This window comes from Myotis myotis, unplaced genomic scaffold (assembly GCF_014108235.1).
Source record: "Myotis myotis isolate mMyoMyo1 unplaced genomic scaffold, mMyoMyo1.p scaffold_m19_p_2, whole genome shotgun sequence".
NCBI classification, from domain to species: Eukaryota; Metazoa; Chordata; class Mammalia; order Chiroptera; family Vespertilionidae; genus Myotis; species Myotis myotis.
The window spans coordinates 162,246,750-162,349,762 of NW_023416324.1; the positions used below are offsets into that span (position 1 = coordinate 162,246,750).

General features: G+C 39.9%; 1 protein-coding gene, 1 non-coding gene and 2 pseudogenes across 4 annotated transcripts; 1 reads left to right on the forward strand and 3 right to left on the reverse strand.

Annotated features, from left to right (window-relative positions):
- Positions 1-8,160: 8,160 nt before the first annotated feature.
- OSBPL11 (oxysterol binding protein like 11) lies at positions 8,161-92,221 on the reverse strand. 3 transcript variants are annotated; one of them, XM_036348697.1, is made up of 13 exons: positions 91,284-92,219; positions 69,858-69,926; positions 62,570-62,745; positions 61,457-61,536; positions 58,237-58,413; positions 46,944-47,145; positions 42,828-42,973; positions 35,220-35,360; positions 29,115-29,613; positions 24,373-24,559; positions 18,182-18,364; positions 15,044-15,197; positions 8,161-9,793 (listed from the first exon to the last, which is right to left on the reverse strand). In XM_036348697.1, the coding sequence occupies exons 1-13, from the start codon at positions 91,499-91,501 to the stop codon at positions 9,728-9,730; spliced, it is 2,298 nt and encodes a 765-aa protein (XP_036204590.1). In that variant the 5' UTR covers positions 91,502-92,219; the 3' UTR covers positions 8,161-9,727. The 3 variants fall into 3 exon arrangements, 2 of the variants coding, with proteins under 2 accessions (XP_036204590.1, XP_036204591.1); XM_036348698.1 differs by lacking the exon at positions 91,284-92,219 and adding an exon at positions 85,538-85,587; XR_004973954.1 differs by lacking the exons at positions 8,161-9,793; positions 15,044-15,197 and adding an exon at positions 24,032-24,226 and having other exon boundaries at positions 18,235-18,364; positions 91,284-92,221.
- On the reverse strand, positions 20,221-20,401 carry LOC118677879 (annotated as a pseudogene).
- On the reverse strand, positions 66,126-66,316 carry LOC118678041. The gene has a single exon (XR_004974717.1). It is a non-coding gene; the product is annotated as a U2 spliceosomal RNA (small nuclear RNA).
- On the forward strand, positions 70,061-70,727 carry LOC118675867 (annotated as a pseudogene).
- Positions 92,222-103,013: the final 10,792 nt, after the last annotated feature.

Consider the following 103,013-nt stretch of genomic DNA (forward strand, 5'->3'; position numbering starts at 1 on the left):
ACTACCTTGATTCTATGACTTTCTACTCTCCAATAATCAGATCCTTAATTTCAGGAGCTCCTGATACTCTTTCAGGATTTCTCTATTGATTGGCTTCATATGGCTAGAGTTGGTTCTGTTCTAAGTAGCACAGAGCTGCATCTGAAGCTCCCATCTATTCAACTAAACATGCAACAAATATTTATTAAACACCTGTCCTATCTCAGGCAGTCTCATTGTCTGCCAAAGTGGTTATCCAAACTGATTCATGGCTGTATGCCCTGGAGAAGTCTGAACCATAGAAGTCCAAAATCAGCAGGACCATACCCTAAAACCCTATTGCTTGAGAAACTTCCCCAAAGTCCTACAACCAAGCCAGTAACTGGAATCTGCAGCAGCTAAAAATCATGAAAGCCACCACAAGACAGAAATATTTCCCCCCTCCCAGATGACTTAAATATGCTTTGATAGAGGTCTTCTGAAACAAATAGTTTTTTTTACTTTACACTAGGAAACAAACCAGATAGGTTGGGAGGAAGCACTGTGGCCAGGGTATTTTGGGACAAGTGAGTCTGTGGCACTTCTCAAATAATATCATACATATGAGTAATAGCTTACCTGTAAGGTTACTTTGCAAACAATGCTTGGCAATTGAGTTTCTAGAAATGGAGAATTTTCTTTGATATTCATAAGCTGTCAGACTACTGATTTTTGTTTGAAAACTAGGACTGTCTAAAAGTTACTGAGGACTTATTACATAACTAGAGGCCTGGTACATGAAAATTCATGCACTTGGGGGGGTCCCTCAGCTAGGCCTGCCCCCCTCACAGTCTGGGAGCCCTCAGGGGCAGGAGGTGACCTGGCGATCAGGGGAAGGTGATGCCCCATCACACCTCTGCTGCTGCCACTGCTGGCAGCGCAAGCCTTGGCTGGCCCTGGTTACCTGAGCCTCAGGCAGCCCTGGGCGGCTGGGGGACTGAGGTGACTGGGGGTCTCCGGAGGCAGGCATGCAGAGCAGCTGGGCCTGCCTAGGGGTGGGCCTGGCCTTGCCGTGCACCTGCCAACCTGTGGGGCTGAGGGGACTGGACACTGCCGTCTTGTGGCTGTGGGTGCCACCATCTTTGAGGGCATGGCAGTCAATTAGCATATTCCCTCCTTATTGGCTGTGGGTGCTGCCATCTTTAAGGGCAGGGCAGTCAATTTGCATATTCCTTCCTTATTGGCTGTGGGCGCTGCCATCTTTGTGATGGCATGAGGGTCAATTAGCATATTCCCTCTTTATTAGATAGGATTCTGATTGGGGGGAGTTGAGAGTTTGAGGTCTGGATTGATTGTAATGTGGGCTTTTTTGTTTTGTTATTTTTCTTTCTTCTCCAAAATTGTATTAAACCCATTTGGGTGTTTCTTTTTGGGAGTTTTTTTTTTTTTTAGGAGTTCAAAGTCAGGTCATACTATTCCTCTCCTCTCCCTACCCCAAACAAATATGTAAAAAATGCTCTGAGAGGAATAAAATAGATCCCAATTTGGGGAAACACTATAGGTTATAGTTTTGCTGCCAGAACAAAATCACATTCAAATGTGTTTATGCTGAATGAAATTAGTAGTAGATCTAGGCACATCACATATATTCACTGTTTTTTGTTTTTTGTTTTTTTTTTAAAAAGTTCAAATTATTTTTTTTTATATATTTTATTGATTTTTTACAGAGAAGAAGGGAGAGGGATAGAGAGTTAGAAACATCGATGAGAGAGATCGATCAGCTGCCTCCTGCACGCCCCCCACTGGGGACGTGCCCGCAACCAGGGTACATGCCCTTGACCGGAATCGAACCCGGGACCCCCGAGTCCGCAGGCCGACGCTCTATCCACTGAGCCAAACCGGTTCGGCATATATTCACTGTTTTAAGGGTCCTCAGGATTTGTTTCCATCAGGAATGGTAAGACACACAGTCACAGAAATGGCTGTCATGAAGGAAGAAGATCCCTAGAAGCAGGAGGCACAGAGTGCCGTGAGGACCACACAGGGAAGCAGAGTGAAAGGGGAAATCACGGGCACAAGCCTCTAGTGTGATTTCAGTGGGAAGAATGGGTGAGGTAGGGAAAACAGATTTAAGATTGGTTAGTTTGAATAATCTCAGCAACTCTGGTGTATGGGCTGTTCCTAGTTGTCTGGTAGCTGGCCATAGGGTAGTTAGGAAAAGGGAATTTTGGCCCAGAGAGTAAGAGCTCATAAAAGAGGTGGTTGAGAGTTTGGAGTCTGGATTGGTTGGTTTACATATGAAAGGTGCCCATGTAGGCAGTCATTTATTATCTCTAAGAATTGACTGGCTCTGAGAGGGCTAGTGTGTTCAGCAGGCAGCTGATGATTGATTCTCTCTTGCCAGAAGCCAATTCCAACATGTCAGCAGGGCTGAATCATCTGGAGATGGCTGAGGGCATTTCCCCAAACCTTTCTGAAAAGGATGCATAAAATGATTGCTTGTTGCCAGACAGCTAAGGGCATCTTAATTTACATGTTATTGCCTTTTCCTGGCCAAATTCCTGAATAGCCGTAGGCAAATTCCCCAATCTGACAATGGATTGTGTATAGAAACCCTACCCTTTGATGTGTATATCTCCATCTTGCCTTAGGACAAATTGTATTAATAAAAAGCAAGGGGCCCTAAGACAAGAAGAACTTTGTTCCTTTAGCTAAGTCTTCTCTGACTCCTCATAATTATGTTTGGGCTTGGTTGGTTAGAGTATCATCCCTTACAGGTTCATTTCCTGGTCAGGACACATAAATAGGTTGTGGGTTTGATCCCCAATTGGGGTGCTTAAGGAGGCAACCAATCTTTCTCTCTAAAATCAATAAACATATCCTCAGCTGAGAATCTATATATATAAAAGCCTAAGCGACCATTACAACTGAACAACCGGGAGGACCGTTGACCAGTTGCTATAAAGCTCACTGACCACCAGGGGGCAGACGCTTAATACAGGAGCTGTCCCCTGGTGGTCAGTGTGCTCCCACAGCGGGAGCACCGCTCAGCCAGAAGCCAGGCTCATGGCTGGCGAGTGCAGTGGTGGTGGCGGGAGCCTCTCCCACCTCCACGGCAGCACTAAGGAGCACCAAGTGGCCGAGTGATGAGTGGCGAGCATCGAGTGCCTGCGCCGGGCCCAACTCAGGCTCCTCCCCGGCCAGCTGCTGCTTTGCGCACTGTGGGAATCGGGTTGAAACTGGCAGTTCGACATCCCCCAAGGGGTCCTGGTTTGCGAGAGGGCGCAGTCCAGGCTGAGGGACCCCAACAGGTGCATGAATCCATGCACTTGGCCTCTAGTTAAAATATAATAAAACAAATTTATTGGGACCTGTTTTATGGCCCAGCAAGTGACTAAGTTGGTGAATATATCATGCATACTTGAAAAGACTGTATTCTGTAGTTATAGAATACTAGAGGCCCAGTGCATGATAATTCATGCACTGGACGGGGGGGAATCCCTCAGCCTGGCCTGTCCACTCTCACAGTCTGGGAGCCCTCAGGAGTGGGAGGCGACCCGGCGATCAGGGGAAGGCGACGCCCCCATCGCACCTCTGCTGCTGCCACTGCTGGCAGCGCAAGCCTCTGCTGGCCTGGTTACCTGACCCTCAGGCGGCCCTGGGCGGCTGGGCAGCCACCATCTGAGGCTTGCCTGCATCTTGGGCTGGCCCTGGGTGGCTGGAGGGCTGAGGGAACTGGGCATTGTCATCTTGTGGCTGTGGGTGCCACCATCTTTGAGTGTGTAGCAGTCAATTAGCACATTTCCTCCTTATTGGCTGTGGGCGTCGCCATCTTTGAGGGTGTGAGAGTCAATTAGCATATTTCCTCCTTATTGGCTGTGGGTGCCTCCATCTTTGGATGGTGTGAGGGTAAATTAGCATATTCCCTCTTTATGAGATAGGATTAGTGTTCTATAAATAAGAATTAGGTCAAGGTGATTGATAGTGTTTAGATCATGTGGCTTTGCTGACTTTTTTGTCTAGTTGTCCAATCAGCTACTGTGAGAAGGGTGTTAAATTCCCAACTATAATTATGGAATTATCTATTTCTCCTTTTTTTAAAAAAAATTTATTTTTATTGCTTAAAGTATTACAAAGGGTATTACATATGTCTCCTCCCCCCCCGCCCTATTTCTCCTTTTAATTATGTCAATCAAAAGCCATAAGGTTGCTTCATGTATTTTGAAGCTATATATTAAACACATTTATGATTGTTGTCTTTCTTTTTTTTGGCTTTAAATTTTTATTTTCAATTGAATTAGGGTGATATTAATAAAATTATATGGGTTTCAGGTGTACAATTCTATAATACCTCATCTGTATATTATATTGTGTTCACCCCAAGTCAAGTCTCTTTCCATCACCATTTATTTCCCATGCCCTCTTCTACCTCCCCTACTCCCTTTTTGTTATGTCTTTCTAATGTAATCAACATTTTTAGCATTATGAAGTGTTTATGTCTGCTAATACTCTTTGTCTTCACAACTATTTTGCCTGATATTAATATGGCCACACCAGGTATAAACTGGTGTGATGATGACTTTTCTAACTATTTTACCTTTTCATTGACATCTATAGAACAACAAAGGACTTTCTAAATACTAGAAATAATTTTAAGTAAATAAATTTATATTGAATCTTCTTCGCACCGTGTTTATACTAGTTCTGTTTTCCCGACTTGGGTTTTTCCATGACCTCCTTCCCATGCTCTCAACCCCCTTCATTGAAGGCTGACTTTTCTCTGTTCTGGCAATTCTCATCTTGGTTACTAACTATGTATCTTTCCTCTTCTAGGCCACTGAACTCAGAGCAGAGTCCGTACCTTAGTCCTTTGTGGCCCCAGTGCTTGGCACATATAGATGGTAAGCACAGGTCTGCTGACTTAATGAATGATTAGAGGGATGTGGCAAAACAAGCAAACAAATAATAACAAACTGCATTTTTATTCTTGAAGCCATTCAGTTGAGAGGCTCCTGGTCTTCTGTCCACTGTAGCTCTTACTAGACCAGTGATGGCGAACCTGTGACACGCGTGTCAGAGGTGATACGCAAACTCATTTTTTTTTTAATTAAATCTTTATTGTTCAGATTATTACATTTGTTCCTCTTTTTTTTCCCCCCATAACTCCCCTCCTCCCAGTTCCTGCCCCACCCTCCGCCCTCACTCCCCACCCACTGTCCTCATCCATAGGTGCACGATTTTTGTCCAGTCTCTTCCCGCATCTCCCACACCCCTTTCCCCCCCAGGAATAGTCAGTCCATTTCATTTCTATGTCCCTGATTCTATTATAATCACCAGTTCATTCTGTACATCAGATTATTTATTCACTTGATTCTTAGATTCACTTGTTGATAGATGCATATTTGTTGTTCATAATTTGTATCTTTACCTTTTTCTTCCTCTTCCTCTTCTTAAAGGATACCTTTCAGCATTTCATATAATCCTGGTTTGGTGGTGATGAACTCCTTTAGCTTTTCCTTATCTGTGAAGCTCTTTATCTGACCTTCAATTCTGAATGATAGCTTTGCTGGATAAAGTAATCTTGGTTGTAGGTTCTTGGTATTCATCACTTTGAATATTTCTTGCCACTCCCTTCTGGCCTGCAAAGTTTCTGTTGAGAAATCAGCTGACAGTCGTATGGGTATTCCCTTGTAGGTAACTGAGTTTCTTTCTCTTGCTGTTTTTAAGATTCTCTCTTTATCTTTTGCTCTTGGCATTTTAATTATGATGTGTCTTGGTGTGGTCCTCTTTGGATTCCTTTTGTTTGGGGTTCTCCGCGCTTCTTGGACCTGTAAGTCCATTTCTTGCACCAGGTGGGGGAAGTTTTCTGTCATTATTTCTTCAAATAGGTTTTCAATATCTTGCTCTCTCTCATCTTCTGGCACCCCTATAATTCTGATGTTGGTACGCTTGAAGCTGTCCCAGAGGCTCCTTACACTATCCTCGCATTTTTGGATTCTTTTTTCATTTTGCTTTTCCGGTTGGGTGTTTTTTGCTTCCTCGCATTTCAAATCATTGACTTGATTCTTGCGCTCCTCTGGTCTGCTGTCGGGAGTCTGTATAATATTCGTTATTTCAGTCCGTGTATGCTTAATTTCTAGTTGGTTCCCCAATATAAGATCGAGGGTCTCATTAGTTTTCTTGTAGATCTCATTAAGTTTATCGGCGGCTTCTAAACAGTTCTTGAGAGACCTTAAAAGTGTGGTTCTGAACTCTATATCTTCCATTGACAATTTTGTCCTGTTTCTTTGTCTCCGCATTTTGTTATGCTTCCTTGGTGCACCCCCTAGTGGTCTTTGTGCGCAGTCTTATAGTTAAATCTTGATTGTTGTAGCTAATTCCAGGGAGGGTTTGACCTCCAGGCCAAGTGGCTATGAGAATCAGCTGTGTCAGCAGTGAGAGAACTTCTGTCCTCTAGGGAGGTGCTAATCTAGCCTTTGCCTGAGGCTATCCGGCAAATGCCTGTGTGCAGGGCTTGGGTGGGGCGGGTCGCACAGGATCAACAGGGTGGGCCGGAGAGAGCAGTTATGGCAGCTCTCAGTCCTGTCCCCAGGGGCTCTGCCTCTCTGAGTCCCAGCACCCGCTGCAAAGCTCGGAGAGAAAGCTGCACTCGCTCTGACCGAAGCCAGACAGTCCCGCTTCTCCCGTTTGAGTCTGGGTCCCTAAAGACTCGCCCGGATCTGGAGCTCAGAGTCTGCGACTCCCTCCCGATTGAAAATGCCAACCGCGCCCTCCGCCGCCAGCCCGCTCGCGCACTCTGCACCTCAGAATTTGACTTCAGCACTGCGCCTCCTCTGAGTGTCCGTATGCGTTTCTCTTTCCTCCTAGTTGTAGGACTTCCCCAGTGTTCCTGTGGTTCGGGGGATGTCCCTTCCGTTTTTTGGTTTCACTTTTGAAGTAGTTGTTCAAAGCAGCAAACTCCGGCGTTAACCTATGCCGCCATCTTGGTTCTCCCAAACTCATTTTTTTGGTTGATTTTTCTTTGTTAAATGGCATTTAAATATATAAAATAAATATCAAAAATATAAATCTTTGTTTTACTATGGTTGCAAATATCAAAAAATTTCTATATGTGACACGGCACCAGAGTTAAGTTAGGGTTTTTCAAAATGCTGACATGCCAAGCTCAAAAGGTTCGCCATCACTGAACTAGACCAACCAGGCCAAAGGAAAGCCTTTGCCCCTCCATGCTCTGCAAGTATCTTCTCCTATTTGAAGAGCGTAGGGAAGAATGGTTATTCGGGATAGTGGCCAGTGCTGCCTCCTCTGCACCCCTTCCCCAGTCCCAGGATGGGGCCTCCTCCTCTAGCCCCTTTCCTGTGGGCGTGGTCCTGTGAGGAGCCAGCTTGGTTCCTATGTGAACATCAATTCCTCAAGACAAGGGAGGCAGCACCCTTGGGAGAGGCAAGCAGCAGTCACCAAGTCCTTCTCTGCAGAGAGGCTCCTGCTCATCAGTCAGAGCTGGTCTCTCTCCAGGACAGGGATAGCTCTAAGAAGCACTCAGATAGGAGAAGTGCTGAAGCTGTCTTGGACTTCTTAACATACAATTCCTAGTAGCCAGAAGGAAAGCATACATTTAAAACGTTAGCCCAGAGTTAATGGGGGGGGGAAAGGAGGATCTATGTAATACTTTCAACAACAGAGACTAAAAGAAAAAAAACCAAACAAACAACTTTAGCCCAGCCCTAGCCAGTGTTGCTCAGTTGGTTGGGCGTTGTCCTGTGCACCAAATGGGGGCAGGTTCAATTCCCATCAGAGCACATACCCGGTTGCAGGTTTGGTACTCCATCCATGTTTCCCTCTATTTCTCTCTCTCTCTTCCTTCCTCTTTCTGGAGATACAAATATGTAGCAATTGCTACAAAGACTCATTTCCCTGGCCAAATATTAAAAAGGTGTAGCTAAAAATAAAATAAATAAAACAAATAAACAAATAAATAAACAGAAAAAGCCCTAGCTCTTGTCAGCTGGACAAATAACATGGGGAGATTTCACTAATAAATGTACTGTTTTTCAGAAGAATTTTAAACTCATTAAATTTATTCCTTTAAGAGATTCCTGAAGATTTAAAGAGAAAAATTAATGTCTTTCAAATGAACAGGGCAATAACTCAACTAAAATATCAAATTCCTATTTCTTTCCATTCATAAAACAGACAAAGGCATTATTGTTCTCTAGTTTTATTATTTTTCAATCTGCCCAACACATGAACTATAACTTGGTTTGAGATTTTTTTCAGTGCATTTCACAGCAAAAATGAACAAGGGAATCATTAAAATGGTTGTACACAAACCAATTATTTACAATTTGTTGAAAAAATTATTTTGCTGTTTTTCTCCTATTAACCCCTTCAATAAAACACAATTTATCAGAGCACAAAGCTTAAATTTCTAATGATGATGCAACAGATACAGCCCCCTTCAATGGCTGGTGAATAACAGGTATATATTACACACACTGATTGGAAGACCACATCAGAAGAAACAGAATAAGGCACCACTCTTGGAAAATTAAGGTAGCTTGCAGTAACAAGTATTGAGCACCATAAGTAGGTACTCAATAAATACTTGAATGAATGATGAGAGCTATAATTAGCACTATTCTTTTAGTTGCCAGAAATTCTTTAACCTCAATAAAACACTTATTTAAAAAGATTTGTACCTGGATATAATTTCCTTATATCTTTTAATTTCATGCTCTTTCTTCAGCATTTGAGTTTCCTTGAAAAGAAAATAAAACCATACTATACACGCTCTCAGTCACATATATAACTTCTGAATTACTGACAAATAGGAACAGTTATTTTAAATTTTGAGTGAACAGAGGTAAGATAAAGCATACTCATCCAGAGGGTAACACATAATACTGTATATTAACCTACAAGTGGAAAAAGGTAACAGTTTTATTTCTTAATATCTGCTATGTTCTTTAATGCCTCAGTTCTTGAGAAAGACCAAAATCTCATCATACTGACATGAACACATTTAAAAAATTGTCTCTCAAATGAAATATTTAAAACTAGGTATTGAAAAATGTTCTGAAATTTTTCAAGTCAATGTTGTTTTCAAGTATATTAAAATGCTCAGAAGAAAAAGTTCTCCATGGTTATAATTTGAATCAAAAGAGAGTTCCGACAAAGGTGGATAATGCATAAGATCCTGACACAAGGACACAGTCTCTTTGAAGGAATAGAATGCCTTGTTAGTACGACCTGGTTGATTTTTTTATTTTTTTTTAACACTGATTTCAGGCACAATGGCTGAATCCACTTCTGGGTCGTCTTTCTCCTCCTCTTGGTTTATGGATAGTGAATACTTAAGTTATTGACAGAAAGCAAAGCATAGACTCTGAAAGAGACTTCACTTTTCACTATAAAGAAATGAAAGTCATTGAGTTTTTCACTGTTGTGTTTATCTGCTGCCCCCATGCAAAAACAGGGGATTTAAATTTAGCTTTAGGAACAGAACTAGATAAAGATCAATCATTTAACAAGTCAGGTGAAAGGTTTTCAGATGATATTGCTCACGTCACATGGACAGGTTGGTGAGAGGTCCATAGTGCTTCTTCAACACTTTGGTCTCGCTGTAGTTCTATGGTGCCCTAATAGATACATTCATGTTTAGCTAGTTTCAGTCTGCAATCAGGAAGTAGGTCACTCAGTGCAATAACTCCATTCTGGGAGGGTTTGGGTAAACAGAGAAGAATTTCATTTGGTTGAGTCTTAGTGTGTGTCACTCTGCTGGTTGTGTTGTTGGAATTATTTTCCAAAGGGGTTTGTGATAAACCCAGCCATCTCCCTGAAACAAGTAGAAGAATAAGTTAAAGAATGATTCCTCTAATATTTTCAGAAGCAGCAACCAGAATTAGAAGCAACACCTTCATTGAAATGGCATTCTGTTCTCACATTTAAAAACTAGAGTTTCTGTAAAGAAAAAAAACCCTCTGTGGTTAATTATGACATAAAGCAATGCCTGTGGCTTAGCTAGAATTGGGTGAGCATTCTGGTTTAGGGGGATCTAGTTTGTGCCCTACAAACACTTTCTTTTGCAGAAGTCATCTGTAGTAATTCTGCCAATTTTGCCAAAATGTTGCAGATTGAGGCTCACCCAGAGTGATAGATGAAAGGGTGAAGGCTACGCCCTCCATCTTACCCCGGATCCTCCATTTTTGGGCAGCAGCGTTAGCCACGTGCTTGGCAAGGAGCTTCTTCCCGGAAGCCCAAGCCTCTGCTAGCCACACCCAGGATTTCTTTAAACTAACCAATGACAATCAAGGGAAGTGCGCGCCATACATATGACCACATCCTGTGTAACAAGACATCGACTTGTGCCTGGCCAATCGGCAGGGCCCACAGTCCTCTCTCCCCCCCTTACTCCACCCCCCTATAAGACCCCTCTTCCCACAGGGCTAGCTCTCTCTGCCGCTTGCCGCTGCGTCGGTGAGTGTGGTCGGGGAGCCAAGCTAGCTCGAATAAAGACTCTTTGCTTTTGCATCGGACTTGGCTGGCTCCCTGGTGGTCTTTTGGGGATCCTGAAATCTGGCCATAACAATAGACAGCAGGCGGAGCATGAATAAATAGTCATGAACATACTACCTGTTCTCTCCATCTCAACTGGCATCTCTAGTATCTAAGTATTGTTTCCTAGTTCTTTCCTGACTCAACCCCATTAGTTTTCCCTTGTTCCTGTGAATAGGATACCACAAGGAGATAAAGTCAGAGACTGCACTAAAGACCAAGTGAGGAAAAGAGAGCTGCAGCAAATGCATAATACTAGGGTGGGAGCTTGGCAGAATTGAGGTCCCAAAAGCTATGACTGGAGTTCAGTGTTTATGGGAGTAGGAGAAGTCAGCAGGATTTGAAACTCTGTCCTTAACCCTGACATCTCTTTCAGTTTATTTATATTTTAAAAATATTTTTTATATATTTACTCTACCTTGTTCCAAAAATAATTTAAGGCCACCAATTATTTGGCTTGTAGTGACAAGGACTCTCTCCTTGACTAAGCCTTATCTTGGCCTGCTGAGCCCAGTTTTGGCAAAAGCACATCCTGATAAACCAGTTTATCAAGAATCACCTCATTCTTAATAGCTAATCAAACTTCTCTCATCCTTAATATCTAATCAAGTGCCTCTTTTCCCTGCCCCCGATCCATGATACCCAAACAAGTTCCTCTTAGTAATTTTCCAACCACTTTCCTCACCCTGCCCATTGGCTATAAATTCCCACTTGTTCTATATTCAGAGTTGAGTTCAATCTCTCTATTCTATGGCAATAGTCTTGAGTAAAGTCTTCCTTGCCATTTTTAAGGTATCAGAATAATTTTTCTTTAACAACAGCAGTTATTAGGTTGTTTATTACAGCAAATCACCTGGTTGTTAATTCTCAGCACCTATACTTGTCTTTGAAAAAAGATGTGGCTACCTAACTACATTACAAAAGGCTGGTTCAGAAATTAAGACATGCCATCTGAACATCCATCTCATTTTACAGATGAAGAAACTGAGGCTCTGAGAAGTGAAATGAGTTGCCCAACTTTACTAAGGAAGGAGCAGAGTACTTTTTAGTGCACCTTCCATATATTTACCCACATTTTACAATGAGGAAACTGCAGTTCTAAGCGTAAATAAACTATACAAGGTGAGAGCTGGGGCTCACACTTAGTCCATCTGACTCCAATATGGTCTATTGTACTATAAAAGCCGTCCTGCTTAAATTTATATACAACTTAAGAAATGTTAAACATTCACTTAAGAGGACACAAGTAATAGATCCTGCTGGACATGTATAATAAAAGGGAGTGGAAGACATCATACATTAAATCTCAGAAATAGGAAAAGAAGGTGGGTATAATTAAATGATTCCAGAACCACTTTAAGTTCCTCTATACCTTCTAAGGTTACTCTATCTTCCTCTTATACCAACTGACTCTATTCTTTACTCCTCCACCTAATTAAGATCAACTCCTCCCTGGTCTGTAAGCATGAAAGTACAAAACAAGTGGAAAAGCCTTTGCTTTCAGGCTTTATGAAACGTCTAAATGGAGTGCCTTTTTCCATTTAGGACCACAGGGGAGACAAAATCAACTTTCAATAACATATGATACTTCTTAGCAAAGGGCCATGCACAATGACAGTAGCTCCAAATCTGCTATGAACTGTGTGGTGCCAACCAACTTCAGCTAGCTGCCATCCTCATCAGCCTCACTTGTACTCCACAGTGCTGTTCAGATGTGATGGCACACATGGTCCAGCTGCACACAGGATGCAACCTGGCTGCTCCATGGACTTAGGGGATTAACATATGACACAAATCCAACCTTTCTGCTGAATACTGTGCCATGGCACATCATTTAGGAAGCCCTGCTAATACCATAGTACCCAAAGGGGCCCAAACCTGAGTCAGCATCTCTAATCTACAGCAATTTTCAACCTTTTTCATCTCATGGCACACACAAGCAAATTACTAAAATTCTGCAGCACCAAAAATATATTTCTTTGCCGATCTGACAAAAAACAAAACAAAAAACAGTTATAATTTTGATTGATTTACAATGATAATAATAGTAACTACCTACCCTTTTTTGCTCCAAAGTGACTTTTTAAAAAATCAGGTGTCTATGCTTGTATATAAATAGGATTTCTGGTACTAAGAATTAACCAATCAGAGACAACCTTATTATGTGACATAACCAATAAGATGCAACTCTGTTATATGGCCTATATATTTATGTTTCAAGACACTGTTTGTGTTGGCTATTGTCATTTTTTTAATTGACAATCTAAAGGAAAAGAGGTACTGCATGTTTTAAAAATTCTTGCAGCACACCAATGGAAAATCACTGTCCATACTATCAGGTAGTAACTTATGATTGAAAGAAATTTACTATTTTATTGGATAATCGCCACATCTTGCCATCACTTTCTTTTTAAAAAAAATATATTTTATTGATTTTTTACAGAGAGGTAGGGAGAGGGATAGAGAGTTAGAAACATCGATGAGAGAGAAGCATGGATCAGCTGCCTCCTGCACACCCCCTACTGGGGATGTGCCCGAAACCAAGGTACATGCCCTTGACCGGAATTGAACCTGGGACACTTCAGTCCGCAGGCCAATGCTCTATCCACTGAACCAAACTGGTTAGGGCTTGCCATCACTTTCTACATTTGTCTATCCAACACAGCAAAATGTAATAAAAGATTAAGTGGTAGGCTCTTAATTACATCTGTCAAATAAAGAATTGAGCCCTGGCCAATTTGGTACAGTGGTTAGGGTGTTGGCCCGTGATCAAGGGCACATACCTTGGTTGCAGGTTCCCCAGTCCCTGTGGGGGTGTTTGCAGGAGGCAACCAATTGATTTGTCTCTCTCATGTCAATGGTTTTCTCTTTCCCCCTCCTGCCTCCCTCTGACTCTCTCTGGAAATCAATGGAAAGGATATCCAGAGAATTAAATTTTTTTTTTTAAAGAATTATTGAGAAGAAGTATACATGGAAGAAACGGGGTGTCTATCTTTTAAAATGCCATTGGTTGTATCTTTCTTTTTAGCCCCAGAGTTCATTCTTAATGATTTACAGAAGTCCTGCCTTATAAATTTTTCTTTCTAGAACCTATTTCTGGTACATCTGCTTTCTTAATGAGCTTGAAATGAAAAAACAAACAAACAAAAAACCAAGGTTACCAGACTAGAATTTGAATAGTAATTAAAGGGCTTATTCTTTTATATAAAAATGCAGAGATATAAAATACTTTCCCTTTTTATTTCTATCCATGAAATGGTATTTATATTAGATATCCAAAGATTAGAAAATGAAAGTAATGAAACTACTATAACAAACTATGAGATTTTAAGAGCAATAACTATGTAAAAATCACATTCAAATTACTTTTTCCAGATTCTATCCTGATGGGCCAACATTAAAATTTAATGTGTGTCCTTAGACTTGGCTATAGACAATAAAACTTTTCTTGATATCAGATCTGGTTCATTATTCACCTTTCTGAGTCCTACCAGAAAGTAATAAACAAAACAAAACAAAATCTTTAAATTTAGAAAAGACTTCAAAAATCATTTAGTCTAACTGTAAATAGTGCATTATACTCTTCTCTTGTATAGGTCTAGGGATGGAGATCACATTACCATAAAATCTACTATGCTATTACTGTATTTTTTTAAATTGTTATATAATGTCTTATGTTAAACTCAAAATGTGCTTCTTGGTAGTTGGGGCTTAGCTCAAGTCTGCTGTTAGAATTGATTAAAAAGTTCTATGTGAGACCAGCCAAGGTGGTTCAGTGGTTCAGCATCGACCTATGAACCAGGAGGTCACTGGTTCGATTCCTGGTCAGAGCACATGCCTAGGTGGTGGGCTCGATCCCCAGTAGGGGGTGTACAGGAGGCAGCCAATCAATGATTCTCATCATTGATGTGTCTGACTCTCTCCCTCTCCCTTCCTCTATGAAATCAATAAAAATATATTTAAAAAAAAGTTCTATGTGATATATTTGAAGATGATAATGAATAAATTTGATGATAATAAATAGTCCTTATTTTCTATTTTTTAGGCTAAATACGCCATTTCATTTTTTCCTTAATGCTGCAAAAATTCTAGTCACTTCATTAACCTTTGTGTAGCCAATTAAGTTTCTTATGTCTCCCTTAAAATGTGGTCTCTGGACCCTAGCCGGATTGGTGTAGTTGGTTGGGCATCGTCCGTGCACGAAGGAGTTGCCAGTTTGATCCCAGGTAAGAGGTGTGCTGGAGTCAACAGTTTGATGTTTCTCTCTCTCAATATCTCTCTCTCAATCTCTACCTCCCCCTTTTTTACCCCTCCCCACCTTTCCTCTCTAGGATCAATGAAAAGAAATAATCTAAATCATTTGAACTGCTGGTTAATTATTTTAACAAATTGTGAGCAGTTCACAAAACAGCTCATGCTTAAGCTGGGCTATTTTCAGAAATGGAGGTGTGTAATGACAATCAAGAAAGCTTAGTAAGCTAAAGTGCCCACTAAGCAGGCGAGTTTTGGACGGAAGACAGGGAGAACATACCTCTTTAATAAAGTACTTGGTTTTCCAGGGTGTGCCCGTTTCAATACGATGCCTTTCTTCAGCCCTCTGGCGTTCTTCCAGGGTGCGTTTATGCTCTGTGGCCTTATCAATTTCAGATTCCCTCAGAGAGTCAGTCACATTTTTCCACAATCGCCTGAAATCAGAAAACCACACATTTCACAAACATTCTTTTTTTAAAAAAAATATATTTTATTGATTTTTTTACAGAGAGGGAGGGAGAGAGATAGAGAGTTAGAAACATGGATGAGAGCCCTAACCACTTTGGCTAAGTGGATAGACCGTAGGCCTGCAGACTGAAAGGTTCCAGGTTCGATTCCGGTCAAGGGCATGTACCTTGGTTGTGGGCACATCCCTAGTAGGAGGTGTGCAGGAGGCAGCTGATCAATGTTTCTCTCTCATCGATGTTTCTAACTCTCTATTCCTCTCCCTTCCTCTTTGTAAAAAATCAAAAAAAAAAAAAAAGAAACATGGATGAGAGAGAAACATCGATCAGCTGTCTCCTGCACACCCCCTACTGGGGATGTGCCCACAACTAAGTTCATGCCCTTGACCAGAATCGAACCTGGGACCCTTCAGTCCGCAGGCCGACACTCTATCCACTGAGCCAAACTGGTCAAGGAATCACAAACATTCTTAAACAAAGATAGTAAATAGAACTGATACCCTCAAAATTAACAGCAATTTTAAAAAATTACATTTCCTAAATAAGAGCTATAATTTCATGCCTATGAGTTATAAGAAATACTGATATCACATTGCTGATGTTAATGTCCTGTTATCAATTTTTTGCAGAATATCCATACTATTTTCCATGCTGCCTGAACTAATTTATATTCTTACCTATGGTGCAGTGTTCCCCCTCCCCCACCTTGGATTCCACATACAACTGACATCATATAGTGTTTGTCTTTGTCTGGCTTATTTCACGTAGCATAATGCCCTCAAGGTCCATCCATGTTGTCACAAATGGCAGGATTTCCTTCATTTTTTTATGTCTGAATACTATTTCCTTATATATGTGCATGTACACACACACACACACACACACACACACAAACACACCTTCTCTATTTATCCATCGATGAACACTTAGGTTTTTTCCATTTAAATTTTACTATTTGCAACAAATACTCAATTTTTTTCTTTGAAGTGCTATGTTTGCATTCTTTATTTGTCAAAAAATCTAATAGTGAAATTAGAACAACTACAGTTTGTCAATCATTCCTTTAAGAAAAATTGGTGTTTCATAAGGAGTAACTTGCTTGTAACTAAGACAACTACACAAATGCTTTCCCTCCAGATAACCAACCACTGTGCTTCAGGATTTAGCACAAGTGCTTTATGCCTACTCCCGATGTGTCATGTAAAATATTAAAAAGATTTATTTTATAAGAAACTGGCATTTTACAAATTGCAAGTACACAGTAGTGAAGACTACAATGACTACTTGGTGTCCAATTTGGTGCCATTGCCTTGATTAGTGTTAAGGCCCAGCAGTGCTACCTACCATTGCTTTGGCACCACCAAAGCAAGTGGCAGCAGAGTGAAATAGGTAAATAACACCTTAGCATTATTATGAAAAAAAAGAAAGAAAGAAAGAAATTGGAGATACTCTGAAAAGATCTGAAGGATACCAAGGATCTACAGACCAAACCTTGAGAATCTCTTCTTTAAGATAAATACCTAGAGCCGAAGCCGGTTTGGCTCAGTGGATAGAGCATCAGCCTGCAGACTGAAAGGTCCCAGGTTCGATTCCGGTCAAGGGCATGTACCTTGGTTGCGGGCACATCCCCAGTAGGAGATGTGCAGGAGGCAGCTGATCGATGTTTCTCTCTCTCATCGATGTTTCTAACTCTCTATCTCTCTCCCTTCCTCTCTGTAAAAAATCAATAAAATATATTTAAAAAAAAAAAGAAAAAAAAGATAAATACCTAGAAAAAATTTTTACTTCAATCACTACTGTTTTATTTTTTGACCCAACCCCAGTCTTTGGTTAATGGGTATTTAATCCTTTTACTCATCTAAATTGTATGATTCCATTTATGTGATTTAACTTAATATATTTAACTAGAGGCCAAATGCACGAAATTCGTGCAAGGGGCTCGGCCCTCACAGCCCCAGCTTTGTCCGGAAGGTCATTTGGCTGTCCGGTCTAATTAGCATGTTATGCTTTTATTATTATAGTGCTTTCCTGTATTTTCTTTATTCCATTTAAAATTGATACAGTAATACTTCCACATGATACACAATGCAAGCAAGGGTGATCTCTTTCCTATCTCAGATCCCTATACTCCTTTCCAGAAGTAACCACTGTCAACACATTTTGGAGGCTGTACCTTATTAACACATTTAGATCCATTTCACTTACTTTTAAAGGCCTATGACATATATTGCCAAAATACTCTACAGGAAGGCTGTTCTAATTTACCTTCTAACCTGCTGTATGAAAATGTCTATTTGCTTACTTTTCCCTCAAAAGGGAATTATTTTAAAAATTTGTCTTATTGTTTAATTCATATTTCTTTGAATTCTCATTACACTGAACATTTTTTTCATTTTCTTAATGGGCATTTTCCTCTCTATTTTTGTGAGCTACCTCTTACCTCTTTCTGTCCTTTGCCCATTTTTCTACTAGTGGGGAGGGTGGTATCTGTCTTTTTATTAATAACTAGAGGCCCGATGCACAAAATTTATGCAGGAGTAGGCCTCCCCCCGGCTGCTGGCACCGGCTTCCCTCTGGCACCCGGGACTCAGGCTTCCCTCGCAGCCCTGGCTTCGTCTGGAAGGACGTCCAGTCTAATTAGCATATTATGCTTTTATTGTTATAGATGTGTAAGAGTTTCTATGGTAAGGATAGTAGTAATATTTTCTGTTAAATGTTAATATTTTGCCCAGTTTAGCAATGTTTGACTTTTACTAAAATGTGACTGTGTATCATATAATGCCATAGCTGGTAAGGGGTTTAAGAGCATCCGATCAGACCAAACTCTTTGAATTTACAGATGAGGAAACTGATGCAAACTGGTGAAGTGACTTGTCCAAGACCGTAAGTAAAAAGGCTTAGGTTAAGATCCAGAGTTTCTGACTCTTTGCTGGGTGGATGCACAGATGACGTACCTGGATTCAAATGGGTCCTGCTGCTCCAGAGGTCTTACCCTTTTCTTCGTCACTGCCAATTTAGTCAAGTCCACATTCTTTGTCTCTCCATTGCTGTAAGTGAACTCAAGAACACTATTCCATTCCCCTTGCACTTTGCACACCACAGTGTTGCTACTATTGTGCTTTACTTCACCGGTAACCCTAGAAGCAGGCAGAAAAAAAGATTTGCTATAATAAATTGATATTGTGCTTTTTCTTCAGATTCTGAAACCCAAGAACATACTCTGGGAATTCTTTAAATTAATTAGTTATACAGCTCACTTCAATGTCAGTGCCAAAGTCACGCTGTAAATCCATGTTAGCTTCATAGTAATTTTTTCAAATAACATCAACTTTAATCTTTAGATAGAACACTGGGAATCTTTGAGACTTAATTATCATAAATAATCACCAAGTGTGATCTTTAAAAATGCTTGCTACAAACAAAACTATTATAATATTAAAACTAAATAGGAATACGAAAAATATTAACATTTATTTTTTTATCACAGTTGGAAAATGTTATAATAAATAACCTATTTAACTTTTTAAAAACTAGTCCTATTTATGTAAAAGTTTAGAGTCTCTATTTTGAAGTGCTGGCTATATCAATTCTATATAAAATCACATAAGCCTAATTTTAAATTAAATATAGAAACCAGAAAAATCAGTAAGAGGTAGAAAGACAGCCCTAGGCGGTGTGGCTTAGTGGACAGAGTGTCAGCCTGTGGACTGAAGGGCCCTGGGTTCGATTACGGTCAAGGGCATATGCCCAGGTTATGGGCTCAATCCCCAATAGGGTGTGTGCAGGAGGCAGCCAATCAATGATTCTCTCTCATCATTGATGTTTCTAGCTCTTTTTCCCTCTCCCTTCCTCTCTGAAATCAATAAAAATTTATTTTTAAAAAAGAGGTAGAAAAACAGAAGAGTTATATTAAAATTTAAAAATTCTCTTGACAAACAAAATAGAAAAATTAAAAGAGCACTAGTATACAAAAACTATTATCAACACAGAACTCAGAACTCAAGCACTAAAATTGTTGAAAGATTAATAAAGATTTAGTTATCTGGCTGGTTTATCAACAGACAGGATGCAGTACAAATGAAGGAATAGGAACAGGTCTAATTATTTTTAATGAAGTATTTTATGTTCACCAATGAACACAAATAACAACAGGGTCAGGTTAGATAGACATTCAGAACTCAGAGAACAGTGGTAGTTTAGGGTCTAATCAGTGTGACAGATTATGGTTTATCTGAATTCACAAGGGAATCCAAAAGGCCAAAGCCTGAAGGTGAAGCTCAAGAATCCTAAGTAGCCTTTTTCAGTTACAAGCCAAGGGCCGAGGCATCAGAAGGACATGTTGGATTCAGGGAGTCCATAGTTCTTTATCAAGAGAAGTCAACGGTCTACAAACTCAGAGCTCAAGGCAGGGGTGTAGGAGACAATAAGCAAACGATCAGTGAACCAGATTTTAAAGATCAAGGTTTACACAGGTTTGGAATCCAAGAGGAAACCAAACATTCAAAATCAAAGTAGGCATAACTATAGCTCAGAGGACACAAAGAACACTATGACTATAAGTCATCTGATTACAGCAGGGGTGGGAACTCTGGGTTATACTTCAAAGCATCTGAACATAAGTAATTACATTGCTAGGGGTTTTGCCTGACTGAATGTTTCTTGTGATATCCATATTTCCTCTTTGATCCCACTTGCCAACATTGTTCCCGCCCTTGGAAATTTATCTCTAACCAAACAGAATATGAGGCGATGACATTGAATACTTTATCTCTTCCCTTCTCCGCCCACACATACCCAGAACTATATTCTGAGAACCGAAGAACAATAATCCATCATATATATATATATATATATTTTTTATGGGTTCAAGATTGGTTTTATTCTAGAGCCTGTGATGGCTGGTTAGCAGTGCTAGCCACGCCGTACCTGAAGGCCACCCACCTCCTTCCAGGTACTCAACCAACAGAATCCCCACGAACAAGATCAGAGACCAAGTGGATGTCTCCCCTCCTGCTCCCCATACTTTTTTCCCCCCCCACTACCACAAATTATGCAGTCGCGTTTCCCACATTTGGGGAAGTCGCAGGGGTCAGCACATCCGGAGTGCAAGGGATAAGCCTCGCCCTGGGAAAACCACCTTCGTGATCATGGTATCTCCCCTGCCAGGTAAGTATTCCCCATACTTTTCTAACAAGATTGTTTTATAGTCAAATATCCTCACTTGATCTCTCTTTTACTGCCACAGCACAATTTCTCAAGTTATCTTATCTCCCTCACAAGCCTTTCCACTTGAAAAATAACAAGCCCTAGGTCCCTGTTCATGCATGCTGGGTTACATGGGATCCTTGCTGCTTAGTACAGCTCCACAGCAAGGGCAGCATGAAGAGAACTGGAGAAGGGAAGAAGAATCACACATATTGCCCGGCCAGCGTGGTTCAGTGTCAATCTATGAACCAGGAGGTCATGGTTCGATTCCTGGTCAGGGCACATGTCTGGGTTGTGGGGTCAATCCCCAGTGTGGGGTATGTAGGAAGCAGCCGATCAATGATTCTATCATCGATGTTTCTATCTCTCTTTGTCTCTCCCTTCCTCTCTGAAATCAATAAAAATATATATATAAAAAATACTATCTCTGTAATCAACTGGAAGAGCCTTTAGCTGGAGCTCTGTCCTTCCTCAGTGTACACAAGACAAGACAACTCATATTGGGGAAAAATCCTATACACACAATAAATGCGGAAAAGTCTTTCACAGGAGAAAATCTCTTGTTGAGTACCAGAGAATTCACACAGCAGACATAAGATTAAATGAAATAAGTATGGGAAACCCTTTACTCACTGTGCCACACTTACATAATCTGAGAATTCACACTGGAGAACACTTTGAATATAATGAAAGAAGGAAAGTCTTCAGTAACTATTCATTAAAGATCTTAATTAAGATCTCTTCCTGGCCCTAGCTGGTTTGGCTCAGTGGGTAGAGTGTTGGCCTGCAGACCGAAGGGTCCCGGGTTTGATTCCGGTCAAGGGCATGTACCTTGGTTGGAGGCTCCTTCCCAGCCTGGGCCCTGGTTGGGGTGAGTGAAGGAGGCAACCAATTGATGTGTTTCTCTCATATAGATGTTTCTCTCTGTCTTCCACTCTCTCCAAAAGATCAATGGAAAAATATCCTAAGGTGAAGATTAACAAAAAAACAAAACAAAAAAAAGGAAAACAGATAAAAAAAATAAAAAGATCTCTCCCTGGAGAGATTTCTAGTCACAGAACCAATGTAGAAAAGCTTGTAAATGGAACTCTCAGTTTATTTAACATGAAGAAAGCTTAAACAGCTATTTTCCAACCTCTGAATGGTTATCCTAAAGGAGATAAAGCTCCAAAAAAATCTAATCCAAGGTTTCATATCTAAGTAGTAACCAGTGATAGGTCAAAGGATCATCGAGAAAGCTATAATTTGATACAGTAGACTGACTCTATCCCAAGGAAGAAACTCACACTTAACCATATTTCCCAAGAAAAATACACAAATCACATACTACATACACAGCACTGTATAGATGCAATGAAAGCACTGTACAGATCCCAAACAGTACCAGTCTATCAAAAGCTTACAGCCATATTGTGGAAAATAATACAAAACAATCAAGAGAATAAGTCTGTATATAAATAACATTTTAAAAAATGTTTTTATAGGTAAGTCCTGTGGGATTTCAATCTCAATCTCTCGTCTCTCCTTCTCTCTCCCTGATTTAATTCCCGGTCAAGGGCACATACCTCGGTTAGGGCAAGTGTGGTAGGGAACCAATCAATATGTCTCTCTCACATTGATGTGGTTTTTATTTTCTCTCTCTCCCTCCCCCCTTCCATTCTCTCTAAAAAAAAGAAAGAAAGAAAAAAAATCAATGGAAAATATGCCCTTGGGTGAGAATTAACAAAACAAAAAAAAGTGCTGGGTTTGGAAAATTTATCCCTGTATTTGTTTTCCCCTAAGCATTTTATTCAGTTCTATACTTTGGAAAATGGTTTCACCAGTGCTAAGCATGTTACAGAGATGTAGATTTCAGCTCTAACTTCATATAAGTAAAGGGAGTCTGAAATGCCATGGGCTGCCCACTGACTTCTGTTCTGATAATGTTCCAACACATACTGAACAATCAGTTGTTAGGCATGTCACAAAGGGATTTATGTGCCTAGTAAATGTCAGTCCAGTGACTTCCAAAATCCCTTCTAATTTTAAGGTTTGAATCCTGTGGTTACTATAGAGCCTAAGTAGAAGTACATATAACAAAGTGTGAACCACCTTCTGTAAGGGTTCTGACAATGCCTAGTGGTTCTGTTTGGGTTATCTGTATTTTTTTTTTTAATCTCTGCTTCAGTGTTTTGGAATCCATAAATTAAAGGCTTATTCAATGCCTGGGAGCTAATTAGTCTTTCTTTCCACTTCTAAGATTGTTGAATACTACTCATCCAATGAAAAAGAAGTAAAATAGCTATATGGACCTAAAAGTCTCATACAGGATTGAAGGGAGAGTATTTTGGTATACCCACTTAAGAAAAACTGGCAGTGCCCGGCTGGTGTGGCTCAGTGGTTGAGTACAGACTCACAAACGAGGAGGAGATGGTTGGATTCCCTATAGGGTACATACCCGGGTTGCTGGCTCAATCCCCAGGAGGGGGCATGCAGGAGGCAGCCGACCAATGATTCTCTCTCATCATTGATGTTTCTATCTCATTCTCCCCCTCCCTCTCTCTGAAATCAATAAAAAAAGAAACTGGCAATATCTAATGAAGTTCAACTTCATATCCTACAACCAGCAATTTCACTCCTACATATCTACCTCAGAAATTCATATATATGTTCACCAAACACTGAGCAGCACTATAAATTGTGGCAGTCATACAATAGAAAAAAGGCAGTAAGGAGAATAAACTACGACTTTACATGGATGAATCTCAAAAACATAATTTGAGCAAAATGAGTCAGGTATGAAAAAGCACAGAGTATATGATTTAATTTATATAGACTTCAAAAACAGGCAAAACTCATCTACAGTGTTAGACATCAGATAGTGGGAAGAATGTAAGTGATTAACTTAAGAGTGTGTGAAAAAGAAAAAAAAAAGTGTGTGTGTGTGTATGTGCATATCTGTATAACTGTAACAGGGCAGGAGGAAGGACTCTGGAATGCCAGTAATGTTCCATGTCTAAATCAAAGTGCTTAAATACTCACAAAGTCAAGTTAACTTGTATACTTTTGTATATGTGTTATTCTTCAATAAAAACTTTGTTGAAAAAGAAAACTATCCCTTCTTTAGGAATATCTCATAATAGACATCAAAAGCTTAAGGAAAGCCCTAGCCGGTTTGGCTCAGTGGATAGAGCATCGGCTGGCGGACTGAAGGGTCCTGGGTTCGATTCTGGTCAAGGCCATATGCCCGGGTTGTGGGCTTGACCCCTAGTGGGGTGCATGCAGGGGACAGCCGAACAATAATTCTCTCTCATTACTGATGTTTCTATCTTTCACTTCCTCTCTGAAATCAATAAAAATATTTTAGAAAAAAAAAAAAAAAAGCTTAAGGAAAGAGCCAGTCTCCTTTTGAGGATCCTATTAGAAGGCTTGTCCTCATATAGTTTGGGCGATCTGGACTAGTGCTAAAGAGACCAACAAGCCATGAAAAAAATATACATAATTGGCCAATTCCTGGATGGAATTAAAGATACAATTCAATACTGGTGCTTAAAGACACTGGCTTCCTTCATTGTACTTCTTGAACCATTTCTAATGGCTAGATGCATTTTTACACTAACCTGTAGCAATAGCTGCCTCCACGGAGATCTGGATCCAAGTTTAAATCCCTTTTAAAGGCAGAAATTGGGCCAGAAGTTGCATATTCATGTTATGAATTCTATTCTACATCTTGTTAGCTATTTAACCAGGAAAATTTTACAAGAGTAGATAGATCTGTCACTATTTGTTAAACCAGGTCATGATTTCCAGAATGCCTTGAAAGATGAAATATATTAAAAAATAAATATGAATAAAAATCCAACCCCAATTCACATAAAACAAAGCAGAAAAACAGTAAGGAGTTATAATAAAAGGATCAAACTGATAGAATAAGAGCCAAATATCATTACAATGTTCTTACCGGTGCAGTTTGCCACCATAAAATGGCTTAGTATGAAAAGTGATGCTGGCTGAATAACCAGTTTTTGCACAGTTGACACTGACTTTGCCACCCAGTTCCACCCAAGGAACAGTTAAAATTGACCGGGCATATGCACAAGGTAGAGAAAATGTATACTCTTCTCCATGCTCCAATAGACTAAGGATACCTGAATGTAAAAACATGAAGGTTGTTAATATAGTAAAAATACAGCTATGAAAAATCCATATTATGTTTTCTCCTGTTTAGTAAATAAACATAATTTTGCTTAATTTTCATTTAGCTTTGGATGAAACTGGCTTCATTTACAATTGTATTTGACACCAATTCCTGCTAATAGTGAATTAAGGTTACTTCTACTATGACCTGTTTCTGTGGGGTCATAAAACCAGAAAATGTTCAGTGGAAATAGTACAAGAGTTCCCTCTAACGATCCTAAAAATAAAAACCCCTGCCCTAACCGGTTTGGCTCAGTGGATAGAGCGTCAGCCTGCGGACTGAAAGGTCCCGGGTTCGATTCCAGTCAAGGGCATGTACCTTAGTTGCGGGCACATCCCCGGGGGGGGGGGGGTGTACAGGAGGCAGCTGATCGATGTTTCTGACTCTCTATCCCTCTCCCTTCCTCTCTGTAAAAAATCAATAAAATATATATATTTTTAAAAAAATAAAAACCCCTAAGTCAGAGTTTAAGGCCATGCTATACTGCATTATACTAAGATCTGATCATTACTAATTACATAAAGTACTTAGTACTAACAACTTTTTCAGCAGTTTGGAAATAACTTTGTTTAATGTTATGGAGTCGTAGACCTTAATCTTAGATGGTATGATGAAAAGTGTTCTTCATTCTATTTTATGTATATTAAGAAAAAAAATAAAATTTTATGACAAAACTATGGTCACCAAAATTCTGTTTGCCAAATTCTGAAGTATTTATGGTAAAGTTACAAGAGACAGAAGTGGTAGTTTTCCAAAAAATTACTCTAGATGGGCTTTTTACATATTAACTGATGCCATATTGAAGATAGTTTTAAAAAAACATGTAAGAAGAGAATTAAATTAATGACTAATCAATCTACCTATATATATAAAAGGCTAAGGGACCGTCTGACCAGTAGCTATGATGTGCAATGACCACCAGGGGGCAGACACTCAAAGCAGGAGCTGCTGAGCTGTGGTGACTTGGCAGCAGTCGTTTTTGGGTGACACACCCAGAACCAGAGAGGAAGGACCCTGATTCTGGAGTGCGTCATCTGAGAACTGCCCTCTTGCAATCTGGGACCCCTTGGGGGTTGATGGAGAGCCGGTTTCAGCTGATCCCTGCAAGCCAGGCCAAGGGACCCCACCTGCCAGAGGGACCCCGCTCACTCCGCAGATGCCCTTTGAGCCCCAGCACAACCTCAGGTGCGGCCGGCCGGGAAGGGACTGAGGGAGGTTGGCTCCAGGGCGTGTCCGGTCTGTCACACCCAGTTCCACCCCACCAGCCACTTTCTAATTAATCTCTTTTCGATGTGCATGGATCCGTGCACCAGGGCACTAGTACTAAATAATTAAGAGACTCTAAGAAGACTTGAGCTCTATTACCAACTTTAGCTTATTACCTAGTTACCATCAAAATAATTACTGAACTGGATATGTACCACTGGTCCGAACTGTTCCAGTATCTCTCTCTTAATGAATGCTCATTAAGTACTCTGTTCTTAATATTCACAAATTAGGGCAAGAGTTACAAACTATTTTAATACAGTTAATTTTTAGGATAAGCAAATAGACAAACTGAGAGTCTACTTTACATGCGGTAACACCAACTTTTTTTTTATTGCCCTTAGTAGTTTTTTAAAAAAAGATATTTTTACTGATTTCAGAGAGGAAGGGAGAGGGAGAGAGAAACATCCATGATAAGAGAGAACCATGGTTCGGCTGCTTCCTGCATGACCCGTACTGGTGATCTGGGGATCGAGTCCGCAACCTGGGCATGTGCCCTGACCATGAATCGAACCTGTGACCTCCTGGTTCATAGGTCGATGCTCAACCACTGAGTCACGCTGGCCGGGTACCCTTAGTAGTTTTCATAAAGGGCAACAATAAATCAAGAATTATTGCCCTAACCGGTTTTGCTCAGTGGATAGAGCGTCAGCCTGTGCACTGAAGGGTCCCAGGTTCGATTCCGGTCAAGGGCATGTACCTTGGTTGTGGGTGCATCCCTGGTAGGGGTTGTGCAGGAGGCAGCTGATCAATGTTTCTCTCTCATTGATGCTTCTAACTATCCCTCTCCCTTCCTCTCTGTAAAAAATCAATAAAATATATTAAAAAAAAATTATCGAGCCATTTCATAGGGGATATGGTTCTGGCTATATTTATATATAATGGGAGATGTCAGAAGACATAATTTACTTGGGTATACTTCGTGTTTAATAATAAATTGATTAATTCAAAGTTGGAAAAGATATATTTTTATTACTTTTCTAAAAATATATGATCTTATAAACTGGATTTATAATCTTTTTGATTTCTAAGAATACATTTTACCTAAGTAGCATATACTGTGGAATTTAAGATCTGAAGAAATAAATACCCAGTTTCAAATGTATGTGATAATACACTAGTAGAAACAACTGAGATCCAAAGAATTCTAAAATCTCATTTATCTAATAAACAGAGCTTTCCTCAACTATTAAATAAAAACATGACTTCTGCCTGGCTGGTGGGGCTCAGAGATTGAACCAGGTCACGGTTCGATTCCCAGTCACTGCACTTGCGGGGTTGGGTTACAGGCTCGATCTCTAATGGGGAGGCAGCCGATCAACGATTCTCTCTCATCATTGATGTTTCTATCTCTCCCTATCCCATCCTCTCTGAAATCAATAAAAATATATTTAAAAAAAATAATAAAATATAAAACATAGCTGCTGTAGGAGCAAAATGAATTGTCATAAGTCCCATTCTATGATTTAATTTACTTTCTTTTGAGGGTAACCAATAACAATTTAATTTCTAAAAGGCGATTCATGAATACTTAATTAGGACTTAAATAATAAAAAATTATCTATTATATACCTCCTCCACAATTAATGCATGGTTAAGATATTAATGCTTTTCCTCATATCTTGAGGTATTTCCTTTCTTGGAGTGGGAGAGGCTACTATTACCAGTTTCCTTCTGTTATATGAGCTGATAAGATAACTGTCCTCAGGAAGAATGTGCCAAAGAATGAGGCTCTATGCCTCCTTCTGGCTATGCCTTCCTTAACCTGAATTACCCAGACACATCCCATCATTTAGACTTCAGTTTTTTAATCTATAAAATAAAATGTATTTATGAAGAGCTCAGGGCTAATGTTAAAAGCTGTAGGTGGCAAACTTTATTTTTAAACTAAGAAAATATTTTCTAATGTTATAAAACTCTTGCTTAGTTTGAAACATTATCTGGAAAATGGTTAGATTCACAACAGATGTTAAAAATACTATAGGAAAAACTGAAATGGGGATAAAGTATTTTCTTTGCAGCTACAATAACACAATCTCAAAATGTTAGAGTCACAGATTTAATTATGTCCTACACTGTTAAGTTTACATTCAGAACAAATTATTCTATGAACAATGGTGTTCCCTTAACATTAAAATGGTAGTTTTTTTTTCTGCCTTTATACAGGGTAGGACAAAAGTAGGTTTTACAATTTTGAGTATGCAAAAGAGTTTACTCTTGTATTATTATTTATCATTGTATTATTTTCCATACAAACAACTGTAAACTTACTTTTGTCCCGCCCTGTATTTGCATTAATTCTGCAATGATTTCTGTGGAGGTTTTTTTGTTTTGTTTTGTTTTTTTGTATTCTTGGCCAAAAAACACTGTATTTCCTAAATTTTTTTTTTATAATCTTTAGCTGAAGTAGAATTAAAGTTTGGCAATGTATTTTAAAATAGTCTGTGAATATCTCCTTACAAATGTGAATATATTTAAAAGAAATAGAAAAGATGAAGATTTAACTACAAGTTATTTCTTGAGTGCTTTTTATAATAATGAAAACATATTTTAAAGGACTATCAGTGACATGGGAAAATTAGTATTTAGTGTAAAAAATAGTGGGACAGAAAACTATTTGGAGAGAATTACTCCTAAGTTTATAAAACTAAAATAAAAGTATGAACATACACAGAAAAATACAAAATGTTAGCTAAATTTATTCATTTCTGAATGGAAAGATTAGAGATGCTTTTATTTTCTCCTTAATACTCTTCTAAATTTTCCAAATTTTCTACAATAAAAATATTTTACAGCCCTAACCAGTTTGGCTCAGTGGATAGCGCGTCAGCCTGCGGACTCAAGGGTCCCAGGTTCGATTCCGGTCAAGGGTATGTACCTTGGTTGCGGGCACATCCCCAGTAGGGAGTGTGCAGGAAGCAGCTGATCGATGTTCCGCTCTTATCAATGTTTCTAACTCTCTATCCCTCTCCCTTCCTCTCTGTAAAAAAATCAATAATGAAAATAAAAAAATATATATAGTTTACATTTAAAATCAGGAAAAACTGATGTAAAAGAAGAAGTTATATTTTTCCATAAATACGCCCCATTGCCCCACTAGCATTCTGGAACATACTAGGAAACGGAAAAAAAAAGTAGTACACATAACATTTCAAATTTATAATTAATATTCATCTAGATTCCCAAAATTTAAGATTATAGTTTGATATTAAAAATTGGAGAACAATTTTTCTACTTACCTTCTCCAACCATCGTCACGCCTATTGACATGCCTAAGAATTTGCTCTTAGTCCAGACATGCGCATTTACGCACATCTTCCTCTCTGCACATTCTGCATAAAATCCTGATACTGGAGGATGATGGGAAACCTGTTCAGCAACAAATCTGACCGTATAGCAGTCTGGTCCGACCTGGCTTAAAGCCTCGTCTGATAGAGGAACATGATTTGTGACTGCCTGGGTGGAAGAGTTGCTAGTAACACTGGATGCTACCTCGCTTTTTGGCATCTTCCAGGAACAGTGAAAGGTTTCTCCAATGATAGGATTGTACGGTTTCTTAGCAATGGCTCCCTTACGGCCTTCATGAAATGAGGTAAGGTAGTACTCAACAAAACGAATCATCCTGTCCTCAGGTGTGGCTCCATTACTGATGGCTATAAATAGATCTGGATGAGACATAAAGTCTGCATACATTTCCAGCAAGGAACGCTTCTCTAGGATAAATGTAGGAAGCACCACCTAAAACAATAACAACAACAAAATAGAGAAATTTTAATCCAATGTAGATAACTATTCTTATCTCTCAAAAAACATTTCAGCCTAAATGGGTATTAAACACAAAGCCACAAAGCTCATGAAAAAATAACTATTCGTTTTACCAATTATACATAAATAAAATTTTTTTAAAGATTTTTAAAAAGCATGCTTAGCCCTAGCCGGTTTGGCTCCGTGGATAGAGTGTGGGCCTGTGGACTGAAGGGTCCCGGGTTTGATTCCGGTCAGGGGGACATGCCTGGGTTGTGGGCTCAATCCCCAGTAGTGGGTGTGCAGGAGGCAGCCGATCAATGATTCTCTTTCATCACTGATGTTCCTCTCTCTCTCTTTCTTTCCCTTTCTCTCTGAAATCAATAAAAATATATTTTAAAAAATAAAAATAAAAAGCATGCTTAAAAGGAAACAAAAACCTTCCCAAGTGGAGAAAAAAGAAGAAAAAAAAGAGAGAACCAGGGAGTCCAATAGCCATGTAATAAGAGTTTCAGAGAGAGAGAGAGAGCAGCAAAAAAATGGAGAGAAAATTACCAATGAAATAAGATTTCAGAGAACTGAAAAATATGAGTTTTCATACTGAAAAGGTTCACCAAGTGCCCAAAGACAATAGATAAAAAGAATCCTATACCAAGATATGTTACTGCTGTCTGGATGGGCTGAAGACACTCATTTCACCCATAGACACGTTGTGGCTTCAATCTACTGCTGAGAGTTGGAGGTAAGTCATGGCTGGCTTAGAAGCAGAAAATACTGAGCAGCTTACTCTCACTGCCTACATTCCTTATACAGCTAAGCTTGTGCTGGCTATTCACTTTTCTCTAAGAGAAATAACTCTGTTAAGGGATACATATATAAGTGGTAAAACTATAAAGGAAAGTATGAGGATGATTAACACAAAAGTCAAGTAAGTAGTTGCATCTAGGAAAAAGCAGGGGACTAAAACCAGGAGGAGCATTCAGAGAGCTTCCAAATTCTGACAATCCTATATATATAAAAGCCTAGGTGATCAGTCGCTATGACATACACTGACCACCAGGGGACAGACACTCAAAGCACAGGATTGGGCTTCCTCCTGTCTGGATCAGGCCTGTGGGGATCAGGCTCCCTTCCTGTCTGGATCGGGCCTGCGGGGATCGGGCCAAAACCGACTATCTGACATCCCCTGAGGGGTCCCAGGTTGTGAGAGGGCACAGGCTAGGGCCCAGCGGTCGGCAAACTCATTAGTCAACAGAGCCAAATATCAACAGTACAACGATTGAAATTTCTTTTGAGAGCCAAATTTTTTAAACTTAAACTATATAGGTAGGTATATTGTTATTAACTTAATTAGGGTACTCCTAAGGCTTAGGAAGAGCCACACTTAAGGGGCCAAAGAGCCGCATGTGGTTCGCGGGCCGCAGTTTGCCGACCACTGGTAGGCCAAGGGATCCCACCGGGCCTCTAGTGTTCTATAACTTAACCTGAGTTGTGGGTACATGGGTAATCGTTTCACCATTGCACTTTGAAATGTTTATATGCATTCTATTTAGTCTTCTGTGTGTATAACACATTTCACCAAAACATCTAAAAAAGGAAATGCAACAAAACTTTGCCGAAACCGGTTTGGCTCAGTGGATAGAGCGTCAGCCTGCGGACTGAAGGGTCCCGGGTTCGATTCCAGTCAGGGGCATGTGCCTGGGTTGTGGGCATATCCCCGGTGGGAGATGTGCAGGAGGCAGCTGATCGACGTTTCTCTCTCATCGATGTTTCTAGCTCTCTCTCTCTCTCCCTTCCTCTCTGTAAAAAATCAATAAAATATATTTAAAAAACAAACAAACAAACAAAAAAACTAGATATAAACTATAATTATATGAAAGATTGCAAGGGAATCTCAGAAAGTGAGAGTTAGGTCGTTAAGGTGGTAAAATTATAGGAGATTTTTCCCCTTTTATTTTCCAAAACCTTCTGTGAAATATTTAATTATACTAAATTCATAATATTATTTAAAAAGGAATAAATGAACAGTAAGGAAAATGTATGTTATTTATTTGCAACATGAAGGCTACAAACATGGTTACCTTCTTTTTCTTGCTGTAGTCCCAGCACCTAGTACAGTGTCTGGACTATAAGAGGGGTTCGATAAATATTTGTTGTGTCAGTGTTACTGTAGATAAGAGGTGGATGTGACTGCGGTTTAGTCACCAGGTTCTTTGATGTTGTTCGAAAAGCACCATTTTAAAAAAAGTTATGTGAATGTTTGTACTCCGTGATTGGTAAATATTAGTGACTTTATATACACACCTTTTGCAAATTTATTTATTTTTACTGACTTTAGAGAGGAACGGGGAGAGAGAGAACATTGATATTAGAGAGAAACATTGATCGCTTGCCTTCTGTATGTGCCCTGACCAGATATCGAATCTGCAACCTTTTGGTGTATGGACGACACTCCAACCAATTGAACAACACCAGCCAGGGCTATATGTACATCTTTTTCTATTTTTTAAATACATTTTATTGATTTCAGAGAGGAAGGGAGAGGGAGAAAGAGATAGAAACATCAATGATGAGAATCATTGATTGGCTGCCTCCTGCATGCTACACCCCACACTGGGGATGGAGCCTGCAACCCAGGCATGTGCCCTTGACCGAAATTGAACCTGGGACCCTTCAGTCTGCAGGCTGATATTCTATCCACTGAGCCAAATCAGCCAGGGATATGCATCTTTTAAATTAACAAGGCACAAATGTGGGGAAAGTATATTATATACCAGTGATGGCGAACCTTTTGAGCTCGGCGTGTCAGCATTTTGAAAAACCCTAACTTAACTCTGGTGCCGTGTCACATATAGAAATTTTTTGATATTTGCAACCATAGTAAAACAAAGATTTATATTTTTGATATTTATTTTATATATTTAAATGCCATTTAACAAAGAAAAATCAACCAAAAAATGAGTGTCCTAGGTTCACCATCACTGTTATATACAGTTATTCATGCCAAGAGAGCACTTAACCATCTGCATTACTATCATAGCACATTCTTTTCAAGTGTCTTATGCCTCATAAACCATAACACTGTACTTATGCCTTATGTACCCACGTCTACTAAAGGACAGCAAATCCCTCATATGATTACTCGTTCTAACTAATTTTAGAACTAACAGTCTTTTCTGAACCACTAATACGAAAATATTTCTAGAATAAAAATGATACCCAGTTGAAATGTTAGATGAAGATGAAAGGTTAATGGGTTTCTTTATTAATTCCAAAAATGTATGCTTCTTAGCAGGCTATTAATTCCATTCTTTTTATTTTTTTTAAGCTTTAATTAGCTTTATTAAGTGATTCATGAATCGGGCAGTATTCCATCTATCAACTAGAAGTGTACTACCCAATCCACTTACTTTTAAACTCTCCTATAATGACTGTAAGTTTAAGAAAATAAAAAAAGAAAAATAAAAAAAGAAAATAAATACATGTGTGTTTTTTCAAAATTTGAAATATTTCTAATTAATATAAAAGGCAATGTTTTCTATTTAAATTGTATCTTCAGATGAATAATTTGCTGACTCAAAACAACCTTTTAACCTACTTTCACTGGCATAAAAAACCTCAATTTGAAATACACTTCATAAATCAATTTTGAAATGCCATACTAATGCAAGGTAATATCAGAAGTAATTCAAAGTACATAATCCACAGTAGTAAATATTTGACATATATAGGTTTTAAACCTGTCTTTGTGTGTGTGTATGTGTGTGTGTGTGTATGTATATAAATATATATATGTATATATATATATATATATATATATATATTTTTTTTTTTAATCCTCACCCGAGGATATTTTTCCATTGATTTTTAGAAAGAGTGGAAGAGAGAGGGTAAGACAGAGAGAACATTGATGTGAGAGAAACATATTGATTGGTTGCCTCCTGCAAGAGCCCCAACCAGGGTTGGGGCCCGGGAGGAGCCTGCAACCAAGATACGTGTCCTTGACCAGAATGGAACCCGTGACCCTTTGGTCTACAGGCTGACGCTTTATCCACTGAGCCAAACCAGCTAGGGCTAAGTTTGATTATCTTTTTAAGCTGAGATAGTTTAGGCCCTATAGCTCAGGGGTTAGAGCACTGGTCTTATAAATTGACATATTTTAACTGTTAAATACAAATTAAGGCATACTAATTAAATAATCTAGGAATGGAGAAGACTGGCTTAAAATTAAAAACCATAGATTAGTGCTAATCAAACTTTAATGTATACATGAGTCACCTTGGAGTCTTATTAAAATGCAGTACCTGGTCCTCTGAGTCTGGGACTGGGGGCTAAGATTCTGTATTTCTAACAAGTTCTCAGGTAATGGTGATTCTACTAGTCTTCAGACCACATTCCTCGGCCCCCACACCAGTTTCATTGATGTATAATTGACAAAACTGTAAGATATTTTAAGTATACATTGTGGTAATTTGATATACACATATATTGTGAAAGGATTCCCACTATCTAGTTAATTCAGACATAGTCTGCAACCTATGTATGGCCTTTGGGTCAAATCTGGCATCTTGTTTTTATATCTAAAGTTTGGTTGAAACATAGCCATGCCCAATTCAACATATTATCTATGGCTACTAAGGCAGAGTTAAGTAGTTCCAACAGAGACCTATGCCCACGTAGCCAAAAAAATAATTACTTTCTGGTCCTTTACAGAAAATGTTTGTTATAGATAATACCCAAAATGTGCTATCCAAAATGGGAAGTAAAGAGTAAAGTAGAAGCATCAATGCCTTTCATGGTTTTGTGGGATTATACATGGTTGTGGGATTATACATCCTTTTCTTTTTCTTTTTTGTTAATCCTCACACGAGGGTATTTTTCCATTCATTCTCAGAAAGAGTGGAAGGGTGAGGGAAAGGCACAGAGAGAGAGAGAAACATAAATTGGTTGCCTCCTGCACACTGGGACCAGGGATGGGGGATGGAGCCTGCAACAGAGGCATGTGCCCTTGATCAGAATTGAATCCAGGACCCTTTAGTGTGTGGGCTGACGCTCTAACCACTGAGCCAAGCTGGTTAGGAACATCCTTTTCTTTCTTTCTTTTTTTTAAAAAATATATTTTATTGATTTTTTACAGAGAGGAAGGGAGAAGGATAGAGATTTAGAAGCATCGATGAGAGAGGAACATCGATCAGATGCCTCCTGCCCACCCCACACTGGGGATGTGCCGGCAACCAAGGTACATGCCCTTGACCGGAATCGAACCTGGGACCCTTTAGTCCACAGGCCGACGCTCTATCCACTGAGCCAAACAGGTCAGGGCAGGAACATCCTTTTCTTTAGATATTAGTTCTGCCTACCAATGGACCTCTTTAATTTTGTACAGAAGCAAGAATGTAAGCCCTCATTGCTATGCAACTTCCTGCTGGCAATATTTTTTAAAATAAGAAATCACTTTAATGAAAATAAGAAATGCTGATCAAGAGACAAAGAAACAAACTCATAAAGACTGAAAAGCCCTGACAACGTTAATGAGTACAGGTAGAGCAGGTATAGTCCTGACCCAATGATCTCCACAGACAGTTTATCCCATTACTTACTCTTGTTAAATCCATGCCCAGCTTGAGCTGTGACAAGAGATGTAGGATAACACTGCGTTGCTCTTCCACAGCTCCCAGGTCATCCTCCTTGTTGTCACAGGTATCCTCCACCTCATCATCTGTATTTATTTCTTCAGGTTCCTGGATGTAAAACAAGTCTATTGTTACACATGCTTATTAATATCCTTTAAGAAAAAAGTTTAAACATCAGACTTGAAGGGATTAATGTTGGGCCTAAATCAATCAGAACAGGCAAAAATCTTTTTTTTTTTTTAATATATTTTATTGATTTTTCACAGAGAGGAAGGGAGAGAGATAGAGAGTTAGAAACATCGATGAGAGAGAAACATCGATCTGCTGCCTCCTGCACATCTTCCACCGGGGATGTGCCCGCAACCAAGTTACATGCCCTTGACCGGAATCGAACCTGGGACCCTTGAGTCCGCAGGCCGACGCTCTATCCACTGAGCCAAACCGGTTTCGGCAAAAATCGTTTTACTAATGTAACTTCTGACACTTGGTCATGCAATAGATTTACTTCAATGAACCCATTATTGCTGATGCTGAACTTTTTAAGATATTGCCATATATGTCACATATACAATACATATATTTTGCAAACGTAGGGTATTTCAAAAAGAGTGAAAAATGTCACTTCTGAATCTCAGGCTTTGTAGGCATTGACCACCTGCCTGGGAATACCACCACTACCTATAAGTTAAGTTCAAGATATTTTGAGACAAATATTTGTCCTATTTTAAGCTAAAACCAAAAAAGTAAGATTGTAAAATGACTGTGCATATCAAATTTAACTACTGTAATCTATACCCATTCATTCTTGGAGTTGTCAGGAAGAAACCTAGGGTATGGAAATCCTGCAGTTACACATGCCTTCTTCTTCTTCTTTTTTTTTTTTTTAAACAGATGGGAATTTTATTTTATTTTATTTTTTAAATATATTTTTATTGATTTTTTACAGAGAGGAAGGGAGAGAGATAGAGGGTTAGAAACATCGATGAGAGAGAAACATCGGTCAGCTGCCTCCTGCACACCTCCTACTGGGGATGTGCCCGCAACCAAGGTACATGCCCTTGACCGGAATCGAACCTGGGACCCTTCAGTCCGCAGGCCGATGCTCTATCCACCGAGCCAAACCAGTTTTGGCATTTTTTTTTTTTTTTTTAAATTGATCTTAGGGAGAGGAAGGCAGGGAGAGAGAGGGAAGAGAAACATCAATCAGTTGTCTCCTGTGTGCCCCCTGACCAGGTGTATGGGATGATGCCCAACCAACTGAGCCACACCAGCCAGGGCCCTCATGCTATATTAATACCACAAAAAGTTCTTTGCCCAGCTCTTCAATTAGTCCATCAGTCAGTCAATCAAACAGCCCCTTGGAAAACTGAAAATGTTTACCTTTATCTCAATAAGGTCTTAGCTGCAAATAATTGGTTAAAAAGAAACTTAATTTCTTATTTATTTCTATTTAAACATCAAATACCAGTTTCAAATTCCAAGTGCCGAAAGCCAATTTCAGCATGTCATAATTGCAAGAGTTTCATCAAAAGGTTGATGGAACTTGGGGACTCAACAAGGGCTGAGTCACATATGTTGTCACCTGTTGGGAATGGCTGAGGGCATTTCCCCAAACCTGAAAAGGATGCATTAAATGATTGCTTGCTGCCAGACAGCTCAGGGCATCTTAATCTACATGTTATTGCCTCCTACTGGCCAAACACCTGAACAGCCGTAGGCCAATTCTTCCAATCTGACAATGGATTCTGTACCTAACCCTACCCTTTGAAGTGTGTATCTCCACCTTGCCTTAGGACAATTTGTGTTAATAAATAGCAAGGGCTCCTGAGACAAGGAGAACTTAGTCCTTTAGCTAAGTCTTCTCTGACTCCCTACAATGCTTTTCTTTTTCTTTTTTTTTTTTAATATATTTTATTGATTTTTGACAGAGAGGAAGAGAGAGAGATAGTCAGAAACATCGATGAGAGAGAAACATCGACCAGCCGCCTCCTGCACATCCCCCACCGGGGATGTGCCCGCAACCCAGGTACATGCCCTTGACCGGAATCGAACCTGGGACCTTTCAGTCCGCAGGCCGACGCTCTATCCACTGAGCCAAACCAGTTTCGGCCCCTATAATGCCTTTCAAAATTATGTTTCGTCTCTGGACTCTTCAAATTTACGCATGGTGCCTTCTCCAGATTGCTGAACCCTTCTAGATGCTGGATCAAGACCACTGGCGTTACCCAAGATTCTAAAGAACCTTATCAGATGTCACTTTCCATGTTTACCTCGGGGTGGTGTCCCATCTCTCTCATGGTACCTCTTCTTACTACCTCTATGCAAGACAGTTTCATATATGTATATTGCCTTCAGTACTGTATTAGATTTCAAGTTATGAGGATTTTAAAAAGGAAATAACTTTCTTTTTTTAAGGCAAGATTTCTTTCTTTTAAAAAAAATATATATACTTTTTTTATTGATTTCAGAGAGAGGAAGGGAAAAGGAGAGAAAGATAGAAACATCAATGATGAGAGAGAATCATTCATCGGCTGCCTCTTGCATGCCCGACACTGGGGATAGAGCCCACAACCTGGGCATGTGCCCTGACCGAGAATTGAACTGTGACCTCCTGGTTCATAGGTTGATGCTCAACTACTGAGTCATGCTGGTCAGTCAGGCATAACTTTCCTTTTTAAAGATGTCTCTGCCTTTGGTTTTCTTGTCCCATAACCAAATCCTATCATACAAGAAGTCAATCTATTTTGTGTAGCTAGGCAAAGAAAACCAATCCTAATCAGGCACAAAATCAAGAACTTAATGATCTCTCAAAATAGCCGAAGCCGGTTTGGCTCAGTGGATGGAGCGTCGGCCTGCGGACTGAAAGGTCCCGGGTTCGATTCCGGTCAAGGGCATGTACCTGGGTTGCGGGCACATCCCCAGTGGGAGATGTGCAGGAGGCAGCTGATCGATGTTTCTCTCTCATCGATGTTTCTAACTCTCTCTATCTCTCTCCCTTCCTCTCTGTAAAAAATCAACAAAATATATTAAAAAAAAAATACTACAAAATATCAAACACAGTGACAGAGTTAAACGGTAGTGGGTTTCTGGCCATTCTTCTGCCTCTTTCTCCTTTTTTCCTCTTTTCTTCTACCAAGGAAATCTGTATCTGCTCAAATTCTGATAAATCAATTAAGGGCGTAGTTTATTTCCTCATGTTAAGACCACACAATTATTGTTTGTATAAATCAGAATCACTTCTGTTTTTATGAGCTTGAAGAGAAATTCCAAAGGCTTTCTCACTTCCTCCTTTCAATGACTAGGAAGTCTCTCCAGAAAGTCTTTCCTGTTATCTATCCTAAATCATTTGCACAACATAGTTTAAGTAAGCATTCTTGGGAATGTCTACTCACCATAAAAAGGGGGCGGGGGAGGTGATTATCCCCCTCTGTATGTATGGATATTAACTATAATAATTATTCACTTGAGAAAAGTTGAAAAACACACACACACACATACACACACATCCTAACAGGTCTTGATTATATAATGTTCTCCAACACTCTGAATAGGTACCACTGCATTGGGGTCATAACCTAAGACACAGATTAATAATGCAAATGTAACCCTAACATGATTATACAAGATAAAGTTTACTTTGCAGTTTCTCCTAATAAAATAGTATTAAAGAAATAAAGCATAATCTGGCAGAAAACCTACTTAAAGAAATATAGTTTTGATTGTATTTATAAAAATAGTCAACTCACTTATTAGGATAGAAAAAAAAAGAAATTCTATTGACTAATACTGATTCTAAAACCTGGTATGAATAAAAAAATTTGGAAGGTCTCCTTTCTTTTTAAAACGGCTCTTCTTACAGGTAACTATGTCTTTCTAAAGAAAAGCTTAAGGTAAAAAAATAAAAAAAATAAAGCATTACCAAATTTCAAATAAATATGAGCAAATGTATAAAATCCCTACAAAACCAGAATGGTTAGCAAATACAGTAGTACAAGGAATTCATACAATTTGGAGATTGCATGGCAAAAACACCCCTCCATTTTTTGTCCTGATTTCTGACTTGGGCACAACAGAACCAGGGGCTTCATTCTAGCCTCAGTGGGGTTTATTTCCTCCATCGCCTGACACGCAAACTCCACTGCTATACATCTCCAGCTTGCACTGCTATACATCTCCAGCTTGCATCAGCACTCTATTTCAAAAAAAGGCATACGTGAAATTTTTTGATATTCATGTCTATTATGGTATGCTTCAATTAAGTCTAATGTCTTGTAATTTAGTAAAATGTGTACTAATTTTTTCTTAGATGTGATATACTTGGTCTACTCAACATTTCAAAAGATTTGAAAATATAACAATCTTCTCCTCCCCACCTCTGCGCTGCATCTCCAACGTAAGTCTCTATCCCGACCTCCAGCCCGCTTTGTATTCTCATTTAGGAGGATAAAGATGGAGTATATAATCTATAGTTAATAGTTTTTTGACGTGCAAATTATATCTCAAGTCCTAATCTCTCCCCAAAGCTTTAATTTCATCATTTTCAATTGCTTTTTATATACATTTATAATCATTTAATCCTTTTTTCACATAAAATCCAATCATGTTCATAAATCATACTAAACCTTTTTTTCTCAAAAAGCTTTCTTCCTAATTTTCCTAGCTTGTGACTGGTACCACAATCTTATCTAGTCATTTAGGCTAAAAAACTTGGGATCAACTTTGATCCAACCCTATTTCCAGTCAATTATAAGTCCAACTGATTTTTCATTTGAAGTGCATGTTACCTATTCATTTGTCTTCACTTTTACTTCTATAGCTTCTATCCACACTTTAATTACAAGTCACATATAGCAGTCTTCTTAAACATATCCATCCCTCCGCATGCTCATGACCCGATTATCTATCACACTCAGACAAAATTATTCCACATGATTTTTATGTTCCTCTGGGCACAGTTTACATTGTATTCTATGGAGCAAAACTCCAGGGATTATCATTCCACACAGAATGCAACATGAATGGTCACTGGATTTGTAAAAGCCAACAACCCTGTGGTCATTTTCCATAAACCAGGTGCCCTGCTAAATTTATTTTATCTTCATAACAATCTCATACACTATTATTACCATCCCTGCTTTACAAATGAGAAAACTGAAGCTAAGAGAGGTTAATTAATTGGCCCACGTTAATAAAAAACAAGATCTGGATTCAAAACCATCAGGCAAGCATTCTCCACAATAAGTATACATGCCTTAGTATCCCTGCTTGTGTTCCTCTCCCATCTTTGAGATTCCTTCACTACTCCTACTCAAGTCTTGTCTCCTTTCAAAGCCCAAGAACATTTCTGTCCAAAGCATTTCCTATACACTCCATCCAGTACATCTCTCTGAATACCCATATCCCAGTAGTCTAAACAATATTAATTAGGAAGAAAAAAATACTGCTTCACCTCAATTTTTCAGTATATGTGTCATGATTCCAAATCTCTTCAGTAAAAGAACTGTCTATTTTTGTGTCTCCTCTAATTCTTAACATTGGGCTTGCCATATACAACTACATAGCTTAATATTTACTGATTGACTTCACAAATGACCTTGTCAAAAAGCTGGAAAAAAACCCCAGCATTATATACTTTTTTCTTCTCCCCTGCCCACTATGCCTGCCTCATTAAGTCAAGGCCTTTGCCAGTTTTATTTTATTTTATTTAAAAATATGTTTTTATTGACTTTAGAGAGAGGAGGCGGGAGGGGGGGAGAGGGAGACAGAGAGAGAGAGAGAGAGAGAGAGAGAGAGAGAGAGAAACATTGATGTGAGAAACATCAATCGGTTGCCTCCTGCCCACATCCTGACCGGGTATCGAACCCACAACCTGGGTAATATGCTCTGACTGTTAAGTGAATTGATAACCATTTGGTGCATGGGATGATGCTCAACAAACTGAGCCCCATGGGCCAGGGCACCAGCTTTAGAAGTCCCGGTGTCAGCCATAGCAGGTTTTGCTTGCAGTGGTTTTCAACCTTCTGGCCCTTTAAATAGTTTCTCATGTTGTGACCCAACCATAAAATTATTTTTGTTGCTACTTCATAACTGCTATGAATTGTAATGTAAATATATGATATGCAGGATGGTCTTAGGTGACCCCTGTGAAAGGGTCATCCGACCGCCAAAGGTGTCACAACTCACAGGTTGAGAACCGCTGGCTTAGTGGATAGAGCTTTGGCCCAAGGACTGAAGTGTCATGGGTTCGATTCTGGTCAAGTGCACGTACCTTGGTTGCAGGCTCAATCCCTGGCCCCAGTCGAGTGTGGGAGTGTTGGAGACAATATGTGTCTCTCTCATATCAATGTTTCTCTCTTTGTCTCTCCCCCTTCCTTCCACACTCTAAAAAAATTCAATGGAAAATATATCCTCGGGTGAGGATTAATACCAAAAAAGTCTCTGTGTCATATATTTCTTTTAAGAAGTAATTTGCGCTGAAACCGGTTTGGCTCAGTGGATAGAGCGTCGGCCTGCGGACTGAAAGGTCCCAGGTTAGATTCTGGTCAAGGGCATGTATCTTGGTTGCGGGCACATCCCCAGTGGGAGATGTGCATGGGGCAGCTGATCGATGTTTCTCTCTCATTGATGTTTCTAACTCTCTATCCCTCTCCCTTCCTCTCTGTAAAAAATCAATAAAATATATTAAAAAAAAAAAGAAGTAATTTGCTAATATACAAATTACCATAAACTGTGCATTACTTTTGACTCAATAATTCTAGTTAGAAATATAGCCTAAAAATATAATCCAAATAAAAAGGAGGGGGAAAAAAGTACACAAGATGATAGAGTGCTACTATAATAAAAAAAAAAATCTAGATATTCACTAGCCTATTTCAACCTTTAATTATATAGGCCAAAATAACATAGAAAAGAGCTTATGAGAAATATCAAGTAAAAAGAGCTTTAAAAACCCCCCACTATCTCTGTAATTACAACCATAAAAATAACAAATGTGAATCCAAAGGCAAAAAAACCAATATGATTTGCTGCAGTGGTGGAATTATAAATAGAATAAAATACTCTAGCTTCTGAGAAATTTGGGATAACTAGTACTTTATAAAAATACAAAACCCTAAGACTGTGTGCTATTTTAAGTAGAATAACACTTTCAAAATTTGGTTTGGTAAAGTGCTTACTATAAAAAGACTTAATAGTAAACTTTAAACCTGTAAACATAATAATAAAATCTAGTAAATAATGTTAAATTAAGAACTGGAAGAGAGAAACATGCAAATAATCTTATATTAGAGAAGCTATTTTTTAGAAAAAGAAAAATATGCAATTTCAATCTTTAAATACATTTTTATCAAGCAAAAGTAACCAAAACTGAAAAGGGCACATAATTTAACATGAAAACACAGTATGTATAGGTTTTATACAACAGACTACTTTCAAAGTCAAAGCAGGTAGAGTTTGCAAGAATGTTGCTCTGGTGTTAGGTTGACTTGCACATCCTGACAACAGAGAACTGACCCCTTTTGAGTGATTTCTAATTTTACACCAAAATCATATTTTCATTAGCAAATTACGTCTTACCCTTGCTAATAGTCCAGCTTCCGCAACACACTGCTCTTCTGGGACTGCCATTGGCTTACTCTGCTCGGCTGAAAAGGGCTGGTCAGCTCCATTTTTATAGTGGTTTGATAAAGGTATCTTTGGTTCTAACCACTCGATTGTCGTTCCTGATGAAGTAAGAGAAAACTTTCCCTGAAACTTGCTCATAATCTGGAAAGTTCAGCAGATGTAGATTTTATTAAACAATTTTGTGTTGAGCCTACAAGACTAAAAGCAATTCAACCTGTTAAGAGACTGCCAAGACAGCCATAGGTAGCTCATTAGCATGCGCACCATGATTGGTGTTTTACAAAAGAGTAATTTGCAACTTGAAAACAGATATCACTGTTTAAAAGAATCAACCCTGAATAGGACTGAACTCACTTCTTGGGCAAATCTGTGAATCATAAACCACACTCCCGTCCTACCAGTTGACTTGTTGACCTTTCCCTATGAACCCTGGCCCCTCTAGTGATCACAACGTGTGCAATTAGGCTTTAGTGAGTCACAATGACAGTAGGAGCCCGAGACTGTGAAACAGTAAAATTTGCTTCAATTGGGTTGAATTTTATTCTCAGTAGCAATTCTCTAACCAAGCAATATAACCAACCCCTTGATCTAATTTAAGAATTGTAAATACATGTCCATTCTTTTTTTTAGTCATATAAAAAAGCTCCATATACTTTTAAATTGAAACTCTTCTACTGAATAAATAATAGCTGACCCAGTGAAAGACAGTAGTCACATTTACAGACCTGTCATCTTCTCAATTAATGACTTAAATGTCTCTTATTACCCTTAACTAGTTTAACAAAGTGGATTCTATGCCTAATCAATAATGGAAAATGTTCCATTTGATTTCAGAGGCTGATCTAGGTTTCACAGAAGCTTGGTTATAGAGTGCTACAATAAGGGATACTCAGTCTACCAAGCAGAAATTTTAAACAGTGTGGAGTTTACTCAGTCTATAACAAAACCCCAGGCTTCTTGCAGAGAAATAAATTACACAGTTATCAGGATGCCAGAGCATTTTGCCCTACCATGCAGTTCAGTTTCACTTGGCAATTGGGGAAATCCATGACTTGGGCAATGCCTTGGGTAAGTTCATGGAGCTTCTTCCAAAATTCCAAAGAAAACACCTTGCCCCTATTTTAAAATGATTATTTTTAATACATTTATCTAGATGTCTTTACTTCTAAAAATAAAAGGCACACAGACACTAAATTTAAGAGATCACTCAACTAATTAAAATTTTAACAAAACTTGTTATTGCCCAGCTGGTGTGGCTCAGTGGTTGAGCGTCAACCTATGAACCAGGGGGGTCATGGTTCCATTCCAGTTAGGGCACATGCCCGGGTTGTGGGCTCGATCCCCAGTGTGGGGCGTGCAGGAGGCAGCCGATCAATGATGCTCTCTCATTATTGATGTTTCTATCTCTCTCTCCCTCTCTGAAATCAATAAAAATATATTATTAAAAAAAGTCCGTATGAGACTAAACACTAACTGGAAATTAGATTTCATTTCTTGTGTCATAATAACACTTAAGTGGGAAGATAATTTAGTGTTTCATTTTTTTTCATTAAAAAGGTAATTTATATTGTACACGCTTCATTAATCATAAAGCAATCATTTAAAACAAGACTGTATTCATTTAAACTACACAAATGAAATTTCTAAGAATTTTAAAAACTATATAGATTTAATTAATTAATCAAATATTTGTTAAGCATCTAGTATCTAGCATTATACGCCTTGATGTACTTTAAAAAATTAAGTAGCATAAACTGGAAACATTATTTCATTTAACTGACAAAATTACTACCAAACCAGAGTTAACCCAAATTTCATAACTCAGAGTAATACAATTCATCCAATGTTTAACACAGGGAATAGTTAAGTAAACTAAATTACATCTATCCCCTTAAAAGAATATAATGCAGTCAATAAAACTTATATTACCAAAAGTATATCACATACTGAAAAATTTAAAATACAAACATATATTTTCTAATAATGGGGTGAAACAAACAAAAACTAAAAAGAAAAATAGAAAAAATGGTGGAAAGTATACTAATACATTAACAGTGGAAGTTTCTGGTTGATAAAACAATGCATAATTTTTGTTTCATCTTTCAATTGTATGGTAGCTTATAAGTTCTTTATAATATGTGCGTGTTGCTCTGTAATAGAAGAAAATTTCTATCGGACTTGTTAGAATTTCAAGGTAACAGTTCATGTTCATAACTCACAACTTAGGATTTTCTGTCACTTTGGAATGCTGTTTCCCTTACCCCTCCCATCCCTAAGCTAATTGGTTTTTGTAGCTTTTCTGTGTCTTTCCCAGACCTTTTAATATCAGAAGTAATAGTCCATTTATATATTCTCCCACAGTACTTTGTTCCCATTTTAAGTTGCACTTTATATATTATAGTTCACATATTTACATATTGTCCCCAAGTGCACTATTAGTTCCTTAAGGGGACTACACATACCTTATTGGCCTCTATAATACTGTCCTGACCTATACCTACAACTGACATTAAAAATAGCTTTTAGCTTCAAATATTGAATTTAGGCACATGTGAGGATGGGATCTATACCTGACTATGGTAAACTTTCCTGAGCAGAGACTCAGTATCTTTCTAAAATACCTTTCTTTAACAAGTAAGTGGAGTAAGCTGAATAAGAGAACGAGTTGTTGTGAAATATTAAGTTACTACTATTAATAAAGTATGATGGGGTAGGGGGATTACAGAGATGTTGTTAAAGGTACGAACTCGCAACTAGAAGATGAACAAGTTCGAGAGATTTAATGTACAGCTTACTGATTATGGTCAACAATACTGCATTATATATGTCAAAGTTGCTAAGAGACTAGATCCTAAATGTTCTCACCACAAAAAGAAATGAGAATTATGTGACACGACTGAGGTGTTAGCTAATGGTCTGGGGCAGTGGTTCCCAACATGGAGCACATTTCCCACAGGGGGGCAATTTGATATTCAAGGAGGGCAATTCGAGAATGAGTTACTAACAGTGAATTTTTTGCATTTCTTATGGTTCTAGGGGCCTCACTTAAAGTATATAAATATATATTGTGACATATTTATGCATTTCAGTCCTCTATTATGTTTTGAAACTTTATTTGCTATTTTTTTCATATCACTTCATATTATTATTATTATTTTTTAAACTATTTCTTAGTGATTTCTTCCTCAGTACTTCAACTGTCCTTTCGTTCATTTTTCTCTTTTATGGATGCCAAGTTCTTTGGAAGCTTGTTTAGACCAGGTTAATGGCCTTTTAGGTTTCCTCCATGGGAATAGGAGTTCACTTTTGGAATAATAAGAATTATATGTCATGGGCGGGGGGGGGGGCATCAGGATTTTAGAGATGCTTAGGTGGCCAAAAAAAGATTGGGAACCACTGATTTGGTGGTAATCATATATATGTACCTATATGTTGCAATATTTATTAACAAATGAACAGGTATACCTTAAACTCAGACAATGTTTCATATCAATTATATCTCAATTAAAAAAATGAGTTCATTCATCTCATTTAGTAGAAAAATGCATTTTTTGTTCTCTCATGCAATAACAGTCTTTTTTCTAGTAAATGAATTTTAACAAATAGGTGCTCTCAAATACTAGATGTATACCTCATTTTTCAAACTAAAAGGCGACTTAAAGACTTTAATGTATACTCAATATGGAAACAATGAATAGTGGACTGAACCAAAACTCAAGAAATAATTCCAGTGTTTCTACTTTGGTCAACTGGATGAATAGTGATATTACCAATTTTTACACAAATACAGGAGATGTGGGTTTTTAGTTCAGTTTTTGATATGTTGAGTTTGAGGTCTCTAAAGAGATATTAAATGATATTAGACATTAAACCCCAAATCATTTTAGATTGAAGAAAGGGCACAATAAAAGGCTTTCTATAACATTAGAGCGATCATTAAAAGAGGCTCGTTGGTTCTCTACTTTTTGTTTTTAATTAAGATTTTCTGAAGTTAGAATTACAAACAAACGCAGTCCTTTCCAGGTTTTGGACCTTAATGTTAAGTCCTACCTTTAATCTATAACTTACCTGGAGGCAATGAGCCCTTCTGATGTGATGCATGCTGCAACTGGAGAATATGAAAGCAGTCATTTAAGCAGTTCATAGTTGCCATGGAAGTAGCTTTGAGCATTAAGAGATCCTGGTCCAAGGAACTAAGATGGCCGGAAGCAGGAAGGCATTCAATTCGTCTAATCAAGTCTCTTTGTTGTCCTTCAGCATGAGACATCATCTAAGGAAAACAACAGTTCTGTGTGTCCCGCTCATGATTTCTGTAAATACTATAATACAGTTGCCATTTTAATGACAATATTCAGCTTTCTAGACACTTTTAGGATATATTAAACTTAGAAATCTATTTTAAGTTTGTTTGGCTAGTCTCAATTAATGAGCATTTAATAATGGTTATCAACTGAGCAAAAGATGGTAACCTTTGGCCCGGCTGACGTGGCTCAGTAGTTGAGCATCAACCTATGAATTCAGTGGTTGAGTGTCAACCTATGAAACAGGAGGTCATGGTTTGATTCTAGTCAAGGGCACATGCCCGGGTTGCAGGCTCCATCCCCAGTGTGAGGTGTGCAGGAGGCACCTGATCAATTATTCTCTCCCATGATTAATGTTTCTACCTCTCTCTCCCTTTCCCTTCCTCTCTGAAAACAATAAAAAATGTATTTTTTAAAAAGATGGTGACCTTTGGTAGCTGCTTCTTTTCATATTTATATAATGACTTACAAACAGGGGGTGGGCAAAAGTAGGTTTAGCATGCCAAGAAATTGATAACAATAAAAAATTGTGCTAAAACGAGTATAGAGAGAACCAAGATGGCGGCATAGGTTAATGCTGGAGATTGCTGTCTCGAACAACCAATTCAAGGGTACACCTAAAAGACGGAACGGACATCATCCAGAACCACAGGAAGGCTGGCTGGGTGGAAATTCTACAACTAGGAGGAAAGAGAATATCATACCCAGACTCAGAGGAGGCACAGTGCTGAAGTGAAATACTCAGGTGCAGAGTGCTTGCGGAGCGGGCTGGCGGCGGAGGGCGTGGTTGTTGTTTTCAATCGGGAGGGAGTTTCAGACTCTGAGCTCCAGATCCGGGCGAGTCTCTAGGGACCCAGACTCAAATGGGAGAAGCTGGACTATCTGGCTTCGGTCGGAACTCAAAGGCAGCTTTCTCTCCGAGGTTTGCAGCGGTTGCTGGGACTCTGTGAGGCAGAGCCCCTAGGGACGGAACTGAGAGCAGCCATAACTGCTCGCTCCGCCCGCCCTGTTTGATCCCGTGCGACCCGCCCCGCCCAAGCCCTGCACAGAGCCATTTGCCAGATAGCCTCAGGCAAAGGCTAGATTAGCACCTCCCCAGAGGACAGAAGTTTTCCCACTGCAGACACAGCTGACTCTCACAGCCAGTTGGCCTGGAGGTCAAATCCCCCCAGTATTAACTACAACAATCAAGGCTACAACAAGACTGCGCACAAAGACCACTAGGGGGTGCACCAAGAAAGCATTAAAAAAAATGCGGAGACAAAGAAACAGGACAAAATTGTCAATGGAAGATATAGAGTTCAGAACCACACTTTTAAGGTCTCTCAAGAACTGTCTAGAAGCTGCCGATAAACTTAATGAGCTCTACAAGAAATCTAGTAAGACCCTCGATGTTATGATAAAGAACCAACTAGAAACTAAGCATACACGGACTGAAATAAAGAATACTATACAGACTCCCAACAGCAGACCAGAGGAGCGCAAGAATCAAGTCAAAGATTTGAAATGCGAAGAAGCAAAAAACACCCAACTGGAAAAGCAAAATGAAAAAAGAATCCGAAAATACGAAGATAGTGTAAGGAGCCTCTGGGACAGCTTCAAGCGTACCAACATCAGAATTATAGGGGTGCCAGAAGATGAGAGAGACCAAGATATTGAAAACCTATTTGAAGAAATAATGACAGAAAACTTCCCCCACCTGGTGAAAGAAATAGACTTACAGGTTCAGGAAGTGCAGAGAACCCCAAACAAAAGGAATCCAAAGAGGACCACACCAAGACACATCATAATTAAAATGCCAAGAGCAAAAGACAAAGAGAAAATCCTAAAAGCAGCAAGAGAAAGAAACTCAGTTACCTACAAGGGAATACCCATACGACTGTCAGCTGATTTCTCAACAGAAACTTTGCAGGCCAGAAGGGAGTGGCAAGAAATATTCAAAGTGATGAATACCAAGAACCTACAACCAAGATTACTTTATCCAGCAAAGCTATCATTCAGAATTGAAGGTCAGATAAAGAGCTTCACAGATAAGGAAAAGCTAAAGGAGTTCATCACCACCAAACCAGGATTATATGAAATGCTGAAAGGAATCCTTTAAGAAGAGGAAGAAGAAGAAAAAGGTAAAGATACAAATTATGAACAACAAATATGCATCTATCAACAAGTGAATCTAAGAATCAAGTGAACAAATAATCTGGTGATCATAATAGAATCAGGGACATAGAAAGGGAATGGACTGACTATTCTTGGGGGGGGAAAGGGGTGTGGGAGATGCGGGAAGAGACTGGACAAAAATCGTGCACCTATGGATGAGGACAGTGGGTGGGGAGTGAGGGCAGGAGCGTGGGGTGGGAACTGGGAGGAGGGGAGTTATGGGGGGAAAAAAGAGGAACAAATGTAATAATCTGACCAATAAAGATTTAATAAAAAAAAATGAAAAAATAAAATAAAACGAGTATAGCAAGTAAACTACAAGAATGTGTAAATAATGAAGGCCAGCAACCTGAGCACTTATAAGACTGTACTTAAGTGCACTGTGCCACTGTGACTTTTTTTGAGTTAATAAAGCGATTGTAATAGTCATAATCTGCATATCTTTTTCCATCCAAACAACTGTAAAGCTACATTTGCCAACCCCTGTATATGCAGCCTATTCAGGTTTAACACTAAAGATCAATGACTGTAGAAAATAGTACCTGTTCTTTCTATATCCTGATAAAAATTCACCTCAAGGAGTTTCAAAGCAGTTTATCTCCAGACCCTATGCTCAGACTCTCTGACACCTGGGGGCATGCACGATAACCCAACCTTATCTTCCTTATACACTCCTTCCATTTGATGTAAAACTATTAATCACTGAACTATACACAACCTAACTGAAACTTCTAAAGAATCAGGTATGCTTTTCACTTAGTCCTCTGCCTGTATAAGTACCCCCCACTTTTCCAAAGTTAGAGCACTGTTTTAAGGTTTCTTGGAGGTCTGCTCTCAGACCACAGTCTGCTCTCAGATAAACACAAATAAAATTAATTCTAATATTTTCAGGTTCAGGTTCTTTTTGTTGACAGAGTCCTGTCTACTTTTTCTAATAGAGCCAATGGAATAACAATGATAGGTAAGTAACCCAATTTTTAAGAATGAAACAGAATTTACTATGCTTACTTACTTTCTCTATTGTGATCAGAAGGTTCTTTGATTACCCATCCTTTGGTCACTATTTTAATTCATATAAAAATTTTATAGTGGAGAAATCCTTTTTACTTTCAGAGGCTAGCTGATCCAAGTAATTTTTTATTTTTAAAAATATATTTTTATTGATTTCAGAAAGAGGAAGGGGAAGGGAGAGAGAAAGATAGAAAAATCAATGAGAGAGACTCATTAATTGGCTGCCTCCAGTACACCTCCTACTGGGACCATGTACCCTGACCAGGAATTGAACCATGACCTCCTGGTTCATGGATCAATGCTCAACCACTGAGTCACACTGACAGGGCTCCAGATATATGTGTGTGTGTGTGTGTATGTATGTATATATATATATACACACACACACACACATATATATATTTAATCCTCACCCGAGGATATTTTTTCATTGATTTTTAGAGAGAGAGAAAGATAGAGAGAAACATCAATGTGAGAGAAACAAATCAATTGGTTGCCTCCTGAATGAACCCTGACCAGGACCCAAGCCAGGGAAGACCCTGCAATCGAGGTATGTGCCCTTGGCCAGAATCAAACCTGGGACCCTTCAGTCCACAGGCTGACACTCTATCCACAGAGCCAAACCAGCTAAGCCAAGATAATTTTATAATTTTTAATAAAGTACATCAGAGGGCTAGTGAAAGAGACATAAATTATCCTACCACACAAATCATGTGTGTCACACATGAAATAGTCCCTGAAAACATGTCATAGTATTGGATCAAACTTTTTAAAAATATATATATTTTTTTTATTGATTTTAGAGAGGAAGGGAGAGGGAGAGATAGACAGAAACATCAATGAGAGAGAATCACTGATTGGCTGCATGCCCCCTACTGGGGATCGAGCCACAACCAGATACGCCCTTGACCGGAATCGAACCTGGGACCCTTCAGTCCGCAGACTGATGCTCTATCTACTAAGCCAAACCAGCTAGGGCAAACTTCTTTTTTTTTTAATGGAAGCTACCAGAAAAAAAAGCTCACTCTTACCAGAAAAAAGTTTTTTAATGAGAGTATCTATACATATGCATATATATGGGTGCTTTGTGTGTGTATAATTGTATTTGTATAAAAACTATGGAACTAACTTTCAATAATCCAACCTTATGAATTACGTACAACCACTTGGAAAAACAGCTGGCAATATCTACTAGAGTTAAGTGTATAGAGTTAAATAAATGGAATCCATTATTGAATAATTATACCCTTAGATATACATATATATGTTCATCAATTCAAGTGTCCATCAACATTGGAATAGATAAATAAAATTAAAATATACTCATACATTAAATACTGTACATCAAAGAAAAGAATTGCTACACTCAACATCATAAATCTCAAGCATAATGTTGATTAAAAAGAAGCCATACCCAAAGGAATACACACTATTTAATTCCAGTTTTAGAAATTTCAAAAATACGCAAAATAAACCCATGGTGTTAGAAGTCAGTGTAGTAAGGAAGGGTATAGTGATGGAGAGGTATGAAAGGGTCTTCTAAGGTACTAGTAATATTTTTTTAAATAGTAGCTTATATTGCAGTTTTTCTTTTTAAATATGTTTTTATTGATATTTTTAGAGAGAGAGGAGGGAGAGGAATAGAGAGAAACATAGATGAGAAAGGAACATCATCCATCGGCTGCCTCCTGTATGCCCCCTACTGAGGATCGAGCCTGCAACCCACTTGCCCTGACCGAAAATTAAACCAGCTACTTCTTGGGTCGACGCTTAACTGCTGAGCCACACCAGGTGGGCAATATTTCATTTCTTAATCCAGGATGTGATTACATGCAAATTACATCAAGATGTACACTTATGCACTAGCTGGTTTGGCTCAGTGGGTAAAATGTTGGCCTGCGGACTGAAGGGTCCTTGGTTTGATTCTTGTCAAGGGCACATGCCCGGGTTGTCGGCTCGATCCCCAGTACGGGGCATACAGGAGGCACCTGATCAATGATTCTCTCTCATCATTGATGTTTCTTTTTTTAAAAAAAAATATATTTTATTGATTTTTTACAGAGAGGAAGGGAGAGGATAGAGAGCTAGAAACATCAATGAGAGAGAAACATCGATCAGCTGCCTCCTGCACACCCCCCACCAGGGATGTGCCCACAACCAAAGTACATGCTCTTGACCGGAATCAAACCTGGGACCCTTGAGTCCGCAGGCTGACGCTCAATCCACCGAGCCAAACCAGTTAGGGCTCATCACTGATGTTTCTATCTCTCTCCCTCTCCCTTCCTCTCTGAAATCAATTAAAAAAATTATTTATTTATTTATTTATTAAATATATGTTTATTGATTTCAGAGAGGAAGGGGGAGAGAGAAAAACATCACTGATGAGAGAGAATCATTAATCAGCTGCACCGAGCCCTGCAACGTGGGCATGTGCCCTTGACCAGAATCGAACCTGGGACCTGTCAGTCCCCAGGCTGATGATGCTCTATCCACTGAGCAAAACCGGTTAGGGCTCATCATTGATGTTTCTATCTCTCTCACTCTCCCTTCCTCTCTGAAATCAATAAAAAAATATTTTTTTAAAAAAATGTACACTTATAGTTTATGTATTTTTCTATATTATAAGCTAATAAAAGTTTATAAAGGAAAAATAGTAAGTAGGATATTCGCAACATAATCAATTATCACAATATAACGTTTCAGAGAAAAAAATGTTTCTTTGTGCAAATGGCCATCCAAAGCCACCTTCTAGTGCTGATGTCAGAAGTAAAGAGGCCTAAAAAAGTGATATTCTTGGCTAGAAAAAAATTAACTTTAAAATATAATTAGAGCACAAATGTTAAAATTTGGTAATGGCTCTTTCCAAAGCAAACAAATGAGTTGATCATATATTTACAAAGCATTCAAAAACTGATTTGTAAAGCTATTTTGGTAATTATTCCTATGAAACCAGTTCCTCAAGAAAGAAAACTTCAGGAAAGCTGAAAACTTGGTTAATTGTGTTTTGTAACCAGTTATGGTGAATATGATGATAATAGAGTTACAGGTGAGTGAGAAGCTAGGAAAATTCCAGGGCAGGAGGAATAGGGAAACTGAGACAAGAAAATTAAACAAGGCCAAACATGCAGCCAGCTTGCTTAAAAAACCTTATCTTGAGAACAAATGGTTAACCAAAGAATGCAGGAAAGAAGGGGGCGTTTTAATGCTTCTTCTCCCTCTCCTCCAGAGAATACATAGCATACATCACCCTGAACTGCTAAGGCAGGAGGGGGAAGGAGGAGAGAAAAGGGAGTTTTCATCTCACTGTTTAAACAGAAAAGCAGCAGTCTCGGGACTTGTTAAAGATAAAATCACCAGATGCTTTTCATAAATTCTTGAAAAGCCATAAAGTAAAAGGAAGACCTTGAGAGTTAATCTGTGCCCAGGATATCCAGCAGAGGAATTCGGAAACCTATAGACAGAAGGATATATAACCTCCTGAATCCCCACCAGACTGGCTTCTTGGGCTAGCTGAGAAACCTATCTGCAATCTAGGCCAGATGTAGTCTAATAGATTTGTTTCCCTTGCTTCTTTAATAAAATCACTTGGTTTACTTTTTAATAAATTGCTTTGCCACAATGCAGAGTCACTTGTTTGAATTCCTTCCTATGAGACTGACAAGAACTGAAGAGGGGACAGCTCTCTCCCTTCACCTCAGGCGGCTGTCCAACAACACCTTTTCTGGTGTTTCTGGTGCCTATAACAGTAACACATCACTTAGGAGGCATCTAGTTTGCCTGAAAACCAAATTAGATCTTATCACTTGCATTTTAATTGTCTGACTTTGTTACTAGACTGGTCATTTTAGCTACTCCTAGGGCATACAATAGCACCAGCATGAAGCATGCACTGAATGGAGTGATTTGATAAATAGCACTAACACTAAAAAATAAATACTAACATAGGTCATTTTAATTCTTTAAAATGCTTTAGTAATAAGTTTATGTTCAAGCACAATGACTATTCTCAGTTGCTTTTGCCAGCTGCTACTTAATCTATTGCTAGACTTTTCCATGAACTTTGGTTAAAATGTTTCCTGGCTGCCCTGACCGGTTTGGCTCAGTGGATAGAGCGTCAGCCTGCTGACTCAAGGGTCCCGGGTTCAATTCCGGTCAGGGGCATGTGCCTTGGTTGCGGGCACATCCCCAGTGGGGAGTGTGCAGGAGGCGGCTGATCGATGTTTCTCTCTCGTCGATGTTTCTAACTCTCTATCCCTCTCCCTTCCTCTCTGTAAAAAATCAATAAAATATATTAAAAAAAAAATGTTTCCTGGCTGTTGTAACCGGTTTGGCTCAGTGGATAGCGAGTCGGCCTGCGGACTGAAAGGTCCCAGGTTCGATTCCGGTCAAGGGCATGTACCTTGGTTGTGGGCACATTCCCAGTAGCGGGTGTGCAGGAGGCAGCTGATCGATGTTTCTCTCTCATCGATGTTTCTAACTCTCTATCCCTCTCCCTTCCTCTCTGTAAAAAAAATCAATAAAATATATATTTAAAAAAAAAATGTTTCCTGCCCAGCCGGCATGGCTCAGTGGTTGAGTGTCCACCTGTGAACTGGGAGGTCACCGTTCGATTCTCGGTCAGAGCACATGCCTGGGTTGTGGGGCGTGTAGGAGGCAGCTGATAAATGATTCTCTCTCACTATTGATGCTTCTATCTCTTCTCTCCTTTTCTCTTCCTCTTTGACGTCAATAAAAATATGTTCAGGGAAAAAAAAAGTTTCTTTCAAACTAGGTGTGAGTTATAGCTTTGCATTACATCCTCCTATAACTGGAACACTCTAGAAACGCAAAGTATGAACTAGCTGTTTTTTCCACAGATTACCATTTTGACATGAATGGATGTGTGATATAGTTAAGAAATACATGTTCGGTTCGTGCCACCCACTCCTTCCTGGCACAGAACATAAAGGTGAAATGGGTGTCTTGTTATTCATTACAAACCTATTCAACAGACTAGAATTTATGGCAATGAGGTGAATTTTGGTGAGTCCCACTCTACCCAGGTGCTGGTTGCCAGATAACACTGTGATTAGAGGTTGACATTTTTCAGCCCACACCCCACTTTCTCAGGAAGAGAGGAGCAGGAGCTGGAGGTTAAATTAACCACCAATGGCCAATGATTTAGTCAATCATGACTACATAATGAAGCCTCCATAAGAACCCAAAAGGAAGAGGTTAGGAGCTTCTTGTTGATGAACACTTGAAGGTACTGGGAGGGTGGTATGACCAGAGAGAGCATTCATACTCCATACCCCTTACCCCATATCTTGCCCTATACATCTCTTCCATTTGGCTGTTCCTGAGTTATACTCTTTTATAATACACTGATAAAATCTGATATAATAAAAGGCTAATATGCAAATTGACCAAACGGCAGAATGACCAATCACTATGATACGCACTGACCACCAGGGAGTAAACGCTCAACGCAGGAGCTGCCTCCTGGTGGTCCGTGCGCTCCCCACAGGGGGAGCGCTGCTCAGCCAGAAGCCCTGAGCCAGGCTCACAGCTGGCGAGCGCAGTGGCAGTGGCAGGAGCCTCTCCCGCCTCCGCAGCAGTGCTAAGGATATCCAACTGCCAGCTTAGGCCTGAGGGCACAGGCCGGGCTAAGGGGACAACCCCTCCCCTTCCCGAGTGCATGAACTGCTCGTGCACCAGGCCTCTAGAAGTAAAGAAACTGTTCGCTGAGTTTTATGAGCTGTTCTAGCAAATGATACCTGAGGAAACCTCAGCTGCTTGTCAGAGGCACAGGTGACAACCTGGATTTGTGACTGGCATCTGAAGTGGGGACGGTCTTGTGGGATCTGATGCTATTTCAGGTAGATAGTGTCAGAACTGAATTACATTGTAGGATACCCAGCTAGTGTCCACAGACAATTAGAGAACTGTTTAGTGTGGGGGAACCCCACACACATTTGGTGACCAAAGTACAGAAGTGTAGAGTGCTGTAGTAGAGGAGAAGCACAGGGGTGTCTTTCCTTTATGGAATGACTGTTAGAATCTACACATATTCAGACCTGGTGGTTTGTGTTAGACATTTTCTCAAAATTAAAAAAAAATGAGCCTGAAACTCGCTTCAAGAAAAACTGACAGTATTTGTTGCTAATTATAACTAGAATAATAAATTTCTAATTTCAGGGGCCCAATTTAATCTGAGCTTTAAAAGGAAAATTCGAATTTTGGAAAACCTATCTCTCACCGTAAGCATGACAGCTTCCCAATAGTGAAAGCTTTTTCTGATGAGATTGGTGCAGATGTTAATGAACACGAATTTTTGATATTATACAATGATAAAATAGATCAACATTCGCAAGGCCTGCATGCTTTCCAAATGACTGATGTATAATACTATTACAAAATTATGCATAGTTTAGGATCCATTTCAAGTGCAAAACATACCAACAAACTGTCATATAACAGAATATGAGAAGTTCACTGACATACATTATATTCCACACTGCATCTAACATTTAAGAGAGCACCACTGTCAAATTTCCATGCAGTGCTAAAGAATAGCCACAATTAACTTAAAATGCTATTAAAGTATTTCTTTAATTTCCAATCACATTATCTGTGTGAGGCCACATACATAGATATCTAAAAGCTCTATCAAATTTAACTCGGCAAACAATACCTGGAATATTTAGAACCTAACAACTTCATTCTTTATTATCTAGAACTAGAGGCCCAGTGCACGAATTCATGGACGGGTGGGGTCCAGCTGGTGGGGGGGGGGGGGGGGCCGTGGGTGGTTGGCCGGCCGGCCCTGCCCCCTGATCGAAGTCCCAGTCTAGAGGACAATTTGCATATTAGCCTTTTATTATATAGGATTATATAGGATTATTTGGCACTCGGTTTGAAAAAGAAAGAGGCAAATGTTGAGATAAGGCAACATCAAGGACTGAACTATTTTTGTATATACTTGAAATTTTCTCTCTCTATATATATTTACATATACATATATATCTTAAAAGAGTCACTTGTGCCCTGGCCAGTTTGGGTCAAAGGTTAGAGCGTCAGCCCACAGACCAAAGGGTCATGGGTTTGATTGCCATTTAGGTGCATGTACCTAGGTTGCAGGTTCAATCCCCAGCCCAGTCAGGCGGCGAGTGGGAGGCAACCAATTGACATGTCTCTCTCACTTGTGTCTCTCTCACTTCGATGTTTATCTCCCTCTCTCCTCCCTCCCTTCCACTCTCTCAAAAAAAATAAATGAAAAAATACCCTCAGGTAAGGATTAAAAACAAACAAACAAATAAATAAAGGAGTCACTTGTTTGGCTTCCCACTAGACTTAAATTTTACATTAAAGGAGTCTGTACCTTTACTTGAGAAATAAAAGACTTTTGAAAAATGAGAGTTTAGCTGTTACATAGTTGACAGAGTTGAGGAAACTTTGGACACCATATATAATCAGGAAATACTTTGTTTTTTAAAAAATTTGAATCACAGTCCACATTCAATATCATTCTGTACCAGTTTCAGACATATAGCATGATGGCCAGGCAACCACACACTCCACAAAGTTGGACACCACTCATACTTCAAGCACCTACCCCAGCCCCACATACAGCCATCATAACATTGCTGACTATATCCCCCATGCTGCAGTCCACATTCCTGGGACTATTCTGTAACTATCAATCTGTACTTCTCAATCCCTTCAATTTTTCACCCAGCCCAACTCCCTTCCCTAATCAGGGAATTGTTAAGACTTAAAAATTATCTCAGCATACTAGATGGGAAACATTGAAGGCCCAGAAGACACAAACAGAATTTTAAACAATTTTAGTGATAAAACCAAGTAGGTAAGATTATTTTGTGCATTTTAACTTGACTTCAATTCATACTTACTTCTCTGACTTCTACAAGATGGTCTGGAGGTAAGTGAGCTCTTTTGCTCATTGATTGTAGTTTGGAATGTCCAACATTAAAAAAAGAAATGGCATTTTGACTTGGCCTCCTTTGGGATATAGGAGAATTACCACTAGATGCAAGTGAGAAGCTCCGTGATTTCAGAGGAGGGTTATTCTATTAGACAAACAAAGAAAATCATTCCTTTTAAAAACAATTTAGGCTCTCTAACCCTGAACCTATGAGTTTTAAAAATTAAATTAATCTCAGAATTGACTATAAGAACATTTCTGAAAATGATCAATTTTAAGGCACACAAAGTATAAGCATTTCACATACCCATAGTAAACTAATGTATTTAGAAACTTAATTCCTGGTGTGCTACCAAGAATGCTTTTTCACATTTTATAAATATTAGAATAACTTTCTAATTTCAGATTTTTAAACATCATGATTGAAGCAAAAAATATACTTAGCAATATTCAACATAAAATTTCTAAATGTAGCATGCAAGTATCTTTGGAACAAACTGGTACTTTCTGATCACTGCCAATGATTGTAATCTTGCAGTATGAGTAAAGTATTTATATCAAATTTCCTATAGACTGTGCAGTAGGCCTAAATCACAAACAACTTTTTAAAACTCACTTATGGGAAAAAAACACTAGAGGGAGAAAAAAATTTTTAAGTTAAAAAATTTTAACTTAAAATTTTAACCTGTCACCTAGGTATAGAATCCTTTATTCTTCCCAGATCCTAGTTTTTAGATATCTCTAAACTCAGATATCAAGTACTAAGACTCTTCTTTTCAACTTAAAAACTAAAAACAAAACAAAACAAAAAAAACCCTCCAAAGATATCCAAATGACCAATAAGCATGAGAAGACTTTCAACATTAGTCATTAGGAAATGAAATAAAAAACTACACTGACATTCCATTTCATACTCACTAGGATGGCTATAACAATAAGAAAAAACACCCAGCCGAAACCGGTTTGGCTCAGTGGATAGAGCGTCGGCCTGCGGACTGAAAGGTCCCAGGTTCGATTCCGGTCAAGGGCATGTACCTGGGTTGCGGGCACATCCCCAGTGGGAGATGTGCAGGAGGCAGCTGATCGATGTTTCTCTCCCATCGATGTTTCTAACTATCTATCTCTCTCCCTTCCTCTCTGTAAAAAATCAATAAAATATATTTAAAAAAAAAAAAGAAAAAAGAAAAAAGAAAAAACACCCAGATTACAATAACAAGCATTGGCGAGAATGTGTAAAACTGAAGCCCTCATACATTGCTGGTAGGAATGTGAAATGGCTCAGCCTCTTTGGAAAGCAGTTTGGCAATTCCTCAAAAAATTAAACAGAGGCGGAAACCGGTTTGGCTCAGTGGACGGAGCGTCGGCCTGCGGACTGAAGGGTCCCGGGTTTGATTCCGGTCAAGGGCATGTACCTGGGTTGTGGGCACATCCCCACTGGGGGATGTGCAGGAGGCAGCTGATCGATGTATCTCTCTCATCGATGTTTCTGACTCTCTATCCCTCTCCCTTCCTCTCTGTAAAAAATCAATAAAATATATTAAAAAAAAAAAAAATTAAACAGAGAACTACCACATGACCCAGTAATTTCACTCTTAAATATATATATACCCTAAGAACTGAGATCATGTGTTCACCCAAACTTAAACACAAATGTTCACTGTAGTATTATTGATAATAGCCACACCAGGAAATGCAAATGTCCATCAACTGATGGATGCCTAAATAAAACATGGTATAGCCACACAATGGAACACTGTTCACCCATTAAGAAGGAATAAAATGAGATACATGCAATGACACAGATGAACTTCGAGAACATCATGCTGAGTGTAAAAAGCCAGATACACACATAAAAACCACATATTGCATGATTCCATTTATATGAAAACCCAGAATAGAAAATTCATAGAAATAAAAAATAAATCCATGTTTTCCAGTGGCTAGGAAAGGCAAGAACAAGGAGCGACTACTAATGGATATAGGTTTTTTGGAGGATGATGAAAATATTCTAGAATTAGTTAGTTGCAATGCTAGCACAATCCTGCAAATATACAATGGCACCTTGGTTCTTGAACTTAATTCATTCTGGAAAGCTGTTTCAAAAGTGATTTGTTCAAAAACCGAATTAATTTTTCCCATCAGAAAAAATGTAAATTGAATTAATTCATTCCAGACCCCCAAATGATTCCCTATTTTAACCTTTCTTACAAAATACTGAAATACTGATACAGTACATGTCTAAGATACTGCTTAATCTATAAACAAACATTTCTTTTCTTAAATTTATGAAACCACCCCCTACTATAGCCTTAAATCAAGCATGTCAAACTCTCAGCCCATGCTTGCCTTAAATGAATCACTTTCAGCACTCATGCAGCATCTTTCACTGCCTCTGAAAAGCTGTCACTGGCTAGCTACTTTTTGAATATCCAAGTCAGTAACAGTTTTTCTTCCTCTTCAATTGCCTGTGATCATTGTTTTTTTCATATCCATAGCAACATTAGCACTTGATGGCTTCTTTATGTTTTAAAATTGTGCTAATTGTCCATTTTGCTAGCAACAAAAGAAAAAAACCCCACACAAAAAATATTCACATCAGGATTTCCTGAGATGTTAAATACCCAAGGTTTAGCAGTAAACTAACTTGCATTCACTCCTTTGTTTGTGGCATGAGAGATGCCTTTTGTTATGCTGATGTATCAGCAAGAAAGGACTGATAGGATCCAGAATTGAAATTTTGTTCAAAGACTGAGACATTTTTTCCATGAACAACTTGGTCGAGAACCAAACTGTTAGAGTAGTGGTCCTTAACCTTCCTAATGCCGCGACCCTTTAATACAGTTCATGTTGTGGTGACCCCCAATTTCATTGTTACAAATTGAACATAATTAAAGCATAGTGATTAATAGCAAAAACAATATGTAATTATATATGTGTTTTCCGATGGTCTTAGGCGACCCCTGTGAAAGGGTCGTTCGACCCCCAACGGGGTCGCGACCCACAGGTTGAGAACTGCTGTGTTAGAGACTAGAGACATCCGGGAATTGAGGTTTGACTGTACTAAAATACCATGGAATTACACACTTAAAGGAGTATATGAATAGCATCTCAATTTAAAAATGTAAAAAGAAATTTAAAAAATTATTTCCCCATTTCTGTGCATTAATATTGTGCATGAATTCACATACCTTGCCAATAGCTTCAGTGTGATGTTGTGTGCATATCTGAAGTCTGCTAACCCAATGCTGTCGCTCTTTAGCATCTGTGGCTGATAAAAACAATCTACAAGTTACTCACTTTTATAATTATTTTTGGAATACAATTGTCTACAGCAGGAAGAAGAGATCACTGAAAACCAGGGACTGGTACTACTCTCCCTAGAGTAAATGTCCCTGACTGCAGGGAAGTAGAAAAGAGACCCAAGCATCAACCTTGTTAGGTAACACAGTAGCTGGATGTGGCTATTTCATAAGGAGGATAAATTACATGCAGCTAGATGGGGATATGACTCTTGAGATATCGTAAGTTTCTCATAAAAATATGCTCTTATTTAGTCCTAGCCAGTTCTGCTCATCGGCCTGTGGACCAAAGGGTCCCAGGTTCGATTCCTCCCTGGCCCAGGCCCTTGGTCAGGGCTCATGCAGGAGGCAACCAATAGATGTGTTTCTCTCACATTGATGTTTCTCTCTTTCCCTCCCTCTTTCATTCTCCCTAAAAATCAATGGAAAAATATCCTCTGGTGACAATAAAAAAAAAGGTCTTATTTAAAGAAATAAACTTTATTAAGCATTTAATGTATACTGAATACTTTCAGATCTTCATTATACTTTATGTATATTAGAAAAAAATCATAAACTTCTACATAAATTAAAATTATCTAAATATAACTATTTTATTTTAATGAGAATGAACATTTTAATAAATCCCAGCTATGTACATTACTTCCTGAAAACCACAAAATACAAATTAAATCAAGAAAAGGGGTAAACTACTAACCAATGCAGACATTAAAGAGTATCATTTAAAGAAACCTGTATTTTTAGATTTTTCAGTAATTAGGGTTTCATCTCCACAAATATTTTAGAGGGTTCAATCTTTAACAGACCTGTTCATTGTCTGATCTAAAAAAATTATTTATTTTTTTCATAAATTCTTAAAGTAATTCCAAGGTTTAGAATATTGTATCTACATCATCAATGACAGTAGTTCTGTTTCTAAAACCCAAATGAAAGCAGGGAAGTATACCAACTTCTCAAGGGAAAAAGACAATCACACTATTAATTTTCGTATCTCAATCATACCTCTGAGTTTATACTGTTCCCCACTGGCAGCATTTACAGTGAAGGTGTGACAGTCTTCATCACTGGGTGATATTACAGCTCCTGCAAGCTGCAAAGTACCTCTGGGTTTTTGATTTCTAGACTGTTCATTCACAAAGTATTCCAATAACCCAGCTTCATTGTTTAAAACAAAAAATCTGTAATGAGTTTAAAAAGAAAAGGTCATAATTTTTAAACATTTTCCTTAGCCAAACTAAAGCAAACCAAGTTTTTTTTTAAATTAATTTTGAGAGAGAGAGAAAGAGAGAGAGAGAGAGAGAGAGAGAGAGAGAGAGAGAGAGAGAATCATCAATGTGAGAGTAAATATCAATCTGCTGCCTCCTACATGCCCCCTACTAGGGGTACAGCCTGCAGCACAGGCATGTGCGCTGACCTGGAATAGAACCAGCAACCTTCGGTGCACAGGATGCTGTTCAGCAAACTGACCCATAGCAGCCAGGGCAAACAAACCAAGTTTTAACCACTTACACACTTTGGAGTTTTTGCCATTAAAAAAACTAAAATTCAAAAGTATTTCAAGAAGTACTTGTAAACACTAGGTTGAATTTCCTAGCAGTGAAGATTATTGACAAATTGAATGAGTTTTATAAAAGATATAAAACAGCCAGCTGAGAGAGAGGCATTTAATAGGAAAAAAGCATATCAGATACTACAAAAAGGAAACAAAGATATAGTATCCTTTCAGAGGAAGATTTCTCTCCAGAATTCATTAACAGGGAAGTAAACTGTCCAAGGACAAATGGTAATGAGAATTTTTATTTAAAATTCATTGCAAAAAAATCAAAACATGAGTTTTGAGGTTAACTAAATGCTAGGTAAGAAATGAATCTAGGTTAAAATTTAATAAATAAGATATACAATGAGAATATTGTCAGGGTAGAAAGATTTTGTGACTGTATCATTAAATAGGTCACAACTAAAGATTACTTATCCTGTTTAAAAATGAAAAAGCTGCAACTGGAGATGCAGAAACATAAGAAACTTGAAACTAAAAGATGAAATACTGATACACTTTGGAAAAGAATTTGATGTTCTGATTTGCTTCTAGATTAAATACTTTAGGAAATATATTAATTCAGATTCTAATTTAATGAATATAACAGCTGTTTTCTTTAAAAAATACAAAAAGTTCCAATTTCAAAAAATTAACCTTTGGACTTGGAGCAGTTTGGCATTCTATATGTTAACGTGCTCTATAACAGTAAACAATTTGACCCAGTTCAAGGTCCTAGAAGATATTATCTTAAGCAATGCGGCAACCATATCAAACTGGGAGGTAATGGAATCAGACTTATTCAGGAAAAGAAAAAACAATAATAATAAGAAGCAAGCAAAAGGAGTTGAAAGTAGTGGCCTGAGAAGGGAGATGGAAAAGCAAAGAACTATTGTTTTTCTTGTTCATCTTTTAGCATGCTTCTCATTTTAAAAATTATAAAATTTTTAAAGTTAAAAAATAAAATATGTTCACATATTTTGGTAAAGAAATATAAATTAATTTTAATATTTTTGAAAGTTTTAAAACTTCCATATCATTAATTACTACAGGAGTTAAACACCTTTTCATGTGTTTTATTGACCATCCATGGTTCTACTTATAGTGAACTGCCAGTCAAGTTTTGCCCCTTTGTAATAGGTCATTTTATTTTCCCAAAGATTTACGGGATTATTTGAATTAACATAAGATGGTCACTGACACCATCTTAAATTCCTGAAACTTAAGACCTGTCCTAAGGAAAATGCACATATGAATCTGCTATGGTCTGAGTGTGTCCCCCCCGCCCAATTCCTATGATGATATCCTGACCTCTAACGTAACAGTATTAAGAGACTGAGCCTTTGGAAAGTGATTAGGTCATGAGGGCAGAACCTTTATGAATGAGATTAGCAACCTTATAAAAGAGATACAAGAGCACTCCCTTGTCTCTTTTCTGGAAGAGGGTCCTTATCCGACTATGCTGGCACCCACATCTTGGAATTTCAAACTCCAAGAGAAATACATTTGTTGTTGATAAGCTACCCACTCTGTGGTATTTTGTTATAGGAGCCCAAATGGACAAAGGCATGAAAGCAATCTATTCAATATACTAAAAACCATTAAGTTGTACATTTAAATGGGGAAATTGTATGGTATGTGTATTATATCTTAACAAGACTGTTAACAGAATGAACAAACAAAAAAGAATAGAAAGAAAGAAATGTCTTCCCACTGCTCTAAGCAATAAGGTCAATTTATTTCAACGGGCAAAGAAAAATGACTGGTCTCTCCTTCTACAAGTAGTCAATTCAAAGAGTACAATATGTTTGGAAATGTAAACCCTGTTATGAACACATATTTCTTTTTTTTAAAAAAATATATTTTATTGATTTTTTACAGAGAGGAAGGGAGAGGGATAGAGAGTTAGAAACATCGATGAGAGAGAGACATCGATCAACTGCCTCCTGCACACCCCCTACTGGGGATGTGCCTGCAACCAAGGTACATGCCCTTGACTGGAAATGAACCTGGGACCTTTCAGTCCGCAGGCTGACGCTCTATCCACCGAGCCAAACCGGTTAGGGCTGAACACATATTTCTTATCCCAAAAGCATTACCACTTTTTTTTTTTTTTTTAAATATATTTTATTGATTTTTTACAGGGAGGAAGGGAGAGAGATAGAGAGTCAGAAACATTGATGAGAGAGAAACATCGATCAGCCGCCTCCTGCACATCCCCCACTGGGGATGTGCCCGCAACCCAGGTACATGCCCTTGACCGGAATCGAACCTGGGACCTTCCAGTCCGCAGGCCGACGCTCTATCCACTGAGCCAAAACGGTTTCGGCTGCATTACCACTTTTTTAACAACATGGGAGGCACTCACCTAGATATACAGAAAGTAATACTAAGAAGAGACTGAGCATGGAGATTCCAGTTAATACTGTATTATATAGTTTAAAGATACTAAGACAGTAGGTCTTAAAAGTTCTTATCACAAGAAAAGAAAGTGTAACTTTGTATGGGACGAATGTTAACTAGACTTACTGTGGTGATCATTTCCCAATACAAGCATACCTCAGAGATATTAAGGGTTTGGATCCATACTACCGCAATAAAGTGAATATTGTAATAAAGCAAGTCACAAACTTTTTTGGTTTCCCAGTGCACATAAAAGTTACGGTTATACTACACTGCAGTCTACTAAGTATGCAATAGCATTATGTCTAAAAAATGTAAATATTTAATTTAAAATACTTTATTTCTGAAAAATGATAACCATTTATCAAATTAAGCCAATAACTGATTATCTAACACCAAGCTGATGCTATGAACCCACTTGCAATAATAGAGCACTTCGAGCTATCTTTCATTATACATGGGTTAATCCAAATATTCTCCCTTCATCCTTTCTAAGGAGAGATATTTTACAAGATATTAAAAAAGGAGATAAAGAAGCAATCTGCATAGTGAGGAACTTAACAAAGCTATTTTTCCAGAAGTGTATAGACTCTTGATTGAGGCATTTTAATTTATTTTTATTTTTTGTGCACCGTTCCTGGAGGTACTGCAATACCAGATCGATGTGTGGAGTGGACGGAGCAAGCTCCTATTCCATCTCCTAATTCCAAAAATCCATTTAATATATTGTCCTCAGATAGAGGACGTAACAGATATTAAACTGATAAGAACAGATACTACTCTTGATCTTAGCCAAAAGGCCGAGAAGCGATGATTGAGGCATTTTTAGCCAGTTGGCCTACCAGTGGTCGGCAAACTGCGGCTTGCGAGCCACATGCAGCTCTTTGGCCCCTTGAGTGTGGCCACGAAGTTTCAATCGCACTGTACGTGCGCGCCCGCACATGGTATTTTGTAGAAAAGCTACACTCAAGGGGCCGCAGTTTGCTGACCACTGGCCTAACCAATTAGCTAACGAAATATGAAACAAAGGCTAAGCGTGACAGGGAAATTTAAGATTCAGCTTTTTGCCCTAGCCGGTTGGGCTCAGTGGATAGAGCGTTGGCCTGCGTGCGGACTGAAAGGTCCCAGTTTCGATTCCAGTCAAGGGCACATGCCTGGGTTGCAGGCTCAATCCTCAGTAGGGGGCGTGCAGGAGGCAGCCAATCAATGATTCTCTCTCATCACTGATGTTTCTATCTCTCCCTCTCCCTTCCTCTCTGAAATCAATAAAAATGTATTTAAAAAAAAGGTTCAGCTTTTTATAAATCTTCACCTGCAGAAAATTCACATAAGTTGTTAAAAGAAAATACTGTTATTTTGGCAATTAAGTAAATTGTCCTTTTTCTGCATTTTCAAAATAACAAAGACTGCCAGTTTGGGGAAAATAACTAAACTTTAGTCCACAACTTATGTGAAGTATTCTGAAAAGCAACTTTAATCCAAAAATATTCTGACTCAGAAGTTTATCTTATAATGATAAGAATAAACGTTAGTCAAGATTTTGGAAGGAAAGGTAACCATGTGCTTTGTTCCAACCATCCCAGAGCTGTAATGTTCAGTGTATGTATAGACTTCTAAGCCAAATGGGAAGTTATCTCATCTTCAGGTATTTTAGTTGAAGGTGGAAGGAGGTGGGTTCAGAAGAGGATCTTGTTGCTGTGTACTTTCCTAGGGCAATACATTACAGAGCAAGCAGTTATAAGTATGCCCATGCCAGATTTCTAAGTCAAGTTCTAAATTGCTCTAAGTTGCCTTTAGTCAAATAACATGGACTGCAGGGAAACTCTTGAATATCTGACACAGGCGCAGTGCTTTGTTAGAGGCTTCACATGTAGCACAAGGACAAAAGTGGCTAGACATGACGAAGAAACTGAGCTACTAAGCCCTTAACATGGGGTCCCTTAACATGGTCTTAACCTTTCTGTTCCTCTTTGATCCTTCAATCTACATGTTCCATGCTGAGGACCCAGTATATCTCTGCTGTACCAGGGTGACCGAAAACGGAAGATGCAAATGTTTTCTAAAGTTGGCCTACAGCAGCCAAATTAACAAGATGAGATCTCTCTCTGATGGGGAAGATGGTAATGGATTCTGTGTTTTTAGTAGCAAATGGGAATTTGTCATCATCATCCCCACACTTTCTGGCGCTACTAAAATGGGCCTCTTACACAGCTGGAGGGATTACACTGGTAGAGTCAATGCCTCTCCCTATCCTAGAATGTTTACGTGGATCAGGAGGCTAACTCCCCAGGCAACCAGTGGCCAATAAATCTTTATAACAGGCTCCCTTGTACAATGATACAAACACCTGCCCCTTCTTCCCACATTCTCAAGTTGTCACTGACCAGAAATGCCATCTTGAACATATACTAAACCAAGCATGTTAAATAAATGAGGCATGTAGCCCGACGGCCACAAGTTTGACATGCTTGTACTAAACCTTATATACTTGGGTATGTTTTGGAGCTTTCTTACTATGTTCCATTCTGAGACTTTCTCAATAATATTCTATGATATTATATGAATGAAAGTTGTTGAATATTTGGGGAGAAAGTTAACTTATTCTCCTTATAACAAAGAGGACAAAGAGCCAGGGCTTTATAGCTCAGTTCGTTGAGCATCATCCCATGTACCAGGAGGTCGAAGTTTAATTCCCAGTCAGGGCACATGCCCAGGTTGCAAGCTCAATCCCCAGTATGAGGAATGAGCTTAAAAGGTATTAAATCAAAGTTTCTATCTCATCAATGTTTCTATCTCTCTCTTCCTCTCCTTTCCTCTCCCTTAAATCAATAAAAAAATATATTTAAGAAAAAAGAAAGAGAACCAAGAATAGAGCTAAGAGCAAAGTGACAAAATTTTTAAAAATTAATATTTTGTATGTCATCTGAATATGTAAGCCTTCAACAAATTACCAAAAAACCAAGGTGGAAAAATACAAAATGCAAAGTCTCCCTTGACTTTTTTTTTTTTTTAAATAAAAAGATGAGAACCCTGGAGAACTGCCCTTTTCACTTCAATAAGAACATCCCCTTCTAATTGTTCATCTCCAGTTTTGACCTTTCATATGACCTCCAAGTTCCTGCACATTACCTCTATTTGGACTCCCTAATATTATTTCAAACTAAGCATAGCCCAAACTGTCGTCTCTTTTAAACAATCACATTTTTATCAGTGCTTCTACTATTCTTTACAATGTCTGAAAATCATTTTTTCATATAACTCATTTTATAGTTGTTTAAGGTAAGAAGGAAAATTCAGGTTCTGATATTCTATCATGATTAAACTGTTATTCTATCATAGCCCAAAGCAGAAGTCTCCAAATGACATACGAATTAGAAGCAATATGATATAATATAAAAACACAGACTTTGGCCGAAACCGGTTTGGCTCAGTGGATAGAGCGTCGGCCTGCGGACTGAAAGGTCCCAGGTTCGATTCCGGTCAAGGGCATGTATCTTGGTTGCGGGCACATCCCCAGTGGGAGATGTGCAGGAGGCAGCTGATCGGTGTTTCTCTCTCATCGATGTTTCTGACTCTCTCTCTCTCTCCCTTCCTCTCTGTAAAAAATCAATAAAATAAAAAAAAAAAACAAAAAAACACAGACTTTGGATTTAGAACTGTTTGAGTTCAAATTCTAGCATTATCATTTTTTAAAAGTTTAAAGTCCACAAGGAGATACACTTCACACCCACTAAAATGACTATTAAAAAAAAAGAAAGAAAATAAGTGTATAAGTGTTGGTGAAGATGTAGAGAAACTGGAACCCTTATGCATTGCTGGTGGAAATGTAAAATGGTGTAGCCACTAGGGAAAATGGTATGGAGATTCCCCAAAAAGTTAAATACAGAATTAGCATATGCTCCAGCAATTCCATTTCTGGATATATACACAAAGAAGTGAAATCCAGGATTCAAATATTTGCACAGCAATATTCATAGCAGCATTATTTACAATAGTCAAAAGATAAAAGCAACCCAAAAGTCCACTGACAGATAAATAAGTAAATAAAATGTGGTATATACATGCAATGGAATATTAACAAGTGATTCTAATCCTAAGATAATAGTAAACAAGTGATTCTAATTCTAAGATAATAGTAACTTCTGAGGCATTTGGAGGCTGTCATTTGGAAGATGTCAACTCCTCCACCCTCTAAAAAAGAGAAGAAAGCCATCAGACTTTTAGAAAACATGATAAACCTTTCCCTAAAAGCTTTCCCAGACATGTTTATACTTTAGTAATAGCAGAATAAAATTACCATCCCTAATTCTGGTCTCTTAGGAGAATGATATGTCATAGAATAATCACACTTACCTGTACTGCCACCCAGTGACAAGGTTGGTGTACTTCATCAAGTAGCCGCATACATTTTCCATGTGATCACTGTTTCAAAAAATCAGAGTGCCAAAGTCAGTGAAAATTACAAGAAATATCAGGAAGTTAACTGTATAGTTTTAAAAATAGCTATAGGATTGCAGTACATTGAGCTCCATAGAGACAGCACCGGGCAATTGCGAGCTGCACTGGGTGACTGTGTGCTCACTGAGGAAAAGTAATTAAACATGGGCAAAGGAGATCCTAAGAAGCCGAGAGGCAAAATGTCATCGTATGCTTTCTTTGTGCAAACTTGCCGGGAGGAACACAAGAAGAAGCACCCAGATGCTTCATTCAACTTGAAGTGCTCAGAGAGGTGGAAGACCATGTCTGCTAAGGAGAAAGGAAAATTTGAAGACAAGGCAAAAGTGGACAAGGCCCATTATATAGGAGAGAAATGAAAATTTATATTCCTCCTTAAGGGGAAACAAAAAAGAAGTCCAAGGATCCCAATGCACCCAAGAGGCCGCCTTCAGCCTTTTTCTTGATTTGTTCTGAGAATCGCCCCAAAATCAAAGGAGAGCATCCTGGCCTATCCATTGGTGATGCTGCAAGAAGCTGGGAGAGATGTGGAATAACACTGCTGCAGATGACAAGCAGCCTCATGAAAAGAAGGCTGCTAAGCTGAAGGAGAAATGTGAAAAGGACATTGCTGCAGACCGAGCTAAAGGAAAGCCTGATGCTGCCAAAAACAGAGTTGTCAAGGCTGAAAATAACAAGAAAAAGAAGGAAGAGGAAGAAGACAAGGAAGACGATGAGGAGGCAGAAGAGGAGCAAAATGAAGATGATGAAGATGATGATGATGAGTAAGTTGGTTCTAGCGCAGTTTTTTTTTCTTGTCTATAAAGCATTTAACCGGCTCTGTACACAACTCACTCCTTTTAAAGAAAAAAATTGAAATGTAAGGCTGTGTAAGATTTGTTTTTAAACTGTACAGTGTCTTTTTTTGTATAGTTAACACACTACCAAATGTGTCTTTAGCTGGCCCTGTCCTGGTGGCATTTTCAATAGCCACTAACCTTGCCTGGTACTGTATGGGGGTTGTAAATTGGCATGAAAATTTAAAGTAGGTTCTTGTTGGTGCACAGCACAAAATAGTTATGTATGGGGATGGTAGTTTTCCATCTTCAGTTGTCTCTAATGCAGCTTATACGAAATCATTGTTGTTCTGCTGAATACCACTCTGTAATTGCAGAAAAAGTTGCAGCTATTTTGTTGACATTCTGAATGCTTCTAATACCATTTTTTATTTAAAAAAATAGCTATAGACATATTTGTTCTACAAATGCCTCAAACTTTCTTCAAAAGTAAAATTTATAGGTTAATAAATAGAGGTATTTAAACCCTCAAATTTCATATGCTTGGGACTTTATTTTACCAGATTTCCTCAAAACAAGTATAACTAACATAAATTATTATCCTATATAATAAAGAGCTAATATGCAAATGGTTGCCATGCCCTCACACCATCATGCCGTGATGCCCTCACAATCCATCACCAGGAGGTTGCGTGCACAGCAGACACACGTGGGTGGGTGGGGACTTGATGCTGCGTGTGTGGCACAGAGGAGGCGGGACCTGGCGGATCTGCACAGCAAGCTGCACGGCACAGAGGCAGACCCCCGGCTCCAGCCTACCTCTTTGGGGCAATCCATCAAGGAGCCCCGGATGGGTGGGCGGGGCCTACCTCTTTGGGGCGATTGATCGCAGGGCTCCTGGACTGTAAGAGGGCACAGGCCAGGCTGGGGACCCCCCCCCCCCCGCATTGCACAAATTTCGTGCACCGGGCCTCTAGTATATTGTACTATTTCAAATATAAAACCATTATATAAATATAAAACTATGTAAGTATAAACAGATATACTATAAAAATAAAAATATTTTATAACAATTATCAGTGCTGAAGAAAAAAAATGTAGTTTTACGGTTCTAGAATAAACTAAAAAAGGTCTCTATATCGAGTAGTGCTTCCTCACTCTGATAAGACACACAAGAGGCCAATCCGTACTGCCTCTGATTGCTTGGGCTCCCACAGTGAAGATCCTGTTTTGGATAAAAGTGTGACAGCTAATTCCCACTCCCTCACCCTGTACAGGCATGAGGCAAAATGCTCACTACAAGTCTTGCCACTGGAAAGGTTTTATTTGGGACCTGTATCATTAGCCTTACCACAACTGAATTTCTTTACTTACTGCCCTCTTTTTTCATTTTTTGCAGATAAGTTCTGTTTTAGTGGTTCATAGAAAATATCTCACTGATATTTCTTTTCCAACATTTTAAGTTTCCTTCTACTTAGGAAAATATATTGTCATATCTTTTTATATATGGGCTTTTTATTTTATAAATTACATTAAGAACTCCTTTTAAAGGTACCTACTCTAAAGTTTTAACTTTACACTATAAAATGCAATGGATATTAAACATTTATTTTCTCTACTATCCCTGAGTCACGCAGCATATTTAGTAAAATTTCAGCTAACCAGGCAATCGGTCACCTTTGAAACATCAAAGGCAAAAGAGCAAGGGAGAGTGGACACATCCAATAGAATAAAGTCCAAAAAAGATTTAGATTGATCTGAATGACAGATGAAAAGGGTTGAAGATAAGGATATTCTCAGGCAAACAAAATAACCACACTGACTATAAGATTCTAGCAGTTATTATTAGAGAGCGAGTAGGGGGGTGTTTCAGGAATAAACTCAATGTGGGGTGCCTTTCTAATCTCATTTCTTCAAAGTGCTTGAAAATAAAGATCAAATCTGAAAATAGAGAACTGATCCCATGATTAAATATGTGGGGGTTTTTCTGTATCTTTCTTCCATTGTAAGGCTAGCAAGACACTATTTATTAATGTTAAGTAAAATGGCTCAGGTCCTTTTGGTTTCATAAGGTCATTAATCTCAAGAAGATAAAGCTTTGTCTACTTCTAAAATGCCAGCCTGATGTTCTGATAATTACATATGTATTCTGACATGTTAAAACTGCTGCCCCAGCTGAGGAGCAGAAAGTGGAGGCAAAGAAAGAAGAATCTGAGGAGTCTGATGATGACATGGGCTTTGGTCTTTTTGACCAAACCGCTTTTGTAACACATTCAATAACAAGCTACACTTTGTTCAAACAAACAAAAAACAGCCCCTTGGGATTTTACTAGAGTTTCTCTACTCCCAGTCCCAGGTCATAGCAAAGTTAATTCTTTCAGTTCCACCAGTACTTGAAAAGGCAGAGATACTTAAATTGCTGGCTCTCACATCTTTCCCCGTCTTCAGGCTTAAACAGTTCTTTGGGGCCACAGGAATCCCAATGCCCCTGGACTCTGCCCAAAAGTAATTTCCCTTCCTGTATTAGATATTTAATGCATAGTTCAGAGTCCCTCAACTGTTCTTGTCCTCAAAACATTCCTTCACTTATATGTGGAAAGAGGAGGATGAGAAGGAGGAAGAGGAGAAGAAGTGAGAAGGGGAGAAGAACTCCAATACAAAGAAGAGATTGATGTCCAGCCCACATGGCTCAGTGGTTGATCATCAACCTATGAACCAGGAGATCACAGTTTGATTCCCTATTGTTGTGGGGCGTGCAGGACACAGCCAATCCATGATTCTCATCATTGATGTTTCTAACTCTCTCTCTCTCTCCCTTCCTCTCTGAAATCAATTTATATATATATATAAACAAACCAAAAAAAAAAAAGAGATTGGTAGGTTGTGAGATGGATGGGTAAAAGATACAAACTTCCAGTTATAAAATAATTAAGTCCTGGGGATATAAGATACAGCATGGTGACTATAGTTAATAATACTGTATTATATATTTAAAAGTTACCAAATTAGAACTTAAAAGTTCTCATCACAAGAAAAAAAATGTGATACTATGTGTAGTGATGGATGTTAACTGCACTTACTGTGGTGATCATTTCACAATACTGTATATACAAACATCAAATCATTATGTTGTGTACCCAAAACTACTATAATGTAATATGTCAATTATACCTCAATTTAACAATATATTCTTTGTCCACTCTGTCCTATAGCTCCATAACCTGAATAATATTTATTTATTTAGGCTCTGTAAATCTCTACACCAAGCCTCATTACATAGCTATTAGTGTGTAATAAAAACATTACAACTCAATTATGGTTCAATTTCTCTGGTTCTAGGACTATATGTATTCTTCAAATGCACATGTGCAATGTGGAGAAAATGCAAAGTATACCCAGAAAAAAGAAGACGGAGAAAAAACAATTCACTATCTACAACTGAGAAAAACAAAATTTGCATCTGAAAGCAATCAAAGATAATGCCTCATCTCCTTTACCTTTGTTCAGTTTCTCATTTTACTAAAGGTATTCCTCATATCTAAGTTATTTAACAGCTATCAATAAATTTTTAAAAGTACAATTTCAGTAGCATCATTCACTAAATAAAATCAAAGTAGCCCCGGCTGGGTGGCTCACTTGGTTGGAGCATTGTCCTGTACACCAAAAGGTCGAGGGTTTGATTCCCGGTCAGAGCACATACCTAGGTTGCAGGTTCGATCCCCAGTCAGAGTGCACAGGAGGCAACCGATAAATGTTTCTCTCTCACACCATTGATGTTTCTCTCTCTCCCTCTCCCTCCCTCTCTCTCTCTCTCTCTCTTTCTCTGTCTCTCTCCCCCCTTCTCTACCTTCCTCTCTCTAAAATCAATAAAATCATATCCTTGGGCGAGGATTAAAAAATATATATAAGTATATTTTCATATTTCACAGTATAGTAATGTTCAGTTTTTAATGTTATTAATATTTTGTTGATGGTTATATCTAAAAAGAGTTAACTTTGCCATAACTGGTTTGGCTCAGTGGATAGAGCGTCGGCCTGCAGACTGAAAGGCCCCAGGTTCGATTCCGGTCAAGGGCATGTACGTTGGTTGCGGGCACATCCCCAGTGGGAGGTGTGCAGGAGGCAGCTGATCAATGTTTCTCTCTCATCGATGTTTCTAACTCTCTATCTCTCTCCCTTCCTCTCTGTAAAAAATCAATAAAATATATATTAAAAAATAAATAAATAAATAAAAAGTTTTCTCACAAAAATTATGAGATGATATACTTTATTTGACAGTAACATAAAGCCAGCCTCAAAAGAATTAGAGATTTGAACATGTGATTATAAACTGCTGCCTGCTTTTACTATATAAAGCATTCACTATCTGAGGTTACAAAGCACCAACTTAAGAACATCCTGTTCTTTAGAACAGCAGGTTATGCAGTCCCTCCTCTCTCATCCTTCCCCTTCTGTATTCAGTGCAACCAGCTGATGTGGAACAACTGTGCCATCTGGTGGCCAGAATAAAGAGCGTTGTAGGCTTGTCTCTTTTGTTCACTCTTTTCCTTTCTTTTACTTCTTTATAATTGAGTTATCATGGAATACCTTTAATCCTCAAGCTTTGCTCCCATTTAAAATGTGCTAATTTTTATATTTTAAATATACCTGTTAATATGAATTAAATCTAGTTGTTAAAGTGGAAATACACCCCGTATCTGATTATACCATACTCCTATTTTATGTTCTATGAAGTAAAAGATGATGGTCCAAAAGCCTAATACACTAAAAAATAAATCATGAAAAGGTTAATTTCTTCATCAGTCCTTCCTCAACTCTACCACTCAACAAATTGTGTATATTCTGATCTTTTAATTGTTAACATTTAATTGGGATTAGCTCTAGAAGCTGACAGTCTAGAAAAATAGTTGATTAACTGAATTATGCCAAGTGGCATTATTATATTTAGTCTGAGGCTCATCTCCTTCTATAAGCCTTAACAATTATTGCTTCAATTCCTAAATCTCCATTGCTATAACATATTTATTTCTTAGTTTCCCCTTCTTTATCAGACTTAAGGAAGATACATAGCTTTAAAATAAGTCTCAGGTATACCACATTATAATTTTAATCAGTATATACCACAAAATAACCCCCAAAAGTCTAGTTACCATCTATCACTGTACAATTGACCCCTTAACCCCTGTCACATATCCCCCAACCCCCTTCCCCTCTGATAACCACCAATCTATTCTCTTTATCTATGAGCTTGTTTTTGTTTTTTAGATTCCATATACGAGTGAAATCATATAGTATGTGCCTTTCTCCATCTCTCTTATTTCCCTTAGCATTATACCCTCAAGGCACCATCCATTTTGTCACAAATGACAAGATTTCATTCTGTTCTATGGCTGTGTAGTATTCCATCACACCATCTCTCTCTCTCTCTCTCTCTCTCTCTCTCACACACACACACACACACACACACACACACACACACACCACAGTCACTCACTCACCTTTAGCCTATTTTTGAACAGCTTTGAATCCTTTTATTTCAGTTCAACACAATTACCAGTATCTTTTAAATGCAAAGCACTCTGAAAATCCACTGAAAAGAATGGGAAAATTTTTAAAAAAGGTAATTCTCCAACCCCAATCCATAATCTAAAGAATTATGTCTCCTGAAGAAAAAGACAGTAAGAAGGGCTCCTACTGGAAAGGACACACCGAGACTGTTTTTAGCTGTCATAGAAATGAAAGGAATTTAGTTGAAGATACAAGGTTCACTAAAAAAAGACAGGATTAAATAGTGATTGAGGTTAAAGTTATTGGTCTTGATTGATCAGATGTAAAGTGAGAAAGAGAACAAAAGTGAGAATAAGGGTACGAGAGAAGAAACAAAGGCAACATCCAGATTTCCAGATGGAACACTGTGTAGATAGTAATGCTTCAGAGAAATTAGGATCATAGAGGAAGTTCTGGATTTGTTCCAACTTATGCTGAATTTAAGGGACCTGTGGGACATACATGCTACCCAATAATAAGGTAGCATGGTGTCAGGAGCACTTGCTCCTGAGTCTGCACATACTCCTGAATCCTGCTTGCTGTGCCAATTGTTGGCATACTCACTCCTTGAATCCTGCTCCACTATGCCAATTGTTGGGTCCAAGTCCCTCTGCCAGGGACTGGACCTCCTTGGATGCAGGATATTGGACAGAGAAGACATAAGTAGTCATCTATAATAATAAAAGTGTAATTAGACTGGACAGCTGAACGACCTTACAGATGAAGCCGGGGCTGTGAGGGCCGAGGCAAGTCACTGTGGCTGCGAGGGCCGAGCCCCTTGCATGAATTTCGTGCATCAGGCCTCTAGTAAGCTCAAACAAAAGAGGCTTTATGCCAAATAGTGACCTCAGTATTTGGGCTACAGAAAGGTACGCCTGTGCTTGCTGCGTCCTTGCTTTTGCACCTGCATATAGTAAACTAGCCTTGAACACGCTGATTAGGATTCCCACAGTCAGATTGGCCTTGAACATCTGGCGTACTCTGGACAGGGCCCCTACTCTCAAATTAGCCCTGAACATCTAGTGTACTCTGAATAGCGTTCCCACACGTGGTTTGGGTTGGACACATAGACTTATTTTTTGTTTTATTTGTGTGTTTTTTAAAATATTTTTATTGATTTCAGAGAGGAAAGCAGAGGGAGAGATAGAAACATCAGTGATGAGTCCAGCTGGCATGGCTCAGTGGTTGAGCATTGACCTATGAACCAGGAGGTCACGGTTCAATTACCGGTCAGGACATGTGGGGTATGTGTCCAGGTTGTGGTCTCAATCCCCAGTATGGTGTGTGCAGGAGGCAGCCTATCAATGGTTCTCTCTCTTCATTGATGTTTCTCTCTTCATTGATGTTTCTCTCTCTCTCTCCCCCTCTCCCTTCCTCTCTAAAATCAATAAAAATATATTTTAAAAAAAACAAAGAATGTTCAGTGCTGCCCAGCCGGTATGGCCCAGTTGACTGTGTTGTTCCATGCCATTGGAGGTCACCAGTTCAATTCCAGGTCAGGACACATACCAGGGTTGCAGGCTCGATCCCCAGTAGGGGGTATGCAGGAGGCAGTCAATCAATCTCTCCTCTGTTTCTCTTTCTGCACAGTCAATTGGAAAAAGACTATAAAACTAAGCAACCTGGCCCTAGACGGTTTGCTCAATGGTTAGAGCATCAGCCTGCTAACTGAAAGGTCCCAGGTTTGATTCCGGTCAAGGGCACATGCCCGGGTTATGGGCTCGATCTGCAGTGGGGGGCGTGTAGGAGGCAGCCGATCCACCATGATTCTCTCTCATCATGGATGTTTCTATCTCTCTCTCCCTCTTCCTTCCTCTCTGAAATCAATAAAAATATATTTTAAAAAATTTTAAAAATAAAAATAAGCAATATGAATGGGAAGCATTTTTTTAAAAATATATTTTATTGATTTTCTACAGAGAGGAAGGAAGGGGGATAGAGAGTTAGAAACATCGATGGGACAGAAACATCGATCAGCTGCCTCCTGAACACCCCCTAACTGGGTATGTGCCCACAACCAAGGTACATGCCCTTGACCAGAATCGAACCTGGGACCCCTGAGTCCGCAGGCCGACGCTCTATCCAGTGAGCCAAACTGGTTAGGGCTGGGAAGCATATTTTAATTGGCATTCTGAAGCCTCCAAACACATAAGTGACTCAAAAATTGTTTCCCTCCAGGACACAAATTATATAGTAACCAAAGTAAACTGAGTTATCTCAGAGGCTTATTAGTTTGAAAAAAACTTCCAAATGTTCGAAGATAGCTCAAAACCATCCTACTGGCATGTTTCTGGCCTGAGTAGAAGCGAGTTTATGGAACTTTACACCACGAGTCTCATTATCTACACCTTTTGCTCTTTGCTGCTAGCCGGTCCTCCCCCCTCTTAACCCTTCACTGAATGACTTCCCTGTCCACAACAATGAACCCGAGGCTCATTGGGTTCATTACCGCCCCATTTAAAGTCAAACCATCGGCCCTGGCCGGTTTGGCTCAGTGGATAGAGCGTCGTCCTGCAGACTCAAGGGTCCCAGGTTCAATTCCGGTCAAGGGCATGTACCTTGGTTGCGGGCACATCCCCAGTAGGGAGTGTGCAGGAGGCAGCTGATCGATGTTTCTCTCTCATTGATGTTTCTAACTCTCTATCCCTCTCCCTTCCTCTCTGTAAAAAATCAATAAAATATATTTATAAATAAATAAATAAATAAATAAATAAATAAATAAATAGTCAAACCATTGGATGGGTCTGGCCCAGGATGGGTCTGGACCCCTTATTTCTTATAAGCCCATGGACTAAAACTGAGCTCCATGCCAGTATTAAAGATTTCCCTAGTGCCAAAGAGGACCCCATTATTGTGTTTGCCAGAGTATTTCTCCTCATATCCAAACATGAGCCAGGGTTCTCCGACCTCTATTAGCTAATCTGGGCTCATAGAGAAAGTCGTCTAATTATCAATTGCCCTTTTTCCTTTTCATCCATGAAAGAGAAGGAAATACAATAGGTGTTTTGGCCCAATGACATGGAAACCAACATGGAAACCAACATGGACCCCCTGGATACTGTAGCCAACAATCAGATCTGGCAGCCAAAGGTCTCCTTTTCTATATGAGAGCTACTTGTAGCCACTGCCAATTCAACATGTAGAAAAGATAATAATAGGCTCTCCACTAAGTCTTTATGTGCCTCATGGAGCCTACCTGCAAGCATGCTATAAACTTCTTTTATTGTCTCCATCTACTGTGACTACTGCTCACTGTAATACTCTGAACCCTGATACTCTCCCCCTCTGATGAAAGCCCTCATGACTGCCTGACATTAAGAGGCTGACTACTAGCTCCTTGAATTGATTTACAGAAAACATCTCTTGACAATGCTGAATTAGTTTGGTTTACTGATGGTTCTTACCAAAAGGATGAAATAGGCCACTATCAAGCAAGCTATGCAATCATCTCTCTAAATAAAACCACTGAAGCCAGTCCAATGCCTCAGGCAACTTCTGTTCTATACATTACTTTGAACTTGCAATTTGGCCAAAGATGGCTAACATTTATACTGACAGCAGGTATGTTTTTGGTGTTGCCCAGGACTTTGGTATGCTCTGGAAATGAGAGGACCCCTGACTTCTTCTGGACAAAGGATAAAATACAGTTATGTTTTAGAACTCTTAGAGGCTATCCAATTACCTACATCTTTAGCAATCATAAAAATCCCTGGACATTTAATGGCAAACACTGACGAAAGTGGAGGTAATCATTTGGCTGCTGTTGCTGAATTAGCAGCATTAGAACAATCTCAGCCCCTAACAAAAGTACATATGCTACCAGCTGAAATAACTGGAGATTTAAAGAAAACATTATGGCCCGGCCAGTGTGGCTCCGTGGTTGAGCATCGATCCATGAACCAGGAGGTCACAGTTCAATTCCCGGTCAGGGCACCTGCCCCAGTTTCGGGCTCCATCCCTGGTGGGAATTGTGCAGAAGGCAGCCAGTCAATGATACTTTCTTATCATTGATGTTTCTATCTTTCCCTTCCCCTTTCTCTGAAATCAATAAAAACAGGATCTAGCTGTTTGACAAAATATAGAAAGAAATGGTTAGAACAAGGCTATAAATTTGACCCCAAAAGAAACATATCAGTATGCCGAAACCGGTTTGGCTCAGTGGATAGAGCGTCGGCCTGCGGACTGAAAGGTCCCAGGTTCGATTCCGGTCAAGGGCATGTACCTGGGTTGCGGGCACATCCCCAGTGGGAGATGTGCAGGAGGCAGCTGATCGATGTTTCTCTCTCATCGATGTTTCTAACTCTCTATCTCTCTCCCTTCCTCTCTGTAAAAAATCAATAAAATATATATTAAAAAAAAAAAAAAAAAAGAAACATATCAGTAGGTCAAAAATGTCTGACCACTCCTCCAATTGCATACAACATCACATATTACAATATGAACATGACTTAACTCATTCCAACACTTACAAAATGGTTTTATGGGGAACACAATACTACTGAAAGCCACCTCCAAAGATAACTTCCCTGGTATGCTATTAATGCTGTCCCAAGCACAACCCTGGAAAACTCATTCACACCTGTATGGGGAATTTCACCTTGCCTTTGGGGTTCTTTGAGGTCTGACAAATGGACTTATTTAGTTGCCCCCTTCTCAAGGATAACTATGTGTTAGGAAAGATTTGTATGATTTCTCATTGGGTGGAGGCATTCCCTTGTGGCAGAGCCACAGCCTCAGCAGTAAGTAAAATACTCTTAGAGAAGAGCTTTCCAACTTGGGGAATCCCATAGAGCTCCACTTCACAGGACAGATTACATAATCTGTTTGTAAGATCTGGCTGATTTAACATTTCCATTGTGTTTATCATTCCCAGTCCTCTGGTCTTGTAGAACAAACTAACCAGGTAATCGAAACTCAACTGGCAAAGCCCTAACCAGTTTCTCAGTGGTTAGAGAGCATTGGCCCTCAGACTGAAGGGTAAGATTCAATTCTGGTCAAGAGCACATGCCTCATACCTCAGTTGCAGGCTCAATCCCCAGCCCTGGTCTTCTCGGGAGAGTGCAGGGAGGCAACCAATCGATGTGTCTCTCTCACACAGATGTTTCTCTGTCTCTCCCCACTCCCTTCCACTATCTCTAAAAAAAAATAAAAAATAAAAATAAATGGCAACAAACTCAATTGGCAAAACCCATAGTCTTTTTTTTTTTTTAAACCCATAGTCTTTTAATCTGCCTTGGCCTAAGCCTCAACCTAAGATCTACTCCCTTCGCCCAAAACAGTCTCCTTTTGAAATTATTATCAGCAGACCCATGAGATGAAATCAAGTGATGTATAAGTCTGCACTACTGAAAGGAGACCGGAGTCACTGTTAGGGAACGGTAGCCCAATGTCTACAGATGTTAAAATGAATGAATCTGACTAAGACCACCTCTACCAAGGAACTTCTAATTCGAGGACTATGACTTAGCTCTGCTCCCAACAAGCTTTACTTCAAATGTGGCCATAAGCTCTCTTACTGTACACTCAGGAGATTACTTTCCCTTCTACCTGGGACATGACAAACCGGTGTGAGCCTTCCAGCGATGAAGGATCAATGTGGCTTTGTTAAAGATGGACCAACTCTAGTTACTAATGGTTGACCACTGATGTTTTCTAAGGAAAGACCTTGATCAAAATGAGAAAATGTGAAAGAAAACCCACAAAATGAAATTGATATTGTCAAGAGAACAATCTAAAATAGAGCCTGGAGGTCTCTGGGAAGCTGAGCTAACTCACCCTCCTCATGTGAAACAATTTAAACTGGGTTAAACCAAATGGCAACATACTGATACAGTTCCTGGAACTGGCTCTGCAGTATTGAACTTTCTATTAAAAAATAAATTTTCACCTAGCAACAGACATAAGCAATTAATCATGTATAGCATAGTGGAAGTGTGCTTGCCAGCCCAATCACAGCTCTTTCAGAGTAATTTATGTAATCCCTTTGAAAGCCCCTGCCCCTTTTCTGTCTTTATAGACTCTTATCTCTTTCTTTCCCTCTCAGAACACAATTGGGTTTCTCCCCAAATCTGACGCTCCTGAATTCGAAGATCACATTCTCATTTTATTCCATTCCCTTCCCTCCCTCGCTCCTTCCCTTCCTCCTTCTACCTCTTTGCTGTCCTTTTTCTTTCTTTGTTTTCCCTCTTGTTCATCTGGTTTTCTCTCCTTTCTATCCCTCAGACTAGGGTTTCCAGCTACAGCCAGTAGCAGCTACAGACTTCAGTTTATCCCCTCCGGGGACCTTCTAGCCAACCTCAAGAATAGCAATGGAAGTAAACCTGCCAAATACTCAAGTTCAGGGAGACACCTTTGTTACAACACCTAATAAACCAAAAGGAAAATCCCTTCTTTCACCAGCAAACTAAATTGCTCTATAAACTGTCCTAAAACCCAGAAATGGTAATGCCAAAGCAATAATGTAACTATTTAATCAGGCTATTTTAAAAAATATATATTTTATTGATTTTTTACAGAGAGGAAGGAAGAGGGATAGAGAGCCAGAAACATCGATGAGACAGAAACATCGATCAGCTGCCTCCTGCACACCCCACACTGGGGATATGCCCGCAACCAAGGTACATGCCCTTGACCGGAATCGAACCCAGGACCCTTCAGTCCCCAGGCCGATGCTCTATCCACTGAGCCAAACCGGTCAGGGCTAATCAGGCTATTTTGTTTTAAGTTTAATCTGAATAAGTATGGACACAAAACATTTTATTAAGCAAAATCAGTACAGGAGACGTTTCAGTACAGGGAAGATGTTCCTTCAAAGGGAACAAAAACATTCCCTCTCTTCAAGGTAGTATGATTTACATCAAGAATATTTTGCAGCCTGGCCAGTGTGGCTGTGATTGAGCATCGACCCATGAACCAGGAAGTTGGGTTCGAATTCCCAATTCCTGGTCAGGGGATGTGCCTGGGTTTCAGGCTCAATCCCCAGTCAGGGGAGCATGCAGGAGGCAGCCGATCAATGATTCTCTCTCATCATTGATGCTTTTATCCCTGTCTCCCTCTCCCTTCCTCTCTCGGATATCAATAAAAACTTTTTTAAAAAATAAGAATATCCCTGTGAGGCTGAGACGGTCCCTGTGTGGCCAAACACAGGGACACGTTGCATAGCTACATTTTCCATGTGTATGACCCAGCAACAAAAAGTGTACACCTATGGATGAGGACAGTGGCGGGGTAAGGGCAGAGGGTGGGGTGGGAACTGGGTGGAGGGGAACTATGGGGGGGGGGGGGGAAGGGGGAACAACTGTAATAATCTGAACAATAAAGATTCATTTTTAAAAAAATAAAAAATAAATAAAAAATAAGAATATTTTCCACTGTTTTCAAAAGCAAAAACAAGAGTTTAAAAAGCATGGCTCAGTGGTTGAGTGTCGACATATGAACCTGGAGATCATGGTTTGATTCCCAGTCAGGGCACATGCCTGGGTTGTGGGTTCAATCCCCAGTGTGGGGAGTGCAGAAGGCAGCCAATTAGTTATTCTCATAATTGATGTTTCTATCTCTCTCTTCTCCCTCTCCCTTTCTCCCTCTTTGAAAATCAATAAAAACATTTTAATAAAAAAATAAAAATAAATAAAAAGACCTAATTTCCCACAAATTTATTTGATGAACAATTTTCTCTGGGACCTAAACTATGTGATTTTTTGAAAAGGACTAAAAAGACTAATTTGCAGAGTCTAACGTTAACCTGTTTGTATAGTTCTGATACAGTATAACTTCTATGGAAAATATTAACTCAAATGGACTGTATTGAGACCTGTAAAGCAAAAATATATGGATATTAAGAAATTAAAGAATATCATAATACACCACATCTTATTCCTCAAGGCTTGGTATAACTCTCACTAGATTTCTGGAACAATGTTTTATAGTTTTCAGTTATATGTCTACAAGTAGTCCTTCTCTTGATTTTACTAGCATCTATAGCAGATTCCAGATAAAGAAAACAAAAATTAGGGTACAGAAAAATAGATTCAACTTTTCTTTAACCCCTACAGAGAAAAAAAGAAACATTTATGACTTTTTCTTTAAATCATCCTAAAAAAAAGTGGCAAAAACTAGAAGACAGTAAACATTAGGTTATATTTAGGAGATCTCCTTTCCTATTGGTAAATAAGTACCTTTTCTTGTAATAGGGTATTTAAACTGGAAGACATAATGTTTGACCACAAAAATTCTTTCTGTACTATACATCTGCAGACTTTTACCCATTTACTGAAACATACAACTATCTGCTAATGAAGAAAAAAGATCTGCCTGTCTGTGAATGGTGGTTAGCCAAAACAGAGCCTAAATAAGAAAAAGCAGGCCCATCGTATACCCCAATTTGCTTTTCAGTTCCTCCTCTGGGTAGTTCTCTTCTGTCCACTTTGACAAACAAGTGGCAGATCTGCAGATCTGTAAATTTTCCTGACAGCTGACATGCAGAATATAAAAATGGAAACATGCACATTTTATAAACTTTGAACATTTACTTTGAAAAAGGAAGAAAGAATTCAGAATTAAATTTTCTTTCCTCTTAAATGGTGATCAAAGACCACATCATAATGTTAGGGTCGCCGGAGGAGGAACGCAAGAGGCCAAAGGGGCCCTCCTTTAGCGACCCTAACACATAATGAGTATCAATTACTCAGGAAAGACAAAAATTTAAGGCTAACCTACTAAATTCACTTCTCAGCTTTGGTTTAAAAAACGATCATCATGATAAATTTTGCAATTGAAGCTGAGGTTTTTCCCTTTTCTGATTCTTTTTCATGATCTTCCCCAAATAAGCCTTGGGGTCCCTTCTTTCATTGCTCTAAGTATACACATTAATTTAGGCTTCAGAGGGCTTCACACATGATAGAGGCTCAAAAATACTTGCTGCATGAGTTAGAACACTAGTAAATGATAAAACCACCACTAATTATTTATCAATAATTATTCATTCCTTTAGAGAGCTTATGTACTTTTAATACCTAGGAATAAAAGTTCTATTCACTGGCTATGTAACTTTGGCCAACTCATTTGATTTCCATTTTCTTCAACTGTAAAATGGGAATAACAATGCCTTAAAGAACTTTTGTGAGGTTTAAATGTGATAACAGAAGTGAACATATTCTAATACTATGAAGGCAATTATCCACATTTCTAATGCCTTATATGTCTAAGGTACGGATGAGTATACCACTTACCCATTACAGCAAGTTAAGCTCAACATACCTAAAACCAAATGCATCACACGACTCCCAAATCATTTTCTCCTGTAGACTTTCCAAAGTTTCAAATCTGGATGAGTGAAGTCAATTTTACTTCTTTGTCTCACTACCACTCTCCACCCAATCCATCACCAAGGTCTAACAATCTTCCTCTAATGCAGTGATTTTCAACTTTTTTCATCTCATGGCACTCAAATTACAAAAATTCTGCAGAACACCAAAAAATATATTACATCTTTTGCCAATCTGACACACACACACAATTAGATATAATTTTGATTCACTCACACCAGACGGCTATTGTGCAGGATGCTGCTATTTTTTCACTTGACCATCTAAGGGAAAAGAGGTCAGTGCCCCCGACTAAATACCAGGTATTGCATGTTCTTAAAAATTCTTGCAGCACACCAGTTGAAAATCACTGCTCTAACAGTTTCCTTCTTTTCCAGCATTATTAACACTTTGCAACTTATCTCCTAATACTCCTCTTATTCTCCAACAATCAAATTCAGTTCCAAACTTCCGACTTTAGAAACAAATTTCCAACTACTTAGTTGCCAAATCTATCTCAATAGATGACGATCTAGAGTACATTTATATTGACATCTGAAATAGGCACCTTCTTGCATGGCTCTCAGTGATTCCAGCCTGCTGTTTTTTACACCCTTTGTGTGGGCTGAACCTCATCACTTGGTTCTAGTGACCAGTGAAAAGTGATGTGACTTCACTTCCACGCTTAGGTTACAAAACACTATGACTTCCATCTTGCTAGTGCTTTCTTGCCTTCTCACTTCCTCTCTCCCTCTGAGGAATCAGGCTGCCAAGTAGTAAACTGCTCTATGAGGTGGCCCATGTGGTCAGGAACCAAAGGAGGCCACCAACAGTCAGCCATGAGGAACTATGGTCTTTGTCCAAAAGGCAAAAATAATTGAATTGTGCCAAGACCCACAAGAGTGAGCCAGGAAGTGGCTCCTCCCTAGTTGAGCCTCAAGACGACTGCAGCCTTGTGAAAGACCCAAAGCCAGAGAACCCAGCTAAGCTGCACTGAGATTCCTGACCCACAGACACTGAGATAAAAAATGGTGCCCTAGTGGGTTTGGCTCAGTGAATAGTCAACCTGCAGACTGAAAGGTCCCAGGTTCAATTCCGGTCAAGGGCACATGCCTGGGTTGCTGGCTGCAGGAGGCAGCCAATCAATGATTCTCTTCCGTCATTGATGTTTCTATCTCTCTCTCCCTCTCCCTTCCTCTCTGAAATTAATAAAAATATATATTTTTTAAAATGGTGCTTTTTCAATACACTAAATTTGGGAATACATGATTGTGGGAAGCCACCCATTGTCTTCACTAGCAGAGAGGTGCAGACAAGGAGCCGGAATGCTGGTGACCCTTGAGCCCTGGCAAAGGTCAGGGCTATGCACCCACTGTTTAGTCCAATGGTAGTTGAAGCAACTTCCCCACCAGATAGTCATGTAAATCCTTACTGATAAGACAGTCTGCCTGTTACTGGAACTTGCCTGCCTACGGGCTATAAGTGTATCCCAAACTGAATAAAAGGATTGCCAGGCCTGAGCCAAAGCGGAGTGCTTCCTCTTGGGATGGGCTCCCGCCTGGCCCCCCAATTTCCAAATTATTATTTCTTGTCTCGTCTCTTTCATTTGCGTGCGGCCCCTTCTCCAGAACCCAAACCCTGAACCACGCAGGACATGGGGGTCGTCACACATCGTAGCACAGTAATAGATAACACACTACCAAACAGGATTTAAAATAAGTTCCAGATAGATTAAAAATTAAATGTAAAATGACCAAATCATTTTAAAACTATATGAAAACAAGTATTTATAAAAATAACTTTCTATACTAGAAGTGAAAGGAAAAAGAGTAAGAGTTCTGACATAAGTTTTCTCTGTGCCTGAAAATATGTAATAAATCAAAATACAAAGACTAGAAAAATCTTTGCAGCAAGTTTAGCAAAGAACTTAACCATACAAAATTAAAATATATTCTATGCAGTTACATAGTTATTATATAAAGGTTTAATATAAATTTTTCTGGAACTATAATGAAGAAATCAATAAAAAAACAGTGTTTCCAGGGAAGGAAACTCAGTGGCTAAGACAAGTATGTAAGGTAAACACTTAACTCTTTTACCTATTCAGGAAAAAAAAAAAATCCAACAAAATATTTTTAAGGAGCCTTAACCTGTTTGGCTCAATGGATAGAGCGTCGGCCTGAGGACTCAAGGGTCCCAGGTTCGATTCCGGTCAAGGGCATGTACCTTGGTTGTGGGCACATACCCAGTGGGGAGTATGCAGTAGGCAGCTGATCGATGTTTCTCTCTCATCGATGTTTCTAACTTTCTATCCCTCTCCCTTCCTCTTTGTAAAATATCAATAAAATATATTTTAAAAAATATTTTTAAGGAAATACTGATACTAAAATATTAATATGTAAATTTGAAAAATAACATCGGGTATATTAACAAGAAAAATAACAAAAATAAAAAACAGCAGATATTTCACAAAAGAAAAAATAAGATTAATCATAAAGAAAAATTAACTCAAGCCCTGCCAATATGGCTCAGTGGATTGAGCGTCCTCTCATGCTCCAAAAGGTTGCTGGTTTGATTCCCAGTCAGGGCACATGCCAGGGTTTTTACACTTGAGCCCCCGGAGGGGGTGTGCAGGAGGCAGCCAATCTATGTTTCTATCTCTCTCTCCCTCTTCCTTTCTCTCTTAAAAAAATCAATAAGAAGATATCTATTTTAAAAAGAAAGAAAAATTAACTCAAAATGGATCAGAGATCTAAATGTAAGTGCTAAAATATATAATTCTTAAATTAAAACGATTGCATAAGTCTTTGTGATCTTGAACTTGGCAATGATTTCTGAGATATGATACCAAGTATAAGCAAAAGAAGGAAAAATGGATTAGGCTTCAAAAAATTAAAAGCTTTTGAGCTACAGACAATAACATCAAGAAAGTGGCAAGGCGGAGTGGGAGAAATCAATGAGGGAAAAAGGGGACATATGTAATACCTTCAACAATAAAGATTTAATAATAAATAAATAAAGTAAAAAAATAATAAAGTGGTTACTGATTAAAAAAAAAAAAAGAACCTGGAGAGCATTATGCTAAGTGAAATAAGCCAGTCAGAGAAAGATAAATATCACATGATCTCACTCATTTGTGGAGTATAACGAACATAAACTGATGAACAAAATTAGATCCAGAGATACAGAAGCATCAAACAGACTGTCCAACCTCAGAGATCCACCAAAGGGCTTGTATGCATGCCTATAAGCATAACCCATGAACACAGACAGTAGGGGGTTAGGGCATGTGCTGGGGGGTGGGAATGGCCAATGGGGGAAAAAGGAGACATATGTAATATTTTAAACAATAAAGAATTTAAATTTTTTTTAAAAAAAGTGAAAAGAGCCCTAGCTCAGTGGATAGAGCATTGGCCAACACACTGAAGGGTCCTGGGTTCGATTGCTATTTTCTTTGAAACTGTTCACCATTGTGTCATACAGTTCTCTACCTTCTTAAACAGAGTGTGCTTTCCTGGGTGACTTAAGGTCATTGTGACCATGATTATTGTACTAGGGAGTAATATAGCTGAGCCTGCATGTTAATTTTTCAAATCTTCCTTGTCCTACACTGTCAAGTGCCATTTCCTCTGTTACATTTCCCATGATAACCTTTTCCATTTGTGATTCCAATGGATTCTAGTTTGAAAATTATATAACTATTAAATAATACCCTAAGTAAGGGATAATAGGGTTCTGAATGAAAGTACAGCATGGCTTTATAAGAATTCTCTGCAGTGCTTCTAAGAAACTTGTTTAACTTTTCCATTCAATTGAGACTGGATTTCAAAAAAAGATTTGAGGGTGTCAGAAAATTGACCTCAGGCTACATGGAATACTACCTTACCTTGCTTTCTTTTCTTTTCCCTTAAATCCTCACCTGAGGCTATGTTGCTGTTTTTTTATTGATTTTTAGAAAGAGAGAGATGAGAGTGGAAAAAGAAGGAGGGACTGAGAGAGGGAGAGGGAAGGAGGGAGGGAGAGATGGAGGGAGGGAAGGAGAGAGGGAGGGAAGAGGGGAGGAAGGGAGAAAAATAGCGATGTGATGATCAGTTGCCTCCCTTGCATGCCCCAACTGGGGATCAAACCCGAAACCTAGGTATGTGCCCTGATGGAAACTGAACCTGCAACCATTTGGTGTACAGGACAATGCTTCAATCAACTGAGCCACATCAGCCATGGTTCTTTCTTTCTTAAGTCATATAAAATATCCCTGCCAAGTAATTAATTTTATATGGTTAGTTTTAAGCCACATACAAAAATGCATCATGCTGATTCCAAAAGTGGGCCTAGACACCTCACAGTAACTATATATATTTTTCTGTCATACAGTCAATAAAAGTTATAATCTACACTTTTTTTCTGTATGCTAATATAGTCATATATGTCCACATATATGGATACTAGAGGCCCAGTGCATGGATTTGTGCACTGGTGGGGTCCCTTGGCCTGGCCTGCGGACATGCCCAGAGAGGCCCCGAATTGCGAGAGGGTGCAGGCCAGGCCGAGGGACCCGGAGGGACCCCACCGGGCACGATCAGGGCCTGGGAGCGATGACGGGAGGGCTCCAAGACATGTCTGGCCCTGCCAGACCCCTGCAGCAAGGTAACCTCCCGGTCAGAGCCTCTGCCCCCTGGTGGTCAGTGCGCGTCATAGCTACCAGTCAAACAGTCACTTATGCTTTTATGTATATAGAAGATTATTCATGATAAGCCCTTCACAAAATCTTGGCTTTAATCTAAAGTTTCACACAAATTTCACAACTACAAGCATCACAAGCGCTAAAAAGGACTAGAGACAGGCAAAATTTCCTTTTCCTAAAGAATTCATCCCTTTAGTTCCATTAACATGGGATATCCTCATTTTATCCATTCTTAAGATTCTGGAAGGGTATTTTCCTCTATACTTTACATATCAAAAAACAAACAACAACAACAACAACAAACTGTTGCTTGTCCAGGACTCTCTTCCTGCTCCTTAAGTTTTTCATTTGTATTACGGAAAATTAACAAATGTAGAATTTCTTACCAAGACAGAGTGCTAGTAAGTGGCCTGGTCAACTCAAACTGAAACTCAAGTATAACTGGTTTAGAGTATCAGAGGCACCAGCATATGTCCCTCTGCCTTTGTATTCAAACCATTTATGTACCTCTCCCCTTTTAAGTCACAAACACCCGGAGGGCAAGAATCCTTCTGATTCATTAATGTCATCCAGTCACTCGACAAATACCTTCTGAGCACCTAGTGTTTGCGAGCTTCTGGGGAGAGCTGAGTTCAGCAGACCCTGCCCCGACAGTCAAGCAGAGGAGGCAGGCTTGTAAACAAATTGCAACACGATAAAAAAAAAAAAAAGAAAGAAGCGGGTACGGAATTAAATCAGAGGAAAGAGTTACTCTAGGGCTGCAGAGGAAGTTCAAGGATACATGTAGGTATTCTCCAATGGGCCTCCATACATACCTGTTGAGCGGACAAATGAATGGATTAAATCTCGCTAAGGAAAGATGTGATCCCAGGTCCAAAGGAAATCAGTTGCTTCAGGAAGTCGGTGTAAAAGCTTTACCTTTCAACAGCGGCAGGAACGCAGGTTCCAGCACCCTCACCTCACCCCCACTTCCACCCCACCTCCACCCCAGGAGATCACCTAGGAGAAAGGGCCATACCTGTACTGCCAGCTTTTTGCATTGCCTCCGCGGCCGCCGCCGCCGCTGCTGCTGCCGCTGCTGCTGCTGCTGATTCCACCCCCAGCGCTGCTGTTGCTGCTGTTCTTGTTCGGGGTCACGGCCGGGGCCGGGGCCGGGCCCTCCAGCTTTCCCTCGCTCTCTGAGACTTTCATGGTTGACACGGGGTCAACCCCCTGCATCTTAACTCCAAAGTCCATTTGCCCTTCTTGGGAGCGGAGAACGACTCTGCCCTGGTGTGGGTGATGGTTCCTAAGATCGGACCTCAGGGGATCCCCGAGCTAAATCAGACGGTGGCCGGAGGGGGACCCATCAGAGGGTCCCGGGGAGGAAGACAAGCGTTCCACTGGAGGGGAACTTTCCAGCGGGCGAGGGGAGCGCGGACAGGAGCCTTTCAACATGGATCTCCTTCCCGGCAGCGCCGCGAAGAACAGTCACCCCGCCAGAGGGCTTGGTGGCATACTCGGAGCAGAGGCAACGCGGGCAAGTCGGGGGCCGGTGCCAAGAGGGCCGGGCAAAGGCCAGAGGACCACGGACCGGGACCGGCGGCCTGACCTCGGGGCGGACGGACGGCCCGCCGCGCGCCCTCTTCTCCGGCACGTCCTCCGGGGGAGGGCCCGGTCCGGCCGGCTAGGCGGTTCCCGCCGCAGCCCTCGAGCCCGAGCGGGCGCCGCCCGCGCAGCCCAGGAGGAGGAGGGTCGGGGAAGGAGACCGCCGGGGGTGGGACGCCGGCTCCCAGGGCCGCCTCTCCTTCCGCCAGAGGCGAGCCGCTCGGGGTGCCTTCCTCCAACCAGGCCGGTGCTGGGCCCTCGACCGTGTTCGAGAGGCGAGAGAGTCCCACGCCCTCGCTCCAGCCCTCAAAGTGAACACCGCCGCCCCACCCACAGCCCCACGGGGGTCACCCACCCGCGGGCTTGCTCCCGCCTTCCCTTCCGGAATGGTGTGAGCTCACTTCCCCCAGAACTGAAGCTGCTGGCGCCATCTTGGAGCCGGGCAGGGGCCCGGAAGGGGGCGGGGCCTCCGGGGGTAGCGGGGCCGGAGTGGCTGAGGGGGAACCGCGAGAGGGAGGAACCGCGAGGGGCGGGAGGAGGGGCGGGGCGGAGGGAGGGTCTTGTGGAGTGTGGCTTCCGGCGATCCTGACCGGGTCTGTCCTTCGGATCCAGGGCCCATGGCAGGCATTTTAGGAAGAAAGCTTAGGGAAATCATGTCATGTCTATCAGAAATTACTAAAAAAACACACACACACCCAACCCTCATTTTAGTAATTCTGCAACAAATGCATGACACTGAAATAAGGCAAATAAGTGTTATAAGTGAAAAAGGAACTGTTGTGAGAATATTACAGTTCTCAGAATGAAAGCTAGGTACACCTCCTGACCCCAAGCATATCGTTCACCCTCTTTAGAGACTGGTTTTTGCTTCTGTAAAGTAACAGTGGTTGATTAGGTGATTTCTAAAGTCCCTTCTAATTGTACATTCTCCTTTCTAACAACTTGTGAGTCGAATGTATACCCTATGCAAAACAGTATGGTAGATCCAAAGAAGTATTACTCAAAGTGAAAAAACAAAGCAGCAAAATAAATACAAGTATGCCGATAATTAAGGCTATTGAGAAAATAAAAGGGGATCGTATAGCCCTAGCCGGTTTGGCTCAGTGGACAGAGAATCGGCCTGCAGACTAAAGGGTCTTGGGTTCGATTCCAGTCAAGGGCAAATGCCCAGGTTGTGGGCTTGATCCCTAGTAGGGAGCGTGCAGATCAATGATTCTCTCATTGATTTTTCTCTCCCTCCCCCTCTCCCTTCCTCTCTGAAATCAATAAAAAAATCTTTAAAAAATAATAAATAAAGGGATCATATAAGAAAATAAATGGGATGAGATGGAGAACCTACTTTACAAGAGTAGTGGAGAAAAGTCATCCATGAGGAGACAACATGAAAAGTTAGAGATGAGGAAAGATGAGGAAGCTAAGGAAAAGGCAACCTTTACTTATTCTGAGAAATGAGACATCTGGGAGTCTGGAGTATGGTGAGCAAGAGAGAGAGTGGTGTGAAATGAGAGGGAAGTCATAGGCAGAGAAATTTATATTTTATTGTAACTGTAATAGAAAATCACTGAAAGTTTTATCAGAGGAGAGCCAACTCAAAATGGATCAAAGAAATAATTGTAAGAGCCAAAAACTAAGAAAAACTGTTGTGAGAAAAGTATAATTCTCACAATGAAAAACAGAGGAGTAAATCCCCATGATCTGGGGTTAGGCAAAGCCTTCTTAAACACATCTTACCTAATAATAGACAAACATGGTAATTGACCATACCTTCACTACACCTCCCATTGGCTAATCAGCGAGATATGCAAATTAACCGCCAACCAAGATGGCGGCTGGCAGCCACGGAGCTGCAGCAAGCAGGAGGCTTGCTTGCTCCAGTGATGGAGGAAGCCAAGGTTCCCCCGCCTGCCGTGGCCAGCTCTAAGCTACACTCAAAGCAACAAAGTTTCAATTATAGAAGGGAAATAAACCCCAAATACCTGCTTTCAGCCAGCCGTGGCCACGGAGCTGGAACCTTGGGTTGCCCCTGGTGATGGAGGAAGCCAAGCCCTGGCCGGCTCTGAGCTCCACTCCAGGTTACAAAGTTTCAATTATAGAAGGTAAATAAATCCCAGAAAAAAAAGAATAAAAGGAGAGGCTGGGAGCTTCCGTCGCTGGGGAGGCTTGGTCAGCCTGAAAATGGCCCTCAGCCCCTCACCCAGACTGGCCAGGCACCCAGTGGGGACCCCCACCCTAAAGGAGGTGTGGCCAGCCTGAAAACAGCCATCAGCTCCTCACCTAGGCTGGCCAAACCTCCATGGGGTGGGCTTGACCAGCCTGAAAACAGCCCTCAGTCCCTCACCCAGGCTGGCCAAACTTCCATGGGGTGAGGGTCCCCACTGGGGGTGGGGGGGCAGCTTGACCAGCCTGCAAAGAGCTATCAGCCCCTCACGCAGGCTGGCCAGGCACCCCATTGGGGATCCCCACCCTGAAGGGGTGTGACCAGCTGCAAACAGCCATCAGCCCCTCACCCAGGCTGGTCAGGCACCCCAGTGGGGACCCCCACCCTGAAGGGCAAACCAGCCAGCCACCACCCATGTACTAGGCCTCTATCCTATATAATAAAACGGTAATATGCAAACTGACCCTAACAGCAGAAAGACTGGGAATGACTGGTCACTATGACACACACTGACCACCAGGGGGCAGACGCTCAATGCAGGAGCTGCCCTCTGGTGGTCATTGTGCTCCCACATGGGAGGAGCTCTGCTCAGCCACAAGCCAGGCTGATGGCTGCCAATACAGCGGTGGTGGTGGGAGCCTCTCCCGCCTCCTCAGCAGCTCTAAGGATGTCCGACTGCAGCTTAGGCCTGCTCCCCGCTGGCAAGTGGACATACCCTGAGGGCTCCTAGGCTTCCAGAGGGATGTCTGATTGCCAGCTTAGGTCCAATCCCCCGGGGAGCTGGCCTAAGCCAGCAGGTGGTCATCCCCTGAGGCGTCCCAGACTGCGAGAGGGCACAGGCCAGGCTGAGGGACCACCCCCCTGCCGAGTGCACAAATTTTTGTGCACTGGGCCTCTAGTCAAAGTATAAGTGACAAAAGAAAGAATAGATAGGTTGGACTTCATGAAAATTAAAAATTGTGCTCCAAACAATACCATCAAGAAAGTGAAAAAACAACACAACAGAGAGAAAGAAAAGTATTTGCAAACATATATCTGATAAGGGACTTATAGCAAGAATATGTGAAGAGTTCTAATGGCTCATTAATGAAAAGATAAGTGCCAAAACCGGTTTGGCTCAGTGGATAGAGCGTCGGCCTGCAGACTGAAAGGTCCCAGGTTCGATTCCAGTCAAGGGCATGTACCTGGGTTGCGGGCACATCCCCAGTAGGAGATGTGCAGGAGGTGGCTGATCGATGTTTCTCTCCCATCGATGTTTCTAACTCTATCTCTCTCCCTTCCTCTCTGTAAAAAATCAATAAAATATATTTAAAAAATAAATAAATAAATAAAAAATAAAAAGATAAGTAAGCCTATCAACCAATATCACCCCAATAAATTCAATTTTTAAAAAAAGATAAGTAAGCCAATTTAAACATGGGGACAGGAGCTACACAGACATTTCTCCAAAGAAGATACACAAGGGAAGCAGATGCAGTGGTGGCCAGAGGAAGCAGAGAGCAGGGCCACGCCCATGACAGTGCTGACTGTGGGGCCATAGTGACCACCTGGAGGGGCACCGGCAGAAGTTTGTGGAGAACATCTGGCAGCTCAGCAGCATCATCAGCCCAGCAACCAGGCTGAGCTCAACCAAAACCTGAATTTACTGTGACTGCCTTACAGGACATTGATAGAGCAGACAGTAACTTCATGATACTACTGAACCTTTAGAAGTTTTTGAATATATTGATTAAGGTCCAAATCTGCAACTCTATACCAAAGAGTGCCTGGAGAAGGCTCTGGTATGATGAACAAGTTAAAGGCAAGATTACATGAGGAAGGGTTGTGGTCCATTCATGTTCTGCCCAGTCCTGCTATTCTTCTCTGCAACACAGCCACAGGCTGAAGTCAGACAAGGCTCACCAGAAGCTTCTGGCTGACCAGGCTGAGACCCGCAGGTCTAAGGCCAAGGAGGCCCACAAGCACCCTGAAGAGCGGCTCCAGGCCAAGAAGGAGGAGATCATCAGGACTCTGTCCAAGGCAGAAGAGAACAAGAAACAAAACTCCCCCTCTCTTCCCTGTACACAGTGGCCTCGGCAATTACGTCGGTCAGTCATTCAATAAAGTAGCCTTCATCTTTTAAAAAAATAAAAAGGAAATATGTAGAAAGTGCATAGCGTAGTACCTAGCATCTAGTCAGTGCTAAACAAATGCTATTTTCATGTTCTTTTAAGATTTTTTTTTTTTTTTTTACAGATAGAGGAATGGAAAGGGAGAGGGAGAGAGAAACATCCAATGTGAGAGTGGAACATCAATAGGCTGCAGGAAATTAAACCGGCAACCTTTGGGTGCACTGGATGACACCCAACCCACTGAGCTGCACGGGGCAGGGCTCATTTTCACTTTCTACGCCTAATAGACAGAGAATGGGAGGGTGATTTATTTTCCCGAAGCACAAGAGACCTGCTTTCTCTATGAGCCTGCAGTTATGGCAGCTGCAATGAAGAGGACAGGCCACAGAGAAGCTGGGGGCAGGGTGGAGGGGAGCAGTACAGAGACACAGTGAGAATAAACCTATGGACCCACAATTTATATGTTTTTTAAAAATGAAAGAAGGAAAAAGGAAGAAAGGAATTTTTAGAAGGAAATAGGTTCACATTCACAGTAGATGTTACTTCTGTGGTGAAACAGAGTTTCAATTAGCCAGGAGCCCCTCCTCCCGACTCTAGTTTAGGCAGGGATCCTTAGGTGATCCAGCAACAGGGAGCAAGCATTTCACCGGAAACACTCCTCTGCCAAGCTCAAAGCTCATTGTGGGAGCAAAACAAATAGACACACTCAGAGCTTTTGTTGGGGAAGAGAGCATGGACTAGCTGCTGTGTTCAGCTTTGGATAAAATAATTTTTTTCTCCCATTCTTTGCTTCTCCCAGTACCTCTCTTCTGAATCCCTACTGAACCTGACTGTGGACGAAAGAGGCCACATGCTAACTTGACAAGCTCAGGGAAGGCCTGCAAGGCAGTCTTGTGAACTCAAAGACCTAAAGCAGGGGTGGGCAACCCCTGGCACGTGTGCCAAACATGGCACGCCAGTAACTTTTGCTGGCACGCGAAACCCTCTCTTATAATCTTCCATTTACAATTTTTTTCTTAATATCGACTTTTTTATTTTTCAGATAAATTCAGTGCAGGTACATCTTAGATAAATAAATAATTTTACATAACAAGTTATCTTAAAGACCATAGACATGGATTGATGAGAGAGGGGAAGAGCAATTCCTATGCCTCTGCCTTAACACTCCCTGCCTTCCTATATCCGACCAGTGTTTTGGTTTCATCCACATATGCTTGTGAATCTTTGTTCTCAGTGATGAATTTTGTTAAGTCTCCTAATAGGAGTAGCCTAACGGATGAAAGTAGTAGCTCGTGCATATCTCTGAAGGTCACGAAATGTAAACCTGGTGTAAAATCTCTGTCATCAGTGATGCAGCAGCAAAAGTCCCACTGATAATATCAAACGGAGTCATAAAGTTTTCTGTCGGACTATCAGTGTACATGTATACATTAAAAAATAAATGTATTTTTCATCATCATATACTGTGTTTTTGTCACTTGAGTGAATTTTACTATTTCGTCAAGGTTCTTCACATACGTACACCTTAAGAGATATCAAGTAGGCGTAACATATTCTCAAAAAATTAGGGTTGGCACACAGAAGAATTTTGAGTCAGAGATTTTGCTGGTTTTGGCATGCACTCACAAAAAGGTTGCCCACCCCGACCTAAAGTAACCACAAAAGATGGTCTGAAAATTAACTAACAGCAGTTATGATAGGTAGTCACCTCCTCAGCTGGTATCTTCCCTGACAAGGTCAACCTTTACCTTCCCTGAGCCTATCTGTCGTTTTGGATCTACAATAACATATCCTTGAAATGTCAGGGTAATGTGTAACTTCCCTTTTTTCCAGACTCCTCAGGCCACAACCAAATGCCCTGGGCACCAGGACAGGAGACCATAAATTCCTTCATTGTTATTGTTATCATGTTAATTGTTGACTGTTAACTATCCTGCACCCACCTAAGTATGTGTCTATCATTTTACTTTTTACCCAATCCCAGAGGTCCCCCCACCTTTGCTTTCTCCCGCCTCTCTAACCTATCACCAATGGATTTCATGTAACCCACCTATGCCTCCCCCTATGTAGAAAAATAGATGAAAAACCGCCATTCTCCAGAGCATTATCCCAATACGTTGAGATTCTGCTTCCCGGCAATTGTGGACAGTTTGGCTCAAATAAACTCAAAAAAATTCTTTACAGATTTGAAGTATCCATAAAGTTTATAGTGTTAACAGTGTCTGTAAAATTTATAGGCTGGGATACCATTAGAAAGTAAGTGAACTATTATAAGGAAACCATCCAGATTAAATTCACCTTATTTTTCAAGTTTTAGCATCATTTTCCTCCCTAACATCCCCCTGCTTCTGTATGGCTTGGAATCCCTCTCCTGAGAATAACTCCCCTGGGTGGTGGTTGGGCAGAGGCCTCAGATGTGCCCATAAAGCCACTGGCAGGGAAGGAGTTGCAACTTTGGGGCCTTAAGCATTGAAAGATGATGTTTCTCATATATGTTCAAAATAGTAATAATAGCCGTAACCGGTTTGGCTCAGTGGATAGAGCGTCGGCCTGCGGACTGAAGGGTCCCAGGTTCGATTCCGGTCAAGGGCATGTACCTTGGTTGCGGGCACATCTCCGGTGGGGCGTGTGCAGGAGGCAGCTGATCGATGTTTCTCTCTCATCGATGTTTCTAACTCTCTATCTCTCTCCCTTCCTCTCTGTAAAAAATCAATAAAATATATTAAAAAAAAAAAGTAATAATAATCTATATATATAAAAGCCCAATATGCAAAGTGTCCCCATGGGAGTTTGACCGACAACTGGGAGTTTGATCACTTGCAATGACATGTGCTGACATCCAGGGGGTGGCGCGGAACAAAGGAAGGCCCCGGCCGGCAGGTAGCATCTGGGGAAGGGAGGTCCCGGCCAGCAGCCAGCAGCCTCTAGGGACCCTACCCATGCACAGATTTCATGCACTGGTTCTCTAGTAATAATGACAACCTGTGAAACAAATGAAAAAATGCCCAACAAAATTTGGATTTCCCCCATAAGAAACTGTTTTGAAATGTCATATTTCAAACTTGAGACACTTGGGAGAGGCAGGGCTTTCCTGGTGTGCTTATTGGGTAACAGCACTGGATTGGGAGAAATGCCTTCTGCCTGGTGGTGGTGGTATGGGGTGGGGGCGGAGTTCCTAACCCCCTGGCTGCTCTACCCTGGAACAAATGGATTTAGTTCAGTCTCTTCTCCATCTGTGAGAGCATACTTGGAATGGTGAAGTAGTAGGAAACTGTGCCACAGGAAGGGACTCAGGGGTACCAGCCATTGAGGACAGGCTCATGGCAACAGGGAATTTGGGGTGGTTTGGCTACATTGATGGTGAGGTGCCTATTTTATGGCTTTGCCTTGGGCCCTCTTTTTAGTTTTCCCCCCAGGATACTGGATAACTGCTTTGTGTTCTATGTTTAAGATCTCTGTGTAAAAAAAAACAAAAAACAAAACAACTAAAAAAAGATATCTGTGGGACTATATTTGCATTAACATGAAGTCTTTAACGTCAATCTTTCATCTCTCTCATATAGGAACTCCTCCCTCCTCACCCTCACCCAAGGCTGTGAGCGACTCAGAAGGCAGATTCCTAGGTCCTGAGCAATTAACGCAGCCTGGTACAGAGCAGGCCTCTGTAAATGCTTGTGGGATGAAGGAATGATGGGAACCTTTCAGATTACAAAATGCCTTATCCCTTCCTGGTCTGGCATCTCCTCACAGCACTCAGGCCAAGACTCTGCATCATGGGCCTCAGCTACACGGTATGTTCTGGGCTTGCTCTTGGCACCCTTTTGTCCTCAGTGCCAGCAGCCTCAGTGTCAGTGGGGATGATGGCATTTGTGATGTTACACGAGCCAGAGGACGAGATCCTCTCATCTTTCCATACATTAGCCACCAGGTCTCCACAGGGGAATTGTTAATTTTCTAAATACTGAGCTCATAGAGTACAATGTCTAGATGAAAACAAGCCTCTTTTGTCCTGTGGAAGCTGGAAGATGGCTGAGTCTGTTAGAGCAGGGAACAAAGAGGCAAGGTCAAGTGATTAATGATGGGGGAAGTGACTTTCTATTGTAAGTTTATTGGCAAAGAACTAGAGGTTTGGTAACGTGCATAGTCAGAAAGAGAACGGTAAGATCTTGCAGTCGAATGGACTTAAGTCAGATTTATCCAAAGGTTCCCCATATGGGGCCCAAAGATGAACTATCAAGAGTGTTATGCTCGGCCAGTATGCTCAGTGATTAGTGTCAACCCCTGAACCAGGAGGTCATGGTTCTATTCCTGGTCAGGGCACATGCCCAGGTTGTAGGCTCAATCCCCAGTAGGGGGCCTGCAGGAGGCAGTCAATCGATAATTCTCTCTCATCATTGATGTTTATATCTCTCTCTCCCGTTCCCTTCCTCTCTGAAATCAATAAAAATATATATTTTTTAAAAAGAGTGGTATGGTTTCTCTTTTTCTATGGGAGTTTAGGATGAAGAAAGACCCACATCTTCTTGAACTGAAATGAGACCTGGCTAAAGGAAAAGAGAGAAAGTGGTCTCAGATTTTCAAAACTCACAAATGTTATTTCTTATTTCTTCTCCAAAAACCTTTACTGTAGTCATTAACTGAAGATACCTATTGCACATGGATTATATGCCAGGCACTCTGCTAGTTGCAAAGGATACTACAATAAATAAGGTACAGTCTCTGCCCTCAAAGCCCACACAGAGAGCTGGGGAACCAGTTATTAAACAAGAAATTTAAAATAAATGTGGGAAGTGTCAAGATATATGTAAGTATGGAGCTGGAGGAGAAATGGGTGGGTGAGTGAGTAGGCGGTTGTTTACCTACTGTAGCAATCAGAGAAGGCCTTCTTGAGAAAACTGATATTTAACCTGATAACTGCAAAGATGAGTTGAAGGCAGAGTATGGCAATGATCTAGGTCAAGGGAAAAACATATCCAACAATGAGAGAAGAGGTATAAGAGGAAATCAAAGAAGCTGGGGTGACGAGCGCTTGAAAGGATATAACAGAAGATGAGTCTAGGGATGTTGTCAAGGATCAGGTGGCAGGCCAAGAAATTTGGGTTTTTTTCTAAGCACAAGGGGAGCCATTGAATGAGTCTAACCAAAATAATTAACTGCTGATGAGATTAAGGTTGTTTAACATAGAAAGACATTATTTCTAGCCCTAGCTTCTTCCTGGATCTAAGTACAGCCTTGCCCTAAATTAGGTTGTTAAGAAAATATTTCCCACACACATTGCTGGATTTCAAGGAGAAAGACCTCCACTGCCAGGTCTTGCAAGCCATCAGATGGGCACAGAAACTTCCAGCAAGATTCTGTAAGAGAGTCAAGTAATGGATCTTCATCCTACCTGTTTACATTTCTCAATGTCCTGACTCATTTGACCATAAAGACATGTCAATTCTCTTCTAATTGTTCTTTTCTTCTCCTCCTACCATCTCTACAGCTTTCAAAGTGGTATTGGGGGCACCATACGGCCTTGTGAAAAGTTGCTTAATACAATGGACATGGCATAGAGAGACATTCTTCTGACTTTTGAGGCAATTTGCTTTCATCATAAGCTCTTCTTTTTATGGCAATTATAGTTGTTCATAGCTCTTTTGCCTGTGATAAAACCTATTTTTCTCTTTTGAACCATTCCCAATGTTTTAGAATTTAACTGATCAGATCTTTAAAGCAGTTTCTCATGTGTTCTAGGAGAGAATGGATGAAGACATTTCCGGTAGACCACAGCCCAATGGTATCAATTCATCTCAAAAAAAGCATAACAGAGACAGTTTTCCTCATTCAGCCATGCAAGGTGTGATTCTACCTTCTTTCAATTCTGGAGAGTCTGAGGCAAGATTTCCTCATTGTTCTTGGCAATTTAAGTTATTCTTTGCAAATGCAGTACTGTTGGGAAACCAAGCTACTAATTACTTGGAGCATTTGGTCAGGCTGCCGGAGGCCAAGGTCAGCTAGTCCTCTGACCTTCTACCTCCAGTCTTCCCTAAGCTCAAGCTTTCCATTTTGCTGTGATCCTTTCTCATGGCAGTATGCTCTTAGTTTCTTGTTCAACTTTTAATCAAGATCCAAAGTCTTTGTTATAGACTTTGCTAGTTGAACAAAAGGCCAAGAAAATATCAGATTCTATTGTATATATCTTGCTATTGAGGAGGAATTCTGTGATGATCCTTGCAGGTAACAATTCTGTGTAACAGACTTGTGGCCTTTTTAGTTGACAGGAGTCACAGATGCAAATGCTGAAGAGAGTCAGGTTAATGAATGCAGAAGGCCAGTTGGGAAGTGGAGGGTGCCTGCCCCACCTAAAGAGAGGACCACCACTCCACTCCAACAGGCTGTTGCCAGGAAGGCCCAGTGAAGCCACATCTTCTAATTTGCTAAGAGAAGCCAGAAATATGGGCTTTAATGTGATAGACCCTCAAGTTTTAAATGTTTCTCCCAAAGAAGTTTAATATGTAGGAGCCAAAACAAATCATGTTTCATGACCAGATTCAACCCAAGTTCATCCCACATCTGCATGTCAGAGCTCCAGCTATTTCAAGACAGATCATGTCACCATAAATATTTGTTCTTTTAGGTAAAAATCCTCAATTCTCAGTAAAATGCTCAATTCCTTTTAAGACATGATTTCAAGTGTCGTTATTGTCCTGCATGCCGCCAGCTATGCCCAAAGTAGAAAGAAGCAAACTTGTACAAGTGTCCAGACTTGTATAAAGTGGATCAGGTCAATTACCTCCCTTACTCTTGACAGTATGCCTCTATAAATACAGCCTTAAGTCATCTTAGCACGTCTCTGGCTGTGTGCATTAACCTCATCTTAAATCCTTCATGTGTTCGTTATGAAAGCCCA

Coding starts and splice junctions, on each gene's coding strand:
- OSBPL11 (XM_036348697.1), bottom strand. CDS start 91,501: ATGGACTTTGGAGTTAAGATGCAGGGGGTTGACCCCGTGTCAACCATG. Junction 62,746..69,857: donor GTCACTGGGTGGCAGTACAG/GTAAGTGTGATT, acceptor AACTCATTACAG/ATTTTTTGTTTTAAACAATG. Junction 61,537..62,569: donor GGAACAGTATAAACTCAGAG/GTATGATTGAGA, acceptor TGTTTTTATCAG/CCACAGATGCTAAAGAGCGA.